At 38.3% G+C, this 117,711-nt stretch overlaps 1 protein-coding gene across 1 annotated transcript; it reads left to right on the top strand.

Moving 5' to 3' along the window:
• The first annotated feature begins 19,149 nt into the window (after positions 1–19,149).
• LOC139725005 (probable phospholipid-transporting ATPase IA) lies at positions 19,150–97,311 on the top strand. The gene is made up of 36 exons (XM_071636096.1): positions 19,150–19,286; positions 21,579–21,678; positions 26,642–26,740; positions 30,345–30,390; positions 33,335–33,375; positions 54,109–54,182; positions 55,113–55,316; positions 56,379–56,490; positions 57,836–57,892; positions 58,548–58,656; positions 59,685–59,812; positions 61,248–61,414; positions 64,080–64,140; positions 64,751–64,859; positions 66,960–67,042; positions 67,807–67,856; positions 68,983–69,052; positions 70,698–70,782; positions 71,622–71,674; positions 72,634–72,768; positions 73,537–73,627; positions 74,097–74,251; positions 74,928–75,010; positions 75,492–75,597; positions 76,538–76,726; positions 77,182–77,256; positions 77,557–77,679; positions 78,455–78,595; positions 79,082–79,138; positions 80,314–80,421; positions 82,921–83,009; positions 84,726–84,827; positions 89,398–89,439; positions 93,023–93,114; positions 94,436–94,479; positions 95,793–97,311. Exons 1-36 carry the CDS (start codon positions 19,150–19,152, stop codon positions 95,865–95,867), a joined length of 3,492 nt encoding a protein of 1,163 aa, XP_071492197.1. The 3' UTR covers positions 95,868–97,311.
• Positions 97,312–117,711: the final 20,400 nt, after the last annotated feature.

The raw sequence follows: 117,711 nt of genomic DNA, 5'->3' as shown, positions 1-117,711 counted from the left end.
CTGCTGCCTGCTTGCTTTCTAACGTTACAATATTTGGTTTGCAGGTTCTACTAGACCTATAAATCACATGAGGATGTCTAAACAATACTTTCACTTCAGCTTCATCAATCAAACTTTATGAGCAACTGCCAATAACAAGAACACATACTAGGTTGAATGGTGAAGCTATAAAACTGGGAATTACGGGTAGGCCTGTCTATGTTCTTTTCAAAGAGGCAGTGATGGAATGATTAACCCGTTCAGGACGAGTCCTGAGTAGTATACTTTGGGCAAGTGTCTACGTATGGGAAATGTGTGTTGTCGCTAAATCAAACCGTCCTCAACAGCCTTAGTAAATAGGCATTACATGAATTCAGGTTTTGCAGTTCATTCATTACTAGAGACACCTAGGGAACTTCCATTTTGTCCCTATCATTTGATTTGTACTTGGACCACTTATTGACAGTAAATGGCAGGGTGCCTATTTGCGGCAGGGGCAGTTTCATTCATTGATAAAACTGCCCAATCAGATGTGAATTATAGTCTCACTTTCCACAACGTGTCCAAGTAATTCCAGCAAACTGGAACACCCCCTGCCGCAAAATCAGACACGCTGCCACAAAGAGGGATGTACAAAGTACTTACTGCAGACTGACTGGTCACTCTTGACCTGGCGAATCACCAATCAACCTACATAGGTGTCCTGTATGTTGAGTGGGTTGCATTTGCCCAAGTCGTACAATTAGTGATTGTTCCATTTCTTTGGACTCTTCCGGAATGGCTGTAAAATTTTCTAAGGTCACGAAAGCCTAGATATTTTCATGTCACAAGCAGGAATCTGTAGTGGTCTAAACCGAAAATGAATGAAATGGAACTGCCAGTTGCTGCATTGATCACGTGATCGATTAACTTGAGTGTTACTCATTTCTTGTTTATTTGTCCAAAGAAATTAACGCTTTATGTGTTGTTCTTGGATTCACTTTGGAAATGTCAAATTCTGCACAACCCCATTTCATACATGTGTATAAAAGATGCCAGGATGGTAACTGCGACCAGCCCCAACACGCAGTGTTGGGGCTGCGCATTGTAGCGGACATGATCATGACAGGCGAAGTATAGCGCCTAAAAATCAATATGAAATCGCAAAAATTCTGCAATATGAAGACTTACAGGTGAAGATGTAATGTTGAAGACTGACTGCGTTCAACTTTTGGTTCTGGCAATAGTCCCTTTCTGCTCGGTTTGATGAGTTAAATGCGACTCGGTCGAGAGGAACTCGGGAGAACTACATCTTATACAGTCAATGGATTTGAGATTTGTGCGCATGCGCTGGCCGTCAAGTCGTGTAGCTTTGTGGCAAGGCCTTATCATACTGTTGGCAAACCCTCTCGCTGTATATTGCGTTGCTTGCTGGGTGGGTGCGCGCGCGCAGGCCTTGTCAGAAGGCTAAACGCATTGCGACTCCGCCAGCACATGAATATTTACGTGCGCAGTGTACTGCATACTGATTTCGAAAATGGTGAATGGGATGGGGAGCTAGGACTACGGACCCGTATATGGCCGTGAAAAAAACGTTTTTTCAAGATCATTGGACCAGTGTGAACAAGAACAAGGTGAACGAAGGGTATTAATTAGATAAGAATCTTATGTATACTATAAAAGTACGTTTTTTCCTCGTGATATTCGAAACTTACGGAGGTGCGAAAATCTGTGACAGACTGTGTATGTTTTTCAAGCTTACCGATATAGCACTCTATTGACTCAGGACGCTCCCACAGTGTGTAACTGTATACGGAGCGTCCCGGGGTTACCAGGATGGCAACTCTTGCTAGAATGGTAACCTCCATTAGCAACAGCCAATCAGGAAGCTGGATTCTTGTCATTACTATGACAATTGCCATTCCAGCAAGAGTTGCTATCAAATCAATCTATATGAAATGGGGCCCTGGTCTTCTGAATTTGTAAGCCTTCAAATTCAATCTTGATTTTTCTTTATTTGGCTATTCTCAAAAGAGCAAAAAGTGACTTACGGTACTTTATACTTTCTGGAACTAGGCACCAAATACTGTGCATGTCGTTACCACTCCTTTATTTGAGCTGTGTATGATAGACGCTATGGCTGGAATTGAAGGACATTTCCCTTCTAATTTTGGCAAATTGCTGTCAAGTGATTGCGTTCATTGGAATTTTGTTTCGACTTCTGGGGCCTGTTGCATAAAAGTTACTATTATGGTAACTTTGCCATCCGATGGTAACTTCCATAGAATTCTTGATTCTGATTGGCTGTTGAGTATTGTTTGCATGGTAGTTACCATTGGATGGCAAAGTTACCATAATTGTAACTTTTATGCAACGGGCCCTGCTGGTCTGTAAAATACTGTAAAACACAATATTTTTGCATCATAAAATTTTCGCAAGTTGCCTCTAACATTCAATGCGTAAAGTGTAGACAAGAACTTTTACGTGCATTTTAATTTAGAGAATCTTGGATCGTGAAATTCGCAATATTAAAATGCACGCAAACATTCCTCGTTTAAAGCACATGGATACAATCTACAATGTACCTGCTGAAGGATTATTGTCAAGAGCTCTGCTGGAAAACAGTTGTTAAAATACACTTGTACTTGTAATATCTGTACTTGGCAGTAGAGTGCTATAATATTCATGTCCCTTCATACTGCATTTTGCTGTAAAGTACATATTGTTCTTAGCATGACTACGAGGTTGGCCTATGGCCAGCTGAACGTCTGGTACAATGTATGGATACTTGCAGATCATGGGGTGGGTTGCAAGGCTGGCTCCAATTCGAAACCTCCTTTGGAGACAATTGTCAAGCCTAACTACCAGCTTAAATGACATGACGTCAAAAGTTTCAATGTATTTAGACATGTAAGAAGGTGCCAATATACTGTAAACTAGTATTGCTATGCAATGTGTGTTTGCATCCATTATATGATATGAACATTTTTAATATTATGTCTCCACAATCCTCCCTCCAGCCAGGTAAAGGCAAGTGTGCCCATGTGTTACAAGTCATTATGACTCACCATAGATGACTAGACCAACAAAATGGAATGGCAAGTGCTTTGGAACATATACACCGCTTTGCTTTCTGACCAAGCATTCGATCTCAGGAAAATTTCACATTAAAAGGGGTATGACACACGAGTAAAGCAAAACATGGATACAAAAATTGTATGTTTCCAGCGCAGTGCATTTTGCAGTACTGCGTGCTAAGTAACGCCTGCTTGTCTACATTGCACAGCAGAACTCGGAAGGCGAAGCAGGTGCATACTGTAGTGTTTAGGCTTTGATGACTTATCACCTTTTGCTTTTTTCTTTGCTCTTTGCACCCTTTCAAACCAAAGTAAAAAAAGAATGAAATGAAATAAAAAGATGAACACATTGAAGACTCATCGCATACTTTAATGTCCAATCAATTCAGCTTGAAACTCTATGATTGATTCGATCCCCCTATTTTCTTTTTTATTTTTTGAGGGGGGGGGGGCAGAGGGGAGGGGGTTAGGAGGAGTGTATGATTGGACATGCTTTCAGACATTATGTAAATATGCCCTGATGTCATCAGATCCACTATGATTAAAGGTTGCTTGCAGATGTGTTACTTTGTAATATCTGCCATAAATTCTTGTGAACAAGAACTTGGAACAAGATTATTTGCTGGGTTACATTGTATATCTTCCATTCCACTAACACAAGGCACAAAATGTGTGCAAAATCCACACTATGAAATATGTTGTGTACACTGTATTTGGTATATTGTCTAACTCAATGTGAGGTTAGAAAACTCTGTGGGGTATGTCTTGAAGAAGCAACAACATCCTTTATATCATGTGATATGTGATTTACTGTTTTATTTTATGATGAAAGGCCAAATAAATAATAATGATATTTGATAATAATAATCCTGAACAAAAAAAAAAAACAACCTCAGATTTTGTTCTACAGAGTGCCTGAAAATGTGATACAATTCTGTTCAAGATATTCCTGCTTGCCTGTTTGACATAAAGGAAAGGGCCCTAATACCCATAATGGGGCAAGTGCTCCTTTTTATTGCTTGCCTGACAGTAAGTGTTAATTGCTCCGGGCCAGTGAGTAAGCTAATTTGAGGCATCTTCTCATTTTATTTGCAAGTGATTATACAATGTACAGGTGAAGTCTGTATGTCAATTAAGTCTGTATGTCAACACACCAAGGATAGAGTGTGGATTGCCTGTCGCGAGTACCCCATGCATGAAATGTCTTCTAAATGGCTGCTCAGGTCACAGCCAAAGCGTGTCGTCTGTGGACTTCATTTACGAGGTGGATGCCGATCGACCGTGGCACAATGTCAAACCAGATGCGGACATGGATGGACGTGTCGTGTGCACACATTTGCGATGCATTATTATACATAGAGCGTGTAGTCTGTGGTTTTTCCCTGCCTAAGTCCCGCCAAGATGGGAGTGCCAATGTAAACCTGTGGCATGTCTCATGCAATATGCAGGTGAATTGTAAGGCTGCTCATAAATATCTAGAGTGCATACAGTGCATGTCATTATTGGACAGGGAGGAAGAAAATTATAATGAGGTATCTGATGTTACAAAGATGCATGATAAGTGCATGAAATACGTTTTGTACATTTAGTCAGGCAAGAAGAGATGTTGAATGTCATCACAGAGGTATGATAAGATGTTCTGGGATTAAAACAGGTAAAACTACAGGTACAGAGTTTGAAAGGGAAAATTGTTCCAATTTGTCATTTATGGCACAGATAATATTTATTTCATTTTCTTATTTCTGTTGTTTGATATGCATCCAGCAGAGTGATTTTCTAATAGAGTACCGAAGTGATGATGTCACAGTCTGTGTTACAATAGCCTGGGTTGGAACGGGGTGCGAGTATTTACACTTGGGCCAGTTTCCATGGCGATGAATGGCTATGATATAACAAACTGGTACTCTATTAAAGGGAAGCTTACAGTCCTGAGATTTTCACTGTACTGATAATTGAGAAGAGTAAAAAATATAACCTTTCACCAATTTATACACGTGGACATCAAAAATTGTCTCCGTAGGCGATTTTTAAAAAATAATTCCTGCAAGCGATCGTGTAAGAGCCTGCAAAAAGGTGCAACGTCATTGATGCCCTACTCTCAAGTTGACAGCCGTGCCTCAGAAAACCAATTTAAGTGTTCAAAATGATCATATCTGATTTTTTCATAAAATGTGACAATATGTGGTTTTATTATTTCAAACAAAATATTTCAAGCTTATTTATATATACAATTAATATAAAAATAAATTGTAAACATGTATTTATAAATAACTAGGGATGACGAGCAGAACACCGCTGGAAAGAGTTGTGCATTGATGACGTATGACTCTCCGCCAAGACTTACTCATTTGCAGAGTCACACTTTTTTAACCGAAATGTACAAGCTTATTTGGTGATTTGAAAGTTTGTTTTTGATGAAAGTAGTTCATTGGAGGTACCAACAACATATTTTTTTAAATTTCGTGAGGACTGCATCCCTCTAATCCAACCATCTAAAATCAAGCATTTGATAGCTATAATGAGGATTTGCAAGGATTGTTCTACAATGCAAGGTTAGCTTAAAACCTACCTATTTTGAGGCAGAGACTCTTTCTAAAGGTTTTGTTAGTTTGATCTGTTTACACCTCTATTAATCCAACCATCTAAAATCAAGCATTCATTTGATAGCTATAATGAGGATTTGCAAGGATTGTTCTACAATGCAAGGTTACAGTATAGCTTAAAACCTATTTTGAGGCGGAGACTCTTTCTAAAGGTTTTGTTAGTTTGATCTGTTTACACCCCAGGAATGGTTTCAGTGATATTTGAATTGTTTTGCTTCTTTGACATCATTCTATGTTCTAAGACTAGAACATAACAAAGTCATGACAAGATACTTGAAGACAAATGTTACACATATTGACCATTAAGAACAGAAGAAAATGAAAAGAGTGATTAAATCATTTAAAGATTGTACATTGTATTTGGTAGCAACTGTTAAGAACTCATGCAGCAATACATATTATGCAGTTATCAGGAATTCCCATGTGGTTTGGGAAGTTTGGAAAAGCTGCTAGTAGAAACAAAAACAATGAAACAAAACAAAATTTTAGTGATAGCTCCCTTGAGACCACATAAGGTGCATTTATCGTCTCACTTTTGGCTCAGAATTAAGGTTTGCAAACATCTTTCAGTTGATAAATGCCAAGCTGATTTAATTATTGGGTAAGAAACGCATTTCTGAAATGCAAATAAATGCGATCGTAAACTTGTTTGAGTCAGAAACGCGTTTCTTTAGAGTTGATAAATTAAATACAAAGTTGTTTTGAAACGTGTTTATATGGACCTGCCCATGCCAACCACTGCCAACTACTGTACTTGTAGTAAATAAATGCAGCAACTCCCTTTTTTTCTTTTTTTCCCCTTCTTTTTGCTGACAATTGTTGTCTTTGCCATATGTTCTGATCACTTGCAATCACATGTAAATCTTGTTCATTTGAATGGATTTTAATAATTTACATACAAAAGACCCCTTGAAAAACATGATTTGAAAGCGGTTTGCAAACACATTTTGATTGTGGGTATTGAGATACGTTTCAAACATGGGAAAGTTGATAAATGCAGCTATAGACTACATGTAACCCCTTTGGTATATAGTTTGTTGTTTTTTTTTTTTTGGGGGGGGGGGGAGAGGGGGAACAGTTTTGAGCATTCTTGTGTGTGCATAACCTGATATAAAAATTAATAACTTACGGCATAAAACAGAAACTACTAGTATGCAGTTCTCTGAGCATTCTTTTGTGTGCATATTTATACCTGATGAAAAATTTAACAACTTACAACTATGAAACTGAAACTACTGTATGCAGTTCTGTGTACTAAATTGTGTTTACAATGAGAAATCAAAATAAAACTGTTGTGATTTATGCTAATTTATTCAAGCTGAATGCTGGCCTCAAAGACAAAGTTAAAAACAAAGTTGAGCTGTGTGGTCATACGTGCTATCAGTATCAGAGTTTGTGTAGGAATGTAGCTGAAATTTGTTTTGTTTAGAAGTTACATAAAAATGATGAAGAATATTAAAAGTGTTAATTATCAAATTTTTCTACATGCGTGAGTGTTTTTTCATCCACTCGAGCATCCTCTTACACATTAGTCAGCAAAGCTTTGTAATGACACATTTTAAATGGATCTACCATCTCTGAAGTACTCTCTGATATACAGTATGTCTTCACATTCCCCAACAACCACAACATGCATAAATTTACATGACCCTCCTCTGACATTAAAAAAAAAGATAATAGCAATATGGATAATTGACCCTCTCTATGTTATATTGTCCCATCACAAAATATGCCAAGTCCACATTTCTGGGATCAATAGTTTTGTACTTTGATTCATTTTTTATGATTTTATTTGGTGCATTGAGACTAATGAAGAAAGGATTGATTGATAAGAATACAAATATTTTGGAGTGGTACCTAATTTTGCTTATAATCATACCTTCTTAAGTTGCCTTTACTGTACCAGCAGGTGTTTTTGATAAAATACTATAGAATGACTCAGACTGCTAATGAACCCACAATATCACTTGAAATGTGTGCAGTGAATGAGTAGGGCCTCATCATACAATTTATGGGATAATGGACATGTACTGCTGTAGGGCTTAACAAGTGTTGGGCACTACACTTCAAATATTTAACAGTCTACAAACTTGTAGTTTGTATGATTATAGTCAATGGTAATGGAGTACTTAGTTTTTTCAAGCCCTTTTAAGTTTCTGCAAGTCACATCAGTGGATGCTTATTTGTATCATGCATGTTTTTAGGACTTTGCAGAATAGGATGAACTCTTATTCAAATGAACTGTTATACAGAGGTGAAGGCAAAGAAATAGAACAGTAGCAGTTGTATTATAATTGCACTAAAAAAAAGTCATGGAATTCAAAAGTTTCAGACATTTCTTGAAACCATGATATTGGTCACAATTTATGAAATGCAAGAATCTTGCAATTTGTTCAGTATCAAGATAATGGTAATCAGTGAATGATTGCCCATTCATTGTACATCTTGAATATACAAACGAAATGGAAACCCGTAAAGCAGTGATATCATCAGATGATGTAATTTGCATACATTTATAATATGTTATTTGTTTGTTAAAAGCATACATGTCTTGATAGGGGAGGTCTTCATATTGGTTGTGTAAAAGAAAATATGCACATCGTGCCATCTGTGCAAATTACATGTACATTGTAACTGTTTGCTCAGGTGTCGTAATTTTAATGTTGCGCATGAATGTGGTGACAAATGCATGAACAGCTGACAATAGTATAGTGCATGTAGCAGTGGAGCTTGCTGAAAAACATTTTACAACATTTGACATCATTGTCATTTTCGACTCCCTGCACTTTGGCAAAGTGGCTACATGTAGATTGTCAGTGTCTTGGTGCTTGTGCTCTTGCATTCATGATGCATCGGGCCGGAGACTTGAGTGGCGATGGGTATGGGTTTTGCGGGAAAATAATTGCCAAAACTCTGTTCTTTTTTTATCTGTCATGGCACTGACTAATCAAATGCACCGAGCAGTTGTGAAAAGTGCCATTTAGACCATGACTATGTCAACCTGTTGCAGCTTGGGGGTCCCACACCTGTAAATGATTTCCCATGGAGACGTACGGTCCCTTGTAACGTGTGAAAAATAATAAAAGGAGAACATATTCTGTGGATTACACAAAAGATTAGATATCTTTTGTATTTGGTATCCAATTTAACCATACTGTTACACTGATACACTGCTGTCCAGTTGGCAAGTGTGTGTATGTATGTGTGTGTGTGGGGGGGGGGGGGCAGGGGGTCAACAAAGGAAGTCTAGATGATGTATGACACCAGAATTTCATGTGATTTTTGTTAATCTGTGGTTAAACATAATATAGTCCCTCCAAATTTCAAAGGAAACTCCAGCCTCCACATGAGGTGAATTTCTTTTTGAAATTTGCTTATCAACCACAGGTAATTACTGTCTAGGACTTTTTAAGCTTTCATTCCTCATCACATTGATTACCCAATGACAGAAGATTAGGTGTGCGAGGGATACTTTGAATATACCAGAGTTTTGAAAAAAAAAAAAATGCTCTCATCCTGGGACTGTGAAACATTTTGAAGGAAAAATTATCAGACATCAGAATTTTATGTGCTTTTGCGATTCTATGGTTAAACTATGGTTAAACATAATTATGTAGTCCCTCCCGGTTTCAAAGAAAGCATATCCAGCCTCCAAATGAGGTGAATTTCTTATTGAAATTTGTTGTCAACCGCAGGTAATTACTGTAGTTCTTTTCAAGCTTTCATTCTCTTATCACATGATTATCCCATGAAGCCGTGAAGGATACTTTGAATATAGCCTGGGCAATATGATATGGACCCCTGGCTACAGCCTAGTCTATATTTCTTCCAAACAGTCCAACAGGCCATTGTATTTCTTGAAAAGCATCACTCTTGATAATATCCCATTGAGGGGCATCATGGCACAATCTAGATGTCATATTATTTAGTGAGAGCGCCCTTAGTATTGTGAATTTTAAACCTCAGATATATAATGCCTTGAGTGTTTCATCTCTCTTCTGGGTTCTAGGGCAATTACCCCAGACCCTATTCCCAAACTCTAACCCTAAACCTAACCCTAATCTTTACTCTAGCCTTATTACTAACCAGTATTTAGCAGGGGGGGGGGGGGGGGGGGTTAATTGCCCTGATACTATTGTGTCATACATAAGAATATTCAAGCTGGTGTAGAGGGAATACATTTGTGTTGCGGTGCAACAAATAACTTGTACATGCCACGCCATGTCCAAGTTGTCACTAATAGATGGAGTGAAAATTAAAACAAAACGGGATGGTCAAAGGTTTCATCAAATTTAGAGCCTGCATTAGAAAAATTATGGAATATCAAAGTGTGATGATTTTCATTAAGAGTAATATTGGCTGCATTAATTGATGCAGATTAGATAGTGTCATGACAACCACAAGTCTTCCATTTACCTGTGCATAAATCTTTAGTAAATGACTTCTTTTTCTTTCTTTTTTAAGTAAAGTGAATACAATTGTAGAAATCACTCTGTTCTTTGCCCAAAGTCAGATGCAATAATCAAAGATGTAACAAAGTATTCAAACTAAACATTTATTGGGAAAGTGGCTGCAACTCTGAGATTGTTTACAGTAAATGTGCATTGCATTGTTCTGTTGCAAATATCCCTATTCATATACATAATGCCACTCACTTAGGAGGAATAGTCAATGATAACATTTCCCCCGTTTGAGAGGCCACTTCACTGTCTGAATGTCATGCCCTTTGCCATTTTATGTTGCCATAATTCACTGTCTCATGATCCATTTCCACTTCATTATAAACTAGGTCCTGTAATGATTAACTAATGAAGTTGCCCGGCACTTTTTCTGTGCTAACAGTGAGCAGAGCATGTGAGGGGAAAATCCCACAAAGTTCCCTTGTTGTCTACCTACAGTGTATGTGGTTGATTTAGACATTGTCTCTCCACTTTCAGAAATCAACAGTAAAATTGAATAGAACTCAGAGTTTTGAAAAAAAAAAATCTCATCCTCATCTCATCTCATTCTCATCACTTGAGTTTGTAGTACAAAATTCAAATTTATCAGTAATTTTTGAAACTGCATTTGAGAATTACATCGCTGGATTTTGAATAACATACTCAAGATGCCTTTTACTAGAGATTGATTACTTTTATGATTGTTCTGTGTTGCATTTTGAAATACAACAAATTAAGGTGTATCTCTGCAAATGATTGGAATAGAATGGCAATGCTTTTACATGAATTGTGAAAATTAACACTTTTCACCTGAAATGATCTGTATCACAGCTTTTTCTCTTCAAGGTGAATTAGTATGTCAATCAGTAAGTAATGCTCACCACCCCTTGCCCCCGTCCCCCCCCCCAAAAGAGAGAGAGAGAGAGAGAGAGAGAGAGAGAGAGAGAGAGTGGGGGGGGGGGAGACAGTAGAAGTAATTGTATTCCTTCAAAATAAATCTACTTATCAAACATCAAGCTTGTCTTTGTGCAGACATGACTTGTCATTTTGAGCAAATCAGAATTTGAAATGATGTTATTAGTTGGTGATCTTGAACTCTTAAGTATTTAGAGTCATTATTTGTTACTTAAACTCATGTGTACAAGTAGGCCTATACCTCATCTATGATTTTCATTTTTTTCCCTTTTTTAAGAAGTTCCAAGTTTTGTTAGTTGATAGTGAAAAATGAGCAAAAAAAAATGGAATTCCATTGGGATTCTAACCCGCAACCTCAGGAATGCTAGCCGACTGAGCTATAGAAAGCCCTAGTACAGTGTTTGTCCCAGAAACCTGACATAAACCCGAAAGATAAATCAACTTGGGGATAAATGTGCAGGATCACTGAAGTGATGCAGCTTTTTGAATATGTAGTAAATTCAATGCAAACAAAGGGAAACTGACCAGAAATGAATATGATTTATTAGTGGAAAAATGAGCAATGAGTTCAAGTTTTTGCATAAACTCCTTATTGAGCACTCGAAGGATATTCATATGCTCATACTAATTTAAGGAATTTAAGTGCCCAATAATGATTTAAAATACTCTCTACATTGTAGTTCAGTGTTACCCAAGAGTAATGTTAAATTACTTGTACTTGTGTACAACAAGTGAATGTCATTCACCTCTAGTACATCAATTAGGAATACCAGATATTGTTTTGTATTGTATGTTAAGAGTCCTACAAGTTCTGAATTCAATCGAGCTGACATTTAGTATAGCAGAAGAAGGCACCAAGACGGAAAAAACTTGCTCAGAGTACACTCCAGTTCGCTGGTAACTGCCTGCATTGCATGCAAAAAGAGTACTGTGATACTGCTTTGTTTTGACTCACCAATGCCACTGAATTTTGCTGTACAACTTGTTTAAATCAAGCCTAGAGACATTTACCTGCAACCAATTTGATACAATCTTTTGGTGGCATATTTTCACCCAGGGTGTTGATTTGTTACTGTAAAGAAATGAGGAGAATTGATGAGAAAGAATGAGTGAGACAAAGTAAGGAAGATGGATTTGATTGTTATACCCCATCTTTTAACAGACTTTACCCAAGCTTTCTCTATAGACGTTCTCAGGAGATGAAACACAGGGTAACATTCCACAGATAGTAATCACAACACAAGGTGAACAATGCTTGCAATATTTTCACAGACAATGCTCAAAGACCTTCTGTGGGTTTGTTACTATGGAAACTTCAGCTGTCCCAGTCCAGCTCTTTGCTGATTGCTTGAGGAGGAGATAGTATCATTGAAGCATATCACAGGGCTGGATCTAGGAATCCTGTAAAGATGGGGTGCCTTTATGAAATGAAAGGGGGCACATGCACCCCTCCCCCAATTTTTCTTTTGATTTCTTCTGTTTTAACAAAAAAAAAGGGGGGGGCATGTGCCCCCTTGCACTCCCCCTGGATCTGCCACTTTATCATCTCATCAACATTGCAGTCACGCTCACAGAGCAAAACAGACACAATAGCATACATACTGTTCACAATTGTACTAGTAAAAGCATGTATTACAATGTACATTGTATACAAAGATATTTGAATTTCTGTTTTCTTTTTTTAAGTACACCTACCGTGTATCACATTTTTTTTTTTTTGGTTTCTTAAGGACAGAATAATTGTTAATTACAATTGTATGGGGAAAGTATAAATCATAAAATAAGCAATAGTATTTACAACCAGAATGCCACAGTTTTTCCATTTGACCCTTAGCATGCAGTGCGCTTGCCTGTTGCATGAAGACCTCTGTCCAAGAAAATGCCATCAGGCTTCTCTGGATAAGATTTACCTCCAGACAGCTTTCCGGGCATTACCCTGGATGTTACCTCAAGTCAGGGAAGTGGAGTCTCTCTTCCACCTCCCTGCCCTAGTCTAAATTGGATGGTCAAGGGTATTAAGATCTAACGCAAGGTTCTTCGATCTTTACCCCGTACCCTGAGTTTTGTGGTCTGTTAAAGGGACTTATGGGAGATCTTTTCTGCCTCATCTTATTTTGTAAATGATATTTGACCTGAAAGAGGGAAGGAGAGAGAAAATGGGGGGGGGGGGGGGGAGGGTTGTATGACAGTGTACTGCTACCACAGTACAATCATTGTACCAGCATTTTGAATGAGGTTTTGCGCTATCACAAATTATTCAATCATCCATTGTTTAGAATAGAAATCCCAGACTTACTATGCAAACCACATTCTAGTATACATTGTGATCTATACAGGGCCGGCAGAGCATTTTCAAAAGTGGCCCACTATCAGGTTTTATGAGCTAACAAGCAAAAAAAAAAAAAGGAAAAGGAAAAAAACAAGGGTCTTTTGCTCATCTTAGGGGGGCCCAAAGTGGTGACACCTTATGTATTCCTTTGTATGGTTCAAAAAAGTGCCCCCCCCCCCCCCCAGTTCCGCCAGCCATGTAGGCCTATAGCAGAACATTGGAGACAGTGGGGGAAAGAGCTGACAGTGAAAGGAAAAGGAGAATTGAGAAAGACTTATCAGTGGTGAAATCTTGCATGAGGTCAGAAAGTGAACAGCTCCCTCTATGTTGAAGCTCCTCCTCCTCCTCCTCCTGTTGAGAGTGAGTGAGTGTGAGAGTGGTGAAGGAGAGAAAATAGAGGCGACTGTCACTTGGGTGAATCATCTCTCCTCGACTGGCATTATCCCCCCTGGAGGGGCCGTCCGACAGATCAGACCATATCTATTGCGACCAACGAGCCGAGCCTTCGTATGTCGAACAGCCTCCACAAGCCATTGTGGCCAGTGTGGAGAGGGGATAGGGTGTCAGTGTTTTTCGCAACCAGCAGGCGGGTGGACAATAGGACTACAGCAGGAATATCTATCACTCCCATACTCTGGGATCGCACAATCTGCATTGTGTATTTGGTGGCAGTGACATGTGGAATGGTTAAACTCACATATGTACGCCCCAGCTCCCATGCTTATTATACCTCTCTGGAGTACTGTGTGCAGTTGAGTTGTAGCGAGGAAGCTTCGGTAGGCCCCTGACTCTTCTTGTTGTGTGGGTGCATAGGACGGAGGCCGGTAATCAATGGAATCGCAAGGGGAGGCGACTAACTTGGCTGAGGAGAAGGGGGAAACCAATATAGGTGCGATTCACACCTCAGGTATTTTCATTACCTTAATATAACTTGGAAGAGGACTAGAATATGAATTGTAGGTAGGGTGATGGAGGTGGTTCTGTCTCTTACAACTGCCTGATTTGTCATCAAAGTGCTCACAGTACTGGGGAAGCAGATCCCCACCCCCACCCCCAACAGCTTTATTTGAGCTGAGGGGATATTGCTCTAGTCTGTCATTGTCAAACAGATGTTGCTTGTCGGCATTATTACAGCGCGATAGACAAGGGATGGAAAAAGCCTGAAGTCTCATTTGCTTGCCGTGTAAACAAACTTTAGATCCCTTTCCGTGGAACATGTGTTATTGATTCATTACCAGTGATAAGAGTAGACACATTATGCCCTAATTTGAGAATCATTACTTGTTTTGCATGTCAAGTAAAAAGATTTTCTCTTGTGGCCAAGGCTAGGATTTTTGATTTTCGTAAGTAGTGAAAAAATTAATTTTTAGGTGTGTCTTCATCAGACTGAAGTTCAAACTAGCGGTTTGTTATGTGATGTAGGAAAATAACCGGATATTACGAATGTGCGTCATCACCAGCTCAAATACAGCTCGCTTTAGAAGTCGGCCTAAAGTTGACATTTTGTGTACTTTGCATCATTACGCGGCACGGCTCGCTCAGACGCAAAACTCTACATAGAGTTCTGTGGGCTCGGCGCACGGATCAAATGACCAAGACTTCTGGAGATATCTTCCCGCTCAAATAGCCCGCTGTTTGCGTCTTCATTGCACAAACAGTGGGTTAATTTGACATCGGGCTAATTTCCTGGAAACAAAATAGCACGTTATTTTGAAATTTCGGTTCGATAAAAACAGTCCCATTGAGACTGTGACTGAATTGATAATTTCCATTTAAATGATATTGAATAATTAAGCATTTCATATTTCTGAAAAGAAAAGATGACATTGTTATAGGTTTCTAATGTCAGAGCTTTTAATTTGCTTTGAACTATCTTTTTGTTTCTAATGATGATGACAGTTGTAGTACATGCAAAATGAGCGTAATTTGCAGAGTTTTGTGGCAGTTGGAATTCTATGAAAACAAAAAAAAAGACTTAATCATGAAGCAAATGATGTAATAAGGAAATAGGAAGTGGATTAGGCCTAACTGTGATACTGTATCTCTATCCGTATTTTTTTGTTTTCTTTATAGAAATATATTTGTTTCAGCAGCATGCCATTTTCTGAAATATTAACCATTGAAAATTAGAAAGTCATTCAGTGCAAGTGGACATTTTTGCAAAGACCCATGCCAATAACTACACTGTAAGATTGACTAGTACAGTTTCAGTATGACAACAGTGTCTAATTGTTTAAAAACACTCAAATTATCTAATGAATTACATTTGATCCCATGTCGACAACACTTTCGTGGCCAAACTGTACCTCCCCTGTATTCCATACTTCCCGTGATTATCAGAGAAAGTAAGAGGACGCTGGCAGTAGGCCTATATCTTTCAGTTGGCTTCCCCCAAACGAGTCGTGTGTCCTTGCAAATTTTTTATGAGGCTGTCACAAGCTGTACATTATGTCCCGTGACATGTAACTCTATATAGCTCTGTACTCTGCCACAGAAAATAGTGCTTTCTAACTGCTGTACTGTTGTGCACAAGGGGAGGGATGGGGGGTGAATAATGTGCGTTTCCTGTGATGGTATGAGTGTGAATGTAAGCAAAGTAATCTACATTTCCTCTCCACAGCTCAGAGCCACCATCTCCCATCTACTTTCTGTTTCCAAGGATAGAGCTCTCTGTAACTTAAATGCTCTCTTTAAGTTAGAAATGAAATTATGCAGAAATGTAACATCTGAATTCCGTGAGTAATGAAAAATTTCAGCGATCGATTGCTCTGGTTGTACAGCGACAAATCTGATGGCTGTAATGAGGTTCCGTATGGTTTATACTACGAGGGCCCTGTTGCGTAAAAAGACGCAATCAAACATTTAAGTCCAAAAATCAAACATAAGTCAGGTATCAGCCAATCAGAATTGAGTATTCAGAGACTTGTGTTTGACTTTTATGCAACAGGGCCTAGGTGACACATTTAACAGCTGCATAAGAAATCCAAAAGTATGATTCATTGAATAATGATTATATATTACTATCTAATTTTGTACAAATTTTTTTAATCTACTTATTTAGTTTTTGTTTTTTTTTGTGCTGGTGCTACAAACAGTTTAAAGTTTAATGGAGAGTGCCATGAACAAAACAATACATTATTTTATTTATTGTATTTTTTGTAAGTACAGCTGTACCTGCAGAAGCTATTAAGGTTTTCGATGACATGGGGAGAGTTTAAAGCATTATATTCAGATTACCAGCAACTTGCATTTTACATGGTAAGCAAAACCTCTATATTGCACTGACATTCACAGCTGCCTTATAGCTCGTCTAGGTAATGTCATTCCTTTCATGTAAAAAGCACAGAACTAAGAGAGCATGTCCTTGGATGTTTCCTTGGGTTGCACTTTATATGTGCAGGTGGATTCCATTGTTCATGATTTTATCATCATCTTAATGCTTTGTGTGTTCTTGATGTTGATCTTATAATTACTATTATCAGTACTATTATTATGTGATCATAGTACTACTACTACTACTACTACTGCCAGTAGCAGTAATAATAGTAGTTTTAATATTAGTACTACATGTACATGTAGTAGTACTTGCACTACAAACATCAGCGTGATTATTTTTGTGAGATATGATCATGTTGTGCAACTTGAGTACAACTGAAATGCTCATATTTCACGTCGTGATGCAGAATTGATTCTAGTTCAGAAGCATGTACAGAAATGTTCTTTTCTTTCTTGGGGACTGGCTGTCTACAGGTGGTGTAAATTCCTGTGGAGCAAGTGATAAATGGCAAACCAGCCGCTGAGAAATTCCAGGGGATGTGACATTTACGCTCCCGTGGATGGGCGGGATGCGGTGTCATTTCCAACGTATCCTGAAGCTGTTATTTTCATCAAAATTGAAAGTTTGGCAAATTATGGAAATTGAGTGTTGGCTTTCAGGGATGATTAATGTACCATTACAGGTAGAAAGCTGTCCGTATTATCATGGGGGAGGGGAGGGAATCTGGAAAAGAAAAGACCTCTACATTATGCAGCCACAGATGCCAACTATAGCAACAACTACGTAAAGCATGCTAAAAAATGCAATGCAATCCCAAATTTAACCACCCATGAAACTGTCTGGAAGTGGTTATTCTCAAAAAATTAGACTGGCTTAATATATGGCGGATATAATAGAGTTTATCATGCAATGGATTCTTTTGGAGGTGCTGTGAACTGACAGACATGATTGCCCTAGGCAACAGAAACTGGTTATAGGCTAGTAAGAATCGTGGCATGAATACTTTTGTGAATTGCCACTGGCATTCAATGCATATAGACAAAAACTTTCGCATGAATTTTGATTTCGCGAATCTTGGCTCTCACAAAATTTACGGAATAAAAAAGTGCACAAACTTTCCAACTTTGCTACATGTAGTAGATTGTTAAAGTGAAGGGAATATCTGTAATATCTGCAAATTTGAGGAAGCTAAACTTGTCCTATTAGGTTCCACTGCGTATCGATAACTAGATTTTATTGATGCATGACATTTTGAAACCAAAAGCTCTCTTTGAAGTGCATACTGTATATAAACAGTAATTGTAGTGAGAGAAATCTGAGCTTTGTGACCTCGCAGCTATTGTTGTGTCAAATCGAAGATATGAAAAGATTTTTTTTTTTCTTTGTGTGTGTGTGTGTGTTTGATCTGGGGGGTGTTTCATCAACGAGTTCGTCGGAGGTTTTCACCGACAAATTTGAAAAGCTACTGAAATCCTTGCGTCTGATTGGCTGATTGCAAATTTGTCGGTGAAAACCTCCGACGAACTCGTTGATGAAACGCCCCCCAGGAGTATAATGTAATTTTTTTCACATGACTTTCAGACAGTAAGTCACTGACGTCTTTTTAATGACACACCCAGCATGCAGTTTACATGAACTTTTGCAGTGCATAAATCATATTGAATTTTTGCAAACTCAGTGGATTTAAAGGAAGGTCTGTTTTAGAGGGTACATCGTTATGAATACAGAGACTCCAACTCTCCCGTTTTCGACGGGAAATCTCCCGCCGAAAACCCATTTTTGCAAAATCTCCCGTTCTCGCGTTTGAAATTTAATTTCTCCCGCCGTGGCTCTTTGTCTCCCGTTGGAAAGGATTTCTTATATATTTCTATCGTATGTTGAAAAAATAAGCCTTAGATAGCACCAGAGAGCATCTAGAACCTTGGGAATTTTGCGCTTCGCACACATCAACTTTGAGTCTCCTGTTTGCTAGGGGTTTCAGGAGGGAGAATCTCCAGATCAGAAGGTACTTTGGGTTGGAGTCTCTGTGAATATGACAATAACAAAACACTTTCTTAATGCTGTGAAAGAGCCACTACAGTGTATGCCTGAATGGTTGTTGCTGTCATATTGTTCCGATCAAATGGCATGGCCAAAACAATGTCAAATTCATGTATGCATTGCCATTCTAGTTTACACGTACTTCTGCTTTAACATATACTCCTGTAACTCCTTGTCTGTTGAAGAAGTCTTCATAATGATAAACAAAATGTCAGTGTACATTTGTAGCATCTGTTTTTGTTTGAGTCTTGAAATTGGCTTTCACTGGGGTCAGTAAATGCTTCAGAAACCGAAACTTGCATCTAGTTCTGTGAATTATGCGAAATGTTTGATGTACAGAGTCCATTTTGTATTTGATGATTGTTGAAATTGTGTTCAGTGAAGGTTGGGCTCTGTATCGGGCTATAAACAGTCTATTTTGTCTCACCAATAATGGTGTTGAAATTTGAATGAACTGTGTTAGCTAGGTATCATATATTTGTTGTTCTTTCTCTCTTTTAATATTATAGAAATGGATGACAGGAACTCCTCGGGTGAGGGTTCCGCCCCCTCCCCGGCTCATGGCGCATCCCACCCGGCTGACGCGGAGGTTCGTTGCATCAACATCAATCAGGCGCAGCCAGTCAGGCATTGCTCCAACGAAGTGGAGTAAGTATCACTGTCTGTGTGGGCGGGTGGAGTCTTGCCCCTGTCGGACTAGAGTATTATACCAGTGGTCGGTATCAGTTTGTGTGGGTCGAGTCTCGCCCCTTTCAGACTAGAGAGAATTTTCATACTGGTATCAGTGTGGGTGGGTGGAGTCTTGCCCCATTCAGACCAGAGAATTTTCATACCAGTGTCAGTGTGTGTCAGACCAGAGTATTTTCGGACTGGTATCAGCGTGTGTTGGTGGAGTCTTACCCCTTTCAGACTAGAGTATTTTCATACTGGTATCAGTGCGTGTGGGTGGAGTCTTGCCCCATTCAGACTAGAGAATTTTCATACCAGTGTCAGTGTGTGTCAGACTAGAATATTTTCATACTGGTATCAGCGTGTGTTGGTGGAGTCTTACCCCTTTCAGACTAGAGTATTTTCATACTGGTATCAGTGCGTGTGGGTGGAGTTTTGCCTCTTTCAGAGTAGAGAATCTTCATACTGGTATCAGTGTGTGTGGGTGGAGTCACACCCCATTCAAACTAGAGAATTTTCATCCTGAGTCCTGTTTCATAAAACTTGTTATCAGCGACACCTGCCACATTATTCTATGACAAATTTGCAAGGATTTTAGTAGCTAATAACAACTATTGTAACCTGTTATTGATAACAAGTTTTATGAAATGACACTGATGTCTGTAGCCACAGTCACACTGGCAAAACATTGCGATGTTCAAGTTCACAAAGTCTTTGCAATCTTTGGTCATCTGTCCACACTGGCAACCGAACTTCTCAATGTTTTAGTTCTAGACTTTAGTGTCACTGGTGCTGCAGGCAACTCGCTAACTAAATATAAAATGTGTGGTGTATACAGTACATGGCTGTGATACAGTATAAGGTGAACTGGTCTGTTAGATCCCAGTATGATTGACTGCGACTCCCACTTCAAGGTTCTTAAGGCCTGCAAAGCTTCGGTCATCTCATGGTCTCAGACGAACCTCTCCCAGTTCAGATTTAATTGACCCTTGAGGGGAAGAGCTCATAATCCCACTGGACTTTGATATTGCCCTCGTCCACTTTGATAATTGCAGCCAAAGCCGGGGAAATTCTTGAGGGAGGTCTGGGATGGGCAACTGATTAAGTTCACTCAGGAATTGAGTGGGCAGCTTCATGAGATTCTACTCAATGAGAGATTTGAAAGGCTGACCTCAAATCACTGGTTTCTATGGCAATGCTGCAGTCTGATTACATAGAGGGAAGGTTCATCCTGATATTTTGTTACTTTGTGTGAAAACAGAACAATCAGAAAAGAACATAAATTTTTACTAAGTGCCACTGGCAATTGATGCATATAATGTAGACATAAACTTTTGCATGCATTTTTATTTTCCAAATCTTAGCTCCTCAAGAAATTCGCAAAAATTTCATGCATGCAAAAATTTCTGGTCTTACAGTAAACCTCTTATTTTAGATCCAAATTTGATGAAACCGTACCATTCTGTTCACGATTTGGATTGCACCATGACAGACACTCCTTTCTCATGCAAGTCATGTCAAGCAGTGTTCACTGGATGTGTCCATGACATTTGCTCCAGCGACAATTGCTCCCATGAAATATCTGCATGCTAAACCAAACATAAATTCTACCCACAAACATATAACTCTAACCCTAATCCTAGTAATCCAGACAAAACCTAAAACCATATCGCATCCCTCAACCAAACTCTAAGTCATCCCTTGGAGGAAATAAGTCTGGAACAATTGTCGCAGTGCAGTAAATGTTTTGTCACCTCACTGGATGCCCTGTATGCATCTCGGTCACACATCTACAATGTCACTTGCATAACACTTTCTGATCTTATGAAGATGTTTAAATACTGCATAAGCTGTTATTTTTGTGAGGGTTTGATTTTCACAAATTTGTGAATCACTGTTGGACCACAAATTGAACAACATGCCAAAATGTCGCCATACACTAAGGATGATGATGTACTTACGATAGCCTCGATGTCAAATCGCAAAAACAACATCTTGCGTAAATATCTGTACATGAAATGAACTGTTTTATAGTACGCTGTGACATAAATCAACTTTTCTCAAGGTAGTACTTTTTAAATGAAGAAATCATAACTGTGAGAATATCACTTCTGCATTTGATATATTAACAGTTAATATCTACCCAACATGCCATGATGATAAATATCCCAACAGTGACAACAAAATTCTCCAAACACAATGTACTTGTCGAATAAAAATGCTCACATTGGTCATTTAGTGCTTATGTATTGTTACTTCCTCTTCCTGCAGCACGGGGAAATACACCTTCTTAACATTCTTCCCAAAGTTCCTGTTTGAGCAGTTTCGTCGCTATGCCAACGTTTTCTTCCTCTTCATCGCCCTCTTGCAGGTGAGGATAGTTGTCTTTATCCAGTGGACTCCCATTTTAAAGAAGTCCTCAGGACCGGCAGTTTTCTTTCGTTATATTGAAATTTCATCTTATCTGAACAAATAGACAATAAAAGACATAAAACGAATAATGTTCCAGCATGAATTTTTACTTCATTGTAACCTGAATTTCGTTATAACCGTGTTCGTTATAACGGGAGTGCACTGTATGCCTCTTCTTTGGTTCTTCCGCTGGCAGTTATTGTCTCATTTTGACCGTACATCTCAAAAGTAGACCATTTCTTTATCTCATCCCCTGATATATTCATTCACTGGTCCTACAATTATTGTTATACAAATAGTGAATGATCACAAGATTTCGCACAAAGTAAAAGATGGAGGTGCTGTATTCAACGAGGCGAAGCCAAGTTGAATACTCGTAGTGCACCTCATCTTTCACCAAGTGCAAAAACTTGTTTACTTTATGAGTAAAGACCAGACACTACTTGCTTTACGTAACACCTAGGACATCAACAGATGTGGTTTACACAGATTCGACTTGAAGATGTTTTACGAAAATGAGTGACCAACTACACGCTTGTAAGCATGTTGTAATTGTTGAGTATGTGCAGCTTATGTTTGTTTATTTTGATATAAGAGCCATGCAATGGAACAAAAACTTTTGGTCAATCATGAGTTTAACACGGGAGTCAATGGAAATTGGCGACGTCAGCCATGCAATATCCTTTTTTGCTCAAACAAAATTGCACGGCTGACAGCAGCAGTGTGCGATGGTACTTTTAACTGAATGTCACGTGATGGACAGTTGACCAGTCGGATAGCTTCATTCTAATTAGGTGTTGTATAAACTTATATAACAGCAGTTCCTGTGAAGAGGCACTGTTTGTGAAGTTTCACATTTAGCTCAACTTTGGTAGATGAAAGAAAGAAAGAATTCTTTTGGTAGTATAAGTAGTAAATGTATAGATTACACCCTCATGAAATAAAGGAGATATAAGTATGATCCCTCAGGCATTATATTAGTTTCATGTCAATTATGTGAACAGATTATGAGATTTTTAGATTTTATCAGTATTTTCCTTCAAGAAAAAAAAAAAGAAGTCTGAATTTTTCAAAGAATCCACCTGATCAAATGCGCATTTTGTAGAGAGAAAACTGGGTTAATGTGAGTGCATCTACCTCATGTCCCCTTCCCACTCCTTTGTCCGGAGTGAGCAATCATTGTACAGGATATATTACTTCCTGCTGACTCAGCAAAACAATTACACCGTGTGCTGTGGAGCAGCAAGGCAGATGTAATGGTGGTGTTGAAAAGCAAACAGTAAATAAAGATTAGTCTTGTCTCATTATCTACTTACGTAGGTCTGTAATTGGGTGTTTCATTAAAGAGAGAGTGGGTGGAGGTGTTTAGGTCATTCCGAGTTTGAAACAAATGAATGCTAGGTGATGAATGATTGATATCCAATTGCCGTGGCTGGAAAAGGACACAGGGGATGAAGAGACACACTCATTTGGGAAATAATTGCAACTTTAAAAATCATAGTGTTTGCCCTTTTCCAATCACACTTGTAATAAGAAATTTCAAACCTGTGGCAGTAGATACAAATTGTGATTTTCTTGCCACCCATTATGGGCATGTGCAAGTGGCTGAGCAATTTTCTAATGTTGCAATATTTCACTTTAAATAGCTGTGTTTAAAATTATGGTTGCAAAATGAATGAAAATGGAATCATATGAAAGGGACAGGTGGAATATTCCATGGGTGCTTAGTCTGTCCCCTACCCTTCCATACCCCTTCCCCCCTCCTCCCCACCCCCCCCCCCCCAAAGCCACTCTACTTCTTCATAGGCTGTATACAACCTTTCAATAACTGCTTGAGGCGTAGGCATCGTGTGGAGTGCGGAACCTCTCCATATGGGCATCTTTCCAAATTAAAAATTGTTTGTATTTCCCTGTTTCTTGTTTTCCCATAACATCCCTTCCTTTTTTTCTCTCATGTTATTTTTGGGTTTGGTTTTGGAATTATTTTTCCAGGAAACAAAAAAAAAAAAATTGATGTTTTGTTGTTGTTTTTTTGTAGTGCAGAGAATATTGTGGTAAGATTGTTGGGCTCTAGCTATTTCTTTAATTGGAACAGCTTTGATTGAACTTAAAAACCGCAAGTGTGCAAAAAGGGGGGGGGGGATGACTGAAGTGATGTTGTTGGCATGCTTTCATCTGGAAAGTCAAGCCAATTTTGCTCAATTTCCCGCGGCACTATTTCTGGCGAGGGATGGCTGGTGAAAAGCATTGGTGCCTAATTCTGGCTGCTCCCTGCCTGTGCCACGCTACGTTCTCTGCTTGCCCTCCCGCTGGAGTAGGCCAGGTGTCCCGCCCCCGATACAAGCCCGTCTCTACTACGTCACCCCTGGAAATATTCCAGAGATGCAGCTTAAAGTGCATTCACAGTTTTGGGGAGAAAATTTTCTTTCAAATTTGTCTCAGCAAGTGCATCAAGTAAACAATTGTTGGAGAAATTATCAGGAGAATGCCAGTAGAACTGAAATAAAGTTTTCACGGGAATATCATATGATTTTGACCAAAGCATTGAAAAAAATATGATGATAGCCTTCCCAACATATACGTACGGTATCTGTGCTTGTAAACTTTAAAATTTTGTTTCCCACTGTGTGTGTGTGTGTGTGTGTGTGTATGTGTGTTCAAGTGTGTGTTCGAGTGTTTGTACACGTATGTAGTGTGACTGTACTGTACATGTACATACAATGTATATTATACTAGTCCACACTCGTACACTGAGGTAAGTGGGCCTGTACATGTTATTATCGTGCTATTTGTGAATACTAGTAGCAGAATAGCTTTGAAAACTGTTTCTAGTGAAAGTTAAGTGCAACAAGAGTGTGCCAAGGGCTTTGAAATGCATTTTGAAGCTGGTTAATTATGAACACGGTTGTGATGGTAGACATAAGACATGATTCATCCATTCGTAGTATGGTAGTCTGGTGAGATATCCCTCCCCCATTACTTTTATTTTACTACATGGCAATGTTCCAGGTGTATGTTACTGAATTTTAAATGCAACTACTGTGCACTGCATAAGGGTAAAATTTGTTGTTAAAGGGATATTTCTATAGTTTTAGTTGAGATGAGGATTCAGATTTTAGGTTTTTGTGAGGTAATTAGAAACTGCTTGTAAAATATGAAAGAGCATACTATTTTACGTAAAGAGGAATTTAAAGTTTATTTGATGAAAATTGTTTTTGAAATGGCTGAGATATCCAAAAGCAAAGTAAAACAGAGTGGTCATAATAAAAGGTTGGTCCTCCTTTCATTAGGACCTCTTTGTTTTTAGACATCTCAGCTGTTTCGAAACCAATTTTCATCAAATAAACTTTAAATTCCTCTTAGAATTGTATGCCCAAGGCATATCTCACAAAAAAGTTGAAAACCTGAAGTCCCATCTCAACCAAACTATACCATCCCATTAACCCGTTGAAGACGAGTCCCGAGTATATACTCGGGCAGGTGTCTATGGGAAATGTGTGTTGTAGCAAAATCAGCCCGACCTCAGCGGGTTAAAAAGGAGATGAAACTTGATGCCAAGTTGATATTGCATAAAATCTTGTTTAAGACCTGTCCTGTATACTCAGGCTGAGATTTATTCATACTTTGTGATATTGTTATCTAAGAAAATGAAACTGTTTTCACCTACTTCAGATAATTGTCTAATACAGCTATCTACCTTTCCTGTGCCATTTTGTTATCTCCTTAATGTAATATCCAGGAAGATATTAAAGAAACTTGTTTTTCAGTTTGACTTTATATGGCACCCGTCTAGTTTTTTAAATCAAATTTTAACATACACCACTTTACTGCAAATTGAGCTTGATTGTGTGTAAAAGAAAAAAATGCATCTGTGTGTATTTCGATCGGTACTTCAGTGGTTTTTTTTTTAATTATTGACTTTGCTTTCTTTCTAAAGGATAGGAGAGACAATACCTTTTTATCTTGATGCATTTGGTTTCAGTTGACTTATTTTCCATTTTCACACACACTGCAACCTACCATACCCTATCATTGAAATCTGGAATCGTGCAAATTTGACAATGAAATTATTTCCAATGAGTCATTCTTCAGTTCAGGTCTGTTTGATTTTTATTTCTGCTTTGTTCGTGAAAGTCATACATAGAATTACACTGCACATATTTGAACAAAACTATACAAAGTAAATGAGCACTAAAAGTCACAATGAATGATTATCAAAGTGTTAAAAAAATGTATTGAAATTTAAAGAAAAAAGTCAATGATACAATTATTTTCAGTGAAAGAGAAAAAAGTGCAGGAGTCTACTATCTTTATAGCAGGTGCTTGCACACACATATGAAAAAGTGGGCAACTTGGAAGGTTCTGGTTTCATTAATCCACAAGAATAATTACCCCAGAATGATAATAATAATAATGAAAAACTGAGCTTCCCCCAGTTTTTGAAAATCACAGTCAACATTTCAGTCGTAGAATTAGATTCTCTGACCAAAGTATGTGAAGCACATGCTCACTGTATCATATAAGTTGAACATTTCCCAAGTCAGTTTTGTTTGTTTGTTGTTGTTGTTGTTGTTGTTGTTGTTGTTGTTGTTGTTGTTTTTTTTTTTGGGGGGGGGAGGGGGTCCCACCTCAGTCTCAATATGTTCAATTTATTATATTTTAAAAGCTATTGATCTTTTGGACTGCCCGCACAAAACGTTTTTCTAGTATAGACCATATTATAAAGGCAGCATTTAGTGAAATCCAAGCTGCCTGTTCACAATTCTGTCAATATACTCATCTTACTTTTGCTAGCTAATCTCCGTCTCCCCGTATTTACATCAAATATCAGCAAACCTCTCACCAAATATTTAAATGTTCTGTTATTCCTGCACATCATCTGATACCTCCGTGGTTTTTTTTCTTCCACATTTTCTCACCAGCAAATTCCCAGCGTCTCACCCACCGGTCGCTACACCACGCTTCTCCCGCTTATATTTATCCTGCTGGTGTCAGCCATCAAGGAAATCGTTGAAGATATCGTGAGTGGAAATGATGGCTCTATCTCATTATCTCTGGCTAACTCTGACATTGAATTTCCCTGCAGATATGATCTTGTTATTGTAGTCTATTTTTAGATGCAGTAATATAAACCTCAAGTAGGTATCTTTTATTGATCCACCATGTATACGCTTCTATCATAGGCAGTGTTTTGTCTGAGAGTTGTGAAAAACACAGTCCAGATATCAAGAGTCATAAAAACTATAATTTATATGCAGAGAAGAGTGGTAATTACAAAAGAAAGTGAAACAGAGAGACTAGAGAGAGAAAGAGAAGCTCTTTAAGTTATATATATATATATATATATATATATATTTATATATATATATATATATATATATATATATTTATACATATATATATATTTATATATATATATATATATATATATATGCAGAATTCATAATACATAGACTCACATGGTAAAAGCACTATTACCTAAAAAGATGGAGAAATTTGTTGATTTTTATAAAGACAAGGTGGTGAGTGGTATATAGGAATAAAGACAGTGTGTGTGTGAGAGAGAGAAATTATTTAGTAAATGAAATGCAGTACTCATATGATTCAAAGACTTAAAAGACTGGAATACCAAAAACATGGAAAGATAAAGAAAAGTTGGAGTTGCCTTTTACTGTGCTAGCCATGTTTATCAATGAAAAAAAAAGTAGATAAGATGTAAAGAGAGGAGGAGACATAAAGACAAGGAAATGATGTTAACAGTGGGACAGAGAAATGGGCAAAACATCATTTGAGGATATTTGATGAGATGTCTTTCATAAAGTTGATTATCTTTGCCACACTACCACAAACTGATTATGACTAGTAGTGCCTTCTTACTTGTAAAATCAAATAATACATTCATCATCTGACCACTACTGCAAAAGCTGATATTTTTCGCGCAAGTTATTTTTCATGCTTCGGCAGGTGAGATGAATATCATGTGTTTTTAATTCCACAAAATGGAGACATTTAGATTATATAGTGATACATGAAAGTGAGCAAAAATGTCTGCCTGCTTTTATTTCTGTGCTAGTTTAACAGTATTAGATCAGGTTCTTGTCACATAATTGAATTGAATTGTACTACTACTGTAGTATTTATGAGCTGAGAAAGTGCACAATTCAACTTGTTCAAATATTTGTACGGGTTTCAGAATTCAGGCTAGCCAAAAGTACATGTAGCACAAAATCCGCCAAAATTAATGTAAGTGGAAAAGTGAGCAAAGAAAATGGGATTCCATCGGGATTCGAACCCGAGCCCTCCGGATTGCTAGACCGGTGCTCTACCGACTGAGCTATAGAAAGCCCTAGTGCAGTGTTCGTCCCAGAAACCCTAAATTCTCAATGCTCGGATGGTCAGAAGCTATAGCAGTGTGTTTGTGTGTGACACACACGCACACACTTGAACCTGGCATAAACCCGAAGGATAATTCAACTTGGGGATAAATGCGAGGGATCACCGAAGTGATGCAGCTTTTTGAGTTTGTAACAAATAAAGACAGAATAAACTGACCAGAAAGAATATAAATTATTAGTGGAAAAGTGAGCAAAGAAAATGGGATTCCATCGGGATTCGAACCCGAGCCCTCCGGATTGCTAGACCGGTGCTCTACCGACTGAGCTATAGAAAGCCCTAGTGCAGTGTTCGTCCCAGAAACCCTTAATTCTCAATGCTCGGATGGTCAGAAGCTATAGCAGTGTGTTTGTGTGTGACACACACGCACACACTTGAACCTGGCATAAACCCGAAGGATAATTCAACTTGGGGATAAATGCGAGGGATCACCGAAGTGATGCAGCTTTTTGAGTTTGTAACAAATAAAGACAGAATAAACTGACCAGAAAGAATTAAATTATTAGTGGAAAAGTGAGCAAAGAAAATGGGATTCCATCGGGATTCGAACCCAAATATCTCTGCATTTACAGTATTCAAAAGATGTTTGGTCAACCAGGCTTGCCTGTGTGCTGTTTAAAAGTACATTCAATATTGGCTATGTAGCATGGTCTGATTTTGTCCAAACTTACATCATGTTTGAAAACAGGAGGAATATTTCATGTCCAAACCTGTCATGATTAGGCAAATTAGGTATTGCCACTACCTGCTTTCCACAAATTGTACCGAACCTCTATGGCCACTGTCATTGGGTCATTATGGAGTCAAATTTGTGTATGACACAATATTTATTCTTTCTTATCTTCATCACAGCTGAAGTGACCCTGTGATTGGGGTCATGATTTATCAGATTTTATGATCTGTTTGAGCAAGGAATAGATGACTCAATGTAAACATCACAAGATCAGCTAATGAAAGTTTTATGATTTTTCAATCAATCCCCAAAGGTTAGATAAGTGTGTGGTCATGGCAATAATCACGCAGATAGAGTAAGGGACAAATTTGTGATGGTGGTTGAGGGAGGGGGAGGGGGGAAGAAGGGAGTGATTTGAAAATTATATTAATCAAATATTTTAGGAAGTTTGGACAACCTAAGGTCCTCTGGCAATTGCTTGAGATTCACAAATTGTTTAATGTTTGTTAACTGATCCTGTAACGCTCATTACAAGTCCTCTTCTCTCCTCAAATAAAGCTCTGTTAATAGTGACTATATTACAGTCATTTGAGCTAAACAGAGCTTGAATATTGGGTATTTTGTATAATATTTGCAGAAGTCACTGCACATTTCAATTTTTCTGATATTTTAGATGTATAATGAGATATAACATTAATATCATTGTAAGACTTCAGTGGGTTATTTAGTTACAAGGGTTTGAAGAACTGTTTGAAGATGTTACAAACAATGACAAGTAAAGGCTTACATCACTTCTGTGAGATTTAAGATATTTAGGCAGAGTTGTCAAGCACTGAAAGATGTGCAATGTGCAAACTAAAAAGGGGCAGCGGATTCATCATGTGACTTTTATTTACAGGCTGAACTCTCCCCCTTTAAATAGCAGTAGTCTCGTCTTCCCATCAACATGGCATTTGTAATGGCCTCTTCCATCTTACATCACATCCCGCCCCTTGTTACATGTCTTCCTCCATTACATTCCTTCGTGTTGATTCATGCCATTGATACAGTTAGTGCCATGTTGTCTTCCCCGGCAAACATTCCATCCCTTGAAATTAACATTGGAAGTGTCCTTAAAGCTACTTGGACTCTGTAGTCGTTGGACATTTGATTTCATTTAGTGTGGTTTTTTTTAATGTCTCTACATAGAAACAAAAGGAAGCTAAATAACATACTATGCCACTTAATCTGTAGTACCAAATGGTATTCATATTCTGGTTGCCTTTATTATTCTATTTACCTTTGTAGATAAATGATGCATAATTTAGTACCTATACTGATAATATTTTTGTTGGAATTCCTGCCGAAGTACAGTATGTAATACTTCTACTACTTCTACAGATTGTTCAATTGTCCTCAAACTTCACTGATATGTTCTACTAATATTACTGCATTCACTCAATCCACATGTATATTTGGGTTTCATTCCACTCTATGAAATAAACAAAGAGAACAAAGCATGCAAATTACCAACCTCCTCTTAATTCATCAGTGTATTTCCTATTTGTCCTCCAATGCAGAAAAGACATCGGGCAGACGATGAAGTTAACAACAGAAAAATTTTAGGTAAGTCAGCAAGAGGGGGTCAGGATTTTACATCTTATGTGCATGTCCATTTCCTTCAACTATTGCCTTATATTTTCTATATTACTTTAAATTACTTTCCTTTTTCCTTCTCCATGTTACTCATCTGTCTATTTTGTTTTCCCTTTTCTTCTTCTCACGCACTGTTTGTAGTTGTAAGCTTTTCACCATTTTTTTTTCTTCTTTGTTTCCGAAGATCTCACATATTACAAGTCTATAGTGTTTTGAGTGGGCTCCTCATTAAAAAAAAAAAAAAAAAAAAAAAAATGTATTACTATATTTATCTTTTTTCCCCAGAATGTGTACTATACAATGTAGGTCTGTATTTGAAGGCTTCCTTTAAATGTTTCTAGACATACTGTTAATTTTGCTATTTGTATTACATTAAATGTATGTCCAATTTTTGATCACTATGTTGTATATTATGTTGAAAAATGAAAAAAAAAGAAGAAGAAAAGTTTGAATTAAAATTGAATATTTTGTAACAACAAGAATGAAATTTGGTCAGGGTAGTCCATGTCAGGTCTGTAAAAGAAGATGTGTATAAATATATGCCATAAATGTTTCAGCTCATAATCCCAAGATCAAAATCACCTGTCATTTATAGAAGGTCCAAATTCCTTGTTTATTTTGAAGAGCTGTTCTTTATTTTTTTCACTGTAATACGAAGAAGTCACATGATGTATTGTGCGTCAGAAAGAAATTCTGTTCTTGGAGACAGGCTGACAGGCAAGTTTAAAGGGAATGTACATTACTGGTTGAGGTGAGGATTCAGGTTTATAACATTTTTTTGGTGGGATAATGAGAAACCTCTAATGAAATATGAAAAAGCATGTAATTTCAAGAAGGATTCAGCATTTGTTTGATGAAAATTAGCCTTGAAATGGCTGAGTTATCCACAAAAAGCGATCCTACATGTATTAAAATTGACAGGCCTCGATATATATGAGGATCTCTTTGTTTTTTCCGTGTTTCTAGATATCTCAGTCATTTCAAAATCAATTTTCATCATATAAATTTTTGATTCCCCTTTGAATTGCATGCTCTTTAACATTTCATAGAGTGGTTTCTAAATATCTCGCAAAACGTTACAAGCTGAAGCCTCCCCTCAACCAGTACTGTACAGTCCCTTTAATACAGAGCTGACCTCTATTAAAAAAGGAAGAAATTTTATATCCCTATGATTGTGAAAGTAGAAAGGTTTTGTTTGTGCATAGGCAGTGCTTTGTTGATTGTACAAACATTTGAATGCAAAATCTTCGAAATTTTGTGAGACACAAAGCTACAGACCTGCTGCAGTGTTGTTTTTGAATTAGCTGTTTAACATCTATAATGATAATTAGGGGGTATGATGTTTATGATAATATAGCCATAACTATAGAATAATTTAATGACTGTTATGATAAGGTTGGTAGCGATAGTAATCATAATAATGGTAATTCAGAAGAACACCAGTTTTGTGCCTTGCCTTGGTGGCTTTGATGCAGTATGCTAAACAAGAACTTACTAGAGGTAACTAGAGAATTTCGCTGAACCTTCCAGTCTTCGTGCTATTTTTGTCAGTATGCCTGTGTTCAGACTGCAGTATATAAATAGTGCCTCTATTACCTCGGGCATAAGTTAAATTGATACTCAGCTCTGTACACTGCCTTCCTGTCTGTAGCTTAAAGGGATGGTATAGTTTTGGTTGAGATGTGGATTTGGGTTTTAACTTTTTGCGAGATAATTAAAAACCACTTATATGAAATATCAAGAAGCACTCATTTCTAAGAGGAATTCCAAGTTTATTTGATAACAATCAGTTTTGAAATGAGTGAGATATCCAAAAACATAGAGGTCCTTATAAAAGGTGGGACCCATCTTTTATTAGAATCTCTTTGTTTTATTTTATTTTATTTTTTTGATACCTCTGCCATTTCACAACTGATTTTCATCAAATAAACTTGGAATTCCTCTCATGAATTGTATGCTCTTTGAGATTTCACATAAGTGGTTTCCAATTATTTTGTAAAAAGTTAAAACCTGAATCACCATCTCAACCAAAACTGTAACTCCCCTTTAATGCACATGACTTTTTTTTTAAAGGGCCATATGCAAAAGTTAGATGGGGGGGGGGGGGTAGCATTGGGGTGAAGGAAGAGATAAGTGAGACAAAACTGAACCAAACAAGATGTAAGTCTGCCCAAATAGATATTGCAGCTGTTCAGTGATGCACTACAGGGTCTGTGATGGGCCCTCGGGGCAGTGAGTCGCTGTTGCCGGGCAACGGGGCTTTTCCTATTTATGATGTCACACTCGCGTTTTGACGACTCGCACAACGACTGTGATGTACATCGATGTGTCTGATCTTTGCCCGTCAGATATTCATGGCCACACTATGAATCAGTAAAGGAGACGATACAGGCTTCTTGTGTCATGCTGCTCTCTAATATTGTATCATGGACTTCTTTAAATTGAACGTAGTTGAGGGGCACCGAATGACGAAAATTAGCACAAAATTTTGTTTTTGTGTTGTTTACAGCATATGGTATAAATAAGTAAAGTGTGTATGTGTTTGTGGTGCAAGTACCAATCTTTTCAGAGTTTTTTTTTTTGTGTGTTTTTTTTTTTCTCTTCACTGCAGAATCAGTCACTTGTAGGAAATTCAGCTTAAATCTTGAAATTAGTTGTTTGGTTGGTATTTTTTTCTGTTAAAAAACCCAACAACTGGAACATGGTTTGTATTTTACTTGTCTGATTTTAATTCAAGTGGGTGACATTTTTTGTCAACGACACCAAAGGGTATTCCTATCTGTTCACATTAGATTTAAGATACCCGGTACAGATCATTTGAATTTTATGCTGTAAGCATTGTCAAGTTTTAGCTTCTTATTTTACTCCGGGTATGATCCCTTACATATAAGATCTATTTTATCTTCATTTACAGTTCTAAGAAATGGATCCTTTGTGCACATCAAATGGCGAGAGGTAAGTGATACATGTTTGTTTTTTCTTATTGTGTGACATCATAACGTCCGTAATCTTGGTAATCTTAGACGGTTAAACTCCAATTCACCTCATAGCAGGAAGATGTGAGTTACAGTATGCTTTACGCACATTTACAAAATGATTTCATAGGTGCTTTTAGGCAGAAAGGCAGCCCCCCAAACCCCCCCCCCCACACACACACACACGCAGACGCAAAAACAAAAACTAAAATGCACTTCCAAAAACAATAACAAAAGGAGACAACATAGCTTTGCTGTTGGTTTGCAATGTAGTAGTAAATGCATTCCTTTTGGAGTTGAAAGCAATCCCAATTCTTGGAAACCGCCTGAAATCTGCCAGCGTGAGAATTTTGCCCTGATGTAACATCTGCATTGTATGAGAAAGCAATAAATCTAGTAGCTTGTTCTTGCTCTCCTGAGCGGTTTTACGCAATGTTTCGTTTCGGTCATGCACTTTTGCATCGCCGGATAGAAATCTCGCGCTAATTGCAGCTTCGGTGCATTTGTCGTTGACACTCATACCTCGTAGCAATTACTGCTAAGGGAGCTAATAAAAGAGAGTGGTAGTCTCCCTCATCAGACTCTATTTTCACATGCAGATGATAAGTGACAAATGATGGCTGTAGTCTGTGGCACAGTGAACATGTGCCTGCAGATGTACACTAGGTGTGCACATCCTTCCAAGGAAGAAAGTGTTAATTGCTGCTAAACATCAGCACAATGAAAGGTTAGGGCTTTGAGGCTAGCAACTAGTTTCTATGTTAATTTGAAGTAAAAGTTCAGTATAGCAGACTAATTCGGACCCCTGTATGGATAAGCCATGCTGCACATTAACAACCAGAGCCCTGTTTCTATATATACAACCGTCTCTACGGAGTGTTGGTGAACTCACGAATGAGGAATGTATTATTCATCTGTTAAATGATAAATGAATCTACTTTCATTCATTTCTTTGCTTGAGAATCATGATGATTTTATGAATTTTGAATGACCCTTGCTGGTAACAAAACCATTAAATGTGATATTGTGTGTATATGTGACTCTAGAGGAATTATTCACATTGTCAATCTATGCCCCCCCCCCCCAGGATTGCAGGGGGGGGGGGAGGATGAGGAGAGGGGAAGGAGAGGAGTATCAGGCCTTATCATGGGAGTGTCGAAAGCAATCTTGAGCATGGTAGAAAAAAGAACAACCATGACTTTTTAGCTCAAAGTGAGCTATTGCGATCGCTCTTCGTCCGGCGTGCGTCGTCCGGCGTGCGAAAACTTTTACATTTTCATCTTCGTCTTGAGAACCCCTTGACCGATTTTCACCAAACTTGGCAGGTAGCATCCCTAGGGGGATAGGATCTCAATTTGTTCAAATGGGCACCATATCCCACCTGGGGAGCCCCCAGAGGGGCCCAAACCCCCCAAAATTAAGGAATCTTAAAAAATCTTCTTCTCTAGAACCAGAAGTGATAGAGCTAAGTTAATACTATGAATTAGTACATTGATGACTGTAGTTTCAAGTTTGTTCATGGCGGAATCAGGGGTGCCCCCCTTGGGACCCAGGGGAGAGGTCTGGAGGGGTCCTAATGGGGCCCAAATTGTACATTTTCATCTTTTTCTTGAAAATGCCAATATGAATTTTCACCAAAGTTGGCAGGTAGCATCCCTAGGGGGAAAGAATCTCATTCCCATCAAATGGGCACCATGCCCCGCCTGGGGGCCCCAGGGGGCCTAAATTTGGACCGAAATTGTAAATTTTCATCTTTTTCTTGAAAACCCTGTCACCAATTTTCACCAAACTTGGCAGGTAGCATCCCTAGGGGGATAGAATCTCATTCCCATCAAATGGGCACCATGCCCCGCCTGGGGGCCCCAGGGGGCCTAAATTTGGACCGAAATTGTAAATTTTCATCTTTTTCTTGAAAACCCTGTCACCAATTTTCACCAAACTTGGCAGGTAGCATCCCTAGGGGGATAGAATCTCAATTCCATCAAATGGGCACCATGCCCAACCTGGGGGCCCAGGGGTCCCCCCCCCCCCCCTGTAAGGAATCTTTACAGATTTTCTCTAGAACTGGAAGTGATTGAGCTAAGTTAATACAATGAGTCAGTATATTGATGACTGTTGTTTCAAGTTTGTTCATGGCAGAATCAGATGTGCCCTCCCCACCCCCCTTTGACCCAAGGAAGCAGGATGGGATGGGTGTCCAAATGTGGGCCTAAATTTTCATCTTCTCGCTGAAAACAACATAATGGATTTTCATCAAACTTGTCAAGTAGCATTCCCATCTATAGGGATAAGATCTCAAAGTGTTTGAATGGGCACCGTACTTTCCTTGGGGGCCCCAGGGGTCCAAACCTCCTAAATTAAGGAATATTAAATAATATTTTTCTCTAGTTCTAATTAAAAGTGATAGGGCTTTAAGTCTTTTTTTCCCAAGCTGCATAATCCAACATTCTATAAAGTACAGTGTACTTGGCAGGTATTTTTACCAGTGTGATAGAATATGTAAATGGACACCATGCCCCCATTCTCAAAGCTACCCCTACCACAAGTTTCCAATGTTCTCAGATAAGAGTCTGCAAGAATGCATGGAAGTTGAACTTGCGATACTCAGGTGAGCGCGTGACCCCCCCCCCCCCCTCGTCTCTTGTTACTCTTGCCCTCCCAGGGTGGTCACATGACTTTGAAACTTTTTGTTGTTCACCCTTTGATCTCTTCTCTGCCACACACCCTGAGCATTTTAGAGGGCTTTTTACACTTGCAAATTTTTGCTTAGTCCAGTACCAACGGTGGGGCCAAGGGGGGCCTTAGCTCCACCGTTGGTACTGGACTTTCCTTAGCCCACTTCCTGTTTACACTTGTTTTTGTCAAAGTGGGCTAGCCCCACCGATAATCCCGTTTTATCTGGCCCTGCAAAAAAGCATGGTTAGCAAGTGAGTGTAAACAGAACGAAGAAATAATCCAGGGCTAAGCGACGGAGACGAAGTCCGACCCCCACTGACCAATCAGAAACGAGGTAATCAAGTGCTGCCGGTGTGTGCGTGTACTTGTACAGTGCACAGCGTAATCATGAATATACATGTGGTTTGGAAAGTACGGGACTGAGAAAAACGAGTGTAAAAAGGTCAGTTTTCTCTTTAGCCCAGGACAAGAGCTTAGTACGGGATTTATTGGCGAGTGTAAAAAGCTTTAAAAATTGGTACGGGACTAACGATAGTCCTGGGTCAGAGAAAGTATGGGGTTAAGAAACACAAGTGTAGAAAGGGCTTAGCACTCACCACAAATGTAGCTGCATCATTGGTAGTCAAATTCCAACAGCAGCGTTTTAAAAAAACTAGTGTGCATGACAGGATACATGATGGAAGCGGGCTGGAAACTTTTAGACCTTCTATAATTTGACTCAAATTTTGAGTCCTTGTCACAGGTGCAATCAAACATGACAGTACTGGTTGTATGACTAAATCTATTTTAGTTTTACAGTAACTCATGTGCAGTCAAACATGTTAGATCTACATGGCAACCACTCTTAGGGGAAAACATTCATGCATGAAACTTTTGCTAATTGCCACTTGTATATTAAAACATTGGGTAGACAGAACTTTTGTGAATCTTGGCATCTTGCGAAAGTTCTATGTGTGTGAACATTTCTAGTTTTACAATACAGCCTTTATCAGGATGTGAGCGCAGGGGGAAGGAAGAAAAGAAACATTTTTAGCTTTTATCATGATCGGAGAGGGAAGACAGATTTGAGTCAGCAATTTATGATGTACAGTAGAGAATGTGGCAAACCAGCAATCTTGATTTAAAGGCCCAGGGTGGTGTTGAGAAATTTGTTTAAATGATTGACTCTAGTCTAGACAGTATACCGTTCTGCTTTGCTTCTGACAGTAAAGACTTGCGAAATCAAAAGATATGGAGAATATGGAACTGATCTTTTTTTTTTCCCTCTTGGTTTTGTATTGTGAAAAGTGTGTGCAATGTATTATTATGTGGTTTGTGATCCTCAAGCTTCAACTTCAAATGATGTTCATATGTTATTGTCTGACATAAACCCCAACCAACAATTTAGCCAAGTCGAACATGACTTGGACTTGCTGTTAAATTCATTTAGGCATTGAGATCTGAGATATACATGTAACTGTATGTGTCCTTAAAGAAAATTTCTTGTATATATGTCTTTCTGAAGTTTTTCAGAGATAGTGACAGCAGTGTCATTTTCTATTGGTGCAACCTTGGTCAAAAGTCATAATAGCTGTATGTAGGCTTGTGCCGGACTACAGGAACAGATGGGGTTTCCCCGTATCCTTGGTACAGTCCAACCTCAGTATAATATCCTAGAAAAGCGGACTTGAGAGTCTGATGTCACAATAACATTGTATGTACACCATTACCGTGACGTCAAACTAAAGTCTGCTTACACTGTTACCTTGACGTCAGACTAAAGTCTGCAGTTCCAGGATATTTAATATGCTGAGAGTGGACTGTAGGCCCTACTTGTTTCTAGATCTACAAATGTATCAAAGTGTAGTGTAAAGAAGATAGAATGGTAGTTTTAGAGAATGAGCTTTCGTAGAATGCCATATGAAATATCAAAAGTTGAAGGTTGGTGAGGAAAGTACTGGAGGATTTTGTTCTGTCTTTTTTTAAATTTATCATTCTGACTCATCAAGGCTGAAATAGAGGGTAATCTGACACCATGCGGCATCTACTGAACAGAAATGAGGGCACCATTAGGACGTGATTCCTAAATTTGTTGCCGGCTTCCAATTTCTTGCATCAGCAGGCAGTGCGTTCATGCAATAGTCAGTATGGGGGGGGGGGGGGGGGAGGTGAAAATAAGGGAAGGGATATTTATTCTCACTAGCGTTCTACCGCAGGAGGACGCATGGAACGCTCGAGGACGATTTTACGCGTATATAGGCGCATCTGACATGATGTGCGCGCTGGCGATTTTTTTCTGTAAGAGAGAGATCGTCCTACCGCGGTAGGACGACTGGCGTCCCTCCGCGTTCTACCGCCACATTTTGGTCACGTCTCATGCTTTGTGTGTGTGTGTGTGTGGGAGCCCGGTTTGGTTGTACGCCGTGTGATCCCAATCAACAGAAGTGAGAATTCGAGCAGCTAGCAACGCAACCAACGAGAGCCAGAAGCTGGGGGTGTACTACGATGCGTATGGCCATTTTTATATCGTAAAGACTAGAATTACACGGCTTGAAATCGTTTGTGGCCGTATGGATGCCAGTTTAATCACAAATGAGGTGGAAAAATATCGTCGCGCAACCTTCAAGCTGAGACACTATTCTATCGGGATCACTCAAAAAATAAAGTGTAGGCCCTAATTTACATCCAAGGATGAAGTGATTATGATTAAGTAGGTCTAGGCTAGTTAGTACCTGAATCCTGATTTAACGACAGTGAAATGAGCTATATAATGTGACATGACAATTCGCGAGTCTTGTGTTGATATAAATGAACGAAATCACTGAAAAAAATATCTACACGTGACTCATATTCTTTGTCAGGCAATCGAATAGCGAGAGTGCAACGTATGACATGTTAAAATGCCAATGGGAAAAACGAGCTTCAAATATCGAAGCTCCTTTGTTAAGAAAAAAAAAAAACCCGACAAAACAAAACACAAGTCACAAAAAGAACATCGTGAAGCTGCATTTTTGACAACTTTATGATTATTTACATAGAATACGGAATGTGCCACGGTCACACCAGGGAGGTGAGCACACCTCCCTGGTCACACACCTTCCTTAGACTCGCCTTTTTAGACGTAAATTTTGGTGGATGAATTTCACTTCTGATGAGCGAATGTAATATCATGTCTTTCTTGTAGTTGTGTAGATTGTATTTTGTACATTGTAATTACAGCTTGATCGTCACATTGACATTATTTTACCGACACGGCAGTTCTTTTCACTGTCGGGATACTGTTTTACGGAAATTAGTTCTTATTGGTACATACTACACCTACAGAATATTTACCACGCCTCGACGGCAACTCATTCCGCGTGTAAGGACGCCCAAGGTTGTATTAAACGATGTGCAATTTCATTCCTGATCTCCCTATCATTACAGGAGTATAGGCTGCTGCTAAAATACCCGTTGCAATCCCAAGAAAATCGCTGGATTTTACGTTAAATTGGTTGGGCTTTTAGGGGAGATTGCCTGTACATACCACTTTGGAAGACAGGAAAGCAAATTCTTCTCAAACCAGTAGTAACCTGTGATATATTCCCAACAATTCCATTTCAAACACGCTGTTGTTTTCCCGGCCTGCAGCTGCAGGCTATTAACAGCACCATAACAATATGAAGAGAAACGCGTACCGCACACTAGTTGAATGATTGAGAACAACTGTAATCAAGTCAGTCTGCAAGAAAATCTGTGAACAGTCTATTGCAGAAGAAGAGGTGCGCAATAACCACGTGCTGTCATTCAACATGTGCGTGCCTGGGAAGAACGCAACTTTCATGTTCAGCTCCCACGGTGTCATGTAAGATGTTCTTTGAGTGGTGGGAGACCGACGTGCAATCAACACGTTACGACGCGAAATGTACAGTTGTTTTCTTCTCTAATTTTTTTTTTTTTTTTGAGAAGCACAGCGGTGTTTTCAAACACACTATGTTATGTTAGGTTGGTTTTCGAGGGGTGGGGTGGTGGAGGGGAGGCGTAGTACAAGACTTTGAGCAAGGAGATGCTACATCTTTCAGTTTTTTCTCGGGATGCGCAGATTGCTGTAATTATAATTATGGGATATTAATACACGATGAGAGTTGAATTAAAACACGCAAGTAAACGTATGCCCACATACACGCACTGACATAAACACAAAAACACGATATAGTTTTGACGACATGAAATATACTGGTGATCTGTAATTTTCTTAAAAATTCAATGATAAAAAAAATCCTTCCATCTGCCACGTTTCCCTCTCTTCTACATCGCCATTAGGATCAATTTCAGGATCAAATTTGATCATTTCTTTCACTGTTGTAATTGTCAAATACTATTACATGTACATGTATTGCTCTTTATGATAAACTAACTTACAACTTGGATGGAATTGCCGAATAACCAACCGTTTGACCTTTTTTATTTTCGGTTAAATTACGAATGCTATTACCAGCAAAGAATAAGGGGAAAAAACATTGACGACAGTAAAATAAAAGCGAAGAGCCGATTGTGCGTATGCAGTCTCTTCGGATAGAAGAAACTTGACCCCCCCCCCCCCCCCACACACACACACACACACACACACACAACATACACTTGTGGGCATTTCACAAAAACAGTTGCCAGACTCCAGGTGCTGGACGAAAGAATGCGCGCACTTCTGGTAATAAACAGCGTATTACATAGCCTGGAAACATCGATCGAACAACGATCAGCTTGTAATTGCAAAGATCATGATTCTAAGCAACACATCATGATTGTGTATAGCTTTTCTTTTGGCCCATACTAGACAACATCGAACAGTCGATTATATATGCTTGAATACCAGTATTTTAATGCTCACTGAACTATAAAAGGGATTGATTAATCACTCAATCAAAAGTGGAATTACAGAAATATTATTAGTATGAAGGGTCTCGTATGCCGAGACAAATTCACTACGAGAATGTTATGCAGCCGCATGCTTATTGAGAGCTATACATGTACCCGATTAGACAGCAAAATCATGACAATTTCATGCCCCTCAAAACTGCGTATCCCTATTCAAAGTTCGAAGGAACTTCACCTGTGAAAAAAAAATATATATATATATTATTATATATATACTGTAAATTTCCACTAAATTTTACTTAGATATTTTGGCTAGCAACTTTCGTTCGGGGTTTTTCTTTTCTCTCATTTTTATTTCTTTGCTCGTAAAAGACTTCTTGATCTCTTCAACTAAGTCATGAGGGGCATTCGATCCATCGAACTTGCAATAACCTCATTCCTTTGAATTGAGTGAAACCACGTGTTTCGTACGGGTGCTGTTCGTTATTCCGAAGGTTCGTTATTCTGAAGGTTCGTTAATCCGAAACACGCAAATTCCCTATACTTAGAGGCTCGTTAATCCGAAAATGAAAAAGGGCCCGTTTATCCGAACATTTGTGGCGTTATTCCGAAGATTCGTCAATCCAAAAATGAAATTCGGAGCAACGAACCTTCGGAATAACGAATCTTCGGACTAAAGAGCCTTCGGAATAACGAACCTTCGGAATAACGAGCTGTAACCGTTTCGTACTTCGGCACATCCACGCAAAGCGTGGCGTTTAGCGATCATGCATGTGGCAGACTTTCAGATTATAGTTAGGGGAAAAGAAACTGGAATAATATACTTCGGAAATGGTGATGTTTAAAGTTAAAGCTTGAAAACAATGCATGTCTATGTTTTATTGTAAACGATAATTAAAAATACCCAACAAAGTTTTGCATTCGCTCTCACAAAAGCTCGCTTGAGAAGATCAAAGTATCCCCCTCTCCTGAAAGGCAGTTGGAGTTTCCGCACCCCCCCCCCCCCTTCCGAAGCATTTGGAGATCAGATATTGCGTCCTTGATATAACATAAAGCAATCAATGAACGCTGAACATAGGAATCTTTATTCTTAGGGCAAAATACGAATTTTGGAGCTGCTGAGTATGTCCCTACTAATTTCTGCTTACGAGCACATAATTCTGTGAGGAATTCAAAGTTGTATTTGATGAAAATTTGTTTTCAATTACGAACCTTTGGAACAACGAACATCATCCCATTTTGACTGGAAGGGACTGGCATTTGTTTTTACCGTTTGGAATTGCAGATCGGTGTGTAAAGAAAGAGTAAAATATGGCCACCACGTAGTATTTTGCGGAATTCTATCCGGACTCTTTGTGGAGTTTTCCGACAGTTCATTATTCCACAGGGAAAGGTTCGATAAAGGGATGGTACAGTTTTGTTTGAGATGGGACTAGATGTTTTTTTTTCTTTTAGATGAGACATCTCTAATGAAATAATAGAGAACACATAATTCTATGAAGAATTCAAAGTTTAGTGATGAAAATTGGTTTTTAAATGGCTGAGATATCAGGGAGGTGGAATAAAGCAGTTCAAGAAAAGTTAGACCCACTTTGACGATCGTTTGTTTTACACTGTTTTTATATCAGCCATTTCAAAATAGATTTTGCTCAAATGAATGTTCAATTCCTCTTAGAATTGTATGTTCTTCAACATTTCATAAAGGTTGATTGTGAGTATCTTGCTATGAAAAAAAAAAATCACCCAATATATTATACCACTCCTTTAATCGAATTAAGATAAACTTATACAGCAGTGAATAACCTGCGGCGAAGACGGGGGGGGGGGGGGGGGTCATCGTTATAAAATGATGATGAGAATAAGGGGCTGATAAATGACAAGGGGAACACGCAGCCCATTATTTCAAAGAGGATGATCAGGATCAGCAGGCCCGTAGCGGGGGTGGTGTTAGGGTGCGTATACATTATACGCCACCCCAAAAAATAAATACTGTAAATAAATAAATAAATATAAAATAAAAGTCTGGAAGGTCCACTTTTTCAAAAAATACCGTAAGACATATTCATAAGCCTCATCTGTATGCACTACTCCAATGTCCAATGTCTCGTTGGATGACCCCGACACCTGACCACTCGGTACCCCTCACTTTACCTTCGCACACAAGTGTGGATAGTATACAAGAAGCAGAATTTTTTTTCTTCATCATCACAGTTTCGTAAGAAGGGAGAGGAAGAGGAAAAAATGAAAATAACAATGATAAAATCAATTCCACATATTCAGATTACGATTATATTCCAGTTCGTCTCTTGGTGTATATCGTGTATTCGTGTGTGAATTTACGCCTACCGATTGTAGTTCGTTATTTCGAAGGTCCGTTATTCCGAAGGTTCGTTATTCCGAAGGTTCGATAATCCGAAAAAGTGATAAGGTTTGTTATTCCGAAGGTTCATTAATCCGAAAATGAAATAAGGTTCGTTAATCAGAAAATGAAACAAATCTCGTTATCCCGAATGTTCGCTACGGACCCAATTTCATTTTCGGATAAACGAACATTCAGAACAACGAACCCTATTTCATTTTCGGATTAACGAACCTTCGGAATAACGAACCTTCGTAATACCGCCACAAATGTTCGGATTATAACGAACCCTTTTTCATTTTCGGATTCTCTAGGTATTATAGGGAATTTGTGTGTTTCGGATTAACGAACCTTCTGTCAGCTTTAAACGGGTATGTGCGTGATTCTGTATAGGTGTGTGTTTTCATTTAATTTTCATTCCTTGATATCTCCATTTTTAAAACTTTTTGTAATGGAGTATACGCTGATGAAAACATTATCAAGTCGCGACTCGACCACTCACCTATCATCTTAACCCATCTCCGCACACACGTACTCTCTAAAAAAATCGAGTGAAAATATTCACTCTTAAAGGAGTGAATACAAAAAGAGTGAATTTAGTGTGAAATTGGAGTGAATATTGAATGCAAAGTTCATTTTCACTCATTTTGGAGTGACCTCAGGGATCACTCGAAGAATTTGGAGTGATCCCTGAGGTCACTCTAAAACGAGTGAAAATGAACATTTTCACTCAAAATTCACTCGAAATTCACTCGAAATTCACTCTTTTTTGTATTCACTCCTTTAAGGGTGAATATTTTCACTCGATTTTTTTAAGAGAGATTCAAAAAAGCAGATATTTTTTCTTTCATCACAATAATGTCAGGAGTAGATATAAAATTCATCAATTCCACAATCATAATAGAGATTACGATTGTATTCCAGTTCGTGAATCGTGTGTTCTTGTGTTTGTAATTATGTGTTTACATGCACCTCAACATAACACCATTTTTTCAACATATACATATGGTTACAATTCGTTATTCCGAAGGTTCTTTAGGCCGAAGATTCGTTGTTCCGAAGATTCGTTATTCCAAAGGTTCGTTCTTCCGAAGGTTCATTAATCCGAAAATGAAATAAGGTTCGTTATTCCGAAGGTTCGTTAATCCGAAAATGAAATAAAAGCTCGTTATACCGAAGGTTTGTTACGGACCCTATTTCATTTTCGGATCAACGGACCTTCGGAATAACGAACCCTATTTCATTTTTGGATTACCGAACCTTCGAAATAACGCCACAAAATGTTCGGATTAACGAACCTTCGGAATAACGAACAGTACCCTATTATATATGAACTAACGAACCATCACAAAATCGAACCTTCATTTCGGATTGGCAAACCTTCGGAGAATTTAATAGGCCATATCATTCATCATTTTCGGATTCACGAACCTTTGGAATAAAGCACTTTCAGAGCAACACGCTCTAAAACCACTCTTTTTATTCGGGCATTGGGAGAAAGTTCAGAAAAGAATAATCTTTGAGGTATAAGAAATCAGTTTCATTCTTATTCGACACTATCGATGATTTCTAGGCGTGGTGTTCATTTTCCGACAAAAAAAAAAAGAAGAAGGAGGTTCGTTATGCCGATGGTTCGTTATTGCAAATCCGATACACGCAGATTCCCTCTGCCGACTATATAGAAGTTTGTCAATCCGAAAATAATCAACAAGGTTCGTTTATCCCACTTGTGGCATTATTCCGAAGGTTCGTTTCTCTGGAAATGAAATAAGATTCGTTGATCAGAGAATGAATCACGTCGTACGAAACTTTTTCTGATAAACGAACTTGCAGTATACCGAATCAATTTTCGTTATCAAATGAACGAACCTTCGATCCTTTCTTCCTCTCATTTTTTTATATATTTATTTCTTTTTTATTATCGAACCTTCTGGTTATTAGGGATAATCAAGAAAAGACAAAATCTTTAAGGCAAGATAAGTTAACATACATGGTTCGACATAGTTTACTTTTTATCGAGGAGTATTCATATAGCAGTGAGTGATATTTTACAAGGAGGTATGGAAAACGTAGAGATATAATCGTAACAAATAAGTATAGTATCTTTTGGTTTAGAATGGTTGATTTCTTTCAGGCACGGTATGCATTATTCCGTTGAAAGGAAATTCTGATGTTTCGTTATTTCGGGTTCATGTACGTCACGATACCGACACCCACGAGTCATATTTACATAATATACAGTCCAGGAGTCATACACCTCACGAGTCATACAGCCCTGAGTTCGACATAGATGATGTCCACTGGCGGGGAGGGAAAATACCGAATGTTCCATCCGAAGGGTTTGAAATGCTATTGAGGGAGGTTATAAGTCCCGAGACGAAGTCGAGGAACTTACAGCCTCCCGAAATAGTGTTTCAAACCCTGATGGTGGAATGTTTGGTACATGTTCCCGACAACGAAAGTCATTATCTGTTAGATTAGGCCTATATGGGTTAGTCAAATTATCACACTTTCATACGCATTACAATTATCGGTCACCTGCTTTAATTTTCACATTGTACGGAATAGGCAAATTTATATCCTATCGATTGCGTGAAAAATATGATCGTTCAATCGTTTGGTATCGTTTGTCATTTCTTACGTGAAAATGTTTTCCCATGGGAGAGCATTACAAAAATGCTCTGCCCATGGGCGAACATAACCAATGTGCCTCCATCACGTGACTGTGTTTAGTCAATCAATCAAAACCGGTATTTGAATAACCCATTTAACGTGAGCAAAAAAAGGCCTAACGAGACCGACACATTAAATCCCGTGTTGTATATCCATCGAACTCGTAGACTGTTTTTATTTATGTCGAACTCGTGAGCCGTTTTCACCGAGTGTCGAACTCATGAACTTCATTTGCCCATCAGCGTCGAACTCGTGGGCTCTATGACTCGTGACCTGTATGACTCATGGACCTGTTTTCAATGTCGAACTCGTGGGCTGTATGAGTCGTGGGTGTCGGTCTCGTGGGATGACCCCGTTATTTCGAATCTGAAACACGCAAAATCTCCAGATGTTTGTTAAAGAAAATGTAAGGATTCGTTAATACGAATATTACTGTGGCATTATCCCCAGGGTTTGTAAATCTGAGAAAAAGTTTGTTAATCTTAGAACGAACTCTCATGTATAGGCATGCGTGGTACGAAACTTATGGCCTATTAGTTTCGGGATTGCGGAATCTTCAGAATTACACATTGTGTTTCGCTTTCGAATCAACAAACCTTCAAAATTACTTAACTTTTCTTCTTCTTTTTCCATATTTTGTTAAGCGAACCTTCGGAAAACCGAAACTTTTTTTTTCTCTCTTTCATTTTTTTTTTCTTTATGAAAAAACAAAAACAAAAACAAAAACAAAAAACTTCGGATTGTGAACTGTGAGAAACGAACAGTTACTGTTGTTTTTTCCCCGATCAGTGGTGATAATTGAGGTAAGATATAATTCAGTAGAAAAGAAAATAAGGCACACAAAAAACAAAGTTATTTGAATCCTGACATCAATTAATGTTTTTTTCTTTTTACCGATAAATGAAAGATCAGACAGATAAGAAATGAGAGGAAAAAGAAAAAATAGCCTGTGATAACGAATCGTATTAAATGTTTGACATCCTTGGTCTTCGCCCTCGGTCTTCGATTTGCTTTCCTTACCTGTCCATCCCGGGTCCCCCAGGCCCCAGACTGTTAATAACCTCCAGGAATGCACCAGTGCGCGCGGTTTCCTTTGTTGAATGCTCTCTATTCTACCGCCCCACCCTTCCCCCAAGTCTGGCACCTTGCCATCGTGGGATTTTTCATGTTTTCCTTCTTGGTCAAGTTGGTGTTCACAACTTTGTCTACGTGACTGCGTTCTGTTTTGTTTCTCCGAATTCGCTGCGTGCTCTACAGACACGTGGTGCACAAACAGTTACAGTACTGTATGGCTGTTTACAAGGGGGTCACCTATACTCACCTGCAAACAGCTTGTAAACGGCGAGCAGAAAACGGCAGTTTCCTCTGCTGTGGCTACTTTCACTGCCAAAATATTGGGCTTTGTCACTACGGAATATTATTCACACACAAATTGCAATGGAATAAATATTCAAGTACATTGTATAACTACTCGTACTTCCGATCATAGCGATCTCTCGAGTGTTCGTGTTTCATCGAAAAGTAAGTGTTCGAAAGTTGTTGAAACTGCGTAGCAGCGCTAGACAGTCGTTAGTTTAGGGCTTCCGTATGCTCGATTTTTATGGGTTTATTGATATTGGAGCTCAGGGAAAATATGGGGGAAAAGGATGACTTCAAAATAATTTGCTTGCCCGATTCGGTCAAGCATTTTTTCCTTGTTCCAAAACGCTTGCCCAACTTTACTACTAGTATGAGAAAGTGTGTGATAGATTGAAGTTTACTTCACATGTCATGATCGTACTGTACAAACTCAAAGAAAAAAAATTACTCGCAATTTTCCTGAAAGTGAGATCGAACAAAAACTTTAAAAAGATAAAATTAGATTTAAAAATGTCATGATCGTGCTGGAGAGAGCCCAAAGAATTTGCTAGATTGTATATTTGTAGACAAATCACACGCAGTTTTGCCGAGCATGATTTCCAAAGAATTGAACAAAACTTTGTCATGATCGTGCTGTGACAGAGCTCAAAGAATTCGTAAAGTGCAAACAAGTCAAACGCAGTTTTGCTGATGTTGAGATCGAAAGAAAGTGTATTATGTTTATTAATACGATCGTGAGAACTCAAAAATTGAAACGCACCGTTACTAACCCCGCGTGACACACTCGAGCCGCCCAAATACACTACAACATGATACATGTACAACAAGGTTTGTAACTAGATTTTCAGCGCCAGTGTACGAGTGTATCGTGCATGCATCATTAACGTTACAAAGGTTGTGCCACAGAGATCCGATCGACGGGGAAAAGATGTGCGTGCACCACTTCAGTATCTGCCCGTAGTTGCGTGCACACGAAGAATGAATCATGCCCGTCCTACCGCGGCAGGACGATCAGCGTCCTACCGCGTTCCTCCGCACGATTTTTTTTCCCCTGCCGCTGCGCGAGGAAAAAAACGTTCAGCGCGTATTACGCGTTCGGCAAATCGTCCTACCGCAAATTTGCGGGATCCCGCGGTAGAACGCTAGTGAGAATAAATATCCCTTCCCTAATATGATGGTAGGAAACCGAATATGAGGTCGTGATCAGAATCTTGAGAAGTGTGCTTGGTCAGGCTGACATCTGAAGCCATTTGAGTGCATAGGGAAATAGATGCACTATGTGTTACGGCCTATGTAAGCATTGTAAATTATTATTAATATTATTGTTGTAATTATTTTGAGTGATTGGCTATGATATTAGTCTTGCAGTCGAGACTGCTCTTGCTGAAATGTTTCATGGATATAGGGTTTTTTTTGCTGCCAACTATACTGAAAGATTCCCAGGTATGGCTAATAGAAAGGTGGCCGCTGAGGCAGGCTTGACTATAGATACATGTAGATGACTAAATATGATGATTGATAGATACTGTAAAACAAGATATTTTCGCGAATTGGAGCCGGCGGCCTTTTTCGGGGCATGAAATTTGCGAGTTGCCTCTAACATTCAATGCGTATAGTGTAGACAAGAACTTTCACATGCATTTTAATCTCATGAATCTTGGCTCTCATGAAATTCGCGAAATTAAAATGCACAGGAGCATCCCTCGTTTTACAGTAGGTTGATTAAGATAGTCAAATAAAGTAGATGTTAAGATTGGAAGAGAATGAGGCAGAGGAAGGGATAGGGAGAAACATAGTCAAAAGTTGAAGAGATTTTTGAAAAGAAAACCATCTGTGCCCATACCGTATAATTAAAGCATGAACAGCTGTGCAGTCAGTTGGGAGGATGAGTAGTGAGTGTCCAGCTTTAGATGAAATCAGCATTAAAGGACAAGTTCACCTTCATAAACATAAGGATTGAGAAAATGCAGCAATATTAGTAGAACACATCAATGAAAGTTTGAGGAAAATTGGACAATCGATGCAAAAGTTATGAATTTTTTAAATTTTTGTGTTTGAACTGCTGGACGAGGAGACTACTACAGCTTGTGATGTCATATGAGTACAACAGTATAAAGAAAATGTAAAGAAAATTCAACATATTTTCATTTTTTTCGCATAATAAAAGAGCATTTGACTTGCCTCTTTCTAAAGGCAATGGGAATAATATTACCCATGACATATGTCGGTAACGTGTCAAGGGAATGTGTACTTTTTTCAAAAGATGAAATTTTGTGAAATTCTCCTTACATAGATATTTTCTTTATATTGTTGTACGCATGTGACATCGTACACTGCAGTAGTCTTCTCATCCAGTGGTTACTGCACAAAAACTTCAAAAATTCATAACTTTTGAACAGATTGTCCGATTTTCCTCAAACTTTCAATGATATGTTCTACTAACATTGCTACATTTTCTCAATCCTTATGTTTATGAAGGTGAACTTGTCCTTTAATGGGATGGTATAGTTTGGTTTTGATAGATGGGGCTGCAGGATTCCAACTTTTTTTTTTTTGAGTGAGTGTGTTTGTGAGATAATGAGAAATCTCTTGTGAAATATGAAAGAACATGTAATTTTTAGAGGAATTCACAGTTTATTTGATGAAAATTTGTCTTGAAATGGCTCAGATATCCAGAAAAGTGATCCTAGTAAAATGCAACAGGCCACAACTTTTATCAAAATCTCTCTGTTTTGCCATGTTTTGGATATCTCAGTCATTTCAAAACTGATTTTCATCAAATAAACTTTCAATTCCCCTTAGAATTGTATGCTCTGTAACATTTCATAGAGTGGCTTCTAAATACCTTGCAAAACGTAAAAAGCTGAATCCTCACCTTACCGATACTATTAAGCTATAGCTACAGCATAGATTTGTGGACAACTGATCACTGCAATCTATATATCACGTGCTACAACCATGCTGCACTGTAGGCTGTGTGATGGTATGTGCAGAGATGGTGGATATTAGGGTGTAGATTGGAAAATGGTCATCTGTTGGGGGGGGGGGGGTGGGCGGCAGGGAGCGGGGAAAGATAATAGATTTCATGCATGGGAGGACGGGAATCGTCACTTGATATATCAGGACTGATAATGACGTCCTCTCGCATAAGAGGTGCGGATTTGCGTATTACGCTGCGCACAACTGTTACGCTTCCCTTGCTCCATATGGTACAGAAAGTCCTGCCTGGGCATTTACTTCGTGAATTTTGTGCGATCAACGCGACTGGTTTAAATTAATTGGAAGGCACCACGGGCGGGATTGACAAAGCTCCGGGCAAAAGTGTGTGGCATTTCTGTGCTTTGGTGTATGTGAGCGTGTGTGTCTGTTAGTTTGTGTGTCTGTCTGTCAGGCTGTTTGTGTATGGGCCTTGTGTTTTGTTTGCTATTTATAGATGCCAATTTATATTTACATTGGTCTCTATGAATCATCACAGATGGATTTTTTTTTTTTTATACGAATCAAGGGCATTTGAGTCCAGATCCACCATTCACGGAGCTGGAAAAATCATTATCGTATTGTTCAATGACAGGATAAAACAGATAGCCTAAAAATTCAATTTATTTTTCATTATTGCCATGTTTTGCCTATTGCTCTGAGATCTGTGAATAAAGCATTTCCAGTCTCATCAAGAAACTTGACTTTATCGATATGAGTTTCTTTTTTTCGAACAGAGTCTGATAATGAGCTCTTTGATATTGACACTCCATGTATTATAATTCTATAAGCAAGTCGTTATATTACACTAGCAGACAAAATGGTAAATTTTGTAATAAAGTGGGATTACCATGTAGTTTTGTAGATTGTCATTTTAAAAGAGGGTGTTTAAATGAAGAGTTCACCAAATCAGTTCAGCCAACTATGTACCTGATATACAGTATGTCCCCAAAAAAATTACAACGGGGCCCTCCGCAATGATATCTTTAAAAATAGTGAATCAATCTAAAGACAAATTCAGGGTATGAAACTATAACTCATTGCCCATATCTTACAGAAAACCCCATTCGATTTGCTTCAGTGGTCAAAGAGAAATGAGGAATTTTGTAGAGGATGTCGGGAATCTCTTCCGTCCAAATTCTGTCTATTATTCAAACACAAGAGCATTGAATAGCTAAAATTGGAAGAATCATGACATGACTCATGACATGCTTTACAACAATCCACATTTGTCTGTGACCGCTTAACCAAATGGAATGGGGTTTTCTGCAAAATAGAGCTAAGATGTTATATTTCAAGATCCTGAAGTAGCACTTAGACAGGTTGATCATATTGGGTGTTATCAATTCAAAAATCTAATTGTACTTTTTGGGGCGACTTACTGCAGTATGTCAAAAGTCAAGTAAAAATCATCAGTTCCCCAAATACCTGCACTCTGACATTTTAATCATTCATCCAATTGAACCTAATTCTAGGAAAGTGAACATTCAGCACATTTGTGTCAAACCTGTCATTTTAATATTTTGCCAATTGTGTGAAACTGTCATCACACATTGTCAAGACATTGTACTATAGACCTATTAGGAGAACCATGCATTATGGCGGAGGCATATCAGTAGCCGTAGCGATATATCTAGTTCTTTGTATTTGTTGGTTTTGCGAGATCTAAAACCATCATTTAAAATGTACATGTTGGACTTGGGATGCTAAAATTCACTTGAATGTAAATTACAGTGGGTTCCTTTGAAAATTTTTCCTCAAAGTTTTGCTAAAGGGTAAAAGATGAATACATTTAAATACTCCAGAAGTCTTGTGACATTTTGTCAATTACAAAAGGGTGAAATGAACTGCGGAATTACTCCGGACAAATGTAACATTACTAACCGTACTGTTACTAACCATGCTTTTTGGGGTCTAGCTAATAAATTATCGGTCGAACTGCTAAAAATATTTGTATGAACATTTGTCATGATTCAATACTTGAAATTAATGCAACACTTTGTTTGAAGTAACTTGAATTTTTGCACACTTTTTGTTACAAGACATTGATTTTTTTTTTTTGTCGTGTTCTTTTTTCGTAACGTTACTAACCAGCCCGTTTAGTTGCCATAGCAATTCTAATATTTATTGGATTGTATTCATGCTTTTCTGTATCATAAATCTGGGAAGGATGAACATGTTTTTAACATGATTTTGACTTGAAATGAATAAATGGTGATTTAGTAATACAAATAAATATCTAAATTTGTTCAAATGTAACGTTACTAACCGCAGAATTGCCCATTTAGTTATTTCCTGTCTTATTGAGTATTCATCTCGACAAAGCTCTGTTAAACACACAAATGCCCCCATGTACATGCACTCACACTTTCACACATACGCTTAAAATACACATGCACACTCATAGGCATACTGCAGGGCATACAGTACTGTACTTTGAAGTATTGTATGCTGATAAGTCAAGAAATTAAAATGTTGTAGTTAAAGGTGAAGTCATGTCTACGAGTCAGCAAGTTAAATCCAGAGCTGCCAACTACTTTCTATGCCATGTATTTTGTGTGGTTTTTATTTTTGTGAATTTTGCAAGTCAGGTGCTATTCACAAATGTAAAAACATGCAAAGTTATTAACTCTGGCCTTGACGTGAATGCGACATACATGCATACATTTCTCTGTTCATTAACTGCACTCCATGATGGCAAATTTGACACTCACAAAATTGTTGTGACGCCCTGATTTGTGAAAAATGAGACTCGCTGAATATATGGCTTTGTTCCCCCCAATATTTAGTTTGTCTTTTTTTTTTCCTCACAAAAATTACGAAAGTATTATTTTCATGTTCAAAATGCTATGTGCCTATTGCTGTGCGAGAGTATTTTTTTCTTTTTTTTTTAATGAGCAGAGGGTAGCAGCCCTGTAACTGCAATGAAAAACGTACAGATACATGCAGTTAGCCTAACTCATGAAGTAGATTTTTAAAGGTTCACATTTCTTCATGATATACTGGTAGGTGATTATCCCACATGTACATCAGTTGATGCTATAAGATGACATCATTGCTTGAAATGCTCCCATTGGTTTGAAGCTGTTTGGTTAAATTCATAATAGTCCAGCAATTGTGATAGCCTCCTTATCAAGTCATTGTTTATTCTGTAAACTCACTTTGTAACCAAAAATATTAGCGGCATGAAACTTTCCCGTGAATTGGAGTCAACAACCTTTCTCCTCAGCAGGAAACTCTTGGGAATTGGCACTGACATTCATTGCATTGTGTTTACAGACCAAAAAAAAAACAACAACTTTCGCATGTATTTTACTTCTGTGAATCTTGGCTCCTCGCAAAAGTTTGTGCCTGTGGAAATATCTTATTTTACAGTTAGTATAAAAGAAAAAAAGAAATGAACATATTTATGTCAGAACTATTTGAATTACAACCCAAACAAGGCTAGAACTTTGTTCACTTAAGCATTGTTTACCATTTCCAGATGAAGCCAAAATCCAGCTTTATTGCTTCAAAATAGTTCTAATATGTGATTTAGGGACAGAAAAAACCAGTGTAAAAAATTCAATCAGTATACATAATGTGAACAATAGTTATATTAAAATGGTTTCCAGACTAAACCGTCTACAGTTATGGTTAGTGAGAAAGACAGTGATATCTCCGTATATTTTCAGCTTTATTGCAAAATATTTATATGGTACGATGTTTTGTGATATAACTGACCTACACATATGCATCAAATGTGATAACTCGAACATTTTTTAAATCACTGCTCCCAATGGTAAACAGTACCTTTAAGGAGCTGAATTCAACTCTTGTTTTTACTTCTTCTCACAGCTGGTGGTTGGGGATGTGGTTAAGGTTAACCGAGGTGAATTCTTTCCAGCCGACCTCGTCCTCCTTGCCTCAAGGTGAGTGCCCTTCCTCAGTCTCAAGGGTCAAGGGTCAAGTCACTTCCTCCAGAAAAATACATTCCTCCATTTTAAAGGGATGGTATAGTTTTGGTTGAGATGGGATTCAGGTTTTTACTTTTTGTGAGACATTTAGAAACCACTTATATAAAATGTTAAAAGGCATACATTTCTATGGGAAATCAAAATTTATTTGATGAAAATCAGTTTTGATTGGCTGAGATATCCAAAAACACAGGAAAAGAAAGTGGTCCTAATAAAAGGTGGGTCTCACCTTTTATCCCGTTCTCTTTGTTTCCAGCTATCTCAGCCATTTCAAAACCAATTTTCATCAAATGAGGCGTGGTCAGACTGGCGAGAAGTTTTAATAAGATCGCGATCTTTCAGATCTCGAAGTTTTGCTAGTGTGACCACAAACTTCTAGCGAAACTTCCCACTCCAACTAGGGATATTTCCCTCACCCCCAACAAACTTCTCAATCTGTTTGCGTACGTTATCTCCAAAGCGTGAGGCCATTGTCATGTACAGATGTGCATTGTTACGTCACAATCACTAGCCATCAGTCGGCGCGCTCTTTCTTCATTTTTGTGTGCTCGTACCAATGACCGAAACTTCGCGATCTTAAACTTCTTGATCTTTTGCCAGTCTGACCGCGCCTATAGACTTTAAATTTCTCTTAAAGGGGATGGCTAGTAACTGATCAGTGGGAATCATTGGGAATGCTGGAGGATGATTGTTCCAATCCTTGTGGGATTCATTTAAGAGTACATTATATCTATTGTTGTGTGAAAATTATTTGCTTCAGAATGGTCTCATATTCAAGTAATGTGCAGTTTAATGTTTCCAGGTTAGCATGCCTGTACAGTGACAGGGCGATTAAACTGCCATAGAAAGAATCAAATTCATTCTGTTTTCTCGCGGGACCTCCAGTGCCCCACAAGCCATGTGCTACATCGAGACGGCCCAGCTGGACGGTGAGACCAACCTGAAGATCAGGCAGGGTGTTCCCCAGACCGCGGGGCTGAGCTGCGAGAGAGACCTGTGCTGTATGGACGGGACAGTGGAGTGTGAGCTGCCCAACCGACACCTATACGAGTTTGTGGGCAACATCAAAGTGAAGCACGGACAGTCGCTGTGAGTCCCTATCTGTGTCTGTCAGTCTGTCTGTCTGTTTATCAGGCTGTGTGGCTGTCTATCTACACATCTGTTTGTCTGTCTGTCTGTCTATCTGTTTGTCTTTTCGTCTCATCATCTGTTAGACTTTCTGCTTATCTGTTTTGCTTGTCTGTTTTTAATCTGTCTATGTGTATTGTATACATGTATGTATATAATCTCTCTTCTGTCTGTCTATATGTCTGTTTGTGTGTGGTGTGTCTGTGTCTGTCTTTGTATGTCTGTCTATTGAACTGTCTGTCCATCTGTCTCTATCTATCTATTTGTCTGTGTGTATGTATGATATATCTATCTTTGTCTTTCTTTTTATCTGTCTGTCTGTGTTTGTTTGTCTATCTGCCTATCTGTCCATCATTCTATCTGTATCTCTGTCATGATTCTATCTTTATCTTCAGCTTCATCTCTGTATCATTTTAGATTTTTTCCTGGCAATGTGAATTCTGATTGTATGTTGTCCACCCATTGGCACATTTTTTCGTTTGCATCCTGTGCTGGACAGATAATCTGAAATTAATCGTCAATGAATAGAGATTATGCATTAATGAGATTTTATTAGGATTAGGATTAGATTATTGGATCTTTTTAGGATACCTGACCAAAGCAAAATATTTGTGTCGATCAATACAGAATAAAATATAAAAGAAACCAAGGAGAATTTGTAGAGATCGCACAGACATTTCTTGTTTTCTAGTTTTGATTTGAATGACTTGAAATATACGTTATGCTTAAAGTACAATGTAACTAAATAGATGTTACCATGACATATCTTATTAGATTATTTTGAATTGACTAAGACATTTTCTCATTGTAACAAGTACTGTTGAATTTCAAGTTAGCCAGCATCCTTGCTAGATTCTACCACCCCCCCCCCCCCACAATATTCCCTTTATCCTGACATATCTTGTAAAATAATTTTGAATTGACAAAGACAATTTGCTCATAGTAACAGGCACTGGTAAGTTTCTAGCTAGCCAGCATCCTTTACATGAATTCTACCCCCTTCCATCCCCTCCACCCTGGCAGAGCCGTTCCCCTCTGTACAGACCAGATCCTGCTCCGTGGTGCCACACTGAGAAACACCCAGTGGATACACGGAATCGTCATCTACACCGGCCACGAGAGTAAACTCTTACTGGTGAGTATGCTGCGTTCTGCTTTTTGTCATATTTTTGCACTCATCAAATTATTTTCTGCACAAACTCAGATGTGATAGATAATCTACTGCTCGCCATTTGACTTTGATAGAGAGATTAAGATCAAGGAGAGTTTCATCTAAAAATAGGAGTTTCTATATGATGAACCTTTGGTATAGGAGATATGTAAGCTTTCTAGTAGGAGAAGAAAAAAAATGCCGTAGTAGTGGAAGATTTGACAGCAATATCATAGTGGCAAGCCTGCAGTTTGTCAGGTTGAGAAGCACAAGGACATAGACTCGATAGACTTTTCACAGCTTTAAAGGGATGGTACAGTTTTGGTTTAGATGGGGCTGCAGGTTTCCAACTTTATGTGTGTGTTTGTGTGTTTGTGAGATAATGAGGAACCTCTTATGTAGTATGAAATATGAACATGTAATTTTTAGAAGGAATTCACAATTTATTTGATGAAATAGCTGAGATATCCAGAAAAGCGATCCTAATGAAATGCAACAGGCCACGACTTTTATTAGGATCTTTTTGTTTCACCTTGTTTTTGGATATCTCAGTCATTTCAAAACCGATTTTCATCAAATAAACTTTCAATTCCCCTTAGAATTGTATGCTCTTTAACATTTTATAGAGTGATTTCTACATGTCTCGCAAAACATTAATAACTGAATCCTCACCTCAACCAATACTATACCATTCCTTTAACACCCTTTAGTAGTCACATGACGAATGGTGCCATGCGTTAAAACAATGAAAAGATATTCAACTACCAGAAATTTTGTCACCAGAGTCTGAGAGAGGAGCTTATGGTCCGTTACCTCTCCTCGGTTTTCCTGTTCGGGCAAGAACAGAGTCACAAGAAAATTTGACAACTCCAATAATAAGGCAGAAATTGAAATCTAATGAAATGTGTTCCAAGTAGACGTATATACAATATGTCATTGTCTTGTTATACTCAGAAGTAACTTAACAGAATTTTCTGATCTAGTTGAAAATCTTTTTGATAGGTTCATTGGATATCAAATTAATAGTGCTAAATTTTAATCTATTTTTAATTGCTGTCATGTAAAAGAAAACAAAACTATGCTGAAATGGTTGCTCACAGAATATTGAAGTTCATCAAGCACCAGGAGATCAAGTAAGTAGAATGTACATTGAATACATAAAATCTTCTATCCATCAAGAGCCTAAATAAAAAATAATTTCACCCATATTGTCTGCACAAAATCAAAAATAGAAAGAGGTCTTTCATGTTCAATTTGCTAGAATCGTACTCGCTCAAGTTTCAAGATAGTATGTCTATAAATATGTTCTCTTGACATCATTCAATGGCAGAATTCCAAGACGGCTCCCCTGAAGCGGTCCACAGTAGACAGAACCACAAACATCCAGGTATGTCTATTTGTCAGTACAATTGTGGTTTGGAAGTTCCTTGTTTGTTTTGTGTTTTTATTTTGTTTGCTTCTTTAGAAAATGTGATATTACAGTGATTTTTTATAAACTTATAGTAATAGAGTGTTGTGTAGAACAGCAGTGACTATTTTGGCACATTGAATATCATTTGTTGCTGAACTGACCACATTGTAAATCCTGCTAATCATATGATCCTTATAATTATAATGATGACCAGATTCAGCCCCAAATCACATTCGGTTTTAGTGTTGTATACATTCTAAAACTTGTTGTGTCAGCATTCACAGTAAACTCCATGTTGAAGCTGGAGTGTAGGTCTACTGGATCTCTACAGCAAAACCAGTGTACAGTTACTGTATGTCTGGTTAAGGAGCTACTATTCTATAACTTTGAAGAGTGTGGGTATGATTTACAGTGAGAAACGTAACATTTCTGCCCAAAGAACTCGTTTGACTCCCTGTTGTGAATATTTGAAAAAAATGTTCTCTTCCCTATCATTTTTTGAGAAGGGTTTGCAAATCAGAGCACTTACATGTAGTATTTATGATGAGTTGAGTTTTGATTTGTCAAATGTGTAATAATTCCTCTTTTTATAATCTTTTTTTCTCATCTTTTTCTGTTCCTACCTCACCAGATCCTGTTCCTGTTCCTTATTCTTCTGGTCCTGTCCCTCATAAGCGCCATAGCAGCTGAGATCTGGAACAAAAAGCACATCGAAACAGACTGGTACCTAGGCTTTGAAGGTGGGCTCAATTTCCTGACCCCATCCTCCTGCTTGCCTTCCCCACCCCTGTAAAGCAAACAAATAAACAAACAAACAAACAAGCAAACAAAAACCAGACATACAAACATAACAAAAGAAGAAAAGAGGCATGAGCAAGAGTGGGACATATTAAAACGAACATTCAAATAAAATGCTGCAAACCCAACTGCCCTGTTATCCATGGCAAGCTGAAACCAGCGAGTAAAGCAGATGGCCACATGCCTGTTCAAAGTGTTGGGCCCTTGAATAAAAGGCCGCATGGGCAAGCGGTAGAGATCATTTTGTTATGCCCTGGATTTCTGGAGGAACCGTTTCTCCAGTTTTTGAAAGCAAAAGCAGTCTTTTTGTACAACCAAAGAAGCAAAGTCTAGAAACATGAGAATCAAAATGAGATGTGCCTTTAGATGGAGCAGCGGAGCAGGAGGTGCGAAGTTGGAGACAGATATTGAAAAGCAAGATTTACCTACGAGATACAAGCTGGAATACAATCCGTCTTTGTTTTGGAAACAACCCCTGGAAGTTTGAAAGGAAAATAAAAGAAATGGTTGTGGCGAGATTGATGAGCCACTCAGCTGTGGAAATATCAGTTTGTCATGTTGATGGATTGTGTCACGCTCAGTTCAGTTTTACAAACCAAACAGCTGTAGCATCCGATGCTTGGATGCCTTGGAAGTAAAAACAGAAAGAGAGATGAAAAGCTCAAAGGTCCTCAGTGATATGACCCAAGGAGGTAATTCCAGTTGAGAAAGTCTCCCCACCCCTCCCTGCTCCATCCTATTACTAGTAGCCTATAATCTAGGCGGAGATGCAGCTAATGGTTGTTAATGGCACGCGTAACGTCTGATGTGGCGAGACTATGTCTTTGCTAAGCGATACATCTCATGCCAGTCATCATCTAGCCAGTGTACTATGTGGTATGCAAAAAAAAAAAAAAGATGTGTAAATATAACAAACAAACTAACAAACTATGTGGTAAAATATTTGTATGGTCTTCCTCTCTCCTTTCAGACAAGCGCCCGAACGCCTTCTTCTACAATTTCCTGACCTTTATCATCCTGTACAACAACCTCATCCCCATCAGTCTTCCAGTGACTTTGGAACTCGTCAAATTCGGCCAGGCGCTCTTCATAAACTTTGTAAGTCTTCGTCGATCACACCCCTTCTATTAATAGTCATTGCTGTGATGTTTCCCATATCCTGACACAAGGCACAGCAGGTTGTACTAGACTTCACAGAAATTGACCAATTTGATGAAGTGCAAGTGTGTGCAAAGAGAGTTCTACGTGTGGTTGGTATGAAAAATGGCGTTAAACTTTAGATCGTAATACAAAATATCTTCCTCTGAAATTTCCAGCTGTCAACACTACTGCCTTCATCAGCAGAATGGCCCGTCTCCACTTTGATCATGTGACGGTCGATAAGTGGATCATAGATCAAAAGCTTAACACCATTTTTAGTTGAATTTCCAATACAGATGAGTTTCTACTCTAATCTTGTTGATATACAGGGCAGTACTGTATACTGTACTGTATACAGTGACTGTGGAATTCAGCCTAAACCCACTCAGCTTCTCCTCGTGGGTTAAGGATTCCATAGTTACCTTATGCCTTATTACCATATTTGTATAATGGGTACCTCAGAGCTGCCAAGTTTCTTTGATCCGTCAGGAGGCTTCCTGAAACCTGAATATCGCTTCATCTCTCGACAACAGAATGTAGAAGCTTCCCCCATTTTGGATTTTGTTTCACCAATTGAGATGTATGTGAGACACAAATATTTCTGGAATTGCCCTGTGGAACCTCTCTTACTTTGATGTGAAAATGTTGGCAGCCCAGCCATGCAGATGGTGCTACAGGTTTTGGTTGGAGCATGCTTGACGAGGTTTCTTTGCAGTAGTCAATTGAGACCCAGAATTTCTTGATCATTTAGAATTTATGCGGTCCATCTTTAATGTGGTCAACTCTACTCAGGCAAGTGTCTAGTCACTTTGACTCTGTGTACTGGTATGCAAAGACTTTTGCATTGGGTTTCCTCTATAGCAGTTGGACACATGATAGAACCTGTGTAGTATTCTTAAGACCACCTGTTCATCCATTCTATTAATTCTGTTTCCTTTTTGTGGTTGCGGTTGTTGTTGTGGTTTTGGTTACGGCTGTGGTTGTCAGTTTGTGTAGTAGTCTTTTTTTTTTTCCTACCGTTGGCAGTGACTTAATCTTCATCCTTATCCCCCCTTCTATTCCAGTCATAGCATGCAAAGCATCAAAAGAGGCAGATTTACACATCATACAGTACAGGCAGTGAAAGGTGCATTTTCAATGTGAGCTTCAAATTATAGTATTTAACTCAAACCTGGCAGACCTACATTGTACATAGAAATTGAACCCTTGTTTCTACTGGGCCTCACTTTTCCCGATTCTTTGCATGCAAGTGTACATGTTGTATGTCGTACAAGTATCTTTACGACCAGGTGTCATTTCTGAGAAACGATCTTGCATGAGGTACATTTTTTTTGAGAGAGAGAGAGGAGAGAGAGAAACTAGTGTTGATAACATTCAAATTGTTCGTCTGCAGGACCTTGACATGTATCACAAAGACACGGACACGCCGGCCGCAGCCAGGACGTCCAACTTGAACGACGAGCTTGGACAGGTCAAGTACATCTTCTCCGACAAGACCGGCACGCTGACCCAGAATATCATGGAGTTCAAGACGTGTAGTATAGCAGGACTCATTTATGGGTAAGTCCTCGCTGCTTTCACACCATTCTCCTCTCTTGAGAGGGCATTCTTGCGGTTAAGCTAGGGCACCTATGTAAATCTTATACCTGTACATAATCTCCCGTAGAGATGTGTGTCAGAAAGAAGCAATCGCAAAATTATCATTTCAAGAATTAGGAAATACTGTAAAGATTTGGGGTGTTACATGTTTGGTATCTTTGTAATTTGATGGGGGAATGTGAGCAGTCCCATAAAAATGTCATGTTATGCTGCGTTTACACTGTGTTCCCGTCGGCCACGGCAGTCACGTTTCAGGCCACCGTGGTAAAACGGGATGAACGTGAGACAACATGCCGGGACGGGACGGGCAAACGAGACAGGCTGTGATTGCCATGGATGCCTTGTCAGATTTTTAAATTGTCAAAAAATTTGCCTGGGCAGTCCCGGTGCCACTGAGAAACCTTGTAGGCCGTAATAAAACAGGGTGAACACAACAAAACGAGACGGCACATAACAGGCCGTAACAAAACTTGGAGGCGGTCCGTAGTGGGATGCGACAGAAAATATTGTGTAGTCTAGCCTGACCAGACGCCAATGAGACCAGACACCAGTGAGAACGGCGTCTGATATCTATGTGTTCACCGGAGCGAGGACTGAAATGAACAAGACTAGAATACGGAGGGGGAAAAACAGGAGAATGTCCTATCTGCCTTGGCCGTCGGGAACATTGTGTAAACGTAGCATTCAGTTTGTATCCAGTAGTTAAGGTTAGAAAGGAAATATCTCAAACAATGAAATACCTAGTAATACTGTGTCAGACCCTGTTCTTACAAGTGGTTGCAATTTGGTATGAGGGACAAATTTTACTCTATAACTTTGTTTGCATTTGAACAAGTTTGCAGTCAAAATACATTTTATGGAATGTAAACATATACGTTGTTGTCATTTTCTAGGGTTTGTCATGTCATCTCCTGCTACATGTACCTAACATATTATTCGTGGCCTTTCGGAGAAATTGAGTCAGTTTTCAGCCCTTGGAGCTTTGTTCATTCCCACCAATCTCTTAGTCTTGTTGAGTGATAGGTGCTTTTGGTTGAATGATTTCCCTTTTGAGACCAAATAACCTGACTTCCTCTCTCCCAAATCCTTCCTTCCTTCCTAAGTGTGTTTTGATTTGCAGTGGATCCACTTATTGTATTATCCTCCTTTTCAACTTAGCCCTTTGAAGACTAGTTCCAAGTATACTTGAGCAGATTTCTGTGGGAAATGGGGTATATAGCAGAACAATCTTGTCCTCAATAGATTAAGGTCATTTCCTCAAGCTCTGTCTCTCAATTTCTCAGAAAAAAAAGCAACAACTGTATAAAGCAGTCATACAAGCGAGAAGAATTTCTACTCCTATTTCCATGACAGCAGGTGTTTTTGTTTTGTTTTGTTTTTGTTTTTCGTTGGTTGACATATTCACTTCCTCTCTTTGTACCTCTTAAAGGGACTGTACAGTACTGGTTGAGGTGGGGATTCATGTTTTGAACATTCCTAAGTGAGATAATGACAAACCTCCTTTGAAATATGAAAGAGCATATAATTTCAAGAAGGATTCAACGTTTATTTGACGAATATTGGTTTTCAAATGGCTGAGATATCCAAAAAAGTGATAATAATTAAAGGCGACAGGCCACGCCTTTTATTAGGATCTCTTTGTTTCACCCTGTTTTTGGATATCTCAGCCATTCCAAAACCGATTTTCATGAAATAAACTTTTGATACCCCTTAGAATTGCATGCTCTTTGACATCTCATTAAGTGGTTTCTGAATATCTCGCAAAACGTTAAAAGCTAAATCCTCACCTCAACCAGAACTGTACACACCCTTTAAATCCAGAAATATCACAGTGAGATGCTAACAGTTTGTCACATGATATAGAGGTTGGGAATGAAAGAACCATACACCAGCAGTTCAGCCTTGTTTTTACCCTCTGTTAGTTGAATACAGAGAGGAACTTCATTCGGTGTGAAAGAGATTATTCATTGCCAGCTGATTAAAATGTATGTTTCTCACTTGGCATCAATCTTGAGTGAGTTGGCTCAGTCGGTAGCGCGTCTGCTTCACGATCATGCGGCCCGGGTTCGAACCCGAGTCTGGACTGAGCAATGTTGTGTGTAAGCATACCGTCCCCTCTAACAAGAGGCAAAACACTCTGTCCCTCGGATAGGACATAAAATGGAGGTCCCGTGTATGAGAGAGTCACAACTCATGCACGTAAAAGATCCCGCTTCATTCATCCATCGCAAAGAGCAGGGTGTTTAACCCGGTGAAGTGGTCCCACCTCACATCCAACTGGACCCCATGGAAGACCAGCTTAACGTAGCTGAATATGGGCTATCCAGCCATCTTCTTAGATGGAAATGAACAAACAAACAAACAAAGAAAAAAAAGTCAAAATAATACCTTTTAAACTTCACATTTTAAATGTCTATTTGATGACATCTTTTGGCACCATGTTGAAATCTTCTGTCCATACATTAAAAAAAAAATGCTGATTTGAAATGGCTCCCTTTGGGTGTTTGACACAACTCGAAGTGCCTGATTTGAATGATTAGGGGAAATATAGTTGATATTTTGAATGTATGTATGTGTGTGTGTGTGTCAGTAATTATGCTTTGTTTTCAACATTTCTATCTTTCAGAGATAATCCTGATCTGGATATCTTCTCAGATAACAAAATTGCAGAATATTTAGAGACAAACGTGAGTATGACATTTGTGGCATATGTATTGGTTTCCTGTGAGCAGTAAAGATTTTTAGTCATGATCATTGTTATCACTGGAGCTGAACTGAATCAACATTGGAGCTGCCTGCTGTGGCAGTGCACAAGTCTATCAATTAAAAGTACATCAGGTCAAAAATATGAACGAGAGTATTCTTTTAACAGTTTGCCACTGTGGATATCAATTTCAAACTCTAATGCGAGTATTGTAATAGAAGCCCTCCTTGTTCACAGATATCATGTAAATTTGGATGTTATTCACTCTCTGCAAGAATTTGTCTGGGAATTGTGTGGGAACACTCATTACTCCATTCTGCTGTGCATGCACATAGACTCTACTTGACCTGAATACATAAATCTGTCTTCGAAATGTACACTTTGAACATTCTTCACCCATGACCTTTGACCTTTAAACCATAAATCAGGCCACTGGAACTCTCCGAAATCTGCATCTGCTGTACTGACACTGATACATAAAGTAGCTTGTGAGTTGTGGTGCCAGTGCAGGGCATTTTTTAGAGTTTCAAGCAAGATTTTGATGTATGTCATGTCTGACCTTTGACCTCTGTGACCTCTGTGTTTACACACAGGCCACTGCCCCACACATACGGATGTTTGTCACCATGATGGCCGTATGTCACACTGTTGTCCCCGAGAAGGACGAGGACGGGAAGATCCTGTACCAAGCCTCGTCACCAGGTAGGATATGGGTGTCGCCGGGATGTCATCAGTCAGCATCCTGAACAGCTGTTTTTGTTCATCTTCTTGTGTTTACTTTGGATCGAGAACAAAAGCAAATAACAGAAGCATCAAATCGCATCGTTGTTGTAGTCATGATCCCCTCGGCTTTTTTTAACGTCTGTAGTTTTCAGATTAAAACTAGAAAAGCACTGAGAGAGTGCAGACCTCCGTCAAGCACTTATTTCCACCCATACATGCATGATGAAAATCAACCAATTTCCAGATATAGAGGCCTTTTGTTTACGTAGTCCGCCTCCAGCTACGCGGCGCATAGCCCAAGCAGAGCACGCACTTTAGAGCGCAAATGGTAAACCTCACATACGTGCAGCTTGAACTCCCAAGATCATTGACCCTATATACCAAAAGATAAAAAGATCCTTCAAAAATCCATAAAAATTCCTGGATCATGACCAAAATGTAATCATCTGTTCCTTGTGTCATTATTGACTTTTCCTGCAAGTTTCATTCAAATCTGTAAACAATTTTTGGAGTTATTTTGCAACAGACAAACAGACAAGCCAACGCCAGTGAAAACATAACCTCCTTCCTTGGCAGAGGCAATAAAACTTAAAGGGTGTGTACAGTTCTGGTCGAGGTGAAGATTTAGCTTTGAACGTTTTGTGAGATATTCAGAAACCACTCTATGAGATGTCAAAGAACATGCGGTTCTAAGGGGTATCAAAAGTTTATTCGATGAAAATCTGTTTTGAAATGGCTGAGATATCCAAAAACAAGGTGAAACAAAGAGATGCTAATAAAGTTGGGGCATGTCGCCTTTTATTATTACCACTTTTTTGGATATCTCAGCCATTTGAATACCAATTTTCATCAAATGAACGTTGAATCCTTCTTAAAATTACACACTCTTTCATATTTCATAAGAGGCTTTTCATTATCTCACTTAGGAATGTTCAAAACATGAATCCCTACCTCAACCAGTACTGTACAGTCCCTTTAACCCTTGCTCTGCTTTGTTTACCGAGTAGTATCTTCACTGGAGTACTTTCTTTTGTGATTGCACAGATGTCTGGAAATCGATGAAAAGAGATTACTTAATCCCCCTAAAATCTATTCTGATCTTCTCATCCACATACTATAAAACGAGGAATGTTCGCTTGCATTTTAATTTCGCAAATTTCGCGAGCGTCAGCATTCGCAAAATTAAATTGCACGTGAAAGTTCTTGCCTTCATAATATTGGATTGGATGCCAGTGGCAATTCGCAAAAATTTCATGCTGCTAGAAAGGCCGTCGGCTCCAATTCATGAAATTTTTATGCCCCGAGTATATCGTGTTTTACAGTACAATGTGGCCTTCCTGTTGGACTGAGGCACATTGCTGCACAAGAGTGTGGCTTGCTAACATTGCAATTTGATCAAGAAAGGAGCAATTACTGAATGCTGATAAAAAAGTTTTGCAAGTTAAGTTAAAAAGTTATTTAAAGGACAAGTTCACCTTCATAGACATGTGGGTTGAGTGAATGCAGCAATATTAGTAGGACACATCAGTGAAAGTTTGAGCAAAATCGGACAATCCGTTCAAAAGCTATGAATTTTTGAAGTTTTTGCTCAGTCACGGCTGGATGAAAAGACTACTATAGCTTTTGATGTCACATGAGTACAACGATATAAAGAAAGAATAAAGAAAATTCAGCATATTTCCATTTTTCTCCCATAACAAAAGAACACTCGACTTCTCTCTTTCAGAAGGCAGGGGGAATAATATTACCCTTAACATACGTCAGTAGCAAGTCGAAGAACTGTGCACTTTATTCAAAAAGTAAAGTTTTGTGAAATTTTCTTTTTATTTTCCTTATATAGTTGTACGCATGTGACATCATACACTGTAGTAGTCTTCTCTTCCAGCAGTGACTGCGCAGATACTTAAGATATTCGTAACTTTTGAACGGATTGTCCAATTTTCCTCAAACTTTCACTGATGTGTTCTACTAATATTGCTGCATTCTCTCAATCCTTCTGTATATGAAGGTGGACTTGTCCTTTAAGGTGAAGGCCACGAATAGTCTCAACTTATAGCTTGCCTTGTATTTTCTCACCAGACGAGGGAGCCCTTGTAGAAGCCGCTGCCAGGCTTGGCTTTGAATTCATCGAGAGAACACCGGAGAGTGTAGAGATCGTGGTGGTGAGTTGAAGTCACACATCTTTAACTCATGAAGTCCTGCAAACCATATTTCTGTGGATTTGTCCCGTAACTCTTTGTTCCAGTTTGGACTATTCGGTTTGTTAATGTTTCATATGGTGAAGTGAAATCTTCTCTTTTATTTGAGTCCTTTTATTTTTATGTCGTTGTTGCAGGATTATCAAAAGCCTCTGTGTCGGTAAATTTATAGCTGATCCTTAAATTGGCTAAACATTTTAGAAGGTGAAAGTTTAGTTCTTGACTCTCACTTTGCATTGCCACATTGTTCACTAAGATTTTACTGTGTGGTACTGTGCTTTCATAGGTAAAGTCTGTCTGCTAAAGGGTTATCACCCTTGAATGGCACTATGTGTTTACTAATTACATATGGTGGAGCACCTTTTATTGGAGAGCATGTGTAATGACTTTTTTTCCCCCAACTAGCTATCGTTATGTAAAATTGAGAATAATTTGTTGTGCATTCATGCTTTCATTGTGTGTTCTGGTCCTGTTTTTATGTGGTGTTTCGTCTCTTGTCAAAATGTTATAGTACTGTTTTTTTGCATGTTTCCTATGTTCTATGTAGAGTTCTTATATTCTGTGTATATGCTTTTTATCAGACGTGGAAATGAAATGATATGAAATGAAACGGAATGTCAGCACAGAGTACTTTGCGAAAATCTGTGTTTTATAGCAGTCAGTTTTGTAGAGTCTCTTCATTCCTTGTCCTGTAATTCTGTATGTCTGTGTCATTCTTTTCACCGCAGATGGGGAAGCAAGAAAAATATGAAATCCTCAATGTCTTGGACTTTACAAGGTATGATGCCTGCTAAATTTTTCTTCACTCAAATATACAAATAGTGCATGCTCTATGATGCACTTTACTGGATTAGAGAACGACAAATACTAAATTATCCCGAGTGCTGTTTTGTTTCACCGAGGCCGCAGGCCGAGGTGAATAGAACTGCACGAGGGATGATTTAGTATTTGGAGTTCTATAGTCCAGTACTGGTGCATCAATAGAACATGCACTAATTGTTGTATTAAATAGGTACCTCGATCTGCATGTATTTTCCGTAGGTCTAGGCCCTAACATTGTTAGATCTAACATTAGACTCACCATACTGGCACTGGTTTCTTGCACACAGAGTTAATTGCAGCCTAGTTTACATGTACACAGGACAGTGCGACGCAAGTACAGCCGCGTATGCGTATTGCACATCACAGAGCAGACTCGCGTATAAACTCCTACATTCTGCGTCCAGTGCTCTACGCACGCATACGTTGAAATGCTTGGCCTTGTACTACGCTACACGTCTCTGTGTACATAAAGCGTAGGTGCGTGCTGTAAGCGTTCCACTATACCGGAATTTCCGACAATCACGTGATGCTATCCAACCAATCACAATGCAAATTTCACTCTACCTATTTACTATATCAAGTTAATTACTCTCAGAAGATATGCTGAATACCTGATATAATGTGTGCCTGTATGTAATAGAGCTTTTATCATTATGAGGGCCATTGAGATAACAAATAAACAAGTAGTGAGCATTTCATACAAATTGTTGCATGTATGCATTGTAAATGATTGTCTGTATTTGTTTGCATTATACTTAATAATATGTTGGGTCAAGAATTTCTCCTAGGAGAAGAGTAGTATTCATATTCTTAGGGTATGATAACTGAAGAATGAAATTGTCATCATTCATATGAACAGCACTAATTGTAAAATTTATATTAAAAAAAATATAGCTTAGATGTTTCAAGTTATCTTAGTTTCTTATTGCAAGACCCACAAGTTACTCATGTCTTTGCATAAACGTCATGTTAGTCAAATCACAAGCCCTTTATTTGTAGAATGATTGAAATCTTGAGAGGAATGACCTGGACGTCATGAACTTTTCTGACCCCTCTCCTGTCTCGAATTCCTCCATCCACAGTGACCGGAAGAGGATGTCCGTCATTGTCAGGACGAGCAATGGCACAATCCTGCTCTTCTGCAAAGGAGCTGTGAGTATTTGAGGCCAGTCTTGTCACTCTAGACATACCGATCTGTTGGGAACGGTTAATGTGTCAAAGTATCGAGAAGAACATTAAAAATTGAATGTTAGGAAAAAACCTTTTTCATAATGTTATGCAAATGTTGTTAAAAAGTCATCTCATGAGACAGCACTTGTCAGGCCAGAATTGTCTTATTGACTGCTGTTACTGTTACTGTACGAGCTGAAATTTTCGCGGTGGTTTCGTTTTCGCAAATTTTGCGAATCGCCTTCAAACCGCGAAAATAATAACACGCGAAAATAACAACGCGCGATTAACTAAGTTCAGTTAGACCCTCGTAACCGCGAAATTAACAACACAAGAAAATGTCCTCCAAGTAGCAATTCGCGAAAATATCTGTACGCGAAAATTTCAGCTCGTACAGTATGACCTCAACAGCAATGATGATGATGATGATGGTGATGATGATGCTGATGATGATGCTGGTGATGATGATGTCAAAGGTGATGGTGAGGGTGATGATGGTGATGATAGTGATGATGATGATGATGATGATGATGATGATGATGATGATGATGATGATGATGATAGGATGATGATGATGGTGATGATTTTTGATGATGGTGATGATGGTGATGGTGATGGTGATGGTGATGGTGATGGTGATGGTGATGGTGATGGTGATGGTGATGGTGATGGTGATGGTGATGGTGATGGTGATGGTGATGGTGATGGTGATGGTGGTGATGATGGTGATGGTGATGATGATAGGATGATGATGATGGTGATGATGATGATGATGATAATGATTATTATCATTATTCATATACTGTAAAAATGGTTTCTTTCGCGTTGGTTTTATTTTTGTGCTTTGAGGTTGAACCGCGAATTCAACATCACGCGAAAATGTTTTGAACTCGTCGCTTGTACAACGCTATCATTACCGACCACGAATTTAAACACACGCGAAAAAGTCCGCACCGATGGAAACCGCGGAAGTTTCTGTACGCGAAAGAAACCACTTTTACAGTAACGCATCATATTGTGGTCATTGCAGGTATTGTATTTAGGAGGATTGGAAATATTGTTGAGAGAGGTCATAACACTACCTGAGACAAAGTTAATATGGATGTATAACTTCTTCTAAATGATATTTCTAGTCCCAGTTTTGGAGCTTCTGTATGTTCTTGACAATTAAAGCCACCATCTGTTAAATACTGTATGAGTTTGCCAAAGTACTTTGAAAATGATTACTTCCTTCATCTCAATTTTTCTTGGTAGTCACTTTTGTACTATTAATAACAAGTTAATAACCAGCTAGGTATGCAAACCTCTTTTGCAGTGTCATTGTCTCCGTATATTGTGTGTGCAGTACATACCCAAAACTGGGGCCCTAATTTGATTATTTGCTACTTCCTTTGTTTGTCGTCAGTGTACATGAAAATGCCCCCCCCCCCCCCATAAGGGAATATCCCCAAGGAATGTTTTGCCTGTAGGCCCAGGGGAACATTCCCAATAGTCCCATATCATGTGATCATGTGTATCCAATCGCCGACTAGTATTTCACTATAAACCTTTATAATTAAGAGCATTTGTCATAGTTTGTACATCATCTGTGGTACATGACTTATATGTGATTCTCTTCTGTTACCAGGACAACGTCATCTACGACAGACTAGCCTCCGATCAAGAGTTCACACAGGACACTGTCCGACATCTGGAGCAGTTTGCCTGTGAAGGTGAGAGAGAAACGTACAGTCAACCTTGCCTAAGTCGAATCTGTTTGGACTGAAGAAATAGCTTCGACTTATGAGGGATTAAAATCAATAGAATATAAAGAGAAAGGACTTGAAAAAACCTTCGACTTTAATAGGCGATTATTTGATTTATGGGAGGTCGACTTAAGCAAGGTTAACTGCACAAACACACTTCTGGTGTCATCTTCTGCAGGACTGCTAACCAAGATGCTGGGGTTTTTTTTTCCCAGTAATATATGTGTTTGTTTGTTTGTTTTCTGAAATTTGAGTTGCACTCATGTTTTGCATGCTACTAACTTGCAATCATTCCATTTTAAGAGAGAATATAAATTTACACCTTCACAATGTGTTCATTTTGTGTACGTGTGCATCAATGGGTTTTCTGATCTGCAGAAGTTGCCAGCCTAGCTAGTTCTAGACCTGAAGGACCAAGGATGTTGTCAGTGGGTCATGAGTTCAAATCCCAAGCCTGGCTGCCAGTATCAGTAGCTCTTTTCCGAGGTGTAGTGCGAGTCTTATGGGATAAATGATTTGCTGAGGCTATTCTGGAATGGAAGCTGGCTAGAATAATTGTCTGCCATGGAGTGATATTCACCACATGATTATCTTCATTAAAGATATCATCTGAAACTGAGTGAAGAGTTAAATCTCTCAATAACAAAATGTTTTGTACTTCGACCTTGGTATTTGATAAGAAAAATATTTATATTCCTATTTTGTTGTCCCCCTCCCCCTCCTTTTAAAGAATATGTACACATAAACTACTGTGTATATGTGTGGCAAACATTGAAAGGGAATGAATACTTCTATTTTATTTGCAGGTCTACGAACACTATGCTTTGCCTTCCGTGAGATTTCCAAGCAAGAGTATGAGGTAAGGTCATGCCTTGGGTATGAGTTTGTCATGTTAGCTAGCTGTGTTTGCATGATATGATAATGTGTCTTTTTGAAATCAATGATTCTGAAATTATATTTCATTTGAGAGCTTGTTGTGATGAAAGCCATTCAAACCATGCAAAGTCAGAAGAAATTTCTCTAATGCTTAGGAATTACATCTTAGTTTCAATTTGATCTCATCTTGAGGGACATAGTGTTGTACAGTGTGTGTTAAAGGGATGGTACAGTATTGGTGGAGATGAGAATTGGGCTTTTAACTTTTTGCGAGATACCAAGAAAACACTTATGATATAACACGAAGGATACCATTTTATGAGGAATTCAAAGTTTATTTGATGAAAATCGGGTTTGGAATCACTGAAACATCCACAAACAAAGTAAAACAAAGCGATCATGATAAAGTGTGGGTCCCACACTTTATTAGAATTGCTCTTTTTAAATATCTCAGCCATTTCAGAACCAATTTTCATCAAATAAACGTTGAATTTCTCATAGAATAACATGCTCTTCATATTCCAAAAGAGGTTTCTCATTATTTCACCAAAAATGTTAGGAAACCCGAAATTAGGTCTCAACCAAAACTGTACGATCCCTTTAAAAAGAGAAAGAATGTCTCAACCACACTGGAGATTGCATAATATCAAAAGTGTGGAAGTGTTACTTAGTATTATATCGACAAAAGTCACACAAGGCAAGGGGATGTTTAACTCATGAGCTTAGAACGACATATAACATCTCGCGTATGAGAATATGGAAGATGGAAGTCTTACTAGTGGGTAAATTATGTCATCCAAAGATATGTGTTGTGTGGGATTTGAAACCAGAACATACTTTTTTTACAGGTGTAGTGCGTTGTTCACTGTACTTCAATTCTCCAGCAATCAGGATTTCAGTGTTTGAAGTGACAAGAGTCTATTGTTATGCCATTGTGTGCAGGAGTGGAGTGCCACGTACTACAAGGCCAGCACGGCCATCCATGACCGGGAGGAGAAGTTAGCAGAGGCGGCCGAGCTCATCGAGATGAACTTCACCCTCATTGGGGCGTCGGCCATCGAGGACAAACTCCAGGATGTGAGTAGATGAAACCAAAATTTGTGACGACTCCTGGGCTCCATTTCATTAAAACTTTGCTATGATAGCAACTCTTTGCTGCAATGGCAAGTGTCATGGTAATAACAAGAAACCTGCTTCCTGGTTGGTTGGCTAGTTTGCTACGAGAAATTGCTGTCCTGGCAAGAGTTGCTATCATAACATCTTTTATGAAATGGGACCCAGATGTTTGATTGTGCTAAAGACAGGTTTGCAGCCATTTCCAGTGTTTGGTCTCTCATTGATATTGATATAGTCGCTATCTATACAACAATAAAACAAATTGTACCTTTTCCAAGTTTTGTGCTATCTGGCCTGTTAATGTTACCTCTTTCATCAACAGATCTCATCCATTCAGTGAGACATCCATTGTTCCTTCACAATCACACTAAAAGTTTGAAAAAGTGCAATTTGTCATTGTTGTCAGTAAAGTTCATGTGCTCAGTCATGCGTGACATTTGTCAACATAATTTGGTATCATTGGAAAGAGGGAGAGTTCCCCTTTCTTCACAAACAGCACTGCGCTCTCCATTGCTGGCAATTATGAAATAGTAGTCCTCCAAAGTTGGAGTACCTTTTTTTGATATACACTGTACATACCCCATGTACATCTGTGGGGTCCATGACTGAAAATCTGATTGTGTTATCATTGCTTGTTAAACAAAAACAAAGACACATTTTCGAAAAATCAATCACCAAGAACAAAAAAGAAGAAGAAAGAAAATAATGTGGTTTTACATTTTGTGCCAGGGTGTACCAGAGACAATCGACACACTGTTGAGAGCAGACGTCAAGATTTGGGTTCTCACTGGAGACAAGCAAGAGACAGCCATCAATGTCGGTGAGTTTCTCATGGCAGTATTTACTGTGTCTCTTCATCCACTTATTTTGGGATTCCACTTCTCTTGTGTGATTTCTTTGAAATGTGAGATATGAAAGGAAATTCTTCACCTTGAAGATCTTTCAAACAAGACCAGTGAGAGTAGACTAGAATTTATATTGCACGAAGTCCACTCTGTAGAGTGCTCGAAGGGCATATACATACTATTATTACAGCTTCTCACAGTTCTGGTAGAAGTCTGCAAAGATCATCATGGTTTTGAACCGTGATCTATATCTAATAAAAGCGAATCTGGTGACAATCTGTGTAACCAAAGCACTCTTGTCAATGAGTCTTCATTCAAGGCTGTTTGATATAGAGTCATAACAAAATTAGATTTTGGCTAGAGTTCTTTATGGAAATCCTCGTAATGTCAATTCTGTGACCTTTGAACCCTTTCGTCGATGATGGATGACCTCTTTGACCCCAGGCTATTCCTGCAAGCTCCTGAACCAGTCCATGCCGCTGCTCATTATCAACGAGGCGAGCCATGATGAAGTCAGGGACACGCTTCAGAGGCACATCAGTGCCTTCGGGGAGGAGCTCGGCAAGGAGAATGATGTTGCCCTCATCATCAATGGCACTGTGAGACTTCTTCCCTCTCTCTTTTTTTTTCTTTTTTTTTTTATCATCACACATTGTAGTCTTCAGCAACATCCCAGTTGTGATCGACCTGAGAGATCTTGTTAGTACAGGAAATTCTTGATTTATGGTGATTGGTTTATGTTGTGAATGCAAGGGTCTTAATTATTGAGAAAGCTTGTAGTATTGATGTCAACTGTAGATTGAAGTATAAATCAAAATCTAAGCGTATGATTTGAAAACCAGTTGGCTGGGGAAGTACCTTCTTTCCTCCATTGTTGTGATATCTGTATCATATTACATTTGAAGAAATCATATGATATTTCAGAAGATCACGAGAGTATATTTGTCACCATGCAGATCATATCCTTTATGTCATTCTGCCTGGATTCTATCATTCACCCATTTCTTGACTTAGCCTCCCCCTTATACCAATGGTGTAGTTTGGATAATGAAAAGGCATGATTCTGTTTCAACTTTGCAGTCTGCACATGATATGATCAACAGTTCTTGACATCAGTTATAGAGGAAATTGCTCGGTTTTGTTTTGTTGATTTTGTTTGTGATTTTCTCTCTTTAAATTCCTCAGAAAAGTGCAAATGTTTATGACTGTAATTTATCATTTGATGTGTATATTAGCCACGATATTTCATTTTTTTTTTACTTCTTTTATCTGCAGGCACTGAGGTTTGCCTTGACCTTTGACCTTCGCAAGGACTTCCTGGAACTGGCCATGTCGTGCCGATCAGTCATCTGCTGCAGGTAAGAAAATAAAAAGTGAATATGTATGATAGTCCTGACCAATATAACATGGATGGTTCCATTAAAGGAAAGGAAAATGTGCAGGGATGTAAGTATCTTTTATCAAAATTTCTGAGAAAGGAAGATCTTTAGATTCTGTCATATCTTGGGAAATAGCTTGTGACAATTACATGTGTATGTTAGACTGACAAAATTCTCATTAGAGTGAACTCCCCGAGGTTTTTGAATCAATTGTTGTCAGTTCCGATTGTCAGAATCCTAGAAATATATTGTTTTCAAGAGTTAACCACTATCTTGTAAGGTACAGTGTAGTTGTTTATTTCAAGTAGCTGCCCAAGCTCTTGAAAGAAAATTGCATAGTATTGCTAAAGTACCATTATAATTTCCTAGTAGTCTCATAAATAGAGGATTTTACATCAGTATGATATAATAGTGTGTGGTTGACCATTGATACTTTTATTGTTTGCCTTTACATGTTCAGGGTCACACCACTGCAGAAAGCAGAACTGGTTGAGTTGGTCAAGCAGAGCGTCAAGGTGGTCACACTGGCCATTGGCGACGGGGCTAACGATGTTGGCATGATCCAGGTAAGCTTATACAGAATGCCCGGAATTACCTGAAGTAATAAATAGGGCAGGTGGTGGGATCAGATACCTCAAAATGTATATTGTTTTTTTTCTGTCCTGTTATCTCCTGTCCATGCTGTCACATTAATTTGAGATTGTGGAGAATTTGTTATGTTGATGCAGAATATCATGACACAGTACATTCTTAGGTATGTAAGAGTTTAGTTGTATGCCATTTTGATGACAACCAGTGGGATGATTTACAATGCAGAGCAACACAGAATCCTCTTTTATGATCACAATTATATATATATATATATATATATATATATATATATATATATATATATATATATATATATATGTATATATATATATATATATATATATGTATATATATATATATATATATATATATATATATATATATATATATATATGGTAGACACAATTGTCAGCTGCAGAGCAAAAAAGGAGTAACTCCAAAATCTTTATCCATTCTGTGTTCTTTTTGTTTTCACCTTATATTATGTTTTCTCCATGAGCAGTAATGTTGACAAATCAAATAGTTCAAATTCAAATGTTTCAAATAATGCATATGTTTCAAATATTTCAAATGTTTCACAGCTGTGAGTTCCTTGTCTTGAGTTTCAGAAAAGAGGAAAGAATTTGGAGATCAGTTTGATTCTGAATTGTGGTTAGTGACTACAAAGGAAATGATTCAGCTAACTAACCACAGAACTTATGGTCATGATTTCTCCCTGCGGAACTAGGCAAAAACAATAGAGCTCATTGCCTAGTGGTGCCATAACTGCCATCACAGGTTTTGAACCAGAAACCTTAAGTTTAAGGGTCTCTTAGTCCTAACCACAGAGCCACAGCTCCACAATGTTTTGCAGAGATGAACATATATGAGAAATGTTCAGTCTTTGACATGTCCATGCTGTTTGTCTGTCGCTAGGCGGCAGATGTCGGGATCGGGATCAGCGGGCGGGAAGGTCTGCAGGCAGCCAACTCCTCAGACTACTCCATCGCCCAGTTCCGCTTCCTCCACAAGCTGATGCTGGTCCATGGGGTCTGGAGCTACAACCGCATCTCCAAAGTCATCCTCTACTCCTTCTACAAGAACATCTGCCTCTACATCATGGAAGTAAGTCTTCACTTAAAAAAGAAAAGGAAAAGAAAACGTTATATGGCATACATTGCAAATATATCAAAAATTTTGTGTAGAATATACATGTATAGAGAGTTATGTCTCAAGGATAAATAGAAAATATTCAAAAATTAGATTAAGATAGGTGAAAGACATTTAGAAATGTATCTCAAAGATATGTGAAATACATGACTATGAAGATGGGAGCTTATTTTTGAGACACAGAATTGCCTCATAGAATTAATACATTGTCGCCTTTGTTCCTGTAGTCTATAGGTTAAAATCATACACACCAGCAGGGAGATGTACAAAGTCTTGTATGCTTTTATAATGATCTTTGAGTAGGATATGCCTGTAATATTCATAGCTTCATCACAACAGTATGCCTAAGAAAAGCTACAATGTATTAACTCTTTGCCTCTTCATTTGTTTGCTTTGTCTCCATGCCATAGTTCTGGTTTGCAATCGTCAATGGTTGGTCAGGACAAATTCTCTTCAATCGATGGGCCATCGGTATCTACAACTTGGTAAGAGACCTGTGGTATTAAGTTAGGTAACTGTGTCCAGCGAGCCATACGTTAAGTTGTTTGTGTTGGTTCATTCTCATATAATGCTTGTTGCATCAAAATTTATTTGGAGACCTTTATGTTGAACTGTATGCTCAATAGTTATCAGAGTGCCAAGTTCTTGAAGATCATGAAAACAGGAAGTAATGAATGAATGTTGATGGCAATTAAAAAGCAAAAAACTAGGTAGATTTTTATATCTATGGAAAAGTAAAGCAATTGTGATTATTGTAAGCCTGAATTTTTCTTCTGTCTTATTAGGTTTTCACTGCATTGCCACCGTTTGCCATTGGACTGTTTGATCGTAACATCAGTGTGGAGAGTATGAAGAAGTTCCCCCAGCTCTACAAGTCCTCGCAGAATGCAGAGTACTTCAATTCCAAGGTATCTTTCCAGGGTTCTGATCTTAGTACAGCCTCATAGATGCTTCACTCTCAGCTGCAGGATGTGTATCATATAGAATACACTGTATTTGCTGAAATTTTTTGGCCTGTTTTATTTTTGCAAATAGGCAAAATTGATTAATCACAAAAATAGCAACGAGTGAAAAAAAAATGACAGAAATGAAAATAAAATTTTGTTTCAACAACTGAGGATTCAAGTATTCAATATTTGATGACTATGTCTGTTACCACAGTATTTATTCAGAAAGCAAGGAAAATGTCATATTTTAGTAATATCCTGTGTGTGCTACCTATAATCTGCCGTAAAATCAAAACATTGCAGAGCTCGTGTTTGTCTGAGTTCATTTGAATTGCTGAAACAATTTTCTGTGAATGATATGCAATGCCTTGTGTGTGTGCTGCCTTGCCAACACAACCAACCAACCAAACAGGTTGCTTATTTTCATAGGAGCACTCAAGATACACCATCTGCAATATTGCCTGTTTTTAGAGCTGCCAATTCTCCCTGATACTGCAGGAGGCTTCCTAAAAATGCCAATATCTCTTCATGTCCAGATAACAGAATATAAAAATCTGCCTGATTCCATTCTCATCTTTACCCACTGAGATGCATGTAACACACAAGTTGTTCCCAGATTGCTCTGAGGAATATCCCTTTAAATTTCTGATGGATGATTGTTGGCAGTCCTGCTGTCAAAAGCTTGCCAAAGTAAATTTAGGGGAGATACTACCATGCTTTCATGATTGCTACACAGGTCTTCTGGATGTGGACGCTGAACTCCGTCTACCACTCGATCCTCATCTACTGGTTCGTCCTGTTTGCCACGCAGCAAGATGTCGTCTGGAGCCACGGCAAAGCCGGCGACTATCTTGTGTCAGGGAACATGGCCTACACGGTGAGGACCAGAAAAGATAAAATATGGCTCGATATCAAGCATTTAGACTCATTTAGACTCTAGCATCAAGAAATATGCAGATACTACCTTTTTTTTTGCCCAGTCTATTACAGTCATTGCATTATGCTATCTATGAATACCTTGAATTAACTCACAACTACTTTATTGTTTGATGTTCCTGATTCTTCTTTACATCAAGTCTATCCATTACCAAGTTAATATTCTTATAAAAACTTCCTCCTCTTTCTCCCCCCTCTCCATCTTCCTCATTATTATTATTTTCCTCCCCTTTCGCCTCCTCTTTCTGTTCCTCCTCTTCTTCTTCTTCTTCTTCCTCTCCCCTCTCCTCCTCATCCTCCTCCTTCTCTTCCTCTTCCTCCTTCCCCTCCTCCTCTGCATCATCATCATTTCATAATTGCAACTACTGTTACCACGTCTGTGTCTACTGTGATTGATACTGATACCTTTTATCATTCTGTCTTCCAGTTTGTGCTCATAGTCGTCACCCTGAAGGCAGGCCTTGAGATGGATGCCTGGACCTGGGTAAGTCCGAGACCATTTCTACCCTGTTTTTAGAAGGTGTGGAGGAATAGGAATCTTGAGCTTACCAAACTCACAGTATCTCGTGGGGCTGTGAAAGATGGCAGTTGGAGCTCTGAATAGGCAGCCTTGGGCATGGCCAAAGATTGATCTATTGTAGAGTGTTCTGAAAGTTTTGTATCCTCTTACACTCCCTCACCATATTTGTACCAAAGTCATTATTCAATCTTGTGAGTCAGTAACTAGCATCAGAATGGCAGTTTCAGAATTTTACACTAAATTTACCCTGTAGGATACATTCCACGATGATTCCACAAATGGTGATATAGAAGGACTTAATTATATGCATGGGCTTCCTTGTGTGTTTGTGTGTGTGGATTCCTAAAGGGATATTTGCTAGATCAAATGAACAATGCAGTCAAACAGTTGTATACAAGAATTCACCATTTGATTGTATGTGTGATTCATTAGTTACATTTGTAAAAATATGTTTGTTATGAATATTTAAGTATATACATGTCTGCACTATATCATTGATGTTTGAAGACTGTGATGGTCACTGAAGAGAGATGTAGGCCCTGTTACAAACACTAACCATTGCTGTACAGTTTTAATTCTTGTGAAAGTCATGGCACCAGCCGAACGCCTTTCAGTATCTGCTCTTGTTGCTATGGGGATGACAACAAACTTAAAGGCATATTTTACCATTTGCAGATGAAACAAAAACCCAGCATTAGTGCTTTAAAATAGTTCTAAAATGTGAGTTAGGTATAGAAACAACCACTGTAAGAATTTGAATCTGTATAATCGATGTTAAGTATTGTAAAATACACAAAATGTGAACAATAGTTATGATAAAAATGTTTTCAGACTAAATCGTCTACAGTTATGGTTTATTGAGAAAAATACTGATATCTCCTTATATTTTAGGCTTTATTGCGAAAATTTTATGTGGTAGGATGTTTTGTGATACAACAGATCTACACATATGCATCAAATGTGGTATCTTGAACATTTTTATATCACTGCTCCCAAAGATAAATAGGACCTTTAAGGTAACTTTGCAATAAGAGTTAGTGTTGATGCATCAGGGCCATGACGTTATATGTGATGACATTCTAGCACTTCTGTCTCTGCTCACCGGTAATGTGCAGTGAATGTTGTTCTCTCTCTCACAGCCTGTCCACGTGTCTCTGTGGTTTGGAATCGTTGCCTGGCTAGTCTTCTTTGGTGTCTACTCTGTCCTCTTCCCTCTCTTTGCGTTTGCGTCGGACATGTTCAACGAGGTAAGCAATCCCCTGTGTTAATGCTTGTCTTTGAGTTTAGAAGACGGGATGGGGAAAAATCTAAGTTATATATACTCATGCATTTAGGCAACGCAAGCCCTTGTGTCAACCAAATTCTACTTAGAGGATTGATTAGATATCACATAAGTATGTTTGAAATTGTAGCTATGATGGTAGTTTATTTGAGGGGTAAAATACAAAGCATATCTACCAACATCTTGCATGCTGTTACTGTGAGTACTGGTCATGATTTGATTTCAAAATTACAGCTATTTGAATGTGCACAAATGTGGTGCAAGAGCATCTTGTGCCAGACATTCAGGTCGGAAACAAAACTGTTAATTTGAATAATAATGTTCTACTCCAATTGATCTCTATTATCAAGGTGGCTTCAGAAAGAATAAGCCTCAGTAAACAGGTTTTAAGTTTGCTTTTTTTGTCCCCGCCGAACGAGTTCGAGCAGGGGACTATGAAACGGGCTCCGTACGTGTGTGTGTCCGTTTGTCTGTCCGTCCGTCTGTCTGTCTGTCTGTGCGTCCGTGTGTGATCAAAATGTTCAATTTGCTACTTCTCTGTCATTTATGAGCCAATTTTAATTCTGTTTGCTTTATATGATAGCACTACATGGGAGCTTTGAAACTTCTACACAGAATTTCAGTTGTGACCTTTGACCTTGACCTTTGACCTATATTGTACATTTTGCTTCAAAATGCTACTCCTTCGCCATTTCTAACCCGATTTCGATTCCGTTTGCTTTATGTGATGGCACTAGGTGAGGGCTTCAAAACTTCTACACAGAATTTTGACCTTTGACTTCTTTGACCTTTGACCTTGATTTTTTGACCTATATTGTACATTGGCTACAAAATGCTACTCCTTCGCCATTTCTAACCCGATTTCGATTCCGTTTGCTTTATGTGATGGCACTAGGTGAGGGCTTCAAAACTTCTACACAGAATTTTGACCTTTGACTTCTTTGACCTTTGACCTTGATTTTTGACCTATATTGTACATTGGCTACAAAATGCTACTCCTTCGCCATTTCTAACCCGATTTCGATTCCGTTTGCTTTATGTGATGGCACTAGGTGAGGGCTTCAAAACTTCTACACAGAATTTTGACCTTTGACTTCTTTGACCTTTGACCTTGATTTTTGACCTATATTGTACATTGGCTACAAAATGCTACTCCTTCGCCATTTCTAACCCGATTTCGATTCCGTTTGCTTTATGTGATGGCACTAGGTGAGGGCTTCAAAACTTCTACACAGAATTTTGACCTTTGACTTCTTTGACCTTTGACCTTGATTTTTGACCTATATTGTACATTGGCTACAAAATGCTACTCCTTCGCCATTTCTAACCCGATTTCGATTCCGTTTGCTTTATGTGATGGCACTAGGTGAGGGCTTCAAAACTTCTACACAGAATTTTGACCTTTGACTCCTTTGACCTTTGACCTTGATTTTTGACCTATATTGTACATTGGCTACAAAATGCTACTCCTTCGCCATTTCTAACCCGATTTCGATTCCGTTTGCTTTATGTGATGGCACTAGGTGAGGGCTTCCAAACTTCTACACAGAATTTTGACCTTTGACTTCTTTGACCTTTGACCTTGATTTTTGACCTATATTGTACATTGGCTACAAAATGCTACTCCTTCGCCATTTCTAACCCGATTTCGATTCCGTTTGCTTTTTGTGATGGCACTAGGTGAGGGCTTCAAAACTTCTACACAGAATTTTGACCTTTGACTTCTTTGACCTTTGACCTTGATTTTTGACCGATATTGTACATTTTGCTACTAAATGCTACTTCCGGCGGGGACATATTTTACGCACCGCGTAATTTCTACTTTTCCTTGTTTTCATAGGAAGATGGAGAAAGATTATATCATGTGCTATGATTTTTCAATTGTCTGCCCTCTTTACAAATGTACATGTATTTGTAAGATTGCAACTGCTGATCTATATTTTTAACAAACATGTTGGAAGAGGAACCAGGAGAAATCGAACTTGCCATCTACTTTTTGGGCAGCAACACAACCACCAGGCTATACCTTGGTTGCTGGCAGTGACACAATGAACTTGGAACAATAATACCCAGGCTCTGAAATTCTGACATTGTTACATTGAATAGTCCAAGGCAGACATGGCTTATTGAATGAAAGCAAGAGATTACCGTAAACGCTGAATATTTTGTGACCTTTTTATTTTCATGAATTTCGCAAGTCGGGTGCTATTCGCGAATTTAAAAACATGTTAAAATATGAACTCTGATTCCAACATGAATATGATATGCACACATAAAATTTTAACCACTCGTGACTTTGTCAGGAAGTCCCAATTCGCAAAAAATTAGACTTGCTAAATATATGGTGTATATGGTATTAAAGCAGAGGGGTGAAGATGTGCTGTGACTTTCATCAGCTGTCTCCGTCAGGAAAAATGTATTTGTAAGAGATGACATCATTCGTTCTCCTCTGTTTCTCCATCAGGCAAACATGGTGTTATCCAGCGGTGTCTTCTGGATGCTGCTCCTTCTCATCCCCATCGCCGCTCTCATCCGTGATGTTGCGTGGAAAGCGTGAGTAGAATGCCATGAGGGGGGAGGTCCCTAAACCTTGGGGGCAGTCCACTGGGAGAGTGGGCGGAGCTCCAAACTAGTGTGCATGTGATGTTAATACCATGGTCTGTTTTGATGCTAATACAGTGCACTCCCTGTTATAATGAACAGGGTTATAACAAAATTCCTGTTACAATGAAGTAAATATTCAGGCGCAACATTATCAACTATTATGTATTTCATTGTTTATTTGTTCAGTTACTGTAAACGTGGAAATTTTCGCGGTACATTAATTTTGGCGGATTTCGCGCTACGTTAGGCTAGCGCGAATTCAAAAACGCGCGAATATATCTCCACAATTTTCTATGCACATTTTGAACGGGATGAATTGTGTGCGCTTCATCGATGATACTGCTACGTAGTACAATGTACAGGCATGTATACGCTACTAGTACTGTGCGAAGAGACGATAGATTGCTGTGCACTGTAGCATGCATGTGTGCACCGCACGCACCGATGCTACATTCCCCCGTGACTACGGTACTACAGTCACAGCTGTACTACGTATTTGAGTGCTTGTACTCGCAGTCGAGCCGCTCGCTACGTCGCTTGTCGTGCGCTGGCATAGCAAGCTATGTAGCAGAGGCTTTGGATGAAAGCAGTGAATGTGTACTACAGTAAAGTAACCTGCTGCGAAGCGCGAATTTAAGAACCCGCGAATACGTTTTCGAGACGCTCAGCGCGAAAAATTAATCGCGCGAAAATATTGACGTTTACAGTATTACGAAATGTTGATATAGCGGAAGAAAACTGCCAGTCCCGAGGACTTCATTATAACGGGAGTCCACTGTACTTCAAAGACTCTGGTAAGGTAGCATGGGGATACCATGGAGTGAGAAGCTTGCCAGGCTCAGATATATTCGAGAATCCTTGTCAACGAAATATGTACAGTTTTATCACTGATCTCTACGTAAGTACACACATAGCCGAAGAATTTTGACTTGAGTTAACAGTTACTGATGAGCGTATGCTTCTATGCACATATTTGCCAACCGGTGCTATTCGTGGTCATTTTAATGTACCCTGATGGGCAGCGAATGAATTGGACCACCCATGGATCCCCACGCTACTGGATCCATTCACTCTGGGAAGGGAGGGCGAAGAAAAGAGGTCAAACACCTTTCCAAAGGGAAGTAAGGAGGAAGAGAGCAAACAATATGAGCACTTGTTTTAAAATAGGTGTGCTAAGGAAGATTGTGAGATAGGAGTTACCGGGGAAGATCAGAGAAAATCAAAGACTAGTGTGAAGGGGATGTTATGAAAAGTTCAACCCATTTTTTCTTTTATATGTCAAGAATGCATCATCAAATGAAAAAACAACAACACAATTTAGTACATATTAAGCAAACTCTCCATATATGTATTGATACATCACTGACACCTTTTAAAAAGTGCAATTAAAGTTATGGAATAATATAAGTTTTGATTTTTTTTCTGCAAACAGTAATCATTGGTGGCAAATGTGAAAAAGAGCTGCAATAATCGAATCAACACACAACTCTTCTAATCATATTTGCTTAAAAATGTAAAAACATACTGCTTTTTTTTTGGGGGGGGAGGATAATTTACTAACTACAAGCCCTTTCAATTCTGTTTTTCTTATTTCATTTTATTTGTTAAAGTCGAGGTATGATTTATGTTTACTGACCCTGCTTGATGTTTCTCCCCTCTCCACAGTTTTAGACGAACGCTATTCAAGTCTCTGGCCGAGGAGGTACAGGAGGCTGAGGTCCAACACATTGACCCGACGGCCATCATTCAGAAATCGGTCAAGAAGAGGTATGTGTCTGAGACTGCCTTGTGGTCACTTCAACTCTCATTCTGTTTATCCAACGTCCATTGATCTGCCCTTTCATGATACTTCTACACTCAAGCTGTACTGCTTCGGTGTAGACTGTTATTTCTTTCGAGATTTTCATTTTCATATTTTGTTACAAATTTGTCATGGTTTGACATAAAAGTATATCTTTTCATATCTTATACACTTATATTTTTTTCAGCAATTTCAGGAATTTCCTTCATTTCAAGTAGAAAAAATGCTGTATATACTGTGTCAGTTACATTTGCTCTGATTCAAACACAGAAAGTGGATTGCATTATTCGATGTCACCATCGCCGGTGTTTTAATTTTCTGCATGTATTTGTTAGCAGCAGTTCTCAAAAAGACTGTCTTTTTTTTTTTCATTACAGTTTTGTGTGAATTGATATTTTATATGCGCAAAGTATCTTCTGACCTAATGCAATACAGCATGCTGCATATTTATATTATGTCTAAAATTCTTAATGTTTGCATTTTTCTGTTTCATATTTGGTCTTTGTTATCTTCACGTTCGTGCATGCATGTACATGAATGCAAATCTAGAGTGGGTGGAACTGTGTTTTGTAAATTTGTTGAATTTTGTACTGCATTATGCAATGGTAAGAAACGTTTTTGATTCAACCCCTATGTATCCTCTGCTCTTTTCTTCAAGTAAAAGTTTATGTAGAATAGCATTTTATTTCCAAGCAGTAACCCTCTTTTGTGACCCCCAGAATTTCAATTTGAATTAGTGCCACAATTATTTTTTTAATTACATAAAGAAGCATCTTGTCAAAAGTCAGTCCACACACTTTATGTGTTGTGACAGTAAACATTTGAAGTATCAATATTTTCGTACGTTATCTTTGATAGATTTGGATGTTGTTCATTCATTATTTTAAATATAAACATTTTTTTTTTTTTTTAAAGGAAATATTCCATACTGGCCCTAAATATGATATGTGATATGGATTTACAATTTGATTGTTTAAAGGATCAATCATAATTTGTTCTAAATTGAGCACTCTTCTACATCAGACTCTTATGAGATGCACTTCAAATGAGGATTACTGCCTTAAAATGACAGATTCTGGTCATGAATGAGGACTTTTCTACATACAGATTCTGATTGCTTGTATCCAAAAGCAAAGCTTGTGACTGCCAAATTGTTGTTTTTATTGTAAAATCTGATAAGTGTCAGTGCGACACATTTATCTTTCCTTAGGCCATCCCTATAAGGCCTTGATGTTTTCACTTACCAACTTTCTCCATGGTAATAAGAGAAAAAGAGACTTAAAAGTCATCAAGTATGGTCACAAAATCTTAGTATTTTCTTCGCTATGAAATCGATGATATCCTCATGTTTCACTTTGGATCATTGTCTCATAATGATTAAGTTCAAACAAAGCTTTGATGATGAATGAATGATTCTAAAAGTGCGCAAAACAATTTATTTGCCATTCCAGTCTGAATGCAGATCTATACACTGCCTGGATTTGCTCCCACAAAGCCCACCAAGAAAACTTTGAAACTTTGCTTTATGTATGAAAGACATTCCAAGTTGTCCTCATGCCATCACTATTATTTTTTAGATTCATTTTCTTTGCAAATTTCCCAAATTTTAGTCATGAATGAAATCTGCCTGCATCTTGACTTGCATTAAAAAAAAATGTATAGTAATGTTCTATGATTTTGAAATTGATTGACATTGATGTTTTATGTAACCTGACTGACAGTGTCGTCAAACATTTTTGTGCATGAATGTTTCTCTTCTTCTTTCCCTGTCTAGTCTACATAATGCCTTTCACGTGCGTACATTTTTTTTTCTGTTGTAATTTTTGTCTTTGCATGCCATCACACACATGAATATATATATGTGTCAGACCAAATAGAGTGAAGTATGTTGCCTATATGCTTTAAGTCTTAAGTGTTGCACAATTAACTCTTTTAAATTGCGGTTGGTGGTACTTCTAACATGTGGATTTGGGTATGAATGCACTGTATTAAATGCAGTGAAGCACAGACACTTTACCAATATCTTAATGTTGTTTGTGTCTTACTGATGTGAAAGGGTTTACTAGTATTCTCCTCTTAACAGGGTCAAAAAAATTATGGTTGGTTAAGTTTTGAGTTTGATGGAAAACAAGCTATCAATAATTTCTCTTTCGCACTGGTCAAACTGTTATCATGAAGTAGAAATGTCGTGGTAATGCATAAAGGCAAGGAGAGGTAAAATTAAGATATCCGTTGTCAAGAAAGAAGTTGATGCGTCTGTATAAGAATGATTTAAAGTTTGTTTTCATAACAAATCAGAAAAGGGGATAGTTCTAACGATATTTAGTGTTTTATTTGTCAGACATTATGCTAGATCAGCAAAAATAATTTGATATGAAACAACTTGTATTTCTCCTACCATTAAAGCAATATTGAATTTGTTAGATTTCATTTGATACCAGATTCCTTCAATTTGTCAAGCAAAAGATTGCATTGCTATGACTAAATACCATTGAAAACTCTGCTGTCCCTGAAAATTCCTTCTGCGTGAAAACACAGACTAAGTGTAGGATTGTTAAGTCATACAGAGAAACTATTAGCAGTGTAAGAGGAAGATGTTAGGGTCCAAAGAATGTTAAATCATTCTCATTGCATTGCTGCTTTGCATTTCTGTTGGCGCAAAACTCATGGAGGGAGAGTCGGTACCACTTCCATGTCCATCTTCCACACCTCTCTCCCTACTTTACCCCCTTCTCACTCCCCAACCCCGGTACCTTTGCTCCTCCTCTTGCCCTTATTTATCCCCTCCTCTCCTCCCCTTCCTCTTCAACCCCAACCACTTTCCATTACCCCTTCTCTTCCCCTCCCATTTCCCTCCTTCTTACTCTCATCTCCATCCCCCATCTCCTTCTCCCTACCACTTCTTCCTCCCTTTTCCCCTCTCCTAGCCCCTCCCCTTTCTATTCATCTTCCCTTTCCCTCTCTCCTAGCACCTCCCCTTCCCTTGCCCCCTCCTTGCCCCTCTCAATTCGTGTGTGAGACGATGGGTATTCATGCATTGTTATAGCTTGGGATGCAGGTAGAATAGGCAACATGAAGGAGAACATTACATTAACAATGTAATTATACACTAGTTCAAAGCAAGCTATGAATATTCATAAGAATGCCACCCCAGGGAATCCACCCAAAAACAGAGGTGCTTGTGTTGGTCCTCAGTAATGCTTTGTCAAGCATGAAAGCCTGGTGTTGGGATGAAGGTTGACATACTGTGACCAAGGGCTGGTGGTGATTGATATGCCTATGTGGGCTGTTGCTAAGCAACACTGGACAGATCCATCCCCCCCCCCCCCCCATGCTTCAAATTACTTCTAGTAGAAGAAACAAAAGTGTGGCCGTGATGACAACAATTGAATATCAAAAACACACAATATGCTTTCTACTAACCTTACTACATGTACATGTACCAATTTCATCAATATGTATTAATGTAAATATAAGAAATGTCTGTGTACTAATATCAGTTAAAAGAATTAAGTTGTGGTGGTGGGAAAATTAAAGATCTCTGTCCAATTTCTTTAGCCACGGGCTGCATGTGGGGAATTTGTATAATCTTGTAAGCTTTGGTGGTGGTGTAATTAACAGACAAAAAAAAAAAGTGAATTACACCAAACTATGTGGGGCTTGTGGGTTCTGTGCATATCAAGCATGCAGAGTTATGTATGCCTAGGTGATGAGTTAATTTGAAGTGAACCGTGCAGTGCTCTCTGGGTAAGTGAATGAAGTGAAGTGCCTTTAGTACGTGCTAGAGATCAGCAGATGTGGCTAACTGTGTGAATGCATTCTCTCTTGCCAGGGATGCACATAGCTTACAGTTGTATTTTCAAAATTGGTGCTGCAAAAGAAAAAGACTTCAGACCATGCTGTAAAGTTATATCTAAGCCTGGCAGTTGTGCTGTCGAAAAAGATGCAAAATGGATGGTCTACAACCGGGAATATTATGTACACAATGCCACTAAATAGGCAATGAAACTTTTCACATGGTGGTAAATACTCTAACTTCATATATTTATATCTGGGTTCATCCCTAACATTTCTTTATCTTTGCTGAAGATAGTTTTATTGGGGGGGGGGGGGAGGTTGAAGAGGGCAGATTTGTATGATTTTAGCAATGGTTTGATGTCACTGTAAATTCTGTTTGTAGTCAAACCGGGGATAATCGTAAGCCTTGCCATCATAGCTTGCATAGTTTATCTTACAAGTGTTCCTCCAAATTATCATAGATGTGTTCTTTCTTTTTTTCCAAGAGTAACATGTGGTTAATAATGGTAATCACAATGATAGTAAAAAGCAGGGCAACAGCGACTATTTCAGCTGAAAAGTAATTTGTGGTAGGGCTTGTTGCATGTCTGTGGCTGCCACTCGTATTCAGTGGTTGCTCTATGTTTGGTTTGCCACCGTCTTCAAGCTTGTAGTAAACCTCTGTCTGTTCCGCATGGTGTGTGCCTTCGCACCATCTTTTTTTTTTCTCTCTCTCTCTCTGTCTCTCTCGTCGTAAAGTGTTCAGTCTCTCCGCGAACGGGCTCAGAGAGCCAAGACGGGGTAAGAAGCGACTGCCGCTGCATGAAATCCGACTGATGTGAAACAAAAAACAATATAGCGCCTTATCTTTTTATTTTAGCATGAAGCATATTCACCTTTTGAAAATTCATGTGATTCTTTTAATAGAATATTAGTTAAGCTGCCTGCATGACCCCACTATTATGTCATTTTTCCCTGTGTTTGCAATAGTATTCTATCGTACTTCCGAGAAAGTGAACTCGCGGAAGATTTTTTTAGAGAACAAGCACCTTGACGGAGGCTTAAGTGACATTTCACCATGTAGAGAATAAAAAATGGTTTTTGGCAAGTAGTACTAAGATGAAATATTTTTGTTGCACACTAGTTACATCCAGGCGGTGATCCTTACCCTCAAGTAAAGCTAACCTTGAGAATAAGTTCTATAGGGCAGCGAGTGTTGCACGGTCAATTTCATTACAAAATCAGTCATAGCTGACTTCAAGGATAAGTTCTATGGGGCGCCAAGTGTTGCATCCTGGTCGATTTTGCTATGAAATCAGTCATTTCGGCGGAAATGACTAATTTCGTAACCAAATCAAACCGTGCAACACTTGGCGCCCCATAGAACATATCATCGACCGGTAGCTATACTCGAGGTTAAGGATCACCGTCTGAACGTGACTATTGATACACACTCTGTTGAAGGAATACTTTGACAGAATGACGCAGTCAGTAATGTATGCTGTTTGGCTTCCAGCTGTTTGAAATATGAGGACTTTTGATAGTTTTACAGTGAAAGGCTTGGTCGTGACACCCTGGCAAGCATTTAAAACATACAAAAACATTTTCACTTTTTTTTTTCTTGATATTTACAAATGTTATGGCTCATGGAATCTTGTAGATGCTTGCGTAGAGCATGCATGATATGAAAATATCAGCATGCCCAGCTAGTGCTATGACTGCAGCAGTGTGTAATGAAATGCTTCTCGCATATGCTTGGTTGTTAACAAAAGATTTACTTACCCGACTGCCTTGAAACAGTGCACTGTGAGCCATGTGCCTGTAATAATTTGTATGCCAGTCTCGTATACTCGTGGCCTTTCATACATAACGCATAGACTCTTTTTCCTTTGTCTTTGAGTTAACATTGAAAGGATTACACATTGATTTCCATCCCGTTGGCCAGGAATTTTGGAGACTGATCACAATTTTCTTTTCCCCCAGGAACACGGTCATGGGATCACTTCAATTGATTTCTCTTCTTTCTTTCTTTTTCCCAGTATCCATTTTATATCCGTTCACTCCACTTTGATTAACACCTACTAACCAACTGAAATCATTTTTCCATCTCCATGGCTTTGAGTTGATACTTACATGTGTGCCGTGTTTTGACTTGCAACGAGTTTTATCCGACAACTTTATGGGTGTTAAGGTTTTGTCTATCAAACAATGGGAATATTTATGATTGTTTTACTGTGGTTTGTGCTCTGTCTTGAGAATTTACCCTTTTTGATTGTATTTAATGCCTTAATCATCATCAAATTAATTTGACTGCAACCATCATCCATGTCATCAGTAACCATGGCATTGCATATTTTTTAAATCAGAATCTGTAACATATTGATATTTGGTCTTTTTTTTTGTGAAGACCTTCATTGATGCATAATCAGCGAAATGGGTCAGAACTGTTAGTACTAACTATGGCATGTTACACTATGTTTCAAACCATATGCTGGGGCTAATGATTGAATATGTACCGACTTCTTTTAATAATGTTCAGTGGACAGTCTGCATTTTAAATCTGACAAAACATTTTTGTGAGTCTAACTGTGCTGCTCTTTCATGTTTCAATTGTAATGATATATATTTAACTGTTTTGGCAGAAGCCGAAGCTCTTTTTCTACTTATACTCATTAGATGTAGGAGAGAAGTACAAGGGATAACTGGATGGTGTTATGATGTTTATTTGTTTTAAATTCATTTTTGGTTTTATTTTGGTAAAGTAGCTCTCTCAAAAGCTAAAAACACTATTTCTCATAGGCCATGCGCTAGTATGAGATTGTAAGTTACAAACATATAAACATGGGGAGGGGGGAACTTATTTCAGAAGGTGCAAAGGATTTAACTGTATATGGAATTTCAAGGAAATTTTTACGGGCGTAAAGATAACACTAAACATCTTAAAGGTCAGATGCATTTATTCTATTTCAATATTGGTTCATATGTACTTACCTATATATACATGGTTCTTTTATTGATATGTACACGCAATGTATATGCCATGTGTTACATACAGATTATACTCATGATACATGTTTAAAATGTGAAATGTATTTGACCCTGCTTATGCTATTTAGAACTGATATTGGTTCAGATTTTCTGGGTAATTTGCACCTTGTTTCCATGGAAACCTCTTGACATATTACCGACAGTGAGACTAACTTCTCTGTAATATACCCAAACTCAAATATGCAAGTGAGTACTGAAACTGTAATTGCTCTTAGATCGTTACATGCTTTGTACCATCTGATGTTAAATAACACCCATTACTCCAAATTACATCCATTCTACTAAATTGCATAATTAACCAGACCATCACCAGTTTGTAATGGCTTCTTAGAATAGGCAATTACTGCTGGATAACAGGTAAACAGGACAGTTTAATTATCATTAGACAAGTCTAATAAGCAACAAGCAACTAATCCATTAAGAAAGGCCTTTGTATGTATAGAGGTCTATGGGGCTTACGCAAATAGAAGGGGGAAAAAGTACTGGAAATGTTATTAGAAAGTGTTAAATTTGATTGGCAATCTGTGTGATTTAACAAATAACAGAGGTCTAATGTGCATGGTAGGTATGTTTGCTTTATACACTACCAAAAGACAAGTCATAAGGAAGGAAAGAATTGCAAGGGACATCGACTGTTGCTGTATTTTCTACTTCCATACCATATCAGTAAAAGTAGTATCCATCCACTTCGGACAATTGTCAATTTTATTGACAACTACAGGTCTTAACTCTGACAGAGAAAGTCCTAAAATCTATTAGTACATGTGACGTTTTGTAAAGCTGAAACTGTTTTATGTCAGCAGGTTGATCCAAAACTTCATAGAATGTTTTCTCCCATTTGTTTGTTTAGTAAATTTTGTTGATTTCTTTTTTTTTGGGGGGGGGGGGGATTGGTGAAGCACTCTGAGTCTGTACAGAAAAGACACTATATAAATATTGGTTGTTATTTTTATTGTAATGATTTTTTTGTACAAGTTTTTGTATAGCTGCTGCACAGTGCACATTCCCATTCAATGTTCATTTTGAAACAAATTTCAGTAGAATGTAGTAACAGATGCACATGAAGTGAATGATATTTGATAAAAAACAGAGTTCTTTCTGTCAGGGATAGCCTTTACACCAGAAAATATTTGTCCTTGCATGCCTGGATGCTTGGATGATAGGCAAATACATTTGGATTGCAAGAAAACTTGAAATCTTTTCGAAAGTCAGCAGTACCAGGACTGTAGGGTGCATTTGTCCTTGGTTATTAAGAAATTTAAGTTCCCTCACCACAGTGAGGTTGGACAGCAAGGTTTGATGGATTTCTTCTCCACTGTTTTCTCCCTGCCCGTAGTTTCAGCGAAACGTCCCGCCTCCTAACCCGACTGTTTAAGCGTTCGCCCAGTAGCACACGACACCTAGCGGAGGACCAAGAGGTCCCAAGGCGTAAGATGAATGATTTCTTTATTATTTTGTGTTTTGGTGGGGTTTTATTTGCTCAAACTGGTTGTTTTATTTTCTTGATGGCAGTGATTATGCATGTGACATGTTGGTGATGATGACCTTGTTTTAGAGAGTTTAGTGGCAGTGGCAGGGATTTGTAGGGGGGTGATGATGATGATGATGGTAATGATGAAGATTGTGACGGTAATGATGATGATGATGATGGTGGTGGGGATAATTTTGATGATGGTTGGGGCAAAAGTAGTGCATAGAAGTTGAAACCTTGTATTTATTAATGTGATGATGATGATGACGATGATGATGATGGTGGTGGTGGTGATGATGTCGATGATGATGGTGGTGGTGATGATGATGATGATGATGGTGGTGGTGATGATGGTGATGGTGATGATGATGATGATGGTGGTGGTGATGGTGATGATGATGATTTTGATGATAGTTGTGGCAAAAGTAATGTCATAGAAGTTGAAACCTTGTAATAATAAATAGTCTGTGATCATGATGGTGGTGATGATGATGGTGGTGGTGGTGGTGTTGGTGACAGTGGCAAAAGTAAAGTCATTGAAATTAAACCCTTGAATTTAGAAATACTTGCTGTGAGTATATGTGTGATGTGGCATAACTGTTGAGAATTAGTCATAGTGGGAAGAATTACATATGAAAATGAATTCTCAGTGAAGCATGCAAGAGTATTAGATTCCAATGTTGATATTTTCTGCTATCATATTTTGCACAATAATGGTTATCTGTGTTTCTCTTCAAGTGACTGCAAAACTCAAGAATGAGTGCATATTTTTGGCATCTACATCAATTATCATCTTAGATAGTGGTATGGGACTGTGCTTCAAAATACACAATATCAAAGTCAAAATCTTATTTTTCAATCACTACAGCAATAGGCTACCTATTGACATATTGCCAGCCAACAAAGTAATTTGTGAGCCCTTTTTGTCATCATTCAAGCAATTTAATGCTGTGTCCAAACCTTCTCTTAATAATGAATGTATCCCAAGAATTTGCCATTAGGGTGAAAAAAAAAGTCTGGTACATTTCACAAGGGGTATTGTTTGAACAGTCATGTGATTTGGGCTGAGTTGCATTGCTAGTTTTATGTACTTTCATACTGCATTTATGTCCATGAGTGGGAGTGGTGTTGCTTTGTTTAGTGATTAAGTAAAAGTGTTTTGTGGGGCAGCATTCTGCCAAAGACTACCAAAGTGCCTTCATCACGGTGCCCTCGTCACCACTCGTTACCATGGAAACCCTGTCTGTTATACCAAAGTGTCGTTTACTTTCCCCCTAGATGGTTTTGCCTTCTCCCAGGAGGAGCATGGCGTCATCACCCAGGTGAGTTCTGGAGGAGTAGCGCGACAGTTTGTGGTATACTGTTAAAGTGGAAATTTTCGCAGTGTTGAAATTTTTGTGCATTTTGCGCAACAAGAAACCAGCGCGAAATAAAAGCTTGTGAATATTGCTGCTTGCCGTATGTTCCAGTAGTTGATGTCTTGATTCCACGGAATTAAAAACATGCAAAACTCATCTTAACCGGCCGTGCGCAAAAATTTACTCCCATGAAAATATCCACTTTTACAGTAGCTGCCCCTGCCCCCACTCTTCATCTTTAAAGGGATAGTACAGTATTGGTGGAGATAAGAATTGGGCTATTAACTTTTTGCGAGATACCAAGAAACACTTATCATATAGTATAGAGCATACCATTTTAAGAGGAATTCAAAGTTTATTTGATGAAAATTGGGTTTGGAATGAATGAAACATCCAAAAACAAAGTAAAACAAAGCGATCGTAATAAAGTGTGGGTCCCACACTCTTAGAATCACACTTTTTTGGATATCTCAGCCATTTCAAAACCAATTTTCATCAAATAAACGTTGCATTCCTCATAGAATTACATGCTTTTTTATATTTCATAAGAGGTTTCTCATTATCTCACCAAAAAATGTTAGAAACCTGAAATTAGGTCTCAACCAAAACTGTACGATCCCTTTAACCCACTAAAAACTAGTCCTGAGTATACTCCTACAGGTGTCTAAGGAAAATGCGTGTTATAGCAAAATAAGATTGTCCTCAGTGGGTTAATAGTGAAGCATAGGCCGAGATGCCAACTGTTACTTTGTTGCAGTAATTTCTATCATTTCCCCCCCCCCCCCTCCCATGAATACTGCAGATTTCATGGAAAAGACTGTTTTCCCCAGATTTTGTTACTACACATGTCTACTGTGGGAAAGGTTTTTCCAGAAAAGAAAAAAAGAAAGCCTCTTTTTTTATAAGCTTCAGAATACTGCAAATCTATTTACAAGGTTGGCATCCCTACATAGTATGCTCAGTTGTTATTTTTCACAACTCAAATCAAAGTCCTTGTGAGTAGACTGCGGTGAATCGGTGGTAGTAAACCTTTTTTTTTGCTGAGTGTGATAGCAGACTACTCGTCTGGTTTTTACCCTTCTTTGTTTTTAAAGATGACAGTGGAAAAGTGAGCATGCCATATAGTTTGTCATGATTTCGTTTTCCAGAATTTTGCAAGATTGTCGATATCTGGGAATTTACCAATTTGGCAAACATTGCGTTTCATAACACTTTTTTTTTTGACCCATCATAATATAGTCTATCTGTTTGTTTGTTTGTTTATTTCTACTCGTCAGGCTGAAGTAATCAGAGCTTACGACACCACAAAGAGACCGTCTGGAGCGGTCGTCATCCATGAAGAGCGCTCCTAGCGACGACGCCGCCGCCCCCTAGAAGCACCCTCCCGGAGATGCATTGTCTACTTAATCAACCATAGCTGTCGCCAAAATTTCTGTGTACTGGTATGTGAATGATTGTCAACATCAGTAGGCACTAGAGCCAACAGGGCACAAACGTGGTGCCGCAAACTTTGAAGCTGGGCCCCGCCCCCCTCAAGCTGAAAAATATTCTGTATGTAGCTTTCAGTAGTAGACCATTTAGTGTTCCCAATTTTGAAAATGTATTGCAGGTAGAGATTTGCAGGAGAAGTCTTGAATTCAGGTCTGTGAATCCACTCGTGTATTCAGTGTATTATTTTTTTCGTGTGCATCTGATTGTGCCGTCCCATCATGTGCACCGTCTTTACACAATCAGGATGCGCTCAAAACAGTACGGAGTCTGATTTGAGGCTAGGTACTCTGTCTCTCTGTCGTAAAAATGTAGATAGTAAGTAGTAAGTGCAGAAGGACATTTCGTACTCATTAATTGTGTTACCAATGAATGTATGATGTCAGGAGGGACATGCACATGTAGTGCAATTACTGAGGATTCGAAGCTAAAATACCTCGTTGTCTTGGAGATAAAATTTGTGTGATTGATTCACAACTATTATCCTCTCTCGATTGCGCTTCGTTTGAATTGTCAGAAACGTGTCTCAGGTTACGACTATGTAGAGAAAATGAGATTTAGGAAGAAAACAAAATTCAAAATTATCCTTTCCATCATGCACTGCAACTAGTGGCACTGCACACCACCCTACTTGAGCTAGTCTCTGCTTCAGACCTTGATCATGGTGTAATACAAACAAAACTGCCGTGTTTACTCCCTGATGTCCTGCGGTGATAGACACGATCATTTCATCGTCAGTTTTGACTTTGAAATAGTCTGTGACCCTGTCATAGAAGATATGTGTTTCATGCAAAATGTAGTCATATGATGGGAATGACAAAGGATAAGTCTGGAACTAAGACTAACGATTGAGCTGATGTGTTCTTACATTCAAAGATTTCACTTTTCCATGCATGGGGAATGGCAGCAATGCCTATTTATGATGAGAGTGAATAAAGTGATCATGCCAACAGTAATACTGATTTTCTTCTCTCTTTTTTTATCATGATTAAAATCTCACTTATTTTTGGTTTTGTTTTGTTTTTTTGTTTTTTTCATTGGTCCTTTTGTCTTTTAGTGATTAGATATAACTGTTATTTCTAAAAGTAGAAATGTTCTTTTTGTATAATCTCCGTCTTCTCCTTCGTACAGATAATTAGAAGGTGTGTAATTCCATGCCTCATGCACAATTTCTTTGAGTATTGTCACATTCAATATTTAAAACCAGGAATTAAGAGTAAAGACAACTGTCCTTTTGCTTGGTTTAAGGATAAGGTTAGGGGAGGAGACAGGAGAAAAATAAGTGGTATTTAATTCAATACAACAAGTTTATGGCAATGTCATTGGCATTGAGTAATCACAGTGCTGGATTAAAGAGCTTTAGCTGTAGTATTGTGTAGTGTGTTAATGGATACTGTGGACTGACTGAATGCCAGTGACCATGGGCTATGTGCATGTCATTGGAACGAGGAAATAGTTCTCTAATATGGTACTTGCCAATGGTTGGAAAACAGTTGGAAGTACATTGAATAAAGAATTTTTACATGATAACTGTTTTTGATATTCAATATATCACCGTGGAAATAATCAAACTTGTATGTTAAAACTGTGCTATATTGCTGTTTTCACTCCTTATGCACACTATCTACAGAAACATTTATAAAGGTATTTTAACTTATGAAAGCTGTTAGCATAGCGCAACCAGGTTGTAAATCATAGCAGTCCCCAGGTTTGATATCATTCATTTTATTGTGATTGACCCGAGGGTATCACCAGTATAGATATGTGGTCATTTTCTGCCTCTGATTTTCATGATAATTAATTGTTGTATGTACTTCCAAAAGTTTCCTGTTTGTATGGGAGGAAAACGAAAAGATGTCTGCCAGTTGTATCGAATGCAAAAATCACCGTGAAAATGTTTTTATTTGTTATGTTAGTGCGATGTGATATACTGTGAATACAGTGCTACCAACTGGGTATATGTAACTGTGATGGCATACATGCCGTAATGTTTCACATGCTTAGGCGACATTTTTTTTAGCAAAGACTGCTTTCACCCTTCACTTCTGCCAGCCAGTGTTGATGTGGATTTCGTACGTATTGCGCAATCAACCCAGTGTATGTACTGTAGACTGTAAATGACTGTGTCGTGTTTGTTATTTAATGTATGTGTATATGAGATGTGTAAAGATTCTTATGTTATATGTTACACAGATGAGCTGATAAATGTACAGTATGATATGTGAACATTTTCTGCAGAGCCTAGCCAAACATTTTGCTGTATCATATGCTCTCAATCAATCACTCATCATTTTCAGTTGTGCCATGGTTGGACTGTTCAAAAGAAAGAAATGTGCTCTTACACGATGGAAGCATTTTTTGTAAAGTTTTATGCAATTTGGCACCAAAAAAAAAGTATTTGTCTTTTCAGGCTTCACCTTGGCTCGTTTTCTATAGTCTTTTGAGTTTTGCAATAGACTTAACTGCAACCATAAATTGTTTGCCATAATCTTTCAAATTTTTTTACTGCTGTGAAGAACTGTTGGGGTATAGCCAGTCCATATATTTCTTCATGTGTTGTAGCCCCATACCGAGATCTCTTCGCTGGCAAAAGAGGACAAGGGCGGATCCAGGAATTCCATAAAGGGGGGTGCAAAGCAGTTTATATTTCTGGTGCCACTTCCGGGTTTAATCAGCTGACAAGAAAAAAAGAAAAGAAAAAAAGGCCTTAACAGGAATTTCCTCGTACCACTTCCGGGGTTAATGGGCTGACAAGCAAAAAGAAAAAAGCTTAAGTGCAAATTTTCTCCTCATGCCACTTTTCCCCTTTTTCTTTCTTTCATTTTGAAAAAAAAGATAAAATAAAATAAAGGGGGGCACACCCAATGCCCCCCCCCCCCCCCCCCCGATCCCACTGGACAATTAGATACAAAAGATCTATCGCTGCTAAACAGACAGACATTTAGTGCAATTTGTAGATAGACAAGAGGCTTATCGTGGTAGGTGGCGAATAGTGGTCAGGAGTTTCATTAGATGATTTTATCAGAAGTTTCCTCCTTTAAAAAAAAAAGTTACCAGTCTCATTCGGGAGTCATCCATCCAGAAAAGATTGGAGATATTTCTCATATCAGAAGACGATGCTTATTTACTGAGCACTCCCTCACCCTGGGTATGTGAGGAATGATGGAAATGTACAATGAAACTGTATGCATCCTTTGAACCCATTTGGTGAGCCAAGAACAGGTGTCTTAATTGTTTTCAATTGAGTAGGAGTTTTTAGAATAAAGGAGGGTGAGAGCATATTGTGGGGAGAGGTATTTCAGCAACCTGCTCAAGAGATTTCTTTTTGGTAAGGACCGTTTTCAATGCGTACAGGAATGGAGTCTGGAGTCACGCATCCACACCGAATTTTGTTGCTGCGCTTTCAGTACAGCAGCGTATTGGATACCCTTAGAGTTATGTTATCTCAGGTGCCAATTACTATGCACATGACAATCACGCATTGGATAAAACTTTTTGATTGCAAGATGGCGCTCTATGTCGTGAGCGCCTTCCCTTCTATCCTATGCATCCGGCTTTTGAGATATTTTCGGCTGACATCTTGCAAAACCTTGTTCTGAAGTTTGGAGAATTTTATGGAATATTTTCTTCTTCTTTTTGCTTTCTTTTCAACAGCTAATTTAGATGTTGAATCCTTTGCAATATGTAGTACTTTTGTTCTTTGAAATGTCCTGAGTATATATAAGAAAGTTGTGTTCAACCATCAATTATTTATCATTTGCATTATGCTAAAGTGGACACATTATGTAAGTTAACCATGTAACAATATTTATTTATACCTGATAATGGCATTCATTATGTTTTCATTCATGATATTTTATAGAAGAATAATTGGGAAGTATAATTCATTTTATATATTCTTTCCAGCAAACCAGATTTAAATGTCAGACCAACAAATAGAAAATTTCTGTCTTATTAGATACCTACTTATTCTTAATAAGTGTAGGTCCTGCCAAAGTATAACCATGCACTTTAACATCAACCATTAATTGAATGCCACATTCACACCTATCAAAAGAATTGTGACAGCTTTTAATTTTCTAATGATACTTTTTCATCATTATGCATATTGTGTCCTGGATGTATGTTATTGAAAAGATATTCATCTTTTAAATGCCATAAGCTATTTAGTAAAGTGCAATATATCACCTGTAGAGAATATTACATGCATGTATGTTCGATGCTTTGATTTTTTACTGTAAAGACATTCCTACATGTAAAAAAGAAAATTGCAAATTTGTTGATCTCTTCTTATGTTGAGTCAGCATATCATATACTGTAATAGAAAATGTGCACACACAAATGTAATGGCAGTGATATTCCTATTAAACATGTAAAGCTTATGTAGTATTTTATATTTACTTTTACCAAATGCTTGCACTTTATTTAATTCCGTGTAATTACTAACCTAGTTCAGTAGGTACTGCATTATTGAAACTAGGACTCAAATAGTAAAATGATGAAATGTTGAAATGTTACTGTGCAAATGAAAATTTTTATTGACATTTGTAATATGGACACTTCTCAGTTGCTTATGCACTGAAAGAATATGTATAAAGTAATGTGAGGAATAACTGTGATATGCTTACTTTTGGAGGATGCTTTTTGTATAGTGACAGAAATAGGACAGCAAACTATTCTCAGAAAAGAATGATTCTGTAAATCCTGGATAACAGAATTCAGTTGGAATGTATTTTTGTGATCCAGCCTCAGTATCATGATGTATTATTGTCAAAGACATTCTGTTTCTGAACAGTAACAGCTTTATTTCTTCGTTGCATTGATCTCTGAAGGGTGAAATCATTGCAACTGTCATGGCAACGATTGAATGCCTACATCTGATTGGCTGTCTGTAACCTGTTGCTATGGTGATTCAGTCAAAGTGATGTTACATCCTACCTGAAGCACAATTCATTTGGAATTCTCTGGAATCAAGAAATGATAAAGATCTTGCAACCGATTCTCAAATTGCCCCACATCAATGTAAAGAATTTTCAATCAGTTGCAATAAAAACAATGTGATGCAAAAAAAAAATCAATAATTTGGAGAAAAACCTTGATAACTGTACTGTCCAAGTTATCTTTTGAAGCTCAGCTCATCTGACAAACATCTTCATAGAAGAAAAACAAGTGCAGAGGGAAGCCTTTTTAATGGTCATTATTCTAACAGCTTTGGATAAGACTAGCTCTTAATTGTGGATTGTGCTGGATTATACTCTTAACATCTTTGCATAAGGCTAGTTCTTAATCGTGGATTGTGGCGTAATTAGCCAATCAAGGATGCTTGAAAGTGCAGGACAAAACTTGCAATAGAAATCAAGAATATACACTACATGACTTTTTCAAACACTATCTTGAAACAAGCCCATGAAATTAATGTTTTTTATAATCAGAATCCAGTGTATATATGTTTAGTTGCAAAACAGAAAACGGAAAATAAAAGAAAAGCAAAATAAGGCAAAACTGAAAAGCAGTTATTTTCATTTGACAAAGATCAAAATATAATAATACAGTGAACAAAGCTTTTCATGAAATTTACAATTATTTTTTTTTTCTTGAGAAAGTGTAGTGCATTATCTAGTTGCCTTCAAAAGTGCCAACATGCTTAATGACTTAAAAACATGCATGATGCTTCGCCCCAAGTGAACTTCTTTATCATGGAAAGCAGGGTGTATTTTGAGATCAAAATGCATGCATTTTGTTGTGGCAAAAATTGTGTAATGTTGCTGTGAATAAAAGAAAATATGATATTGAAATACACATGGGTTTCTTTTGTAATTTTTACTAAAGCTGCCTCGTGTGACATAAGAACTGCTTAGTGCAGATCCTGTGAGGGTAATTCTGCAATGAATTATGAAATAAAGTACTCTGTGCAAACTACATATTAATCAACTTAGTTTTCTAATAAATAGAGTAAAAGTGATTGTGCTGTAAATGTCAGCAACTACATGTTCTTTCTTTTTAATCTCATGTTCGTGGGCCCCACCCTAAGTCAGTCCTTGTCCTTAACCTAATTAGTGAAGTATTATAATTAACAAAACAATGTATTTGTATTTAGAATTCTAGAGAATTAGTGTCCATGCTTTATCCGTTTTTCTTTGTAGTGTGTGTGTGTGGGGGGGGGGGGGGAGGCTGACAGGATTAGAAAAATGCGAGTTTGATTTTCAATATGAATGTTCTTGAAAGCAATGAAAACCTCATCAAATCAGACATTTTGCATGTATTTTGCTGCTTCCCATATGTTAAAAAACAAAACAAAACTAATCATGAAAAACATTTTAGAGCAACCGTTCTCTGAATATGAGAGTCTTCTCTTCTCGAAACCATTTTACTGTCTAATTTTATCAAAGTGGTAAAGTAGTGTTGCATCATGCTACATGTGGCTGGACTGCAATGTACTTTCTTGAGATATTCCAGACTCGATTTGCTTCAAGACTTCGCTGTTATATACCAAGACTAGATGTTCTCCGTTTTCTGCTGTATCGTTTCTGAATGATCTGTACATTATTTGCTTTCCATGTTGTACAAAGAATATCAAAGAAAAAAAAAACTATGAATGACATGAAAATGACGATCGATGTGTGATGATAGTACCAAGTCATGTCCGCAAAAAAATTATGATAATAAAATGGAGCATGAAGGTGTCACTTTCAATCGCAGTCACGTGTATGATCTCGTTTTTAGTGTGGAAACTCATCTGTAGTGGAAATTAATCTGAAATTGGTTTTAAACTTTTAATCTCAATACAAAGTGTCTACCTCCGAAATTTTCATATGCCAGCGCTACAAGAGAGCCATGATGTATTAAAACCTTCGTGACTTTATAATTACATTGTATGTGATAATGCACCGTAATTCCAAAGTCACGGAGGTTTTAATCTACCATGGCTCTTTTGTCGGGTCTGTACAGAAGGGCTCCTGCAGAATCAGGGCGACTTTGCAGCATCATACTCGCATGTTCTGTCTTTTTTTTTTTATAATCCATGGTCATCAGTATTTCGTCATAATTCACCAACAATAACGAGATGTGACATTGAACTTTTGATCTCAATACAAAATATTAACTTCCGAAAATGCACCGTAATTCCAAAGATGCATATTATTCAACATACAGTCTGGATTACTGTGTGTGGATCTCCCCGACTCTGACGTGTGAATGTTTACAGCCCTAGAGTGAGTGTGTGTGTGTGTGTGTGTGTGTGTGTGTGTGTGTGTGCGTGTGTGTGTGTGTGTGTGTGTGTGTGTGTGTGTGTGTGTGTGCGTGTGTGTGCGTGTGTGTGTGTGTGTGTGTGCGTGTGTGTGCGTGTGTGCGTGTGTATGTGTACATTGTGTGTACATTGTGTGTCTGGTATGAATGCTGTTAAATTTGATTATTTGATTTCTCCATTCACGAAATGAAAAGATTTTTTGTCACTTTATCGTAAGGCATTTTAAAGGCAAGTGTTTTCAGCAGCAATTTGCTTATGGAAATAATTTCTAAAAGAAATAAACGTACGTATATTTCTATTGCAAACAGAGTTCGAAGGATGCATTGCTAAAAAGGCACGGACAAGAATTAAAGGTATGAATAATGGAATGAGTGACAGGAGTATGTGCCAATCTGATTGAATTATACGGCGCCTCAACTCTCACAAACACAAAGAGGGCGCCTTATTCTAAGGAGAGAAATCTCTTCTTCCACATCCCTGGTTATTCAAGCTTTGAAGATTTGTATGATTGATCATTGTCTCTATACCTAAGGGCACAAGATTATAGAAGAGGAGTGGGGGGATAAAAAGAAAAGAGAAGCGAAGATCTCGTAGCTGTTCTTATTTTGCATGCTGCTCCTAATTTGACAAAACTGTCAATACTAGCTAGTTGCTCTGTTACTGTAGGTCTACTACCGCAAGATATTTACATTGTACCTTAAAATTTTTTCGTATATACTGTATATGTTTGTCCAATTGGCGCAAAATTATCCATTAACATGTTACACCTTTGCTTTTCGCAATAATAGCGATGCCCAGCATATGAGGAGGATAATAATAAAGGAATAGAACACCCCTCAGAATATTATGAGCCTCGGATAATTAACGCTAATATGCTGCGGCAGTGTCATTACCATGATTGGATATTCCCCTCGAATTTAGCTTTTTAGAACGTAACGGTCAGCCGCATAAAGGGAAAAAAATCAAAACGTAATGGTCAGCACGAGTTTAACAATAAACAGTAGTCGGCCTAATTAGTGCTGCTGCGCTGTGCAGTCAAAAGCAGCGCCAAAGTAGACGCATCGCTTACGCTTACAACAGGCTACTAGCACCATTCAAGCAGTCTTTTGTCACTCACCTTTACGAACAAATCGCGCACTTTTTTTTTCGCCAAATGCTCGCAGCGCGTGTCGCTGTTATGCGAGCGCATTATATCGATTGGGCGTAGTCGTTCACATCTGTTTGGTCGCCGGTTTCAAGCGGTACTATAGGCACTCTTTTACAAACGCAGCAACTTCTTCTGCTTGGTCGGCTTATTGACAACAACTTATGGATATTCTAATTTCCGTCTTCTTCTGTCGAGACAAAACAACTTTCTCTTCGTGTTATCGGTCATTATTTTCTCAATCAGTGCTGGACGGTAAGTGGCAAACGATATTATCGTTCTGAGATTTTATATCTACATTGTCAATATCTTCACGCATCAACGAAACATTTTAGATAAAAGTAACGATGTTGTCTTTGTTTGGTTTTCTTTATGTAACAAGGAACAGAAAGCAAAGGGTTTCATCTCAGTGATTACATAAATAGCAATATAACACTGACTGTGTAGACCCTATAGGTTTGTGTTGTCTTTGTTTGTGTTTTACAAAATTACTGTTATTTTGAGGACCTCCTTCTACCCTTTAGGAAGATGATCGTTACAATATTATACAGTTCCATCCCAGTGAAACATGCATTGCGGAACATTCTCTGTATGGAGTATAGTGTTCTTGTTGTTTGTTATTTTTTTAAGCAGGCAAATTAAAAAAACATTATATTTAGAGACAAACACAAAGCATATCAATGCAGAGATAAGCACAGATTCCTTCAGTTTTGTATACAAAGTCTCTTCCGTCATGTTTCACTGTTTTGATATAGACTGTTAACACGAAATCGATGAATAGTCGATGCTCAGATTGAAGAAATGCATTATAACTTTTACGTTCTATCCACCACATCTATGTTTCGAAGTTAGTTATATCATATGCAACTTACCAATTAATGTTTTACACGATAATCTCTCCCACATTCCACGCGAGTGAAACTAGGATATTATTCAATACCTGAGATTTGTAATACTTTTTACACACACAATAATTACTTGAACGATGAAGACGAGTATACATGGAAGGTGCGACAAACACATTCTTGCCTGTTCATGTAGGCCTATATTCCCTCCTCGTCTGGACGTAACACATTCACTCCTTCTCAGCGGTGTATAATTACGTGGTACACTGCATGCATCATGCACGCCATGCAGTACAAGTGATGATGGTAATCGAGAAGGATGCGGTAACGATGCCTTGGATGTGGTTGTCATAGCAACTAAGACTACTCGCGGCCTGGCCGCCTTTTGTACTGTTTATTGTGAGCCCGCGATGTATTACAGTCCTGTACAGATGTATACTGTTTAGTGTCTGCATGCGTGCATGAAACGTCTGTACAATTATGGAGTTGTTGTGGAGAATGTCATGTTGCTTATCGTACGTGAAATCACTTTAACACAACATTTCTCGTATTTCTGCAGTTTCTCTGACTTTTTCAATGATGCGAAATGTAGATGTTATGAAGTTCATGCAGCTTGAAAAAAAAAAGATTTGGGTATTGTTTGTAAGAATGCGTTCATATTATAAGGAACACGCATGACACACCTAGAATTTAAGTTCATCAGATATCTATACTTTGATTCAATTGGTTACCATTCTTTTTTTTTTTCAGTTGAACAGCCAAAACAGCCTATCAACAGGCACAATGAGCACCTATTATGTATATTATACACTCGAAAGAGCACAAAGCACAAATTGCATCCATTGTAAACACCACACCACAAACCCTCATCCAGTTGCTGAACAGGCTTTGGTGAGAAGCACCGTAGAAGTAGAAGCAGAAGTAGAACAGATGATCCTATTCTTTTATGGCATTATGATAGGTAGAAATAACCATTCCAAGGAGTGCAGTAATATACAATATATTTTTGTCTCGAAATCATAGCCAAAGTCTTCGAAAGTTGCGGTCTTCTATTCACACTATTTGTTGGTGCAATATCCGTTCGTTGTCCATGCAGAGTACAGGTGAAAGTCGTAACAAAGTACATTGTCTACTGATTAATGAACATCACGCTCCTCACTGGTCAGGAACCAAACCTGTCAGCTCATTCGAAACATGACGTAACAATACCTTTTGCTTTTCAGGCGTTCAATACCGTCTTTACAATGTCACTGTATACAATGTCCCTATACATTAACATGATATTAGCGATATAGTATACATGTATAGTAACAAACATTTTTTTTTAAACATGTAAATACTGATAATTAGATTATTGTATAGATATTAGAAAAAATATAAAAAAGTTATAGTCTTTTGGAAATAACAATTCTCGCCAATTTAAAGTCACAATGTTATTCTTATTATTATAAGGAATTTTATACGTTTTGGTAGTGATATCGCAAACTTTATGCTTTATGGCTGACCTCTTTCCTAACGAATTTTCTTTGATGTCAGTGAGTACATAGAGTTCGTTGATGAAATATTGCCGCGTTATCATGTTTATTGATGGATTTAAGACGCTCAAATGGTACTCAGTGAAAATTGAATACCAGAAAATGATTTATTTTCCTCATGGTGGCAAGTTGGAAAGTAGTTTTATTCTCGAATTTGTTCACTTTTATAAATTTCCATTGGCAGTATAAAATTATTATACAGTTTTTGAAAAATCGAGCATACGCAAACGAGGAAAGAAAAGCCAATGATTTTGACTGGAACTCCTAGCTTAGACACACATTCACAAAAACATGCATACTTGTGTACACATATACACATATTTTGTGCACACACACACACACACACACACAATTAGTTATTTGTTACACGAATTCTCTACGGGGTATCCCTATACTTGACGTCATGCGGGAGCAAATCAATATGACGGCAATGTAATTATTCCATGCGCGAGGGTTCATTACCAGCTTTGTAGAACTCTTTGAGTGTGTGTGGGGGGGGGGGGGGGAGCGAGGGGATGATAAACTGATAATCCACACGCAGTATCAACAATCAGGACTACAGTATACTTAACGGATGCTTGTCGGTTCCATGGGGTAGTAAGGATATCCAAATTCTGGTAGCGCAATACATGGTTGTTATATATAAATCTGTGTTTATGTACAGAATTGCGGTGTTTGGATGTGACGAAACTTTTCATCCAGTTTGACGAAGTGACTCCAAGAAAGAGCAGGATTATTATTTCCTGCCATGGAATTGTAAACTTGTAAACTGGAAGTGGGTGCAGGGTTTTGATCCACAAAGTATAAGTGTATGAGTGAGGGGGGGGGGAGAGATGTAGCTAAAATACTCCTAGAATCCTCCGTTTTTGTTGTTGGTGATGACATACAATGACGTATCATATCATCGAGCCGTATAATGCTGAATTCATATGCATTCGTGATATTTGTAGTTATAATCTGTGGTGTAATAAGGTTCCCTTGCAGTCCAAAATGATTTATCTTATTTATTTGTGCTTTTTGTTGTTGTTTTCAATTATCATTTATCCCTCTAGATTTATAATGAATATGATAGGGAATGTATAGAAACGTAGTTTTCTTTAATATTTCTGTTTTATATTGTTTTGTTTGTGCGTTTGTATTTTGTTTTTGTTTCGTTTTTGTTTTGTTTTGATTTGTTTTGTTTTGTTTTATGTTTGTTTTGTTTTGTTTTCTTGAGGGGGAGGTTACTATTTCATTGCAAAATGTTGCTGGATCTCTCCCCCCCCCCCCCCCCCTCCCAATCCCACCCTTGGTTTATCTCTCATTTTTCCTCTCCATTCTCTTTGGGGTTTTTTTCTCCTCATTTCTCATTCTATCTCATCCCTTCACTCATTTTCATTGCCAATTTAATATTCGGCCATTTATGTGGTATACCTTTCCCATTGCCAATGAATTAATAATACCTCTAGGGAGTAAACGAGATCGCGAATTAACCTCAGCGCTCTGGGATAATGGACACCAAACGACTGAAATCAAGGCCATGGCGACTATCAGTGATATGCTGCAGTGAATATTAACGAGATTACCACCTTCGCCGCTTACCAATGTATGGTATAAACAATCAACTTAGTTCATATAAGTCATGCTGTATTGAAGGTCATCGTAGAATTATGTTTTATGCGACAATAGGCATAACCATGGCTGTTCCGTGTTTATATGCCATTAATCCTTTGGGTGATTTGACTGCGATCGGCATAGAAAACCCCATTGTATTGTACACACTGTCCAGTGGAAAGGGTTAAACAGCTCATACATGAGTTGTTTGGGAAAATCATTAAGAATACATAGCTCTATTGCATCATTTCAGTGTGCCGTTTGTTTAAGAAAGGTAGGCTTAAGTATATGTGTATTCAATTTTAAATTGATTTAAGTTCTGCAGTTTTCTATAAAAATCTTACAGTCATGAAATAACAATACATTTTGAACAAACATCTACATTAAAAAAATGCACATTAGGACCTACTGGCCTTAGTCTATACTAAAAGCTTCATGATGAAGCGATATTCATTTTTCCAGTTGCTAGTAGCGTTCTCAAAATCTCGTTTCGTTTCTCTAAGGAAACCTCATACCCTATAAAAAGATCGTATATAGTTGTGGCTGTGTCCTAACTTCAGGTTTCTAGAATTTTGGTGAGATAATGAGAAATGTCTTATGAATTATGAAAGAGCTTGTGATTCCTACAGGATTTCAACGTTTATTTGATGAAAATTGGTTTTGAAATGGCTGAAATATCGAAAAACAAAGCGATCCTAATAAAATGTGGGACCCACCTTTTATTACGATCACTTTGTTTTACTTTGTTTTTGGATGTCTCAGCCATTCCAAAGTGATGGTTATTATGCCCCCAGAAGAAGACCTCCTTCCTTGAACAGCTTTTTGAACCTTTCAGGAATAGTGGATGAAATAGATGGACAAGATCATTTCAGAAAATGATAATTTTGTCTATTTGGGTCTTGGTGTGAAGAGAAATACGACCGTTCAATATATATATATTTTTTTCAAACATTGAACGGTCATATCAAAGCGTTTGTGCTTTAAACACACTTTGCAAAACGTAAGGAGGGAAGTGCGAGGTGTCGACAAGAATGATAAAACTCGAAGTTCGTTTATATTCGAGATTTCTCTCTCCCTTTCGTCTGATTTTAATTCTGTCTATCTCAATCTTGCTTTCCGTGTGTGTTTCCTTCACTCTCCTCCTCTCCCTCCTTTCTCCCCATGCCTGTTATAGGCTCTCTCTCTCTCTCTCCCTCTCTCTCTCTCTCTCTCTCTCTCACTACTAGTATATATTATTATATATATTTCTCTCCCTCTCTCACTACTAGTATATATTATTATATATATTTCTCTCCCTCTCTCACTACTAGTATTATCATATTTATTTCTCTCTCTTGTTCCCTGCAATAAAATCTATTCCATGCTCTAAAATCTTGGGCACAAATGATCGTCACCATGTGGATTGTTCCATCTCTCAATCCAACACGTGCTGTTCTCCCGTTTGCGTCTTGGCCGCCTTTCCAGATTTCCACGGGTCGTTTATTTGACCCAACCTCTCAGCGTGCCCGCTGCCCGAGATAGGGGCACGTTTCGGCCACGCCCTGGTCTACCAGGCTACCCTCCCGCTTCGAGACTCGACGGGAGGGCGCGGGTTTCGTGACAGGGTCCGACTAGACAAAGATGGGATGTTGTTATTCGGACGCTCAAGCTGGTTGAAAAAGAGGGTTCATATCAGTTGCACACGATAAGTTAAACATCTTTGACCTCTCATACGCAATCGTGAGAGAAGGTTGAATTTATTAATTACTAGTACTAGTACTAATGTGATTTTTCGTGTAATAATTCCCCCTCTGTAATTCATGTTTTTAGCTGTATATAGCCCTTGCTCCTTCTCAGTTTATCAAAATTTTCTGTATATCCATAAGGAATGATGATGATGATGATGATGATGACGATGATGACGATGATGATGATGATGATGATGATGATGATGATGATGACGACGACAATGATGATGACGACGATGATGATGATGATGATGATGATGATGAACAGAATTTATATAGCGCCATTTATTTGCAAAGAACATTCAACTGAGGTACCCGGCTCCCACAATTCGTCGCACTTACATTTTTCACAAAGTTGCTGGAAAAGATAAAGGTTTTTAGAGATTGAAATGGAAAACCATAGTGCCCATATACTCAAATCTTTCTTCCTGTATAATGATCAATCAAAAACTCAAACTCAAGATTCAACGTGTGAAGGAAACCTTGCTCCTCCTATATTCCGATAAAGCATTTCCCCTTACATTGTGTAAATACCGGGTCAAAAGACCTGTTTGGTTTGAGTGCTGCTTTTTTATACCTTTATTTCTATTTCAACTATAACTGGAGTGGGGGGGGGGGGGTGGTTCAGTATACCTAACAACAGTGGATTTATGGACTGACATAGCAATGCACCTGACTCATTTGATAAACTATTAAATCACCTTTTCTTCTTATTTTGTGAGTTCCCCACTTATTAACAACATGCAAGTTACAGTGTTTTATAAAACTAAAGAGGCGATACGGTCGATATATTCCGTCCTATCATTTTTTCAACACATTGTACGCCATAGATACTTCCCATCGGTCCAAGTGGTGTGATATTTTCTCACCCAGCAGGATCCATAGCTATCAAAATCAAAATGCATGAGATCATCTCCGTTCTCCTCTTGGCTATAGATGTGAAACTTGAGTTGTTAGTTCTTACTGGGCACATCCTGTAGGAATCCTCTCATTTCACAAACAAAAATATGATAAATGCCCTACTTTGTCGTCATATCTTGACCTGGCAAATTCAAAACACTCTCGCCCTTACATTACCATGATTACGAGGTAGGTCAAACTCGTTATTTACGCGGGCTTTGTAGTAGTTGTTTGTGTCTTCTTCGTTATTTAAGTATGATTATTTTCCAGCACCCCCCCCCCCAAAAAAAAAAAGAGAGAGAGAGAGAGAGAGAGAGAAAGAAAGAGAGAGAGAGAGAGAGAGAGAGAGGGAGTAAAAAGAAGGTATTGCAGAAATTTGACATTGTCATGCATGATAGTTCAGTATACCACCCTCCACGCCTTTAGTAAAATGAAAAGAATTGTATGGCTTACAAATGAATCAACAGAGAACATCTCTGAGTGAAATCCCCCTTTCCATCTTAAATGCATTATTTAACATATGCAGATGAAGAACAAAAACAGTTTTAGTGCTTCAAAATAATTCCAAAATGTTGGTTAAGGATAGAAACAACCAACGTAAAAATGTTCATCAGTATATGATCAATGTCAAGTTTTCTCGTTTCTATACAAACCGTCTATAGTCATAGTTTATTGAGAAAATTTGTGATATTTCGATCCTTCTATTTGCGGACTAATCTACTTCGAAATGTTTACATGACAGAATGTTTTTGAGATACAACTGAACTATGTACATCAAAATTAAAGTGATAACTCGAACGTCCAAATGTTAAACAGTGCATGCTTTAACCCGCTCACGACGTGGATGTCATTTCGTATTAACTTACATACGTACATAGACTGGCAATGGTCAGCTTTAATCTCGCAGTACAAATGCCATTTTGATTGCGTTTATTCAATTAGTGCGCGCAATTTGACAAACTGCGAGCAAGCGGTGCACTGGGCGAAAGGTGAGCTGCTATATTTGCCAATATTTTAAGGGACGCCGCAGGACTTATATACGGTCTGCCTGCTTTCGAAATGTACGCTTTCACGGATACCTGGTCCCGTATAATGATACGCGAAGAGAAAGCCAGCTTATGATGATTTGATTGCCCAAGCTTTATTCACTCAGAGCAACTGGTATTTGCTTTTTGTTTTCATTGTTTTAATGATTGGCTGTGTACTATACTACTTATTTTGTGGCAGCTTTGTCTCTTGATCAGTTCAAAATAAAAAGTAATACTGTCATGTTCTCGTTCAATGCGAAGAGGTGTGTTCTATATTATTCTTTATTGCTAGTGGCGTGATGACACACTATATATAGCAGAAAAGTGGCATTATAGCCCTTCTCTTCCTCAACTGTGAAAGTAGTTCATGTATATACTTCAGTTGTTTCTTCGCGTAAGATATTCCTCTGTCGTTTGCCCCCTCCCCTTTTTATGTAGGAAATTGAGAACAAGAGGAATGCTTGTGTTACCTTTTTAAAAGTATACTTTCGAAGATCACTGTGTCGTCTTCGTTTTCGACATAATCTAGACCCGATCTTCATGCAGCGCGGGGATTTTGGAAACCTCGGCTTGACGATAATAATCACCATGGCAACACGCGAACATTTTCCCTCTCTCCCCCTTCCTCTCTCTTTATCTGCCTCTTCCTCTCTCACGATGAACTTACAGCAAGAAGTGGCATTCCAACCCCCGTATAATCGCTTTTGATAGACATAAGTCATGGTAGAGGAATTTCTGACCTCAGTTGGAGCCCAAAAGGTGATGGTTTACACCCTAATACGCTCCCTGCCCAGCTGCTACCAGACTTAACCCCACCCAACTCTCTCCACCTCTCTCCCTCTCTCTTTCCCATGTTCTCTCCTTCTCTATCTTCGTCCCTTTCGTTTCACTCTACCCATGAATGAGAGCCATGGTGTTGGCACCAAGTCCAAGGGCGAAAACGCGGTCAGTACATCACATTTGAGAGATTGGTCCTGAGAATTTGGTCTCGGTGAACACCGAGTTAAGACATCCTTGATATTCCATCTCACTCTTGGAAACAATTCATTTGCAAGCAGGACTCGATATGGAACAGACAGCGTGTGTTTACGGTTTGAAATTGAGTGTGGGACAGTATCTGCTCCCATGTGTGTAGCTCAAGCTGACGACGCGAATTGGATATTGCGGATCAAGAGTCATAAGGTGAGTTTTGTGTATCTGACCTACTACTACCGGTGTTTGTATGCATATTCCATACATGCTCAGGAATGCCGGTTAAAAACATATCGCTTGAAGTCCTGTGTGATTTGTCGTCTGCCCTGAGGTGACTGTGAGGTGCGTACGTTGCGAGTAGTTTGCTTGCTCGTCGGCAACGGGATGTGAAAGGACGGGCTTTTTTCACTCATTTGACTTTTAGTTTGCCCACCTGGCGAGAAACGGAAGTACAAAGCTGTTATGCACTTTCTTTGTAAGCTCCCTCCTCCTTCTGTAGTCGTAGGACTGCGATATTTTTTTTTCTTTTCACGCACCAAGCACAATTAAACCACACTTGAGTGGAACCATTGATAAATTATGGTAACATAATGTTATAACATTAAAATTTTGTTGCCTAGCAATGCAATTTTATGTCATTTTGGCAGATTCAGAGCTATTTTGTGACTCTTTCAGAGATTCTTTAGAATTTCTAACCCGGGCACGGATCAACATTGATTGGCGAAAGAACCTGTAGGTGAGAGGAATGTCGTATGCTGAAAATAAGATACTATAGGTCTGATATAAACTGTACCACACACCAAAAGTCGACGCCAACCCTACTACCACACCATAGCACGCCATATCATACCATATCATACCATACCAAACCATACCAAACATAACAATACTATACAAAACCATACATACCATACCATTCCATGTTTACATGTATAATATGTGCCATACCACACCACACTTTATACCATATACCATACAATAAACTATTGTACACTATACCAGCTCACACTAACCATTATGCCATACCATACCATACCACACTATTCCAAACCATCTACTACTAGTAGTGTACCATCTTATCTCACACTGGCAATATTAGAGTAATGAATGAAAGAGAGGGGGTAAGTTTATCAGTGTCTGGCTTTTCATTTAAACGAAAAACAAACAAACAATAACTTGCTTGAAAGGTACAGGGGCGTGTGCGAATACTTAAGTCAAATAGGCCTGTTTCAATTTGTGGTCACTGACGTATACTTGCTTCTCACTTTCCTATCTTTTCCACCCTCTTCCCCACCACCTCCGAAACATGGAGAGATCGTGTCATTCGTTGCTTGGCAACGAGACAGTACAGAAGTAAACGAAAGTTATGTGTGTGGGAGGCCATTACAATTCTGGGTTGGGTCAGATAGTGGGTGTCAGCTTGGTAATGTCTTTGGAACGTGCCTGGGTATGTGGAATGTGTAGATCTTTCTTGCTTGTGAGGGACTCAAATCGAGTGGTCGGCAAATTTTTTTAATACAGAATATGATAACGCCTATCGTGATCTTCTTTAGTAGTGTAGTGACGTCATTATCTCCATCCTATTACCATCATCATTTTCCTCATCATTGTAATTCATGATTTTCATGATACTTTAGCCATGCTTGCCATTATACACATAGTCATATCATCGTCATCATCATCATCATCACCACCATCACCACCACCACCACCATCATCATCATCATCATCATCATACATTCATTCATTCATTCATTCGTTCATTCATGGTCATCGTTGTAATGATCGTCGATATTGTCACTGTCATCAAAAACATCATAATGGCCATTATCACCATCATCACTGATACAATTCATCATCGTCATAATCGCCGTCATCATCACCATCATCATAATTATCATCATCGTCATCGTCATTACTATCACAATGCCCGTCGTCATTGTCTTTGTCATAACGAACATCATCATGGTCATCATCACCCTCATCACTGATACTATCCGCATCGTCATTATCGCCATTTAATGCCATCATCATCTCAATGATTACTGTCATGCTTTTTACAATACATAGTCCAACCTTGCTGTCTCCCATCTATACAGCTGTAGGATGGAATGCAGTCCTACAACTTTGCATCATAATTATCTCTGGGTCAAGTGAAGAGTTTGATCCCAAAACTGATTAAGCACCACTTTAATCTTTTTTAAAGCAAGTTCATTATCAGATGGAGCAACATAAAACATTTCCAATGATGCCCAACTTGTTTCATAATAAGGACTATCTTGAAGTTATGATTACAAATATCCCACAGGTTCTTATCATTTCCCTTTTTAGCAGTTTTTAATCGCGAATATCTTAAATTGATAAGAATGGAGTTAGCTCGTTTTGCAATCAAACTCTTGAAATGTAGACCTCATTATTCGTAATTGCTGACAGGAAAACATGACGTTACAGAAAGAATGTTTCTGCAGGATGTAAATTCAAATTTGCAAAAACGTACATTCCTATTATATGAGTGTGTCGTTGAGACAAAAGTAGATTTATAAACAAAAAACAGGAACGCCCCAAACATTTTCCCGACCCTGCTAGCGACTCCTCCCCTCCCCGTATATTATATCAGCCAGGTGAAACCAAGGGCACGTTTGTTATCTCTGATATTTCATGATATTTGCCGTGACATTCCACAGTTGTTATCAGAATGAGTTCAGGTTGACGTAAACGTAATTCTCAACTATATCAGCCACGCACATGACGCGATAAAAATTACATTCAGCTAGACCTTGACATTTGATTCTACAGTGGCATGAACTCGCCATGATAATTGATCGTGTTTCGGCAGTTATCAAATTGGCCCAAGGTCATTCACCCTTAGCTACATTCCTGAAAGTGCCATGTTAAAGTAGACTCAAATACGAATAACGAAGATTGAAGTCAAGCAAGCAGAGCAATAAATAATGTAAAGCATCAAAATCGGACGTGAAAATTCGCATAGTTTTACGACGCAGCGGTCTCAACCTACATCTGCAGATTTGAAGAGATGATTCAATTCAGTTATACTTTATTTCCATCCATGAAACGGTAATACATAATTTTATTTGATTTGACTTGATTTGATCAAGTAAAATCGAAAATATTTGTCAATTAATTATATTGGTAAACAATTCCTGAAAGAAATAGAAGTCATAAAGTATGATGTATACAAAATGTACGTACGGATGATTATGTAACGATAATGAGGATATCATAATCATGGCCTCACAAGACTATCATTGTTTGTACATTAAAAATACACTGTAGTGTGAAAATCGTGCTATAAGTCGAAGACCTGATCCTCCCTTAAAAGTTATCATGAGTACGTCAATTCAACCCTGCATAATTGGATGCAATAGATCTCGGTAAATCGTTTTAAAAATTTCACTTCTGTGAAGGGATTTACTGAAGATTTGTGTTCAGGTCAAATGGGAAACTTGTGAGGCTGTGACATCATCACCTCACCTAATTTGCATATGCGATTGTGATCGACATCATCGCTAAGATAAAACATGCGAAATGAAAAGGTTTCATAACTTCTTTCTGTTTGTCTGATTTTAATTAGATTTTTACAGTTCTGTTTGTTTGGCTTCATCCTATTCATGGTAGTCAATGAGATGACGGAAACGTTTCATCGCGAGGGTTGCGACCGGGGTTGCGAATTTGAGCACGCCCCTTCGTGGAAATCGGTCATCCTAACAGGGAGGTGGACTCTCACCTCCCTGGTACAAAGTGCGTAAGTATGGCACGCCATTTGCCCAATAATTTATCGCCGATAAACATTGTTTTTCGGGAATAAACCGTCGGTTGAGAATGATAAGGGCGTTAAGTGACCACAAAACCCATAGTGTTCGAGAAGACTTAAAGCCCTTCTCATTCTCAACAGACGAAACATAGTTTATCACGAAAAACTATGTTTATCGAGCGATAAACATAGTTTTCGGTAAAACTAAGTTTATCGCTCGAAAAACTTTGTTTATCGGCCGATAAACATTGTTTTTCTGAAAAACTATGTTTATCGAGTGATAAACAGAGTTTTTCTGGGAAAAACTATGTTTATTGGGCGAAAAAAAAAACAACAACTTAGTTTATCGATCGAAAAACATTGTTTATCGCCGATGAACAGTGTTTATCGGTGATAAACATAGTTTTTCGGAATTATTGGGCAAATGACGTGCCATACGTAAGACCAAACTGGCGCTCATTAAATCGATACGCATAGATAGATCTATAGCAGGGATGTACTATGCTTTCTGTGGAAACTGGTTTATACCGTCACGAAGGAGTGGAATTATAACTGGAAACTGATCCTCTGTGAGCGCTTGAAATCAAAGCCACCGCAGTCTGGTTATGGATCCGTTCCTACCATTATTTCAGGGATGTGGGACCTCCCTGATTATTTCAAACATTTGTGGTTTTATAATGGTAGCTTCTTACACACATATTACATACACACACATTGTGTGTGGTATGCTGCTACCACCCTCGATGATTTCAGTCAAAGTTGTCCCTAATACAATGCTCTTGCTATAGGTAAGTCAAGCCGCAGAAGTCCAGCATTATAAGCATTGGTACATGGTTCCACGGATATGTCTATTCTAAAGATTGCTACACTTGTAATGACTATAAATATCTCTCGACTTATCCATTATGTCTCGTATAAATATGTCACAGTTATATTTCATAACTTT

This window comes from Diadema antillarum, unplaced genomic scaffold (assembly GCF_040938485.1).
Source record: "Diadema antillarum isolate AM-2024a unplaced genomic scaffold, OU_Dant_1.0 seq00000009_RagTag, whole genome shotgun sequence".
Lineage (NCBI taxonomy): Eukaryota > Metazoa > Echinodermata > Echinoidea > Diadematoida > Diadematidae > Diadema > Diadema antillarum.
This window is presented reverse-complemented; position numbering and strand designations above follow the sequence as displayed.

What these genes read in the sequence shown, in the direction of transcription:
- LOC139725005 (XM_071636096.1), top strand. Translation starts at nt 19,150, where the DNA reads ATGGATGACAGGAACTCCTCGGGTGAGGGTTCCGCCCCCTCCCCGGCT. An exon ending in CCATCGGTATCTACAACTTG is followed by an intron (nt 77,257 to 77,556) that starts GTAAGAGACCTG and finishes CTGTCTTATTAG; the next exon opens with GTTTTCACTGCATTGCCACC. An exon ending in GGACCAAGAGGTCCCAAGGC is followed by an intron (nt 93,115 to 94,435) that starts GTAAGATGAATG and finishes CTTTCCCCCTAG; the next exon opens with ATGGTTTTGCCTTCTCCCAG.